The 121,896-nt window shown below is 40.1% G+C and overlaps 1 protein-coding gene across 5 annotated transcripts; it reads right to left on the bottom strand.

The window, feature by feature from the left end:
- Window positions 1–4,055: 4,055 nt before the first annotated feature.
- On the bottom strand, window positions 4,056–86,982 carry LOC123464564 (transmembrane protein 45A-like). Of its 5 annotated transcripts, XM_045165249.1 has the most exons (7): window positions 86,651–86,982; window positions 34,190–34,364; window positions 33,422–33,613; window positions 31,868–32,080; window positions 29,860–30,044; window positions 19,502–19,647; window positions 6,928–8,401 (listed from the first exon to the last, which is right to left on the bottom strand). In XM_045165249.1, exons 3-7 carry the CDS (start codon window positions 33,609–33,611, stop codon window positions 8,251–8,253), a joined length of 885 nt encoding a protein of 294 aa, XP_045021184.1. In that variant the 5' UTR covers window positions 33,612–33,613; window positions 34,190–34,364; window positions 86,651–86,982; the 3' UTR covers window positions 6,928–8,250. The 5 variants fall into 5 exon arrangements, with proteins under 5 accessions (XP_045021185.1, XP_045021184.1, XP_045021181.1 ...); XM_045165250.1 differs by lacking the exons at window positions 6,928–8,401; window positions 34,190–34,364; window positions 86,651–86,982 and adding exons at window positions 4,056–4,482; window positions 50,519–50,603; XM_045165246.1 differs by lacking the exons at window positions 34,190–34,364; window positions 86,651–86,982 and adding an exon at window positions 50,519–50,618.
- Between the last annotated feature and the right edge of the window lie 34,914 nt (window positions 86,983–121,896).

The following is a 121,896-nucleotide window of genomic DNA, read 5'->3' as shown; positions in this document are numbered from 1 at the left end:
AGTCATCCCAAACCAACTCCCATTCCCTCAGGTCCATGGAAAAACTGTGTTCCACAAAACCAGTCCCTGGTGCCCAAAAAAGTTGGGGATCACTGCTACAGGGGTTGTGTTGGATAATATGAAGTTCTATAACTACATACTGAAATAGATTCAAGCTGATTTTATTTAATTTAGGTGCAATTTTAGGCTATTTAAAATTGACCTGAGGCGCCAAGGGAACCTGAGTCAGTTTCTGAGCAGATGAGAGAATTGTTCCAACTTAAATTGCTAAGCCCCTTGGTTACTTGGCTGAGCTTATTTCTGTGTTTTAGAGTCTATATGTATTTTGGCTTCACACACAAATTATTAGGTGGGGATTATATTGGGCTCCATCTCATAGTTTCTTATTAAAAATCTTTAATTCTCCCTTTTGGACATTTGAAAACAGGCAGAACAACTCAAGTTCATGAGAAGAACCAGGTAAGAGATTCCTCCATTTTAACCTTTTGCATTAATCATACCAATTCCTCCCAAAATTTATACAAGCACTGAACAGAGAAGGGTTGTCCTTGCTTTTAAAGTATTAAAAGCTAAAAAATACTGACATCCAAGCTTAGAGCTGCTGAATTATCATTAAAAGAGGGTGACCTAGAATTCATTAGAATATCAACCTTAACATCTGTTAAAAAAAAAAAGTAGTCTCATCAGATAGGAAACATATGGGTTAAAAAGTGCAGGATTACATCAAGTTCAGAAATTTTTACACTTAGAAAGAAATACAGTTAATATCTTAAGAGCTAAAGAATAATGAAATCCTGTCAAATGACATGACAATCTTGGCAGGGATTGCAGGTTTTCATTAATAGGCAGAAAAGACAGGTAATTTTAAGTATGACTCCAGTTGGGCAAGCGCCTTCCCAGTGCTGTACAAGTCTTGGAGACAGCCTGTGTGAAGAGCTTGATGTAAGGATTGTAAATAACAGGAATCAGCATGTGTCATTAGGGTCACTGTCAAGAATACTGCCCTCTTCAGGGCAGGATTGATCAGGTTTGATCAATCCTTAGTTGGGGAGCTAAGATCTCACATGCCTCACAGCCAAAAACCCAAAACATAAAAGAGAAGCAATATTGTACCAAATTCAATAAATACTTAAAAAATGGTCCACATCCAAAAAATATCTTTAATAAAAAGAACCACATCTCATTCAGTAACTGGATCCTTTATCTCAATAAGCAGACTAGATGTTCCTGGTATCATTTGTCATAAACAAATCATCTCCTTAACAGTAAGTCTATTTTAACATGGAAAGAGTCGAGCTAAGTACAGAATTGAGAGGAATCATAATGTTGATATTTGTGCCCTAAGGAACTATGCATGTGCAGCATTTTAGGTATTTATAATTTTATAAATAATTTTATCCATGCAGATTAGTCTAAGCGCAATTCGTAAGTGTGCAACTGACCAACAAATTTACACTTTTGAGTTTCAGTTACAATCTCATTAAGTTTATACAGAATTGGAATATTTAAGAAAACAAGTTTCACCACATTAATAAACTTAACAAATTAGATTTGTAGTAATAACAACTTGAGGATATTTGTTGGTTAATTGAAGTGCTGAAGAATATAAAAATATTTAATTCATAAAAACAGTGAAGAAGTGTAAAGGGAAATCTAAGTAAGTTTAAAATTGTGCCCCAAATATTAAAGCCTTCTTAAAACTGAGTGTTAAAATTTTCTAGACTTAAAAATAGAATAATAATATTTATAAAATGAACTTAAAGTTATAAGAATGGCTTATCTTTTTTCATTTTTATTGGTTTGGTCCAGGAATCCAATCACTATTCTCTGTACATCTCCTGAAGCACCTCTCCAAACTTAAAGCAAACATCTCCCTTTATTGCCATTTATTTAGGAGAAATTTTTTTTTATTATTCATGCATGTCCTCTATTCTCTCAATCTTCTCAATCTGGAAATCACATTAGATACAATATAGAATTTCTGGATTTATTCTCCCTGTATATGAACTTCTTTTTCATGCTTTTAAATCTATTGACTCCTTGTACTGGGAGAACTTGTCATTTCTCAGCTTTTATTTTGGCTGCTCCTGCAGTCCCCCATGACTCTTGCATCACCTTCTTAATCCACATCTGAGATATGATCACTACAACCTTAACTAATGAGCGCTGAGTTACATGATGAGGAGGACACCAAGATGGATCATAACCTGATCTCCTGCTTCACCAATGAGCTGGCAGTTGGTGCCATGCAAGGCTAAAGTTTCGTAAGAAAAGGCAGTTACAAGTCACAAAAATGGCTGAGGAGGTATTACCACATCCACAGCCATGTTGATATTGCACTGAGTTATTTAGAGTCTCTTTCCCTTGGTTATGGCATGTCAAGCATGGGATACCTATGAAGAGGTTTGGCAAAAGCTCAGGCATTGAGGCTGGTTTTTTGGAAGAGTCAAGATAAAATACAAACAAAAGTAAGGGAGGATGCTCTTCCTTTATCCCTTCTTTGGTGAAGGTTCCATAAAATTATAATAATGGTGTTTAATTTATTGCTCATTGCAGGGACTAGAGGCAGATAGCTCCAAACTATGAACTTAGACCTGAACTAGAAGTTCTTCCTCTGAGAACTCACTTGTGTTCTCTCTGTGCAGAAACTGCAGGAATGGATATTTCTGCTCTCTCATAAAGACTGGTAGTATATTTACACTTAGTTTTCAAAATTCCAGCCTTAATCTCACTCATGCTAATTATCCTAGAGTTCCTGCTCTGGGCTAGGTACCAGGGATGCCATTTTCATGCAACTGCAGTTGATAGCTTACTCTTTTGAAATAGAAATTTGCCAAAATCATATAAACTTGCTGGGCTAGGGGAAGAAACCCAAGATACAAGACACACATGGGGCAGAATGCCATGATCATCTGGGACCACAGTGTGTGAACATTTCGCATGTCAGAAAGGTACTATTGAAAGGGTCTATTGCATTGGTCAAGATAAACCTTTAGTCAATCACATCGGCTTTTTATTATTATTATCCTTTTCATTCCTTCTCTTCCTTCCTTCCCTTCTCTCTTTGTTTTGCTCTTATTTGCAGTATTCAGTACCATTGTGGCACGCAGGATCTTTAGTTGCAGCATGTGAACTCCTAGTTGTGATACGTGGGATCTAAGCCCTGTGCATTGGGAGCATGGCATCTTAGCCACTGGACCACCAAAGAAGTCCCCAGCTCTTTTCAGCCCTTACATGAAAAAAATAAATATATCTAGTTCTTTGACCTAAAGAATCCACTCACCTCCCTCCTTAGTGTCATATGATAAGACCAGACTGAGGTGATTTCAAGATTTGTCAGTGCTTCTGGAATGCCAGGGAGCTTTGGGTTGTAATTGCCCATATGCCACCTCCAGCTATCTGCTAGACTGCCTCTTTTCCTTCATATTCAGGTTAACCGTCACAGACTCCTGCGGTGCTCCTTATCTTTTCTGTCACAGCACAGACTGGCCTTTCTAATACGTACTAAATTAGCTTTGATTTTGTCTGAGAGCCTCGAGATTCGTAAAATATGCCAGCTGGAAGCTGACTCATCCAATTCAATTCCCTAACTTCAGAGAGTTATGGTAACTGTTAAAACCCTACAGGCTGGTGAATGGTAAAGCTAGAATGGGAAAGGATTTCTGACTCTCCACTGGGGGCTACTTAGTCTACTGACGAGGGAGGGGCACTGACTGTTTACCCATGTATTCCATAAAAGGCTTCTCCTTGTTTTAACCCTTCAGTTATTTCAGCAGAGTGGATGGCGTGGTGGCCATACAAAGGCATGTGATGATTTTTTTCCCCCCTGTGGATAACGTCCTAACTCTCCTTTCCTAGATTTCCATGGCTTTTTCACCATGTGCCCTTCTATAACCGTGGATCAGCCCTTTTCTCTTCTCTAAGAGAGTGCACCACAGGATGACTTCCAGCTTGCTTTTTCCAGGGGAGAACACAGGTGCTACAGAAAGAGATGTCTCACGAAAAGGAATCATAACATAAAGGTGGAATACAGTTGAATAACAAAAACAAATATCTAAGGTGTTTGAACCAAGGTCCATGCATTCATTTATTTCTCAAGGTAGCAAGAAGATAAATCAATTGAAATTCCATCTATAATGAGTTACAAATGATAGTAAGCCCGGGAACCTTGAGCATATATATCTATAAGGCAAATAAAACAAATATTTTTCAGAATGGGGGCATCACACTTTAGCTAATCTGAGGAGAGCCACTCCAAGCCCCCAACACCATGACACCAAGAATCATTCTCAACTGATTGTTTTCCAAACAAAAGGTGAAAAGGCAAATCTGTGACTAATAATAATAGAAGAAAATTTTCATCCAGAAAGACTGGATGCCCATCAAAGTCACATCTCTTCTTCTGATTCTTGTTCTCGTTCAGCATTTTTCAGGAGTCCAACTTCTGAGGGGCAGAACCTCGTAAATCGAGATTTAACCAACCTGAAGACAGAATGAAAATCATCTCGTATTATGCTGTTTAAAATTAAACCCCCAAATTATCTGTATCTATAATACAACAAACCCCAAATTATCTGTGCAAATGGAAGAGGTACCCCCAAAAATAAAAATCACTTTTATTTGTCTTTGGAGCTACCTGCGAACATTTTGTGGATTAAAGCTGCATAGGAACAAACAGACACAATAAAGCTCTAATATGTAATGATTGTTTGCATCATATTCAAAATTTATAACTTTAATAATTTCTAAAACAAGCAAGAGACTCTCTGAAGTAAGCCCAGACAAAAGAGCTCAGCTGTGTGTTAAAGAAGCCCTCTCTAAGAAGGAAGCACACAAAGGCATCTCCTTCCCCACGTCCAGCCTCATGTCAAGTCTGGGCTGTACTGCAGCCCTTACTGTGTCTTCAGAGAGCTGCTTCTGTGCTGGCCCCAAGCTGCTCTATTGCATGTGATTGGCCTGAATGCATTCAGAAGTTGAAAGAAGTGACCTCTATTCTAACTATTTGCATAGATTAAGAGAATCTGTAGGTGTGGTTGGGAAATTATCATTTTGGCATTGGAAGATATGAAACTTCTTGGTGGCAGAAACTCAGCAGGCTCTTTTGTTCTCTGATATAATAAAAACTAGGTAAAGCTTTTCCTGTGCAGGATTATTTGTGAAGACATCTCGCTGTGACTATGTCAATAAAACATAGCTAACTTTCAGAAATACACAATATGGAAACAAACTGATAAATAAAATCATTCTCATTTTTTGAAAAAATGTCACTAGCCTATCTATATCTATACACTTGTTTCCTGCCTTTCTTCTCCCACTGAAGGTCTGGCCCACCCCTCACAATATACCTAGTTTTTTCTTGTGCTCTGGATCGCACTGGAGTATGAACTTCCTAAGAACAGAGACTTCATCTTATTTACTGCCCTAACTCTTGTCAGTGTCTAGAATGATGTCTAGTACACAGTGCCTCACCACATATTAATGATTTAATGGGCTTGTGGAACAATCTTCCAGGAGTTATATTACTCATCTTGTTGCTGTTGTTCAGCCACTCAGTCATGTCAGACTCTTTGGGACATCATGCACTACAGCAGGCCATGCTTCCCTGTCCTTCACTATCTCCAGAGTTTTCTCAAACTCAGTCCATTAAGTCAATGATGTCATCCAGCCATCTCATCCTCTATCACCCACTTCTCCTCCTGCCCTCAATCTTTCCCAGCATCAAGGTCTTCTCTAATGAGTTGGCTCTTGGCACCAGGTGGCCACCAGAGATAATTCTTCAGTCACTTGCAACTCACCATTACCCATTAATTCCTCCAACACACAACGGAGCAGTATCAGTAACATCTATTGACTTATCAAGAGCCAAGAAAAACTACTCAAAATCACTTGGCTTGATAATTAGTTAACCATTGACCTTGCTCCCAATGTCCTCAACTCTTCAATGCACTATTATCATGAAAGGCTAATACTTCTAACTAAGGTGACAACTGGGACAGTGTGTCATTTTTAATCCCACACAGTCACCTCCATATTGCAAAACCTGAATATGCACTAAACGAAAGGAATTAGTTACTCCATTCATTCGATTTATTCCTGATGACTCCTAGAAAATAAAGAACTGTCTACTTATTACCAACTAATTGTTAACACAGAATCTAAGGACTCCTCCTGTTCCCCACATCTGCTCTCTGAGCTGTATCTGTTGCTGTTGTTGTTCAGTCATAAGTCATATCCAACTCTTTGCAACTCCATGGACTACAGCATGCCAGGATCCCCTGTCCTTCACTATATCGGGGAGTTTGCTCAAACTCATATCCATTGAGTTGGTGATGCCATCCAACCATCTCATTCTGTCACCCCCTTCTCCTCCTGCACTTAATCTTTCCCAGCATCAGGGTCTTTTCCAATGAGTTAGCTCTTCATATCAAGTGGCCAATGTATTGGAGGTTCAGCTTCAACATCAGTCCTTCCAATTAATATTCAGGACTGATTTCCTTTAGGATTGACTGGTTTGATCTCCTTGCTGTCCAAGGGACTCTCAAGAGTCTTCTCCAGCACCACAGTTCGAAAGCATCAATTCTTCAGCATTCAGCTTCCTTTATGGACCAACTCTCACATCCATACATGACTACTGCAAAAACCATAGCTTTGACTCTACAGACCTTTGTTGGCAAAGTAATGTCTCTGCTTTTTAATATGCTGTCTAGGTTGGTCATAGCTTTTCTTCCAAGGAGCAAGCATCTTTTAATCTCATGGCTTTTAATCTCATCTTTTAATCTCATGTCACCATCCACAGTGATTTTTGAACCCAAGAAAGTAAAATCTTCCACTTTTTCCATTTTTTCCCCATCTATTTGCCATGAAATAATGGGACCAGATGCCATGACCTTAGGCTTTTGAATGTTAAGTTTTAAGCCAGCTTTTTGGGTCTCCTCTTTAACCTTCATCAAAAGGTTCTTTAGTTCCTCTTCACTTTCTGCCATTAGGGTGGTATCAGATTGGGGGATAGAGTAATAAAAGGAAATGCAAATAATTTTTAGTTCCTAGAATCATGCAAGTGCAGAAAATTAAGGTCAGGGTATGTCTGGGCTTTTGCTCCCACATGTTCTCTTCAGTTAATATAAGAGCAGAGCTGAGACTCTGGGTATACTTCCAGAGTCGATCTGGAAATCAAACTTTCAAAAGGCAAAGGTACAATCTGATATGAATTTGGTCATTTCTATTTTGTTCTTCAATATGGCTCACAAGAGTCGTCTCCTTGAAGACCAACCTGAAAATGGGTAATATTTCTCCATCCATCCAGAGGGGCTTTTGAAATAGTTCTGTACCACAGTGGTGTTATATATGAAATACAATAAAGATTTCATAACGATAGGTCTGTCCTATGAGCTGTCATGAGGAGAACAGCAGGCATGGGACTAGATGAGGCAATCCTTAAATCATTGTTCTGGAAAGCTGAAAAGCACGCCTTCATTTTTCAGAGAGTTGGGAGGTAGGAGTTTCATAACCCAGTTTTGTTTCCATGGTGATCTTAGTGCTCTGTCAAATAAATTCTGATAGAATGTCCTCAAAACCCATCAGCTGTGACTGAGTTACAATCCAGTTCACAGTCAAACCATGATGAACAGATTTTCAAAACTCTTCATGACTACAGGAACTGCATATGACCTCACTGAAAGTTAGTATTTATTCTTCGTGATATTCTTTAAGCTACTGCTTAATGTTATATAAAAATACATTAGAACACAAGTTCTTGGCCTTATATTTCAAGAGCAATATGAGAGTGAAACTTAAAAGCATATAAAACGTGATTTCCAAACAACTGAACACTATTTGAGTAGTTCTGAAACAGATCTGTTAAAACAGAAATAAGTGTCTATTGAGTACCTATATAATTTCGACAGTATGACAAGAGCTGTGAGAGATATGAAAAAAGGTCTTTTCCTGCAGGTGAGCAATCTAGTTAGCAGATAAGACTAACCTGAGCTAATAGTAAATATCACAAGATAGATCACAACTGTTAAAATGTGTATTAGAGACTAAAGTACTGTAAAGCTCATGAAGGGAGATAAGCAAAGACTAAAACAATCACAGAAGTTTTCACAGGACAGATGAGCATTCAATTAGGATATGCCAGGTAGAGGTAACTATGTGGTCAATAAGTCAAAGGTTCTGGGTAAGGAGAGGCAACTGAAACAGTAAACATGGAGCTTCTGGTTTCTAGAAAACTATAGGTGGATAAGAGATTCATTAGTGGTCTGAAGGTTTTTGAAACAGGAAGAGACAATAGTCTTCTTTTGGCTCTGGATGGGAGCTGACATGGGGTAGAGAGATTGCTTGAATGCCGGCTTTATTCTTGGAGGCTGCACAGCCCCTAAGGAGATGAGGCCCAGAAGTCAGCCTAAAACAACAGAGGAAGAAGTCAAGTTTCACTCAATGACAGAGTGAGTCTTAACCACCAGCACATACACATGCTTTGAGGGAACTGAAAAGGACTAATAGAAATCACTCAGTGAGAAGGTAGAATTTGCCAGCACCCATGGCACTTAGACCTCTGTACTATGCTGTGCTTAGTTGCTCAGTTGTGTCTGACTCTGCGACCCTATGGTCTGTAGCCCGCCAGTCTCCTCTGTCCATGGGGATTCTCCCAGCAAGAATACTGGAGTGGGTTCCCATGCCCTCCTCCAGGGGATCTTCCCAACCCAGGGATCGAACCCCATGTCTCCTGCACTGCAGGTGGATTATTTACCATGTTAGCCACCAAGGAAACTTAGACCTCAAGTAGGGGGTAACTACAGATCAAGGTAGGCTGACCCAAAATATACGAGAGACATAATGGGAGCTAGACCAGGAAAAGATTTCCTCACCCAGAGACACAACACCAAAGCTCTTTAGCAGTGAAGCTCAAAGAAGCACAGAGCAGGAGAGATAACCTGGGTAAATGTCTCGAGAAAGGACTAGAAAGCTAGTTCAGGCAGAGTCTGAGACCCCTCTGGTCTAGAATCAGCTACTGTAATTTAGGAATTTAGAGAACATGCTAGATGTGTACTATCCAATATGGTATCACTATGCATATATGAATATTTAAATTAATTAAAATTAATGTGGCAGTAGGCACATGTCCACCTGCAATGCAAGAGACCTGGGTTCGATCCCTGGGTTGGGAAGATCCCCTGGAGAAGGGCATGGCAACCCATTCCAGTGTTCTTGCCTGGAGATTCCCCATGGACAGAGGAGCCTGGTGGACTACAATCCATGGGGTTGCAAAGAGTTGGACAGGACTGAGAGACTAAGTACAGCACAGGCACATGTCAAGTGCTCAATAATCACACACAGCTCATGTCTATATGATGACCATAGATATAGAACAATATTCAATCAATGCTAAAGTCTGAAGGATTGGAACCTGCATGATTAATAGTTGGAATCAGCCAGGCCAACTGTGGTTTGGCATTACCTACCATGCTAATAGAAATAATAATGAACCATACTCGCTTCTTTCATTCCGACAATCCTTTAAGCTTCAGTTTAATTCTCAATTGTGAGGAGGCCTCCTCTGTGTTCCAATAGTGCTTTATTCTTACACTATTTCCATTTATCATACTATATTTAAACTGTCTCTCTCTCCCCATAGGGTCTATACCTTATACACTTTTTGATACAGAAGAAGGAGAACAGGAACAAGAGGAATAATAAAAAGAACAAGAGTGAGTGGGGGAGGTGGTTCAAGATAGCAGCCTAGGAAGGTCCTGAATTCACCTCCTCCCATGGACACAGCAAATCTACAACTACATAAAGAACAATTCCCTATTAAAAAAAAAAAAAAAAGACCTGAAAACTAGCGAAAAAGCTCCTCTACAACACAGGACAAGGTTCACAATGAGATGGGTAAAAGAGGCAAGAGACATGGTCCCATCAAAGACCCCACCCCCAGTGTGAAGACTCACAATCAAAGAGATCTCACAGATACAGAGCTTCTTCCTGAGGAGCAAGAATTTGTGCCCTATATCAGGCACCCAAATGCTTGGGACTTGCATTGGTGAGATGAGCCCCAAAACATCTGGCTTTGAAAGACCAACAGGGCTGATGTCGAGAAGAGCCAAAGGGGTGTAAGGAATAGAGATTCCATTGTGAAAGGGCTTGCATGCAGCCTCACCCACTTGGCCATACAACATAAAAGCCACAGTTTGAAAAGTGTCTAGACCATACATGAATGGAATTGATTTCCTAACCTTAGAGCATCTACTAGCAAGGAAGAAATCTGTTAGGATTCTCTCCAGGAATGGAAGCACTGGCAGGTTCCATTTTCGCTTTCTTCTGCCTCTACTTTGCTAGTGCCAGCACTAGCAGCCACCATTTTTGCACTCTTTTTCTAACTTGCTAGCACCAGTGTTAGAAATCAAAGGAGAAATTAAAAAATACCCAGAGATAAGTGTAAATGGAAATACAACATACCAAAACCTAGACAGCAAAAGCAGTTCTAAGATGAAATTTCTTTATAGCAACACAGGTCTACCTCAAGAAATAAGAAGAAGTCAAATAAACAGCCTAAATTTTACATCTAAGGGAACTAGAAAAAATGAACAAAGAAAGCCCAAAGTTATTATGAGGAAGGAAATAATAAAGATCAGAGCAGAAGTAAATGAAATAGAGACTAAAAAAGCAATAGAAAAGATCAATGAAACAAACCGCTGGTTCTTTGAAAAGATAAAATTGGCAAACTTTTAGCCTTACTCCCTAACAAAAAAAGAGAAGACTTAAATAAATAAAATCAGAATGGACTCTGTGGGAGAGGGAGAGGGTGGGAAAATTTGGGAGAATGGCATTGAAACATGTAAAATATCATGTATGAAATGAGTTGCCAGTCCAGGTTCGATGCACGATACTGGATGCTTGGGGCTGGTGCACTGGGACGACCCAGAGGGATGGAATGGGGAGGGAGGAGGGAGGAGGGTTCAGGATGGGGAACACATGTATACCTGTGGTGGATTCATTTTGATATTTGGCAAATCTAATACAGTTATGTTAAGTTTAAAAATAAAATAAAATTTAAAAAAAAAAAAAAAGAAATATAAGAGGAGAAATTGCAACTGATACCAAAAAAAAAGTACGAAGGATTAAGAAAGTATTATGAACTGTTAAACACCAAGAGATTGAATAACCTGGAAGTAATGAATGGTGACTGCAGCCATGAAATTAAAAGACGCTTACTCCTTGGAAGGAAAGTTATGACCAACTTAGATAGCATATTCAAAAGCAGAGACATTACTTTGCCAACAAAGGTCCGTCTAGTCAAGGCTATGGTTTTTCCTGTGGTCATGTATGGATGTGAGAGTTGGACTGTGAAGAAGGCTGAGCACCGAAGAATTGATGCTTTTGAACTGTGGTGTTGGAGAAGACTCTTGAGAGTCCCTTGGACTGCAAGGAGATCCAACCAGTCCATTCTGAAGGAGATCAGCCCTGGGATTTCTTTGGAAGAAATGATGCTAAAGCTGAAACTCCAGTACTTTGGCCACCTCATGCGAAGAGTTGACTCATTGGAAAAGACCCTGATGCTGGGAGGGATTGGGGGCAGGAGGAGAAGGGGGTGACAGAGGATGACATGGCTGGATAGCATCACTGACTCGATGGACGTGAGTCTGAGTGAACTCCGGGAGTTGGTGATGGACAGGGAGGCCTGGCGTGTTGCGATTCATGGGGTCTCAAAGAGTCGGACATGACTGAGTGACTGAACTGAACTGAATGAATAAATTCCTAGGAACATACATCTTCCAAGACCGAACCATCATGAAATAAAATATCTGAATAGATCAATTACTATGAAAAAGACTGAAACGCTAATCTCAAACAAAAAACTCTCAGTGAAGAAAAGTCCAAGACCAGGTGGTTTCACTGGTAAACAGTACAAATATTAAAAAAAGATTTAAATACCTATCCTTCTCAAACTTTCAAAAAATGTAAGAGAAGAGAATGCTCCCAAACTCATTTCACAAGGCCAATATTACCCTGATGCCAAAATCAGACAAAGATATCACACAGGAAAATAAAATTATAGGCTAATATCGCTGATGAACATAGGTGCTAAAATCTTCAACAAAATATTAGCAGACTGAATTTAAGAATGCATTAAAAGGATCATGTATCCTGATCAAGTGGGATTTATTCCAAGGATGCAAGGATGGTTCAACATCCACAAATCAATAATATGATACATCACATTAACAAAAAATAATTAAAATCATATGAATAGATGCATTTATGATTAAAAAAACCTCTCAACAAGTGGGTATAAAGAGAAAATACTTAACCTAATAAAGGCCATATATGACATGCTCACAGGTAACATACTCTGTGATGAAATCATGAAGGTTTTTTCCTTTAAATCAGGACCAAGATAATGATGCTTACTCTCGCCACTTTTAGTCAAAATAGCATTGTAACTCAGAGCATTTAGGCAAGGGGAAGAAAAGCATATAAATTGAAAGTGAAGAAGTAAAACTGTTACTATTTGCAGATGACATGATACTATATATATATATATATATGACTTCCCTTATAGCTCAGTTGGTAAAGAATCTGCCTGCAATATAGGAGACCTGAGTTCAATTCCTGGGCAGGAGGATCCCCTGGAGAAGGAAATGGCAACCCACTCCAGTATTCTTGCCTAGAGAATCCCCATGGACAGAGGAGCCGTACAGGCTACAGTCCATGGGGTTGCAAGAGTTGGACACAACTTAGAGACTAAACCACTATATATATATAGTATATATAATGTATGTATATATATGTATACATATAATGTATGTATATATATGTGTGTGTGTGTATATATATATATATATATATATATATAATGTAAAACCCTAAATACTCCACCAAAAAAAACAGAACCAATAAATTCAGTAAAGTTGCAGGGTAAAAAATTAATGTGCAAACTCATATTTTTATATACCAACAATGAACTATCAGAAAGAAAAGTTAAGGAAAAAATCCCATTTAAAATGGCATCAAAAAGAATAAAATATAAAATACACGCAAACAAATTTAAGGAGATGAAAGATCTACGTACTGAAAACTATAAGACACTGATGAAAGTAATTGAAGAAGACACAAATAAGTGGAAAGATATTCCATGCTTATGGATTGGAAGAATATCATTAAAATGTCCATATTACCCCAAACAATCTATAGATTCAATGCAATCCCTACCAAATTACCAAAGGTATTTTTCATAGACATAGAACAAACAGTCCTAAAATATGTATGGAATCACAAAAGATCCTGAATAGCCTAAGCACTCTTGCAAAGGAGAACAAGGCTGGAGGAATCATGCTTTCTGATTTCAGCCTATACTATGAAGTTGTAAAATCAAAACAGTACGATATTGGCATAAAAAGATCCATGTCACAGAACAGATAGCCTAAAAATAGACCCACACATAATATGGGCAGTCAATTTACAATAAAGAAGGCACAAATACAAAGTAGAGAAAGGCCAGTCTCTACAAAAATAGTGCTGGGAAAACTGGATAGCCACATGCAAAAGAGTAAAACTGGACCACTGTCTTACATCATACACAAAAATTAGCTCGACTGAGATATTTATATAAGTTTATACTATTTTATACTTTATGTAATAGAATATTGCTCAGCCATAAAAAAGAATGGACTGGACCTTAAGGGTATTATGCTAAGTGAAATAAGGCATAGAGGAAGAAAAATACCATATGATTTTAGTTATCTGTGAGATCTGAAAAACAAATGAATAAACAAAACACATAGATACAGGGAACAGACTGGTGGTTGCCAGAATGTGGAGAGGTGGGCATAAATAGATGCAGGGTATCAGGAGGCACAAACTTCCCAGTTATGAAATAAATAAGGCTTATAGTTTTCAAAGTATAGGTCTTGTGTCTTCTTCAGTAGGTTTATTCCTACTTATTCTTCTTAATGAGATGGTAAATGGGGTTGTTTCTTGAATTTCTCTTTCTGATCTTTCATTGTTAGTATATAGAAATGCAACAGATTTATGTGTACTAATTTTGTGACCTGCAACTTGACCAAATTCATTGATGAGCTCCAGTAGTTTTCTTTAGGATTTTCTATGTATAGCATCTTTAGGATTTTTTGTGTATAGCATCATGTCATCTGCAAACAATGACAGTTTCACATCATCTTTTTCCAATTCGGATTCTGTTTGTTTTTCTTCTCTGATTGCCATAGCTAGGACTTCCAAAACTATGTTGAATAGAAGTGGCAAAAGTGGACATCTGCCGGGGTCCAGCCCCGGCTGATCCAGGGTATTCGAAGCGGCGACTTATTTATTTATAAATATTTATCAAAGATATAAAGAGTAATAGAATAAGGATAGCTCAGTAGGAAAATTCAGTGGAGAAAAGAAGCTGAAATAAGGATAGCTCAGTGAGGAAATTCAGTGGAGAAAAGCAGCTGAAATAAGGATAGCTCAGTAGGAAAATTCAGTGGAGAAAAGAAGCTGAGTGGCTTGGTTTACGCGGAAAATCAATATAACCCGTGACACCAGGTTAGCTCTGACCACGGAGGCCGCAGGCGCCCTCTCGAATAGCGGAAGGTGCCCCACCTTTAGACACCTTCTCGAGTGGGTCTTAGAAGCCCAGGCAAATAAATGGTCGCAGAGGACATCCACGCTCCAGATGGACACTCAGCTGGAATTTGGGAGAGAGAGTGACATGGGGAGACCAAGTTTCAGTGAACAAGGCCCGCACTTTATTTTCCAAAGTAGTTTTTATACCTTAAGTTATGCATAGAGGATAATGGGGGAAGGGGTAGAGTCATGCAGCAAGCCAGGCTTTTTTCCTGTAAACTTATCATATGCAAAAGTTCAGGTGATAGACATCATCTTCTGGCCCGGAGGCCTGTTAACATTTTAAGAAACTTATCTTTTTCTAAAGGTGATTATTCCAAAGTCAGGCGCCAGCCTTCCAAAAAGCATTGAACAAAGCTGCATTTTACATTTCTATACACCCATTATATCAATCAATACACTGCCAAGGACACAGTAGGAGTATGGAGACTTAGCAGCAAACATTGGCCCAACAAGTGAAAAACCCTTCACCAATACAATTTCTAATCAATCTTTTAACTACTCAAAGGAATCTGTGTTTAGGCAGTTTAGAACATCTCCTGCCTCTCACAGTTGGGAGGCTCTGAACAATCACATGTGGCCGGAAAAACCCATTCAGGCAGGCTAGAGGATTTCCAAAGGAGTTTGTAGGTTAAACACTGTCACACCCAGGAATTATTAACTGGAGCTGTGAGCTAACTCTTTTTTCAGAGAGAGGTAGTGGGGGACAGCCCCCCGTAAAGTCAGAGGTGTAGGTGAAAGCACAAAGCAGAAAGTAGGCAGACTCTGGTTTTGGGGGTAGATGCTCGAGAATTTCCAGGGGGACTCCTGAGGCTCGATCCCGCCTTTGCGTATGCCGAGCCTCCTTCCTCATGACCTTTGTCATGGGCGGAGTGCCTCAAGCTGGCTCCCGGCAGTGATAGAATTCCAGTTGAGCTATTACAGATCCTCACTCAATATGCAATATGCCGGCTCCCAGCAGACATCCTTCTCTTGTTCCTGATCTTAAAGGAAATGCCTTTACCCTTTCACTGTTGAGTATAATGTTAGCTGTAGGTTTGTCATATATGACCTTTGAGGTATGTACTCAAATTATGTTGAGGTATGTACCCAAATCCCAAAGAAAGGCAATGCTAAAGAATGCTCAGACTACCACACAATTGTATTCATCTCACATGCTAGTAAAGTAATGCTCAAAATTCTCCAAGCCAGGCTTCAGCAATACGTGAACCGTGAACTTTCAGATGTTCAAGCTGGTTTTAGAAAAGGCAGAGGAACCAGAGATCAAATTGCCAACATCCGCTGGATCATCGAAAAAGCAAGAGAGTTCCAGAAAAACATCTATTTCTGCTTTATTGACTATGCCACAGCCTTTGACTGTGTAGATCACAATAAACTGTGGAAAATTCGGAAAGAGATGGGAATACCAGACCACCTGACCTGCCACTTGAGAAACCCATGTGCAGGTCAGGAAGCAACAGTTAGAACTGGACATGGAACAACAGACTGGTTCCAAATAGGAAAAGGAGTATGTCAAGGCTGTATATTGTCACCCTGCTTATTTAACTTGTATGCAGAGTACATCATGAGAAACGCTGGGCTGGATGAAGCACAAGCTGGAATCAAGATTGCCTGGAGAAATATCAATAAGCTCAGATATGCAGATGACACCACCCTTATGGTAGAAAGTGAAGAGGAACTAAAGAGCCTCTTGATGAAAGTGAAAGAGGAGAGTGAAAAAGTTGGCCTAAAGCTCAACATTCAGCAAACGAAGATCATGGCATCTATCCCATCACTTCATGGCAAATAGATGAGGAAACAGTGGAAACAGTGTCAGACTTTATTTTTGTGGGCTCCAAAATCACTGCATATGGTGACTGCAGCCATGAAATTAAAAGACGCTTACTCCTTGGAAGGAAAGTTATGACCAACCTAGATAGCATATTCAAAAGCAGAGACATTACTTTGCCAACAAAGGTCCGTCTAGTCAAGGCTATGGTTTTTCCAGTGGTCATGTATGGATGTGAGAGTTGGACTGTGAAGAAAGCTGAGCACTGAAGAACTGATGCTTTTGAAGTGTGGTGTTGGAGAAGACTCTTGAGAGTCCCTTGGACTCTCAAGGAGATCCAACCAGTCCATCCTAAGGGAGATCAGTCCTGGGTGTTCATTGGAAGGACTGACGCTAAAGCTGAAACTCCAGTACTTTGGCCACGTCATGCAAAGAGTTGACTCATTGGAAAAGACTCTGATGCTGGGAGGGATTGGGGGCAGGAGGAGAAGGGGACGACAGAGGATGACATGGCTGGATGGCATCACTGACTCGACGGACATGAGTTTGAGTGAACTCCAGGAGTTGGTGATGGACAGGGAGGCCTGGCGTGCTGTGATTCATGGGGTCGCAAAGAGTCGGACACAACTGAGCGACTGAACTGAACTGAACTGATGTACCCAAATTATGTTGAGGAATGTACTCTCTATGTACACTTTCTGAAGAGTTTTTTAAATCATAAATAGGTGTTGAATTCTGTCAAAAGATTTTTCTGCTTCTTGAAATGATCATGTCACCTCACACCAGTCAGAATGGCCATCATCAAAAAAATCCACAAACAATAAATGCTGGAGAGGGTGTTGAGAGAAGGGAACCCTCCCAGACTGTCAGTGGGAATGTGAATTGGTGCAGCCACTATGGAGAACAGTATGCAGGTTCCTTAAGAAGCTAAAAATAGAGCTATCATATGATTCTACAATCCCACTCCTGGGCATATACCCAGAGAAAAACACAGTCCGAAAGGATACATGTACCTCAATGCTCATTGCAGCACTATTTACAACCACCAAGACATTTAGGAAGCAACCTAAATGTCCATAGACAGAAGAATGGATTAAAAAAATTGTGGTACATATATATAAAGGAATATTACTCAACCATGCAAAAGAATGAAATAATGCCTTGTGCAGCATCATGAATGAACCTAGAGATTGTCATACTGAGTGAAGTAAGTCAGAGAAAGCAATATCATATAATATTGCTTATACATGGAATCTAAAAAGAAAGGACATGAATGAACTAATTTACAAAACAGACATAGACTCACAGACTTAGAGAAGGAACTTATGGTTATGGGGGGAGGAATGGGGGATATTTAGAGAGTTTGGGGTTGACATGTACACACTATTATGTTTAAAATGGATAACCAACAAAGTCCTACTATATAGCACAGGGAACTCTGCTCAATTTCCTATAACAACCTAATGGGGAAAAGAATTTGAAAAAGAATAGATACATGTATATGTAGAACGGAATCACCTTGTTGTACACCTGAGACTAAAACAGCCTTGTTAACCAACTGTACTCCGATATGAAATGAAAAGTTAAAACATGAAAATAAAAGAAATAAATCATGGGAATGTTATATATAGCATGGTGACTATAATCAATAATATTATATTGTAGATTTGAAAGTTGCTAAGAAAGTAAATCTTAAAAGTTCTCATCACAAGAAAAAAAGTGTTTGTAAATGTGTATGGTGACAAATGGTATGCTGCTGCTGCTGCTGCTAAGTCGCTTCAGTCGTGTCCAACTCTGTGTGACCCCATAGACGGCAGCCCATCAGGCTCCCCCATCCCTGGGATTCTCCAGGCAAGAACACTGGAGTGGGTTGCCATTTCCTTCTCCAATGCATGAAAGTGAATGGTATAACTAGGCTTATTGTGGTGGTCATTTTGCAATGTATATAAAAGTTGAATCATTAGGTTGAACACCTGAAACTTGTATAACGTTGTGGGTCAGTTGTGTTGTATTTAGTTGCTCAGTCGTGTTCAACTCTTTGGAACCCCATGGACTGTAGCCCATCAGGCTTCTCTGTCTATGGGGATTCTCCAGTGAAGAATACTGGAGTGGGTTGCCATGCCCTCCTCCAGGGGATCCTCCCAATCCAGGGGTCGAACCCAGGTCTCCCACATTGCAGGCGGATTCTTTACCACCTAAGCCACCAGGGAATCCCCAAGAAATACTGGAGGGGGTAGTCTATGCCTTCTCCAGGGATCTTCCTGACCTAGGAATTGAACCAGGGTCTCCTGCATTGAAGGAGGATTCTTTCCCAGCTGAGCTACCAGGGAAGCCCCATGCCAACTGAACTTCAATTTAAAAAGAAATCTATTACAGGAACCAGAAAAAAAAAAAGAACAAAGACAAGAAAAAGAAGAATCTTCATTGAGTTCTTATTATGTTGTAGGCAGTTTAAATACATGATTTTCATTTAGGTCTCCATTTTTTAAACAACAAAACTGATATTTAAGGTGATTAAATAATCTACCCTAAGTTATATAGCTGACAAGCAGCAAAGCTAGAATATGGGTTCTTAGCAATCTGTATATTGCTCCTCATCCATCATGAAACATTGCATCAAAGTCCTTGTAAAAACATGGATCATTTAACTGAATCTTACTGTTAGAAGGATTGCAGTAAATGTCAAATTAATCAGATACTCAAACTTAATGGGAGACATACATGTTTGTCAAGAATGACCACAAGCTTGGGAAATTCCATAACTGAGGTATGCATGGGGAAATGGAGGGGGCTCACTGCAAGTATGGGGAGGACCATGTGGAAAAGAAAACAGCATATGCAAAGACATGGAGGCACAGAAGGGTGTGTTGAAGGGTGATGCATAGATTAGGAGCACAGCAGAGGCACTTTTGAGCTATTCCAACTTTAAATAAGCATTTATTCTTTTTATTGGAAATGTCTGTGTTTATAGACAATTTTCTGCTATATTACTCTGTTTTGTGGAATGCTAAGGAGTGAAATACCTCTTTGAACTTAAATTTCAGTACTGTTGAATCTTGATGATCATATACCAAAAAATAGAACTTCCACGAACAAAAAGCACTAACTTACCAGGTGACAAAGACATAAATTGCTCCAACGATGATAATGGCTGTTGCATAATGCCAACAAAAGCATATGGAGAGAAACATAACGTTGTCATGATCCATTAAATCCCATGCAGGACCTCCACTGGGAGGATAAAGGATAAACCCAATCTGTAATTTAAAACAAGAGCACACATTAAGAAGTACCAGCCATATTCCCAAAGATGGTGCAGTTAAAAATGTTTCGTTTCAAGATTAATGGTAACATAACTCCCATTATCTGAGATGCTACAGATAAGAAACTCTACCTGTTTTACTAAAATGGAAAATATCTACTAGTTAATACTTTTGGGAAAATGTTAAGGATATTTATAGATCAATTTTCGAGATATGAATAGTAATCATCTCTGGATATTGGTGGACTTTCAGATAATATGTTAGGATTCCAAGTTGCTCAGCTTCACTAAATTATTTCAAAGTCAGAGTTTTGAAAAACAGGTTTTAAAATAAACAAAGCCTTTAATCCATTTTGAGTTTATTTTTGTGTATGGTGTTAGAAAGTGTTCTAGTTTCATTCTTTTACAAGTGGTTGACCAGTTTTCCCAGTACCACTTGTCAAAGAGATTGTCTTTTCTCCATTGTATAGTCTTGCCTCCTTTGTCAAAGATATGACCCAGAGGGATGGTATGGGGAGGGAGGTGGGGGTTCAGGATTGGGAACACTTGTACACCCGTTGCGGATTCATGTTGATGTATAGCAAAACCAATACAATATTGTAAAGTAATTAGCCTCTAATTAAAATAAATAAATTTAAATTTAAAAAAATAATAAAAAATAAAATAAACAAAGCTCATGGATAACATTATATTCATACTGAAAGCTTGTCTCCTAAGATCAGGAACAAGACAAGGGTTTCTTATTTTACCAATTCTACTTAACACTGTACTAGAAATTCTAGCCAGTGCAATTAGTCAAGAAAAATTGATAAAGCGCATCTACATTATAAAGGAAGAAGTAAAACTATCTATATTCACAAATGACATGATCTTATATACATATAATTATAAAGAATCTACAAAAAAAACTATTAGAGCTAATAAATAAATTTAGCACACTGGCAGGATACAAAATCAACACACAAAAGATGCAATGAACAATCCAGAAAAATTGTTAGGAAAACAATTCCACTAATAATAGCATTGAAAAGAATAAAATATTTGGGAATAAATTTAAGCAAGGAGGCTTAAGATTTGTACCTTGCAAACTACAAAACATTGTTGAAAGAGATCAAAGAAGATCTAAATAAATGGAGTGTAGCCAGGGGTCGCAAGAGTCAGACACAACTTAGTGAATAAACCACCATTACACCATACATAAAAATAAACTCAAAATGAATCAAAAACCTAAATATAATAACTGAAATCATAACTCTTAGAAGAAAACACAAGGAAAAAGCTCCATGTCCTGGGATTTGGTACTGATTTCTTAGACATGACACCAAAACACATCAAAATTTAAAACTTATGCACATCAAAGGACAGTATCAAGAAAATGAAAAGACAACCCTTAGCATAGGAGGAAATTTTGCAAATCATATATCTGATAAGGAATTGATATCTAGAATATATTAAGAACTCCTAAATCTCAACAAAAAGCCAAAAAAAAAAAAAAAAAGGCCAAACAAAATTTTAATGGGCAAAGGACTTGAAGACTCGTTTCCCCAAAGAAGGTGTTTAAATCCTCAATAAGCTCAAGAAAAAAAGTATAAACATCATTAGTTATTAGAGAAATGCAAATCAAAACCACTATGAAATACCACTTCACACCCTCTAGAATGGTATTAATAATAGTAAGTAACAAGTGTCGGTAAGGATATGGAGAAATTGGAATCCTTACACGTTGCTATTGAGAATGTAAAATGATACATATATGCGTGCCCAGTCTTGTCTGACTCTTTGTGACCCCGTGGACTGTAGCCCTCCAGGCTCCTCTCTCCATGGGATTTTCCAGGCAAGAATACTGGAACAGGTTGTCATTTCCTACTCTAAAGGACCTTTCCAACCCAGGGACCAAATCCATGTCTCTTGCATCTCCTGCATTGACAGGCAGATTCTTTTCCACCGTACCACCTGGGAAGCCCATAAAAATGATACAGCCATGTGGAAAACAATTAGACAGTTTCTCAAAAAGTTAAATGTAGAATATCATTCTAGATACTGTATTTACCCAAAATAACTGAAAACAGGTATCCAAACATCTACACAAATGTTTAAAGCAGCATCATTCACAAGGGCCACAGCTGAAAACATTCCAATTGTCCATCAACTGATAATGAACAAGCAAAATGTGGTATTTCCATACCACAGAATATTATTCAGCCATAAAAATGACATTAATTTATAATACAACATGGATGAACCTTGAAAACATTATGTTAGAGAAAGAAGATAGCCACAAAAGGTAATATATTGTATAGTTCTGTTTGTATGAAATAACCGGGATAGGTAAACCATAGAGAAACAAAGCAAATTAGTGGTAACCAGGGACTGGAAGGAAAAGAAAAGGGAATGACTGGTTAATGGATCTGGGGTTTCCTTTCAGGGTGATGAAAATATTTTAGAACTAAACAGAGGTGAGAGTTGCACAACACTGTGAATGTACTAAATGTTGCTGAATTATACACTTTAAAAAGCATAAAATGTTGCTAGAGGGGAGAAGATTCCATGGATGAGAGAATTGCTGAGGGAGATTAGAGGTACAAATTTCCAATCACAGAACAAATGAGTTCCAAGTATGAAATGTACACTGTTGGAAATATAGACAACAATTATGTAATATCTTTGTATAGTGGCAGATACTAGATCCAGATACTACACGGATATTAGATCTGAGGGATCATGTTGAAATGTATATAAATATCAAATCACTATGTTGGGCATGAGGAACTAACATAGTGCTCTAGGTCAGTTACACTTCAGAAACAAACTCATAGAAAAAGAGATCAGATTTGTGGTTACCAGAGGTGGGAGGTGGGGGAAGGGGAATTGGATGAAGGCAGCCAATGGGTACAAACTTCCAGTTATAAGATAAACAAGTGATATAATGTACAATGTGATCAATATAATTAACACTGCTGTATGTTATGGAAGTTAAGAGAGTAAATCCTGAGATTTCTTATCACAGGAAACAATTTTTTTCAATGTCTTTAATTTTGTTTCTACATGAGATAATGGATAGTCACTAAACTTATTTTGGTAATCATTTCATTATGTAAATGACATCATTGTGCTGTACATCATAAACTCATACAGTGCTGTATGTCAATTATTCTTTAATAAAACTGAAAAAGCAAGGAAGGAAGAGAGGGAGGGAGGAATTTAATTCTGTTATGTGAATTTTACTCCAATAAGAAAAGTAAGATAAATAAATGATACATAGATAGATAGAGGAACAGATGTCAGGTTTGAGATCTAAATGAAATACAAAACCAAGATAATTACATGGATAATTGTACAAAAGTCTACCATATATTAGCTAACTATGTGTCAGTTACTGTGCTTAGGAGGTTTCTCTACTATGGCCCTTCAATAATATATTATTATCCCAAGTTAATGTAATGTTATCCTCATTAACAAGATTGGAAAATTGGGTGCTTTAGTAATTTGCTTCTGATCATAAATCTAATAAATGTAATCTTACTGGGGGGAAAAAAAGCATTTTAGTTTATAATATTGAATGAAACCATTTCTGTTGGAAATTTCCAGTAATATGAATAAATCAGGGAAAAGTAAGAGTTATGCCTTAATCACATGTTCCTATTTCCCATTTGAAAGGTTACCCTTTAGGGAATTCCCTGGTGATCCAGCAGCTAAGACTCTGTGCTCCCAATGCAGGGAGTCTGGGTTCTATCCCTGGTCACAGAACTAGATCTCATGTGTCACAACTAAGAGTTTGCATGCTGAAACTCAAGATCCTGAATGCCCAACAAAGATTGAAGATCCTGTGTGCTGCAACTAAGACTCGGCACAGCCAAATAGATAAATATTTAAAAAATAAAGGATTCCCTTTAGTTGGAAGGAGAACTGCCACTGGTACTCCCTGGAAGATGTACTGCCATGTGTCAGGCACTATAACCTCACTCAGGCACATAAACTTCACCTTAATTCTCATCCTCGCAACCACCCCCAAGAAGATGGTGTCATCATCCCCATATGACAGAGGGTAGAACTGCAACTCAGAGACTTTGGTCATGTCCCCAATATTACAAAACAGCTGAATGACTAACAGGGTTCCAAGCCAGGAGGGCCTGCCTCCAGAATTCTGTGTGCTTCTTCTTCTACCCAACACGCTCTTTTCATCATTTAGCCTTTCTCCATGGGGCAATATGAAGGACAGTGGCTTGGACACCAGGTTCTGAGTGAGTCAGCTCAGCGGTTTGATATAGTTTGAACAATCTGTACTGAGACAGTAGTTGGTCCCATGAAGACATGGTACTCTTTCTCCCTTAAAACACAGATTATAGACTGGCAGATCCTGAGCCACACCTATATCACAGATGTGCTTTGCCTGCCCTACACATTTTTAAAAATAAGTTGAATTAATTTACAATGCTTGAAAAATTAGGGAACTTCATGCAGAAGTCCATAGTCTCAGCTTACTTCTAAAAATAGAAATATCTGGCCAGACCAGACCTGTATTTCAAAGCAGGAACAGCAACATGTATTCTCCATTGATTCATCGTTCAGGTTGGTAGCTGCCTGACCAAGTGGAGCAGTCCAGAGGCCTTCATTTTTACACTGGTGCTATGCACTTTATTTATTAACCAATGTCACATTCATAAATTTTTCTAAAATATCAAAGCTGACAGACTCCTTTTGTTGTGTCTATTTTATAGATAAGAAATCTAAGTAAGGTGCGAACCTGCCTCTGGGTCTCCAAACAGTCACAAAGGCACTTGCATCATTGCAAGAGCTGGGGACTCTGCATGAGGCCAGGGCTCCATTCTAAAGGGATGAGTAATTAACAAAAGATAGATCAGTCATCAAATTAGAGATCTGAGCCTACAGTACCCATAAACTCCAGGAGGAGAATGCCACCCAGTTGCTTTGCCTGCTGTTTGGACATATCTGTGTTTTGTAATACCCCTTTATAATACTTCAAGGAAAGCTCACAGTGGAAACCAAAGTGATCAGAGCCCAGGTCCCTGAAGGCCCTGGAAGAAAGAGAGACTTTCTAGCTCCTCTGTGCTCACTGTTTGGAAATGACAATAAGGAAACTCAAACCATGTAGTCAATTCTCAGTTTAAGGGGCCCAGCCATTTCAACCATGGTGTCAGAACTGCTTCTCATGTTTTCCTCTCACATCAATACATGGAGGTTGACAGAGAAATCTGTGTCAACCAAAGGCCTTTTGGGAGGTTGAGTTTAATGACCTAGCTAGTTTAAGGACTAGCTCTCCAGTTCCCACCCATCAGTCTCACTTGTGTTCCTTCAATGCCATTCACATCACTCACCTACCCCTGCCTGGGGAGTGATCAACTCCAGCTCCCAGAGAGAAGATGTAACGGTTGTTGTGGGTTAAATAATTCCTTCTAAAAGGGCATGTTGAAGTCCTAACCCCTGATACCTGTGAATGTAACCTCATTTGGAAATAAGGTCTTTGTAAATGACATGCAGATGAGGTCATATTGGATCAGAATAGGCCATAAATCCAGTGATGAGTGGGGCTTCTGTGATAGCTCAGTTGGTAAAGAATCTGCCTGCAATGCAGGAGACCCTGGTTTGATTCCTGGGTCGGGAAGATCTGATGGAGAAGGCTAGGCTACCCACTCCAGTATTCTTGGGCTTCCCTTGTGGCTCAGCTGGTAAAGAATTCACCTACAACGTGGGAGACCTAGGTTCGATCCCTGGGTTGGGAAGAAGGCTGCCCACTCCAGGATTCTGGCCTAGAGAATTTCATGAACTGTATAGTCCATGGGGTCACAAAGAGTTGGACACAACTGAGCGACTTTCACTTTCCAGTGATGAGTGCCCTTATAAGAGGTCCATGTAAAGACACAGGTACACAGAAATACACAGGTGTGACTCTGGAGGCAGAGATTGGAATTATGCTACCAACAGGCCAAGGAAAGCCAAGGATTGCTGGCAACTGACAAATTGTTCCCTGGGGCCCCCAAGAAAGAACCAACCTGCTGACAACTTGATTTTTAGTTCTATCTCCCAGAACAGTGAAGTCTTCCTGCTTGTCGGAATTTGTTATTGCAGCCCTTGTACACTAATACAGGGGCTAAGGCTGAAATGAGCAGAAGAGTATCACCTGTCTTAAAGCTCAAACCTGGACACACTGGTGACTCTCACTTATCTTTCAAACCCCAACTAAAGTTCACCTTCTCCTAGAAGATTTCTCAACCCTCTTCCTATGGAATTAATAGTATCTCCTCAAGGCAGAGGCATTTTCAGGTTGGAACATTTCATTCAAGTAACAGTCTCATAAGATACCATTACTATTTTTTAGTTGAGGAATCTTAAGCACACAGAACAGTTAGTCTATGGTCATGTGATTAATATGGTAGATCCAGAACTCAGATCTGGGTCCGCCTGACCTGGACTCAGAGACTTCTCCCTTCCTGCCACAGTCACGACTGTTTTTTGGAGTTTCCAAAATAAAATCCCTCCCAGGTGTGTCATCCTCTTTCCTTGATTTTCTCTGCACTGTGGTTCTCACACTGGGAATGACAAAGTGCAAAAGTGAGCTTTACAAATACTCATTCACAAACAGACTCAGAAAACATGATTCATGGAATAAATAGATGTGCCTGAGAGATTTTTTTTAACCTTTTCTAAATTGCCTTTGATTAGGCTTTTGAGAACAATATATTTGGCTGTAATGTGGTTCAGGAAACCATTTTGATAGGTGGGGAAGGGAATTCCCTTCAGGTTTGTCTATTACTTAATCATTTATATATGAGCTATTTTAAATAATGGCCACTGTGGGTATTTTCCTCATTCTGTTCATCTCTCCAGATTTATGGTTCCAAGAACCCAGGTGGACTTTTCTCTAATTTGTCTATATATTGTTTATTAATCACATATGGAGAAGTAGCAAGAGAAAAAATATGCTGAAAAGCAAATCATAATGTAATAGTATTAGCCTGAGATAGAGTTTGGGGGCATAAACATTCATAGCAACAAAACATGGAAGCAAAATAAATTCACCTAAGCCCCTGAAACATTTTTGTTTCAGAGGAAACTAACAGGGAGAGGGCAGGGGAGGAGACATACTGTTGTTAAACCTGCCTTTCCCGCCAGTGTGTGTGTTTGCACTGGTATCAAATGTTCATTTTCCTTTAAGTCCCAAACTAATCTAGGCATAATGACAGATGGAAAGTTTTTAAATGATCTTGGATTTATGACCAAAGATTCTAACCTCAAATCTCTTCCTTAGAAAAGCTCTTGGGGAAATATGAAAATATTATTCCTCTGCCAGAAGGAACGATATTAAGCCAACCTATGGCCTGGAGAATCCCAGGGATGGGGGAGCCTGGTGGGCTGCTGTCTATGGGGTCGCACCGAGTCGGACACGACTGAAGCGACTTAGCAGCAGCAGCAGCAGCAGCATGGTCAGTTATGAAAGCTCACAGCTTCCTCCCTCAGATATTTAATCAAACATTAATGATTAAAGAAACACTAAATAGTTTCATTCATTCTGAGCTTATCTTTATTATTCCTTTTTTCAACTCTGGGTTTCTCCCTTTCTCCTTACTTTCTAACTTCTTTATTTGCATATTTAGCTCTTTAAAAACTTGATTTAGTAAATATATGGAGAATCTTCAACCCAACAAAGATGGAATATACTATTTTTTCAAATACATGGAACATTTACTACCAGTGACATTGGGCTACGTTCCAAAGGCAGTCTCAACACATTTTAAAGGGAACACATACAAAGCAATAGAATTGCAAATAAATAATAAAAAAGAAAGAATATTTTGGGGAAACTGAAAAGTACGCTCCTAAATAACTCATAAATTAAATAGGAAAGCACACAGAAAATGCAACATTCAAAATTTCCCAAGAGTGAAAGCTACCATACATGAAATCTCACAGGAGGTAGCTAAAGTAGTATATAGAAAAGGAATTCTATAGAAAGGTATGGGGCTTCCCAGGCAGCTCAGCAATAAAGAATCCACCTGTTGTGCAAGACCTGGGCTCAATCCCTGGGTTGGAAAGATCCCTTGGAGAAGGGCATGACAACCCAGTACTCTTGCCTGGAGAATCCCATGGACTGAAGAGCCTGGCAGGTTATAGTTCATAGGGTCGCAAAGAATCAGACATGACTGAAGCAACTGCGGACACATGCAGTCTTAGATGTATTATATATGAAAGTAAAAAAATTAAATATAAGTGAATATTCAACTCAAAAAAACTAGAGAGAAGGAGAAGACAACCTTATGACATTAAAGAAAAAACTGAAAATAAGGAGAAATTGACAAATCCATAACTAATATAAAATTTTAACAGACCTCTATCAGAAAGTGAAAGATCAACTGAATGAGAAGCAATTAGAAACAGAGAATACATAAACATACAATTAAAAAGAGTTCCAAGAGCCTGACTTTACCCCACATTGGGAGGAATTTTTAATTTCCTTTTAGTTTCCCTGGAGCCAAAGAACCAGCCATCATATCTACCCCAGACCTGGAGTCCATAGGCCTGCAGTCCATATCTTCTCCAACTATGCATTTCTATTCTGTCTGGCCCGCCGGTGGCTTGCCCTAGTTTGGGTTGTTTAATTGCAACTACATATTTTTTACCCTCTTACTTTCATTTATTTTTCTCCTTTTTTAATATCTTTTTAATTTCATAGGTATTTTTGATAGTTTATGTATCATTGTTATATGTTTGAATCAGAGGAGATTTGCTGAAGCATAAACCCATTTGTCATCTTGGTCAAAAGTTACCACTGTTGAATTTTTTTTAATTTATTTTTAGTTTTGATCAGCAATACATGCACAATATATAATAAAGTATTCCCATCAAGAGATACAGAATGCATAATTAGGTCTTTCATGCCATTCTATTTAGCTTCCCAACAGATGATAAATAATCTCACAATGCAACTTCTGTATACCAGCTGGTTAAACTTACCGATTATACATTTTATCACATGATAAGCTATTTTTTACTTTTTCTATATGATTTTTCCTTCAAAATAACCCTTGAATCTAGCTCTTTACTCGCCTTGAATCTAGCTCTTTCTACTCTCCCACAAGCTTAAATATCACATCCTTCCTAGCTACCATTTCGACCATGATGTTTCTCTGCCCCTTGCCCACCAGGGCATTGTTATCACTCTTCACTGAAATGCAAATCCCTGGAAGAACCTCATCATCCCATATCCTTGAACTTTAGTGACTAAAAATCTCCTTTAAGAAATCTTCTGTCATTAAACCACATTCACCTCTCATCCCAGACTTTCATTATATCTATATATGTATATTGGATTATGACTTATCAGTCTCTATAAAATAGTAGTCCCCAATCTTTTTGGCAACAGGGACTAAATTCGTGGAAAACAATTTTTCCATGAACTAGGGTGGAGGAAGTGAGAGTTTCAGTTCAATTCAAGTGCATTGTATTTATTGTGTACTTCATGTTTTTTCATATTATATCAGCTCCAGCTCAGATCAGACATTAGATCCCGGAAGTTGGGGACCCCTGCTGAATAGTAGACGTTCACTATGTTTTCAATAACACTCCAAGATTAGGGAGTCAACAGTAAAATGGAAAATGCCTGGGATTTGGAGTCAGACAGACCCACATTTAGAACCTAGCTCCATTACTGTGTGATCCTGGGAAAGTAACTTGCTCTCTCTGAGCCTTCTTTATCAGTCAATTGGGGATGATAATATCTGACTTCCAAGTTGTCGTGAGGACAAAATTAAACACAAGGACAAAATGAGAATGAAATAATATGTATGTAAAAGTCGTGTCCAGCGGCCAGCACATACTTATTCCTCAACACATAATTCCCTCCCTTTCCTGCCTTCCATATGTTTCTCAAGCTTATTACACACTAGGCTTTAAGTGACTTTAACATCAGGAACTGCTTCCAGCTAAGCACCAGCTCATAGTTCCTACAAAATGGATATTCAGGTGTGTGATGAAGGTGGACACCTCCCACCTCCTTCCCTGCTGCTCTGTCACTATTCCCACCAGGGTCACTGAGCCCCTCAATTAAGCATCACCTCTCAAAGGCTCACATTCTCACTGCCAGAAGAATATCAGAAGGGAGTCTCTGGGTTTCAGGGCACAACACCTACAATCAAAGAGAGAAGGCCATCAGTGCCGACACCAGGCACATTGACTGGAGGCCCCAACTCACCTGCCAGAACCAGCTTCCCTGAAGCAGGAAAAGGCTTGTCCGCAGAAGTTCCACAGTTATACTGGTCTGTGCGAAGAGCTCCATGAAGGCAATCAGGCCCGTCGAAAATACGACCAAGACCAGAAGCTTGTGCACAAAGATGTCCAACATTTCCCGGCCATGAATGTGATTGTAGAAAACAAAAGCTGTCAGAGGCAGAAAAAATTGTTTGCCTTTTTCAGTGAAACTACTGTTTCCCTCAATACACAACTTTCATAAACACACACATTTATTTGTCCAAAATATCAGATGCTCACTGCTTCCTACAATATTGGAAACCTCTAACATTTGGGGGGACTTCCCAGGTGGCACAGTGGTAAAGAATCTACCTGCCAATGCAGGAGGTGCAGGAAATGTGGATTCCATCCTTGGGTCTGGAAGATCACCTGGAGTAGGAAATGGCAGCCTACTCCAGTACTCTTGCCTGGAAAATCTCATGGACAAAGGAGCCTGGTGGGCTACGGTTCATGGGGTGGCAAAAGAGTCGGACATGACTGAGCACACAACATTTTTGGAGGCATCACTACCTCTTTAGGATGGAATCTTTGAAATTTCCTTTCCCCTTCCCCAGCTTTTATTCTCTTCTCCACTGTATCATGACATTTTCTATAACTATATTTCAAAGCCATGTTTTATGCAAAAATAAGAATAATAAGCATGAAGGGAACAGTGAAACAGGTGTTGAGGTGAACAGACAGATGAATGAGACAAACCCTCACCTTAAGAAATTCAGTCCACTGAAGGCAGTAAATATACACACAGGTCATAAGAGTGGAATTTGATGGGTATTATAAAGATTCTCTGGAAGCTCCCAAGAAGTAGTAACTAACTATATTTTTTAATCCCATGGAAAGAGATGCTGGCTTCAGTTTCATCCTTTTCATTTAGATGAGGGGGAAAAGATGTTCACTGAAAATATGGTAATACCCTCAGATAAAGAGAATCATGGCTGGTGCCCAACCAAAGCTCTTACCTTTGGATGTGGGAGGCAAAGTGGACATTAGGAAAGACTATCTCTTGATAATGGGGAGATTTTTCTAGTTCTACGAACAATCTATCCCTTACATATAAAATAAATGAAAACAAATCATTAAATACTTGTTTTCAGTGTTTCCGTACAGAGTAACAGGGAGGCTAACGGAACAAAGAATGTTAGGACTTCATTTTTATGCGACCAGATTTTTTGGACCCTGTTTATCATGTAATGGTGGAGTTTCACTATATCAATATTAGATTTGGAAGCTACTCTACTGTGAGTGGTCTCCTCGTTTGAGGATATTTATGCTTCACTATTCTCAGCTCAATTTTATATGTCCTAAATGGAAATAATGATCATCTCTTGGATAAATCAGAGATAAACAATGGCTGTGATTATTGTTGATTCGTTGCTTAGTCGTAACAGATAAGTTCTGCAAGCCCCATGGCTGGAGCCCAGTAGGCTCCTCTGTCCATGGAATTCTCCAGGCAAGAATACTGGAGTAGGTGTTTCTTTAAGAAAATGTGAAATATGAATAAAACACATTGAATGACTGGGCTTGCCTGGTTGTACTAAATGAGTCAGTGTGTGTGTGTGTGTGTGTGTTAGTATTCAGTCATGTCCAACTCTTTGTCACCCCATGGACTATAGCCTACCAGCCTCCTCTGTCCATTGAATTCTCCAGGCAAGGATATTGGAGTGGTAGCCATTTCCTTCTCCAGGGGATCTTCCTGACCCAGGGATCAAACCCAGGTCTCTTGCATTGTAGGCAGATTCTTTATGAACTGAGCCACCAGGAAAGCCCAAATGAGTCAGTAGGGAAGGAAAATCTTTGGCATCCTGTCTAGGACATCTCAATAGCTCACCACGGCCCAAACCAAACAGATGACCTTGTGGGCCAGGGCTATACCAGGACACAAAAGAAATATTATTGTAAAGGGCTAGACAAATGTCCAAGAATAATGAAAGGTATATGAAAATATTCACACTTACCCTCCATAAATAAGGCATTTGATAACATTAACTTGCTAAAGGAGGCAGGAAGTGAAATGACGGTAGAAGATAAGATGTTTGTTACACCCAGCAGCCCAAAGAAGAAGTACATGGTAAAATGCTGCCAGCTCAGGAGTTGGACCCAGTGACCCTCTTTGTAGTCATACAAGGTCAGGTGTGGTCCTCCAGGAAAAAACTGTTCTCCAAGGATGCCTGCAGAGGGATATATCACACTTTAAGCCATCTTTCCACAATTTTACTGAAAAAGGAAGATGAAGAAGGACCAGGCTACTTCTTATCCCAATATATTATCTTTTTATGGCACTGATTCTTCTATCTGGGCTGTTACCTAACAGCTGAGCACTGGTTCTTTAGGCTGGTTTTGAAACTTCAAAGATTGGTTTGGATAATCATTCTTAGTCAAAGATAGTGAGTTTCATCAAACAGCTATTTTCAGATCTTCAAAGCTAATGGTCTTAGTTCCACAGAGTTCCCTGATTAGTTCCTCTGATGGCCTTAGTTCCTACTTTAATCTAATGACTAGATAAATCCTGAGTAATTCTAGATTTAGATTTGTGAGATTAATCCTATAGCATCTGATTAACTCTTCTTACATAGTACATCTTTGGGTAGTGAGTTGTGCTTGGTTCAGGATTAAAATGCTAGAGTTCAGCTTCTCCCCAGTTAAGGGTAAATGAGAAAGCACACACAGATATAGCATACAGTCTAGCCAGTTACACAAATTCTGAAAAACTTTCTTGAAGATGCTGCTTCATTTATTTATCTATAGAATTTGGCAAGAAAATTCCTCTCTTTGAAAAATAGTTGATCCACGCTTGGATGACCATCGCAAAGACCTCTCATCATGAACAAAATATGAAGAAATCTAAAGGAAAATTAGGAAGTTCAGCCTTCAATAAAGGAGAGGCTGAAGTGGAACTCTAATTCATTTTGATATTTGGCAAAACTAATACAATTATGTAAAGTTTAAAAATAAAATAAAATTAAAAAAAAAAACACAATGTTTTTACAGAATCATAGAACCAATGGAAAGGCCTTACAATCATCTGGCCCAACCTTTGTCTCTAATTTAGTAACCACACAAAAAGGATGAACACAGAAGATAAGGTTTTCTTCAACCTGAACCCTGTGGATAGCCTATCAGCAATAATTTATTATTGACACTTTCCCATAATCACTTGATTACCTTTATGACATTTTGAAAAATGGTTTTGGATAGAGTTAACTCTTTCAGGCCTCAGAATAACTGACATAAAATTATCTTAAAGGCTCCAACTAAATCTAAAAAGAAAATTCACCTTGACTGGACAGGCAAGTTAATTGCTATGACTAGCTCATAAGGAATAGCCCTTTGTATAACATAAAGTATAAGTTCTAATAAATTATACCAGGTAGAAATTACAATTAGAATAGGTATTCAGGTATTTTTAATAAAATATTTATTTTAGCAATTTTTTGTTTTGATATTGAATTTTCTCTTTGCATGTGAAAATACCCCAAAAAGCAAACAGAACACAGAAAAGGGTCACTCACCGGTTAAAGTCATTCCAACTATTACGATTCCTTCCAACATTTCAGCTCGACGGAATAATGCTTTGGAATCAAGGTAAGAAGTCCGTTTCTGCTTTTTGAAGGCATATTTCAGAATGCACTTTATAGTCCACCAAATCCCCAAGATAAAGAAGAAGGATCCAGGGAGAGCATGGCCTTTGAAATTCCCCATAACTACCAAAATAAGAACATAGAGAAGATAAAGGTGTTTCATTTCCAAAACTTGGCCAAAACATCACTTATTCCTATGTACTATCTTCTGATGATGGTAGATATATACTGCTGAGTCAGAGGATCCAGTATAACTGTCAACAGACATAGACCAATTACAAGATCAACAATACGAAAGACAGACATTGGTTGAACAATTAACCTTATTCTAGGCACTGTGTCTACTGGTTTACATGTGATCTCTAACCTAATTTTCACAATATACCCACAAATCAGGGGTTAAATCACATTTTCAATTGGGATACAGGTGTAGAGAAGTGAAATTACTTATCCAAATCTCACAATTATTAAAAAAACTTTCACTGTTTTTAACAAGGAGCTCAAAAGATCGCTTAAAAGTGATAGTGTGTACTCAGCCAACACACTTTAATCATATTTGAAAGATAGTAATAGGAAAGTTCTATCTTTATGTTTAAAACTCAAAGTGATATGAAATTGCCTACAAAAAATTTTAAGTAGGTAATTTCAGAGTATCAAACATCAAGTGTGTGGAAGAGACCACTAGTGCTCATCAAATACCTGTGTACTCTTCCACGCACTTTTCCCAGCCTCCTCTCCATTTTAATCAGAACCATGCTTCTAGTTCTGTCCAGCAGATTGTGGCATTTGTCACTTTCATGTTAAGTCAGTTAAGAGCTTATGTGACTCCTTTAACTTGTTTTTCCCCTGCTTTGGCAACCTAGGCATGGCATATCTACAACATAGAAGACAGTCAACCAGATTGCATTAGATTTTTGCAGGAAACAACTCTTTATTGAGTTAAGTCATTAAAAGTTGACATTTAACAGCTTAATCCAGCAGATTCAGAGGGATACCAAGCCAAATCAAATTGTAAATTCTGTAAACATAACTGCTATATGATCGAGCAATAAAAAACAGAAATATCCTCCTTTTTTGGTCACTGCTAGAGAAAACCAGGCTTGAATTGAATTGTTACATGATCAAGCAACAAAAAACAGAAATACCCTTTTTTTTTGGTCTTGACCAAATATGTCTTGAATTCAGTATTATAGAATATCAGTCTTGAATTATATGAGTTTATGTGAGCAGTCCTTTGTTCAAAGCTAATGTACCTTCTACAGAATAACAAAGAGAGAACTCAGAATCATCCCTGTGGATCGGACCATAGATCAGTGCAGAAGAACTCATGAGAGGGGGATTTCAGGATTCTCCCCAGCCCAGTAGGGCTGGGTGCTGGACCTCTTGGTTTGGGACAGATTCCTTTGAGTTACTTCCACATCCTCCTGACAGAACCATGAAGTTTCAAAGATGAACTATGAAGCTGACTAAAACACTAAAAGTCTCTTAGATCTCCAGCTGAGATCCCAGACGGACATTTCAGCAGCCCCTGAATCATCCATACCATTCTAGAGACTCTGTCTCAGTGTACCACATAGTGCAAAGAGGAGCTTCTTATCCAGACTCTGACTCTAATGAGTGGCGTGGTCTGGATGAGGTCCCTTAAGCTCTCTGAGCCTTGGTCCTTAATTAATAAAGAAGGAGGTGGCTTACCTGACACCTGGAGTTCCTTTCTGCCCTAACAGATTCACTGATTCATTACCCTAACCACCATCTTTATCACAGTGTTATTGAGTCCTCTTACTTGTCATAGCTTGCTGCTGCTGCTGCTAAGTCTGACTCTGTGCGACCCCATAGACGGCAGCCTACCAGGCTCCCCCGTCCCTGGGATTCTCCAGGCAAGAATACTGGAGTGGGTTGCCATTTCCTTCTCCAATGCATGACAGTGAAAAGTGAAAGTGAAGTCGCTCAGTCATGTCCGATTCTTAGCGACCCCATGGACTGCAGCCCACCATGCTCCTCCATCCATGGGATTTTCCAGACAAGAGTACTGGAATGGGGTGCCACAAGAGACTAAAAAATACTTCTACATAGGATTGAAAAGTACACCTACACGGTAAATTTTTTTTTTAACTTTTCTGGAAAAGAATCTGATATATTCTAAAGGAATCTTAAAGATTTTTACATTCCTCGGTACAGGGAATGCACTTCTAGGACTTAATCCTAAACATCTAACTGGAAATAGAAGTACCAAATTAGAAACAATATACATCTCTAAAATTAGGAGATAGGGGATATATTTAGTTAAAATAAATAAATAGGATTTTTTAAAAACTGAGGAAGATCTGAAGATCTAGAAAACTAGATCTGAATCCCAACTTTACCATTTACCCACTCCATATCTTTGGGAAAGTTATTTACCCCTTCATGGCCTCAGATTCCTCTTCTGTTGTGATCATGGGGCTCATGTGCTCAATTATATTCAACTTTTTGCAACCTGCTGGACAGTAGCCTGCCAGGCTCCTCTGTCCATGGAATCCTCCAGGCAAAAATACTGGAGTGGGTTGTCATTTCCTTCCCCAGGGGATCTGTCTGACCAAAGGATTGAACTCTCATCTCTTGCATCTCCTGCACTGGAGGCAAATTCTTTACCACCTGGGAAGCCCCCCTCTTTTCTTAAATAAGACAAACTTTCTAACTGATAAAATGAGACATTTCAAAGCAAACAAACCACAGTATTATTAAACAAGCTCCTGCTATCCTCAACTCATCTCAAACCATGAAAGTAAAACAAAAGTAAAACCAGATGAGAAATTCTACTTGGATACCAACTGCAGCAAAGCAAGAAGCACCTATACCATTCACATAGCAATCATTCATGTATGGCCTGTACCATTGCTCCTGCTGCTGTCTTAGAGGGTTACTAGAATTTTCTGTGGTTATTTAACTCCTTGACTGCAATTAAAGTATAAGCTGCAAGTAGATTGAAAGCAGGAACCAATCTACTCTTCCATTCCCCACTGGACCTATGAAGCTCTAAGTTAACAAGAGTAAATAAGCTCTTCTTATAACACAGGATCACATATTTATTCAACACCTCCATTGAACTAATTATCTTATTTATGCCACCCACTACCAGAAAATAAAATTTTCTCCAGTTATGACCACTCATCCACTTACTCAAGCCCAAAAATATGAAAGTCATCCTAGAGTCCACCTATGTCCCTGAAAACTAATTGGTTATTGATACTTACTGCCTCTACTTCCTTTGTCAATCCTCTCCTGCCCCAAACTTGGTTGACTTTCCCTAGCCTCTTGAATTTTGTCTACTTGGAAAATCCTCCCTCATGGACAGACAGAAAAGAATCACTCTTATACCTTCTCAGAGTACTCAGTTCTTACTTTAATGAATTCTTTGTGTGATTAGTTACTGGAAATGTGCCTTCTCCATTAGCCTGTATGTTCATCACTATATTGTGAGAGCCTGTAAAGCAGGTAATTGAGGCCTCTCAGCAGTTATGAGCCTGGGTCATCCATTTTTTCTTTTTTTAGGTTCTTGGTATATGGGGGATAAAAAAGAAGGAAGTTCCAAACAAGAGTTACCAAAATTGTGGTTGCTTTTAAATATTCAGGTTTTCCTAATAAATACTTTGAATACACACATAAAATATATTGCATATTTTAGAAATAGCATGAAAATATCTGAATTGTAAAGCTCTAAGCCAAATCTACCTCCATGACCAGCTAACAGATTCTTGTACCCCCAAAGGCTGAACAAACCAGTATATCTCAGAACAGTCCCTGGGATGTGATTGGGAGGCAATGGGAATAGTTGAAAGATTTTGAGATGATCAGAGTGGGATAAGAAATGACTCCTTTTCCTATGTCAGTTATAGAACTTCTGTATCATTAGCCTTTTAATCTGAAACATTCTAATGTCCAATCTTTCTGTTTAAAAGACCCAAACAAAATGAAGTCAAAGCAGTCTTGCTATATTTGCCTGGCTAAGGGACTCAACAGACCCAGTTGCTCCTAAAAACAAAAATGGCACTCACTTAATTTCACTTCCATTGTGGAGAGAGAAAACTCACTCAGAACCTCAAACATCACTCCAGTCAACTTCTAGAACACCACCACCTGTACATCTGTCTTTTGTTCCCTGGTTTACTATTGCCTGCAAGTGCAATTGCTGGTAAAAACCTAATAATCCAGAGTTTAATTAGATCTCAATCCAAAAGCTGACATGTTGCCTTTGGAAGGAGAACATGGGGCCCTCCTCCACAAAGCAGAGCACTCCCGCCAGACAGCCAGCAGAAACCCCGGGGAAATCACCAGGCTAGCAAACCAGAAGGTCCTTCATCAGCATCCTCCCTGCTTGATCGCACCACTTATAAAGGTTCAGGCGGCCCTAAAGTGGTGAGCTTCATGATTCAATCACTGGTTTCTAGCTTCCAGTAATCCTAAAAATTTATAACCTTCCCTATCCAGAAAAAACCCTCTGCTCCTAATGACACCAAACATCATCCCCCAAGCTAAGACAAGAAACAATGCCTGAAACCCCTATTAGCTGTATTTTACTGACCAACACCTGCCATACACGAACACTCACTCACAACCCAAAAGGGAAATATTTTAAAACTCTAGCATTTGGGGGTAATACTGGGCAAATCTCAAGTGCAAAATCAGGTGTTAGGTGTTCATTCCCATTAAACAAAGCCACTTAAACAATGACCAGGCCTGTGTATGGAAAGAGGAGAGAACTGAAAATAGTCGCGAGAAACAGGTTCTGAAATTTACTCATTGGATTCTGAACCAGATATAAATGAATACCATGGAGAAAAATTTAAACTAAAAATTCATCTTCAGCCACCACCAAACTTCAAGTAAAAATTCATCTTGAGCCATGACCAAAATAAAATATTACTAAATCTTATTTAGTGACTCATATCAAGACATTTATAAATCCAATACAATAAACCAATTTGAGCTATTTCTTGAGCTCATTTTATCATTTGCCTTCATTTTCAAAGCAATGTGTATATAAGCATATGTAGCTTTAATTTTTTTTGATTCTCCATCATTCCATATCAGTTCTTTCTCTCCCAAATTTCAACTGTTTTAAAAGACTTTCGTAGTTAAATTATCCTTACCTTCACACTTTCCTCAGTGTCAACTCCCATGCAATTCTCTTTTCCCAGAATAGAATTTACAATGGTCCCAGTCTCAAGAAGGAAAAGCAGATACTGACTGGCCTAAATCTAAAATTGTCCTGTTTTCCTCCTTGGAGACTAAACCAATGTGCTCACATTAAATCAATGTGCCACCTTGAACTTGAGCAGATAAATCTTCAGAATATGTCACAATGCCTGCATTATGCGTCTAAGGACCACACCCTTTTAAACACCCTACCTCCAGTCCAAACATTGTGCCACAGAATATTTCCCAATGAGACTTACCTTGACACCCCACCCACATGACCACAGTCCTGTCCCACCTGCTGTGAAAACCAGAGCCAGGGGAACATGTCTGATCTTTGGCCTCTGTCTTCCAGGCTATCAAGATGGACAGGCAACAAAAGGAAAGACCATGGCAGCAGTAACGTAATAAAGCCTGATTTCAAGTCTGATACAGACAAACCATCTTCTTACAGGGCATCAAGCAAGAGACTGGCACAAGTGCTTAAGTTGGTAGTCACAGCCAAATCAAAGTTATAGGAATAAGAAAGTTCAGTTCAGTTCAGTTCAGTCACTCAGTTGTGTCCAACTCTTTGTGACCCATGGACTGCAGCACACCAGGCCTCCCTGTCCATCACCAACTCCCAAAGTTTACCCAAACTCATGTTGGTGATGACATCCAACCATCTCATCCTCCGTCATCCCCTTCTCCTCCTGCTTTCAATCTTTCCCAGCATCAGGGTCTTTTTAAATGAGTCAGTTCTTCGCATCAGGTAGCCAAAGTATTGGAGTTTCAGTTTCAACATCAGTCCTTCAAATGAGTATGCAGGACTGATTTCCTTTAGGATGGACTGGTTTGATCTCCTGGCTGTCCAAGGGACCCTCAAAAGTCTTCTCCAACACCACAATTCCAAATAAGAAAAGATGATGGGAAAACATTTAAGTAGGTCAACAGTGAAGGTCACTTGCCCTCACAGAATATACAAACTGAGAGACAGGTGAATAAATAAGTTAGATTAAATTATTCTAAACCAATATGAGGCTTGCACAAAGTAAAATGTGAACAAGAAAGAAGCAACAGTCTGACTCTAACCTGGTCAGAGCCAGCAGCTGCTACCTTATCTGCATTCAAGTCTTATTTCCTCCTTCAGTGTAAACTCTTGGTGAACAAGGGCCATGTCCCCTAGAATGCTTCACACCTAGTTAGCACTCAATAAATAGCCAATGAATGACGAGCTCCTGCCTGGGACCCCACCTCCCTGAAACACTGGCCTGGGTGGCAAACAGTATCAGAAAGAGTCAGGGTGCCTAACTAAAGGCAGACTGGGCTCACTTCAGATCTACTAAATCAATCAGCAGGAGGAAGCCCAGAAGTCTGCATTTTTAAGAACTACTCACCACTTGATCTTTAGGTACTCTTGAGTTTTGAGGACCAAAGGCTTAGAGTATGTGGGGGACAAGCAAGGAGGCACAAAGACACTCAGATTTAAATGTGGCCTCCCCATCACCATTCCCCAGAGGTGTTTGTCTTCCATAAGTACCTAAGTCCTGATGTGTTTGCTCACATCACGCTTCATATTAGGCAATGGTGTGTGGCTCAATACCTGCTCTTGAAACCAGATGCTAATCTGGCTCTGTCAGGTGACAATAACCATTCCAGAGTGCTGCCATTCTATTTATTTTACTCTATTTTATCATGCATTACTAAGACATCATTTTACTTTTATCTTTTCTTTTTTTTTTTAATTTTATTTTATTTTTAGACTTTACATAACTGTATTAGTTTTGCCAAATATCAAAATGAATCCGCCACAGGTATACATGTGTTCCCCATCCTGAACCCTCCTCCCTCCTCCCTCCCCATTCCATCCCTCTGGGTCGTCCCAGTGCACCAGCCCCAAGCCCCTGGTTCTAATTCCCATATCCTTCTCAATGTTCAGATAGCTAAAACCATCCATGTCACATGGATTATTCTTCTTCAAACATCCAGAATCACAAACAGAACACTCAACTTGAAACTATGTGACAGGATAAGGAAATCTAAAGACATCTTGAAAAACAAAACTGACAAATAGAAAGTAAGAATAAATGCCATGTTACATTATGTGCCTGTAGCCAACTCTTCAAATATAGAAGCCTAGATTGTTTGTTAGTAGCGTTGCACCTGATATGGGTAGGAAGCTGCTGCTGCTGCTAAGTCACTTCAGTCGTATCCAACTCTGTGTGACTCCATAGACAGCAGCCCACCAGGCTCCCCCGGCCCTGGGATTCTCCAGGCAAGAACACTGGAGTGGGTTGCCATTTCCTTCTCCAATGCATGAAAGGGAAAAGTGAAAGTGAAGTCGCTCAGTCGTGTCTGACTCTCAGCGACCCCATGGACTGCAGCCTACCAGGCTCCTCCGTCCAAGGGATTTTCCAGGCAGGAGTACTGGAGTGGGGTGCCATTGCCTTCTCTGGGGTAGGAAGCTAGCATGTACTATAAAGTGCAAATAACTTTTCATGTATCTGTTTATTCTCTCTTTGAGAAAACCGAAGGAAATATTCTTTCCACCACAGTTCAATTCAGTTAGTTGCTCAGTCGTGTCCAACTCTTTGCGACCCATGGACTGCAGCACGCCAGGCCTCCCTGTCCCTCACCAACTCCAAGAGTTTACTCAAACTCATGTCCATTGAGTCGGTGATGCCATCCAACCATCTCAACCTCTGTCATCTCCTTCTTTCCACCACAGGTATGAGGAAACTGATACTCCAAGAGATTTACTAACCAACACTATGGCACAGAGTTATTAAAGACCAGAGCCAGGATTTCAAGTTCTTTATATATCTGATTCCAAATCCTATTCTGTCCCCCTAGATCAGGGCAAAGACTAGAAAAGGTTTTTGAATAGTCCCATCAGAAAGTCTTCATCAACTACATTTGCATAGGTTAAACATAGAAGGGAGAGGAATCCTCCCTCTAGGATTATCAATAACTGAGTTATCAGCACCAGTGAAGGAGGTGAAGCTTTTAACATAGCCACAATATTTATTTATCCACTAGGATAGTCAAAGTCAGAATGCACAAGGATGCCAACAGAAAAGAAAACCAGGCTGAGTAGTGTGCAACATCATTGGACAAAGGTCTAGACACTGAGATGAGTATTAGTGATGTGGTAAGAATCTAAAGCAGTCATCTGTATTTCCAGGCTTCATTCAGTTCAATTCAGTCACTAAGTCGTGTCCAATTCTTTGTAACCCCATGAACCGCAGCACACCAGGCCTCTCTGTCCATCACCTACTCCCAAAGTTTACCCAAACTCATGTCCATTGAGTCGGTGATGTCATCCAACCATCTCATCCTCTGTCGTCCCCTTCTCCTCCCACCCTCAATCTTTCCCAGCATCAGGGTCTTTCAAATGAGCCAGCTCTTCACATCAGGTGGCCAAAGTATTGGCGTTTCAGCTTCAATATCATTCCTTCCAATTAACACCCAGGACTGATTTCCTTTAGGATGGACTGGTTGGATCCTCTTGCAGCCCAAGGGACTCTCAAGAGGCTTCTCCAACACCACACTTCAAAAGCATCAATTCTTCGGCATTCAGCCTTCTTCACAGTCCAACTCACATCCATAGATGACTACTGGAAAAAACAGAGCCTGACTAGATGGACCTTTGTTGACAAAGTAATGTCTCTGCTTTTTAATATGCTGTCTAGGTTGGTCATAACTTTCCTTCCAAGGAGTAAGCGTCTTTGAATTTCATGGCTTCAATCACCATCTGCAGTGATTTGGGAGCCCAGGAAAACAAAGTCAGCCACCGTTTCCAGTCTTTCCCTATTGTTTGGCATAAAGGGATGGGGCCAGATGCCATGATCTTCATTTTCTGAATGTTGAGCTTTAAGCCAACTTTTTCACTCTCTTCTTTCACTTTCATCAAGAGGCTCTAAAGTTCTTCTTCACTTTCTGCCATAAGGGTGCTGTCATCTGCATATCTGAGGTTATTGATATTTCTCCCAGCAATCTTGATTCCAGCTTGTGCTTCTTCCAGCTCAGTGTTTCTCATGATGTACTCTGCATATAAGTTAAATAAGCAGGGTGACAATATACAGCCTTGATGTACTCCTTTTCCTATTTGGAACCCAGCCTGTTGTTGCACGTCTAGTTCTAACTATTGCTTCTTGACCTGCATACAAATTTCCCAAGAGGCAGGTCAGGTGGTCTGGTATTCCCATCTCTTTCAGAATTTTCCACAGTTTATTGTAATCCACATAGTCAAAGGCTTTGGCATAGTCAATAAAGCAAAAATAGATGTTTTTCTGGCACTCTCTTGCTTTTTCGATGATCCAGCAGATGTTGGCAATTTGATCTCTGGTTTCTCTGCCTTTTCTAAATCCAGCTTGTAATCTGGAAGTTCACGGTTCATGTGTTGTTGAAGCCTGGCTTGGAGAATTTTGAGCATTACTTTACTAGTGTGTGAGATGAGTGCAATTGTGCAGTGGTTCAAGCATTCTTAGGTATTGCCTTTCTTTGGGATTGGAATGAAAACTGACCTTTTCCAGTCCTGTGGCCACTGCTGAGCTTTCCAAATTTGCCGGCATATTGAGTGCAGCACTTTAACAGCAATATCTTTTAGGATCTGAAATAGCTCCACTGGAATTCCATCACCTCCACTAGCTTTGTTCATAGTGATGCTTCCTAAGGCCCACTTGACTTCGCATTCCAGGATGTGTGGCTCTAGGTGAGTGATCACACCATCATGATTATCTGGGTAGTGAAGATCCTTTTTGTACAGTTCTTCTGTTATTCTTGCCACCTCTTCTTAATATCTTCTGCTTCTGTTAGGTCCATACCATTTCTGTCCTTTATTGAACACATCTTTCCATGAAATGTTGCCTTGCTACTTCTAATTTTCTTGAAGAGATCTCTAGTCTTTCCCATTCTGTTGTTTTCCTCTATTTCTTTGCACTGATCGCTAAGGAAGGCTTTCTTATCTCTCCTTGCTATTCTTTAGAACTCTGCATTCAAATGGGTATATCTTTCCTTTTCTCCCTTGCTTTTCACTTCTCTTCTCACAGCTCTTTGTAAGGCCCCCTCAGACAGCCATTTTGCTTTTTTGCATTTGTTTTTCTTGGGAATGGTCTTGATCCCTGTCTCCTGTACAATATCATGAACCTCCATCCATAGTTCATCAGGCACTCTGTCTATCAGATCTAGGCCCTTAAATCTATTTCTTACTTCCACTGTATAATCATAGGGGATTTGATTTAGGTCATACCTGAATGGTCTAGTGGTTTTCCCTATTTTCTTCAATTTAAGTCTGAATTTGGCAATAAGGAGTTCATGATCTGAGCCACAGTCAGCTCCTGGTCTTGTTTTGCTGACTGTATAGAGCTTCTCCATCTTTGGCTACAAAGAATATAATCAATCTGATTTCAGTGTTGACCATCTGGTGATGTCCATGTGTAGCATCTTCTCTTGTGTTGTTGGAAGAGGGTGTTTGCATGACCAGTGCATTCTCTTGGCAAAACTCTATTAGCCTTTGCCCTGCTTCATTCTGTACTCCAAGGCCAACTTTGTCTGTAACTCCAGGTGTTTCTTGACTTCTTACTTTTGCATTCCAGTCCCCTATAATGAAAAGGACATCTTTTTTGGGTGTTAGTTCTAAAAGGTCTTGTCGGTCTTCATAGAATCGTTCAACTTCAGTTTCTTCGGTGTTACTCGTCGAGGGATAGACTTGGATTACCATGATATTGAATGATTTGCATTGGAAATGAACAGAGATCATTGTGTCGTTTTTGAAATTGCATCCAAGTACTGCATTTCAGACTCTTTTGTTGACTATGATGGCTACTCCATTTCTTCTAAGGGATTCCTGCCCACAGTAGTAGATATAATGGTCCTCTGACTTAAATTCACCCATTTCAGTCCATCTTAGTTCACTGATTCCTAGAATGTCGATGTTTACTCTTGCCATCTCCTGTTTGACCACTTCCAATTTGCCTTGATTCATGAACCTAACATTCCAGGTTCCTATGCAATATTGCTCTTTAAAGCACAGGACCTTGCTTCTTCACCAGTTACATCCACAACTGGGTGTTGTTTCTGCTTTGGCTCCATCCCTTCATTCTTTCTGGGGTTATTTCTCCACTGATCTCTAGTAGCATATTGGGCACCTACCTAGGCTTCATGCTGCTTCACAACTCATGTCAATGAAAAATGTCTAAAATACTTTGTCAAAAATCATAAAATTACACACTTAAAATTTATGGCTAAATTTTATTGTATGTAAATTATACTTCAATAAAGCTAATTGAAAAGGGAGAATGAACACTTCTGCACTTACTTCTGGCAATCTGGAACACGATTTTGATGGATAGAACCCTAGCAACTATTTTAGATAATAAGGCCCATGTTGAAGAGACAAAGCAGTGAATCTGAAATAAACTTAATCTGGACAACTTTGTTAGGATCTATCCCATTCCTGAATACTACATTTCCATGAATATTTTATGCAATATGGAAATGAAATCTATCATGTATAAAAGCCAAAAATATTTAAATCTATTTTGTACAGCAACAATAACCTTAAAAACTATGTTTCATATAATAGCTAACATTTTGTTTGCTTTCTGTATACCAGCCTCCATTCAAGTAAGTGCTTTGCATTTTAACTTATTTAAACTTCAGAAGAAACCTCTGAAGTAGACACCAGTGGATACTCTTGTCACTCTGATTTTATACACAAAGAACTTGAGGCAAAGTTAGAACTAAGATGTCCACAATCACACAGGTGATAAGTAACAGTACTGGGCTTTATATCCAACCTTTGGTCTATAGTACCTTTACCACAATGTACCATAAATACAGTTAAAAAATATATGACCAAGAACACATTGGCAATTAATGTAACCGACAAAGGCTGAGCAGCCAGAATGTAATTTTTAACCAGGAATCAGTTAAAAAGAAAAAAAAAATTCTGTTCCCCTATATGCTTCTACCATGGGCAAGAATAAGAACAAACAATTCAACACAAGGCAAAACCTTAGTGACTGATAATCATATGAAAAGATGTTCAATATCACTAGAAATCAAAGAAAACTAAATTTAAAGTAGAGCTATATTTTCACCTATTACTTTGTCAAAATTAAAAAAGATCTATTACATCAAGTGTTGAGGAGAGTGTGAGGAAACTGGAATGCTTATACACTGCCAGAAGTGTAAATGAGATTGCTGGCCACAGTCCAACACTTCCATATGTACTATGTACCCTAAAAATTCATAGACTAGACATGTTCCCTTGAATATACAAAAAAAAATTATTGCTTCATTGGTAGTAGTAACATGAAATTAGAAATAACCTGAATATCCATCAACAGAGAAATGGAAAAATAACATGAAGCAACATATATGTAGAATACTAGAGTTAAAAAAGACCTCTTTAAAGATAAAATGCACTAGATCTATATTTAGCAACATGGATGGATTTTTAAAGCATTAAGTTGAAAGAAAATTGCAAGTTGCAAAACATAATTATGGTTTGATGCAACTTACATATTGTTCTTAAACAAACCATTCATTGCTCACTCACATATATGAATATAAAAATATAAAGGCAAGGATAGGCACTATTTTTTTTAATTTTTATTTTATTTTTTAACTTTACAATATTGTATTTATTTTGCCATATATCGAAATGAATCCACTACAGGTATACATGTGTTCCCCATCCTGAACCCTCCTCCCTCCCCGTACCATCCCTCTGGGTCGTCCCAGTGCACCAGCCCCAAGCATCCAGTATCGTGCATTGAACCTGGACTGGCAACTCGTTTCATATATGATATTACAAATGTTTCAATGCCATTCTCCCAAATCTTCCCACCCTCTCCCTCTCCCACAGAGTCCAAAAGACTGTTCTATACATCAGTGTCTCTTTTGCTGTCTCGTATACAGGGTTACTGTTACCATCTTTCTAAATTCCATTTATATGCATTGGTATACTGTATTGGTGTTTTTCTTTCTGGCTTACTTCACTCTGTATAATAGGTTCTAGTTTCATCCACCTCATTAGAACTGATTCAAATGTATTCTTTTTGATGGCTGAGTAATACTCCATTGTGTATATGTACCACAGCTTTCTTATCCATTCATCTGCTGATGGACATCTAGGTTGCTTCCATATCCTGGCTATTATAAACAGTGCTGCGATGAACACTGGGGTACACGTGTCTCTTTCAATTCTGGTTTCCTCGGTGTGTATGCCCAGCAGTGGGATTGCTGGGTCATAAGGCAGTTCTATTTCCAGTTTTTTAAGGAATCTCCACACTGTTCTGCATAGTGGCTGTACTAGTTTGCATTCCCACCAACAGTGTAAGAGGGTTCCCTTTTCTCCACACCCTCTCCAGCACTTATTGGTTGTAGACTTTTGGATCACAGCCATTCTGACTGGTGTGAAATGGTACCTCATAGTGGTTTTGATTTGCATTTCTCTATGAACAAAGCTAGTGGAGGTGATGGAATTCCAGTTGAGCTATTCCAAATCCTGAAAGATGATGCTGTGAAAGTGCTGCACTCAATATGCCAGCAAATTTGGAAAACTCAGCAGTGCCCACAGGACTGGAAAAGGTCAGTTTTCATTCCAATCCCAAAAAGAGGCAATGCCAAAGAATGCTCAAACTACCGCACAATTGCACTCATCTCACACGCTAGTAAAGCATGCTCAAAATTCTCCAAGCCAGGCTTCAGCAATATGTGAACTGTGAACTTCCTGATGTTCAAGCTGGTTTTAGAAAAGGCAGAGGAACCAGAGATCAAATTGCCAACATCTGCTGGATCACAGAAAAAGCAAGAGAGTTCCAGAAAAACATCTATTTCTGCTTTATTGACTATGCCACAGCCTTTGACTGTGTAGATCACAATAAACTGTGGAAAATTCTGAAAGAGATGGGAATACCAGACCACCTGACTTGCCTCTTGAGAAATTTGTGTGCAGGTCAGGAAGCAACAGTTAGAACTGGACATGGAACAACAGACTGGTTCCAAATAGGAAAAGGAGTTCATCAAGGCTGTATATTGTCACCCTGCTTATTTAACTTATATACAGAGTACATCATGAGAAACACTGGACTGGAAGAAACACAAACTGGAATCAAGATTGCCAGAAGAAATATCAATAACCTCAGACATGCAGATGACACCACCCTTATGGCAGAAAGTGAAGAGGAACTCAAAAGCCTCTTGATGAAAGTGAAAGTGGAGAGTGAAAAAGTTGGCTTAAAGCTCAACATTCAGAAAACGAAGATCATGGCATCTGGTCCCAACACTTCATGGGAAATAGATGGGGAAACAGTGGAAACAGTGTCAGACTTTATTTTTCTGGGCGCCAAAATCACTACAGATGGTGACTGCAGCCATGAAATTAAAAGACGCTTACTCCTTGGAAGGAAAGTTATGACCAACCTAGATAGCATATTCAAAAGCAGAGACATTACTTTGCCAACAAAGGTTCGTCTAATCAAGGCTATGATTTTTCCTGTGGTCATGTATGGATGTGAGAGTTGGACTGTGAAGAAGGCTGAGTGCCGAAGAATTGATGCCTTTGAACTGTGGTGTTGGAGAAGACTCTTGAGAGTCCCTTGGACTGCAAGGAGATCCAACCAGTCCATTCTGAAGGAGATCAGCCCTGGGATTTCTTTGGAAAGAATGATGCTAAAGCTGAAACTCCAGTACTTTGGCCACCTCATGCGAAGAGTTGACTCATTGGAAAAGACTCTGATGCTGGGAGGGATTGGGGGCAGGAGGAGAAGGGGACGACAGAGGATGAGATGGCTGGATGGCATCACTGACTCGATGGACGTGAGTCTGAGTGAACTCCGGGAGTTGGTGATGGACAGGGAGGCCTGGCGTGCTGCGAATCATGGGGTCACAAAGAGTCGGACATGACTGAGCGACTGATCTGATCTGATCTGATCTGATAATGAGTGATGTTGAGCATCTTTTCATGTTTGTTAGCCATCTGTACATCTTATTTGGAGAAATGTCTGTTTAGTTCTTTGGCCCATTTTTTGATTGGGTCATTTATTTTTCTCAAGTAATACTCATGAAGCTAGTGAAGAAACTGTCAGTGAAGTGCCACATGAAAATAAGAAGGAAAAAAGCAAGAATATTTCTCTCTCCCTAAGAATGAAATCCATTAGCATGTTTCTCTGAGTAAGAGATCTCAGTTGACTTGGCTGTGACTTCTGAGTATATCCAAATGTCTATTTAAACATCCTATGCTTTTCTGAATTACACCGTGGCTATTTCTTAATCAAAAGTGCCCCTGTGCCTCATTTATACAGTAGCTCCATAAAGGAGTTGTTGAAAACTTAACTTTTTTTATTAGCTTTCATGTACTCTCACTTTATAAATATTTATGTTGCACTAATTCTGGAAAAGATCCTGTATTCCTCTCTTGCTGACAATCTGCTACATACTACATCTTTTGAAAAGGAAAATGAAGTCTCTTTTTCAGCGATTCCTCATCTAGATAATACTCCCAAAGTGTGTGTGTGTGTGTGTGTGTGTGTATGCTTTTCAACCAACTCCTTTGGATCTACTTGGACACACAAGAGGGCCTCAGGGGTTCCACACTGGATGGTCTCTTGAAGTCCATCCAGCTTCTTGACACCACTGTTCAATGTCCCCATCCAGTGTTTCCAGCCCACATCACAGAAGTCAGACTACAGCCCATCACCATTTAAAAAGAGGCTGCTAACTGGCACTAGGGATACAGAAAGAAAAGGAGATACCACTGTTAATCAGCACATACATGGGCTTACCACTCATTTAAACAATATGCATGGATTAAGGACTTCCCAGATCTTCCCTGGTGGCTCAGACAGTAAAGTGTCTGCCTACAATGCGGGAGACCTGGGTTCGATCCCTGGGTCGGGAAGATCCCCTGGAGAAGGAAATGGCAAACCTCTCCAGGACTCTTGCCTGGGAAATCTCATGGACAGAGGAGCCTGGTAGGCTACAGTCCATGGGGTCGCAAAGAGTCAGACACAACTGAGAGACTTCACTCACTTCTCATGGACTAGGCACCTGCAAAATCTTAACCCTCCCATCCCTTAGGGGTACAAATTACAGTTAGGTTCCTGGTATTAGTAAGAGGAAACTAAGGCTTAGAAAAGACAAAGCTTATTGGAAGTGTCCTCACAGGAAGTTAAATGGCAGAGCTGGGATTTGAACCTCATCTCACTGACTCTGAAATCCATGCTGTTACTGATATGCACCTGCCCTTCCACGGAGACAATGAAACTCAGTGTGTGAAGGACAAAGAGGATTCCAGCATGCCTGGCCCAGAGGGCGAGGTGGGGCAGGAGCAGGAATTATGTAAGCTGGCTAGAAGTGAGGCTTCAAAGCTTACTTGAGGCCAGCTGCGCATCCTGCTGCAGGCCCTGCTTCTCTGGGTGCTGTCATTATGCAGACAAGGAAAGATAAAGTGTGAAAAGAGAGGCAGAGGTGCCCACAGCTCCAGGCATGCTGCTCCTCTGCCAGTATCTGGAAGCTAGTAAAAGCTTTGAAGCAGGGAAATTGCAGTCTAAATGTTATTTCAGGGTGATTAATTTGGTAGGAATGCACAGAAGATATTAAAGGGAGCAAGAGGCTGGAGGCGAGGAAACTGGTTAAGAGGCTATTGCAGACACTCATTTCCAAGATGAGTCTGACTCAGAACAGGGCAGTGGAACGGGGGTAAAAGAGCAGAAGTGAGTGTTCCCCGCCAAAGGAAGAACAGACAGGCTCTGGGGACCTGCAAAGCTGTGGCTGCAGGTCAGTGATGGTCTGAAGCTGGGAGAGACAGAGGAGGAAAGACATTTCCAGAGCCAGTACATGTCCCAGCCCTGAACCCTGACGTACCTGTCTCTTCTGTCTCCTCTCTAGACCACAAGCTCAAAGGAGTCATGGAGCCTCCCTGTGTCTGGCAGCCCCACAGCCTTTCCCCATTGCCAACCACATGCTGGGGGTTTGGTAGACTCAGTAAATATTGACTGGCAGTCTGTTTCTTCCAGCTGGAATGCTGTGTTCCCACCTTTGCCTGGAAATGCCACGGGCAAATGCCTTCCTGGAGGCCCAGCTCAAACACCTCTCCCTCAGACAGGCGTCCTTCTCTTTACATACTTCTTACAATATGTACTTTTACATTTGTTACTTTTTTATTTTTTACTTTCTGTTGTTGCTTTAGCTGTCAGTGGCAGTTTTCCACCTCCCCCCTAGGCATAAGCACTGCGAAGTCAGTTTGTCTTTTCACCACGGAGTCCCCAAAGCCCACAAAATGCTATCCCCTAAGAATAAAATGTAATTTTAAATTGCCAGTAGCTGCATTTTTTAAAAGTAAGAAGAAACTGGTGAAATTAATTTTGATAACATTTTTATTTAACCAAACATATATAAAATGTTATCATTTAAACATATGATCTATAGAAAAAATTATTAACGAGATTAGCTAACATTCCCTTTTTTGCATTAAGTTTTCAACTCACCACATATCTCAGTTGGCATTAGCCAAGCATTCTCTAAACACATGTGACTAGTGGCTGCTATAATGGACTATTAATATAGATCCTTGCAGGATGCTTACATGTACTACTTTCTTAATACAAAGTTAATTCATGAAAAAAGGAGGTTGGGAAGGGTAGAAAGATGGAGAAAAGCAAGAGAGAAAAAGACAGGGAAGAGAAACTAACCTTTGCTGGGTATTTACTTTCACCTATAAATAAATTGTGTGATTTAATTCTCATATCAACCCTGGAGAGGTAGGTTGAGAACAGTCTATAAATGAGGACACTAACTCTGCCCACATCACATTCTCTTTTGAGCAAAAGAAGCAAGATTCAGAACCAGTCTCCCTTACCCAGCTGTGCTGTGTTACTCACACAAGCCATACCTAACAAGTCTAAACAGGCCCCACTGCTATCTACACTTTCTCCCTGCAGGTAAGACAGCTCAGGGCTCCTGTAAGGTATTATTTTGAATCTCACATACTCTCTCATTTCAAAAGTATAGTCTAACCATTGCAGGCCAATGTGGGAGTGTCTCCTTCATCCTCCAGACATATTTCAGAGGAATTCTTATCCCATTGCAGCCGTTAATTGTTGTTGTTGTTCAGACTCTCAGTTGTGTTCGACTCTGTGACACCATGGACTGCAGCATGTCAGGCTTCCCTGTCCTTCACCATCTCCCAGAGCTTGCTCAAACTCACATCCAATATCCAGCCTTGACCTACTGCTTTCCCAATTTGGAACCAGTTCGTTGTTCCATGTCCGGTTCTAACTGTTGCTTCTTGACCTGCATACCAGTTTCTCAGGAGGCAGGTAAGGTGGTTTTGTATTCCCATTTCTTGAAGAATTTTCCAGTTTGTTTTGATCCACATAGTCAGAGGTTTTAGCATAGTCAATGAAGCAGATGTTTTTCTGGAATTCTCTAGCTTTTTCTATGATCCAATGATGTTGGCAATTTGATCTCTGGAAATATTTCCTACAGACATGTTTCAGAGGATTTCTTATCCCATTGCAGCTGTTCATTAGGACTCTGCTATAACCAAACAACATGATGGCATTTAAAGTTCTCCAAATATTCCAAACTCCCTAACATGCCTCATTAGCTCTATAGAGTTTTTCTGCTGCCTGGAACCCTTCCTTCCTTCAACCAATAATACACATCCTGCATGACTCAGTTCAAGAAAAAGAGGAGGAAGAAAGAGAACAAAAAAAAAACTCATCAGTCATCTCATCTCAACCAAGGAATCTCCCTAATTCACTCTGCAAGTGTGTGGAACCCTATTCTGTGTTCAAGACACTCTCACAGAGTTTTTTCTGAATGCTATCATTACATATCTAGGATCTCCCTCACTACACTGTGAGCTTCTGAAAAGCAAGAACTGTGTCTCTTATCTTTACATCCTCATTGCCCAGCATTTATTGAATAGGTTGTTAAGTAAATAAATGATGGATGGACTGTTGAGCATGCTTAGAGCCCTGTTTGAGTATAAGAAGCAATACCTGGTACCACATAGTCTTAAAAGAGGACTAGAGTGCTCTTGCAACATCAGCATCCCAACAGACCAGCTGTCAGGGTATGGTGATAGGAGCAGACAGCCTCTATGGAGGACACGGTGATGCCCTCACACATTTCATAAGAGGTAATATTCTAAGCCAGCAGTCCCTAACCTTTTTGGCACCAGGGACCGGTTTGATGGAAGACAATTTTTCCACGAACCACAGTGGGCTGGGAATGGTTTGGGGATGATTCAAACACATTACATTTATTGTTCTCCTCTGAGAATCTAGGAAATTCTATCTTACATGGCTCAGATGGTAAAGAATATGCCTGCAATGCAAGAGACCTGGGTTCAATCCCTGGGTGAGGAAGATCCCCCGAAGAAGGGAGCAACACACTCCAGTACTCTTGTCTGGAGAATTCCAGGGACATAGGAGTCTGGGGTGGGGGTGGGGGGCTACAGTCTATTGGGTCACAAAGAGTCAGACAAAACTGAGCAACTAACACACATGAGAATCGAATCTGCCAACAATCTGACAGGAAGCAGAGCTCAAGCAGTAATGCAAGCAATGGTGAATGACTGTGCATACCGATGAAGCTTCACTCACTCACCCACCACTCACCTCCTGCTATGCAGCCTGTTTCCTACCAGGCCATGGACCAGGGACTCCTGTTCTAAGCTGTGCAGAAGATTTAGCAAAGCTGGGACTAGCCCTTATGTTAGCCTCAGGTTCAGTTCACTTCAGTTGCTCAGTTGTGTCCGACTCTTCGCTATCCCATGGACCACAGCACATTAGGCTACCCTGTACCTCACCAACTCCTGGAGTTTATGCAAACTCATCTCCATGGAGTCTGTCAGACCAACCAACCGTCTCATCCTCTGTTGTCCCCTTCTCCTCCTGCCTTCAATCCTTCCCAGCATCAGGGTGTTCTCCAATGAGTCAGCTCTTTGCATCAGGTGGCCAAAGTATTGGAGTTTCAGCTTCAACATCAGTCCTTCCAATGAACACCCAGGACTGATCTCCTTTAGGATGGACTGGTATGATCTCCATGCAGTCCAAGGGACTCTCAAGAGTCTTCTCCAATACCACAGTTCAGAAGCATCAGTTCTTCGGCGCTCAGATTTCTTTATAGTTCAGCTCTCACATCCATACATGACTACTGGAAAAACCATAGCCTTGACAAGATGGACCTTAGTTGGCAAAGTAATATCTCTGCTTTTTAATATGCTGTCTAGGTTGGTCATAACTTTCCTTCCAAGGAGTAAGCGTCTTTTAATTTCATGGCTGCAATCACCATCTGCAGTGATTTTGGAGCCCCAAAAAATAAAATCAGCCACTGTTTCCCCATCTATTTCCCATGAAGTGATGGGACCGGATCCCATGATCTTAGTTTTCTGAATGTTAAGCTTTAAGCCAACTTTTTCACTCTCCTCTTTCACTTTCATCAAGAGTCTTTTTAGTTCCTCTTTACTTTCTGCCATACGAGTGGTGTCATCTGCATATCTGAGGTTATGGATATTTCTCCCAGCAATCTTGATTCCAGCTTGTGCTTCTTCCAGCCCAACGTTTCTCATGATATACTTTGCATAGAAGTTAAATGAGCAGGGTGACAATATACAGCCTTTATGTACTCCTTTTCCTATTGGGAACCAGTCTGTTGTTCCATGTCCAGTTCTAACTGTTGCTTCCTGACCTGCATACAGGTTTCTCAAGAGGCATGTCAGGTGCTCTGGTATTCCCATCTCTTTCAGAATTTTCCACAGTTGATTGTGATCCACACAGTCAAAGGCTTTGGCATAGTCAATAAAGCAGAAATAGATGTTTTTCTGGAACTCTCTTGCTTTTATGATGATCCAACAGATGTTGGCAACTTGATCTCTGGTTCCTCTGCCTTTTCTAAATCCAGCTTGTACATCTGGAAATTCACGGTTCATGTATTGCTGAAGCCTGGCCTGGAGAATTTTGAGCATTACTTTACTAGCATGTGAGATGAGTGTAATTGTGCTGTAGTTTGAGCATTCTTTGGCATTGCCTTTCTTTGGGATTGGAATGAAAACTGACCTTTTCCAGTCCTGTGGCCACTGCTGAGTTTTCCAAATTTGCTGGCTTATTGAGTGCAGCACTTTCACAGCATCATCTTTTAGGATTTGAAATAGCTCCACTGGAATTCCATCACCTCCACTAGCTTTGTTCATAGTGATGCTTTCTAAGGCCCACTTGACTTCACATTCCAGGATGTCTGGCTCTAGGTGAGTGATCACAGCATGGTGATTGTCTTGGTTGTGAAACTCTTTAGGAAGCTAAAGCTAATCCTCACCACATCTGTTTTCAACAAGATGGGTGGACTTTGATGGGAATAGATCTGGTTGACAGATTGCCTGAAGAACAGGAGAGGGAGGTCTGTGACATTGTACAGGAAGCAGTGATCAAGACCATACCCAGGAAAAGAAATCCAAAAAGGCAAAATGGTTGTTTAAGGAGGCCTTACAAATAGCTGAGAAAAGAAGAGAAGCTAAAGGCAAAGGAGAAAAGGAAAGCTATACCTATCTGAATGCAAAGTTCCAAAGAACAGCAAGGAGAGATAAGAAAGCCTTCCTCAGTGCTCAATGCAAAGAAATAGAAGAAAAGAATAAAATGGGAAAGACTAGAGATCACTTCAAGAAAATTAGAGATAGCAAGGAAACATTTCATGTAAAGATGAGCAAACTGAAAGACAGAAATGGTATGGATCTAACAGAAGCAGAAGATATTAAGAAGAGGTGGCAACAATACACAGAACAACTATATAAAAAAGATCTTCATGACCCAGATAACCACGATGGTGTAATCACTCACCTAGAACCAGACATCCTGGAATGTGAAGTCAAGCGGGCCTTAGGAAGCATCACTAAGAACAAAGCTAGTGGTTGTGATGGAATTCCAGCTGAGCTATTTCAAATCCAAAAAGATGATGCTGTGGAAGTGTTGCACTCAATATGCCAGAAAATTTGGAAACTTTGGAAGATGGCACACTAGGGTATTACACTATTAAAAAGAACCAAACAACAATACCACACAAGAGTAAACCCCATGTTCTCAGCAAAGGCACACTCCTGAAAAGCAAACAAATCAAGATGAATGACATATCATCCCCAAATAGCCCAATTTTCCTCATCCTGAGAAGCAGGTCAGGGTCCAGGGCAGCCTACAACCACTGCCTGGCACTCATCCCCTCGCTTCCAGCATAGAGAAATTAGTCTTAGGAATCAGAAACTTTCATGGAATTTCTCATGAAAATTATCATTATAACATCATGGACCAGCCAGGAAGTGAGAGAGAAGAGGGCTTGATTATCAGGAAGCTGCTGGCTCAGTGGTAACAAATCTGCCTGCCAATGCAGTAGACGTGTGTTCAATCCCTGGGTCAGGAAGATCCCTAGAGAAGGGAATCACTACCCACTCCAGTATTCTTGCCTGGAAAATTCCAGGGACAGAGAAGCCTGGTAGACTACAGTCCATGGGGACACAAAGAGTTGGACATGACTGAGCAACTGAGCGCACACACAGGTCATTACCCTATGCCCCACACTTACTCACCAGGCACTGTTTGCCTTTTCCTCTTTTTTTTCTTGGTCTGCTTGCGGAATCTCAATTTCCAGATTAGGGATGAACCCAGGCCATCGCAGTGAAAGCACAGAGTCCTAACCACTAGGCAACCTAACCACTAGTCCTACCACTAGGGAACTCCCTGCCTTGGTCTTCTTGCAGGCAGATCTGAACCCAGGATTTGACATTGCTGGGCAGGTATCTAACCAGAGAAACACAGCACTGCCTGAGAGAGGACTAGAGGCGTTAGGAAAGCATGGCTTCTAATGAACTCCAACTGAACCAGAAACAATAAATAATCGACAACAAACACCTCCCCCCTCATTACTAGGCTGATCAGAAATACTCTTTATATAAACTGGCTTGGAGGTATCCTGGAGCCAGGGTACAGGAGCCAAATGTGGCAAGGAGGCTCTGGTCACTCCCCACAAGTGCCAGAAGAGTCCCACCTGTCAGAGTGGTTCCGGCTGCCATCGCTCTGCTGTGGCCTGAGTGGGCAGAAGGCCAGACCCAGCTGGTACAGAGAGATACAGAGTCAATAGCCCCACAGGTCTGTGTGTACGTGCTGAAGTGAGCATGGCATTATAGAAGCCCTAGCCAAGAAGCAGCTAACTAAGTAAATAGATAAAATTAATCATTAAAAAAAATAAAACAGAAGCAGCAGCTGACATCTGAGATCCAAATGAACTCTGCCAAGGTGGGGGTGATGTCATATCAGTTCAGTTCAGTCACCCAGTCGTGTCCTACTCTTTGCGACCCCATGAATCACAGCACGCCAGGCCTCCTTGCCCATCACCAACTCCTGGATTTCACTCAAACTCACGTCCATCGAGTCGGTGATGCCATCAAGCCATCTCATCCGCTGTCATCCCCTTCTCCTCCTGCCCCCAATCCCTCCCAGCATCAGCGTCTTTTCCAATGAGTCAACTCTTCACATGAGGTGGCCAAAGTATTGGAGTATCAGCTTCAGCATCAGTCCCTCCAATGAACACCCAGGACTGATCTCCTTTAGGATGGACTGGTTGGATCTCCTTGCAGTCCAAGGGACTCTCAAGAGTCTTCTCCAACACCACAGTTCAAAAGCATCAATTCTTTGGTGCTCAGATTTCTTCACAGTCCAACTCTCACATCCACACATGACCACTGGAAAAACCATAGCCTTGACTAGATGGACCTTTGTTGGCAAAGTAATATCTCTGCTTTTCAATATGCTGTCTAGGTTGGTCATAACTTTCCTTCCAAGGAGTAAGCATCTTTTAATTTCATGGCTGCAATCACCATCTGCAGTGATTTTGGAGCCCAGAAAAATAAAGTCTGACACTGTTTCCACTGTTTCCCCATCTATTTGCCATGAAGTGATGGGACCGGATGCTATGATCTTAGTTTTCTGAATGTTGAGCTTTAAGCCAACTTTTTCACTCTCCACTTTCACTTTCATCAGGAGGCTCTTTGGTTCTTCTTCAGATCCTGCCATAAGGGTGGTTACATCGGAATATCTGAGGTTGTTGATATTTTCCCCAGCAATCTTGATTCCAGCTTGTGCTTCTTACAGCACAACTGCCGGGAGCCGGCGAGAGACATTCCACTCGTGACAAAGGTCATGAGGAAGGGGGCTCGGCATACGCAAAGGCGGGATCGAGCCTCGGGAGTGCCCCCGGATATTCTCGAGCATCTACCCCCCAAAAACCAGAGTCTGCCTACTTTATTGCTTTGTGCTCTCACCTCTGACTTTACTGGGGGCTGTCCCCCACCACCATCTCACTCTCTCTGTCAAAGAGTTAACTTACAGCTCCAATTAATAAAGTTCCTGGGCAATTAGGAGTGTTTAAATCCAAACCCCTCAGATGGCTCTCTAACTCGCCTGACAAGTTTACCCGGACACCTACAGCTATGCATACGATTGTTTACAGTCTCCCAGCCTCCAGAGGCACTGGAAGCTTAAGATATTCAAATAGCTTAGAGCCTCTCAGAGAATTAGAAACTGTCAGAATAAAACTAGTAAAAGATTTCATTGATGAGCCAATGTTTGTTGCCAAGTTTTCACATCCCCTGAATTGTATCCTTGAATGTGCATTAATTAATATAGTTGGTATGTAGAAAAAATAAGTAGTGGCCTTAGTGTTAGTAACTTTAGACCCTTAAGGTAGTAAATTCTTTCCTTTGTAAACCCATTACACATCCACCCTATAGGAACGTAATCTTATCTTCGGAAGATGGCGCCAAACCTTAAAATAATTACTCTTAGAGAAAATAAGTCTTTGTTGATAAGTCCTTGTCAAGAGTCATAAAATGTTAATAGGCCTCTGGCCAGAAGATGATGTAAATCACCTAAACCATTTGTATACGATAAATCTGCAGGAAAGAAACCCTGGTTTTTGATAAGCATCAAAGACTGCTGATTTTGCATCCCCTATTATCCTCTATGTGTAACTTAGGGTATAAAAGCCCCTGTTGAAAATAAAGCTATGGGCCTTGCTCACCAACGCTTGGTCTCCCCATGTCATTCTTCCCTTTAACTTCCAGCTGAGTGTCCATCTGGAGCGTGGATATCCTCTGCGACCATTTATTTGCCTGGGCTTCTAAGACCCACTCGAGAAGGTGTCTAAGGTGGGGCACCTTCCGCTATTCGAGAGGGCGCCTGCGGCCTCCGTGGTCAGAGCTAACCTGGTGTCATGGGTTATATTGATTTTCCGCATAAACCAAGCCACTCAGCTTCTTTTCTCCACTGAATTTTCCTACTGAGCTATCCTCATTCTATTACTCTTTATTATCTCTAATTAACATTTGAATAGGTCGCCTAGCCGTCTCTTCTTCAAAGACCCTGGATCAGCCGGGGCTGGACCCCGGCACACAACGTTTCTCATGATGTCCTCTGCATAGAAGTTAAATAAGCAGGGTGACAATATATAGCCTTGATGTACTCCTTTTCCTATTGGGAACCAGTCTGTTGTTCCATGTCCAGTTCTAACTGTTGCTTCCTGACCTGCATACAGGTTAGTCAAGAGGCAGGTCAGGTGGTCTGGTATTCCCATCTCTTTCAGAATTTTCCACAGTTGATTGTGATCCACACAGTCAAAGGCTTTGGCATAGTCAATAAAGCAGAAATAGATGTTTTTCTGGAACTCTCCTGCTTTTTCCATGATCCAACAGATGTTGGCAATTTGATCTCTGGTTCCTCTGCCTTTTCTAAATCCAGCTTGAACATCTGGAAGTTCATGGTTCACGTATTGCTGGAGCCTGGCTTAGAGAATTTAAGCATTACTTTACTAGTGTGTGAGATGAGTGTAATTGTGCTGTAGTTTGGCCATTCTTTGGCATTGCCTTTCTTTGGGATTGGAATGAAAACTGACCTTTTCCAGTCCTGTGGCCACTGCTGAGTTTTCCAAATTTGCTGGCGTATTGAGTGCAGCACTTTCACAGCATCATCTTTTAGGATTTGAAAGAGCTCAACTGGAATTCCATCACCTCCACTAGCTTTGTTCGCAGTGATGCTTTCTAAGACCCACTTGACTTCACATTCCAGGATGTCTGGCTCTAGGTGAGTAATCACAGCATGGTGATTATCTTGGTTGTGAAGATCTTTAGGAAGCTAAAGCTAATCCTCACCACATCTGTTTTCAACAAGATGGGTGGACTTTGATGGCACTATGTTAATTCAGAGAGACAAAGATCAATACTGTACGATCTCAGTACAAGCAGTGCAATATAAAAAACCACAAACCCATAGATAATGGAGAACAGACTGGTTATTGCCACAGGCTGGTTGGAGAGGAGGGATAAAATGAATAAAAGTGGTCAAAAGGTACACATTTCCAGCTACAAGATAAATAAAGTGATGTATTATCCTGCATGGTGACTGTAGTTAATAATAGTGTCTATTTGAAAGTTACATAGAGAGTGGGTCTTAAAAGTTCTCATCCTACCCCAAAAAGTATGTAACTGTGTGTGATGATGGATCTGTTAACTAACCTTTTTATGGTAATCATTTCTTAATATATACGGGTTGGCCAAAAAGGTTGCTCAGAATAGCTTATGGAGAAAACTGAACAAACTTTTTGGTCAACCCAATACATATATCAAATCATTATCTTGTACACCTAAAATGAATACTGTGGTTGTTATGTAGTTGCTGTTTAGTTGCTAAGTCATGTCTGACTCTTGCAACTCATAGACTGTGGCCTGCCAGACTTCTCTGTCCATGGGATTTCCCAGGCAAGAATACTGGAGCAGGTTGCCATTTCCTTCTCCAGGGGATCTTCCTGACCCAGGGAACAAACCCCTGTCACCTACATTGCAGGAGGATTCTTTACCACTGAGCCACTGGAGAAGCCCCAAACTAATACAATGTTATATGTCAATTTTATCTTAATAAAAAAGAAAGGAAAACAAAACAAACAAGCAAATTTAAAAGTGGGCAAAAGGGCCTCCCTGGTGGCTCAGTGGTAAAGAATCTGCCTGTCAATACAGGACACATGGATTCACTCCCTAGCCCAGGAATATCCCATATGCTGTGGAGTAACTAAGCCCATGCAACACAACTATTAAGTCAAAGATTTGGAGCCCAGAAGCCACAATTACTGAGCCCATGTGTGCTGCAAATGGTGAATCCTGGACAAACTAGAAGACATGCTCCCAACAAGAGAAACCACCAAAATGAGAAGCCTGCATACCACAACTAGAGAAAGCTGGTGCAACAATGAAGACCCAGCATAGTCAAAAATAAATAAATAAAATTATGTTTTTTAAAAAGTGAGCAAAAGACCTGAACAGACACTTCACCAAAGTAAGATACACAGATGGCACATACGCATATGAAAAGGAGCTCAATACCATGCCATTGCTGCTGCTGCTGCTACCATTAGGGAATTATAAACTAAAACAACAGTGAGGTGCCACTACACATCTATTAGTATGGCCAGTCTCTGCGACACTGACATCAAAGGCTGGTGATGTCATGGAGTAACAGGAACTCCTGATCATTGCTGATGGGAAAGCAATATGGTACAGATACTTTGGAAGACCATCTGGCAGCTTTTAAAAAAATTAGTCATACTCTTACCATATGATCCAGCATCAGGCTCCATGGTATTTACCGAAACAAGCTGAAAGCATGTCCACACAAAAATCTGCACATGAATATTTAGAACAATTATTCATAATTGTCAAAACTTGAAAACAATAAAGATGTCCTTCAGTAGGTAAATGGATAATCAAGTGTAACACATCCAGACACTGGGGCTTCCCAAGTGACTCACAGGGTAAAGAAACTGCCTGCAATGCAGGAGATGCAGGAGACAGACGTGGGCTTGATCCCTGGGTCAGTAAGATGCCCTGGAGGAAGGAATGGCATCCCAAATCCAGTATTCTTGCCTGGAGAATCCCATGGAGAGAGGAGCCTGGTGGGCTACAGTCCAATAGGGTCTCAAAGAGTCAGAGATGACTGAAGCGATTGAGCACGCACAGATGCATCCATACAATGGAAAACTATTCAGTGATAAAAATAATGAACTGCTAAGCCACAAAAAGTCATGGAAGAAACTTAAATGTGTATTACTAAGTGAAAGAAGCCAATCTAAAAAGGTTGCTTACTACATGATTACAATTATGTGACATTCTAGAAAACCATAGAGAGAGTAATAAGATCAGTGGTTACTAGGGGTAAGAAAGGTGGGAAGGTTGAACACGCAGAGCACCGAAGATGTTTAGGGAAATGAACTTATTACATATGATTCTATAATGGTAGACACCTGCCATCATACATTTGCCAAAAGGCATAGAACATATACCACCAAAAGTGAACCACAGTGCAAACTAGGGACTTTGAATAATAATAATGTGTTAATGTAGGTTTGTCAGAATGTACCTCTCTAGAGTGAGATGTCAATAGTGGAGAGGGCTGTGCATGTTTTGAGGGAGAAGATGTATGAGAACCCACTGTACTTTCTGTTCAATTTTGCTGTAAACCTAAAACTTCTCTAAAAAATAAACTCTATTTTTCAAAAAGGCACTGCAGGTAGATGCCCAAGATAAGTAGCCATGCTTAGTTACTCAGTCGTGTCCAACTCTTTGCAATCACATGGACTGTGATTGGAGCCCACCAGGCTCCTCTGTACACAGGATTCTCCAGGCAAGAATAGTGGAGTATGCTATTGTGCCCTTCTCCTGACCCAGGGGATCTTCCTGACCCAGGGGCTGAAACCGGGTCTCCTGCATTGTAGGTAGATTCTTTACCATCTGAGCCACCAGGGAAGCCAGATTCCCCAGGTATTTGCTTAGTCATTCAGTCATGTGCAACTCTTTGTGACCCTATACACTGTAGCCCTCCAGGCTCCTCTGTCCGTGGGCATTCTTCAGGCAGGAATACTGGAGTGGGTTGCCATGCCGTCCTCCAGGCAATCTTCCCAACCAAACCAAAGTCACCCACATTGCAGGTGGATTCTTCACCGTCTGAGCCACCAGGGAAGCCCAAGGTAAAACAGCACATAAACAACAGAGCAGACAGCATAACTTTCCAGAACCCAGCAGGGGCAGCTAAGAGGGGGCTCCACCAGTTTGTCCTGTGTGTGGCATCTACTAGCATCCTAACATGGTCCTAAAGGAAAACCAAAAAATCATATTCTGTACTCCCTAATCACTCACGATTTCCTGAGCCAAAAGTCATGAAGCCTCACTGAAGCAACAGGAAGGAAGTGGAGGAATCAGGAGATACTCTTGTTTACTGGGAATTGAGTCCAGTACCCTGCACGGGAGCTCTCCTGGTACCTCAACAAAAGCCAACTATATCCAAGCCAGATGAGTCATCCTGTGGCCCTAGCCAGGAAAGGAGTATCCCTCAAACATGCCAAATTTCACAGTCACTTTTGAAATGTAGGTCAGCCTCTGCAGGATGAGATGAATCTTCATCTCCCTAAAGGGCAAGAGCCACAGCTGACAAGCCACCAATATGTACTGATTTTTTTTTCTCCTTTCAACATCATGTCCTTCACTCTTGTGCTCTCCTCTGAAATCCCTCTGCTGCTGCTGCGAAATCCCTCTAGTTTATCCCAAATCTTGCCCTTCTCTGCAACTATAACAAGACAGATGCTAAAACAGTTATTCCTGTGGCCTCACCAAGAAGCAATGAGAGCAACCTGCCCCCCCTCAAAAATCATGACCCAAATGCATTCTCCTCAAAGGGCCTGTATCATGCAGTGTGCATAGCTGTGCCTGCCCCCACCGCTCCACCCCCGCCACCACCCTCAGGACCAGACAAGTGGCCACATTTCTACCACCAGACATGAAGGGAAGTAACAAGAAGCTCTGTGCCCCAGTAGAGGCTCCCTCCTGTGGGAGCATCCCATCTTGCTGGCTTGTCAGCCCATTCCAAAAGAACTGAAGGTTACTTACAAAGATTAACAGAGTTGGCAAAATAAAATAAAGAAAATCATAAAAATGGGAAGTTGAGGGGCTTGTTTCTTCTGGATTGGGAGTGAGGAAGACTGGTAGCAATTTAATGGTCTCCAACTTCATTTCTCCCTACTTCAACCGGTCTCTTCTTTACTGATCTTACCTGATTCTAGCTCTCTTGTCAAAGTCCCCAAAGATCCCAAATTGCTGCATTCAATAGCCAATTCTGTCCTCAGCTTACTTGAGCCACTAGCAGAAATCCAAAGACTGGATCAGGGCCTTTTGCTGGAAAATACTCTGCCCCTGTTTTTCCTCCTCACTGGTTCCTCCTTCTTTTCTGCTTTCTCCTATCTCACAGGTCCTTAAAATTAGCAAGTCCTCAGGCTCAGTTTTTAGAACTCTTTTCTACCTGCCCTCAGTACTGGGGGATCTCATTCTGCTTCACAGCATGAATACTATATCACCTCCTATACTATATCCACTCCTAGATTTCTATCTTTAGCCCAGCCTTCACTGCTTAACTCTAGACTCCCATATCCAGCTTCCCACTCAGCATCTCCACTTAAATATCTGAAGTGAAAAAGTGAAGTTGCTCACTTCAAAACAAAAAGTGAGTCACTTGTCCGACTCTTTGCAACCCCATGGACTGTAGCCCTAAGAGGTTCCTCCATCCATGGAATTTTCCAGGCAAGAGTACTGGAGTGGGTTGCCATTTCCTTATGCAGGGGATCTTCATGACCCAAGGATTGAACCCAGGTCTCCCACATTGCAAGCAGATGCTTTTACCATCTGAGCCACCAGGGAAGCTCAGATGTCTGACATACACCTCAAATCCCAAACCATCCAAAACAGATCTCCTAACATCCCTCCCAGACCAGACCTGCTCTAGTTTTCCCCACTCAATGACAACTTCATCTTTCTGGTTACTCGCCCCCACCACAGTTAAGGATGATGTAGAGTCATCCTTAACTCCTCTCTTTCACTTCTTACATCTAACCCACTAGAAAATTCTGCTGGCTCTATCTCCAAAATATTCCCCAGGGCTGTCCACTCTTTACTGCACCCCTGTAACCACTTTCATATAGGTCTGGGTTATTACAATGGTCTAACTGGACTCTGCTTCCACCTCTGCCCTTCACATTTTTCTCAACATAGGAGCCAGTGTTACTCTATTGAAGTATAAGTTGGGCCCAAGTTTTCACAAGAAACTTCATCAATTCAGTTCAGTTCAGTCGCTCAGTCGTGTCCGACTCTTTGCGACCCCATGAACCACAGCACGTCAGGCCTCCCTGTCCATCACCAACTCCCTGAGTCCACCCAAACCCACGTCCATCGAGTCGGTGATGCCATCCAGCCATCTCATCCTCTGTCATCCCCTTCTCTTCATAGCCCCAAGTGATTTAGCCCCTGTCACTCCTCCAGCCTCTTCTCATCCTCCCCTCCACCAGCCACACTGGCTTCCCTGTCTCTCCTTGCACACCAGGCTTGCCTCCACCTTACAGCCTTTGCACTTGCTGCTTCTCCTTCTTGAAATGCTCTTCCCATTATCTCCTCTAAGTCTTTGCTCAAAAACTTTCTCAAGGAGTCTTTCGTGATCATCCTAGTGAAAACTACTAAGTGCCTCAAACCCCATCCCCTTTTCTTGCTTTACTTTCCCATAATAATTCCCATCTAAACTACTACAGACTTCCCTGGCTATTTCATTGATTGTGTTGCCCCTCACTCGAACAAAAGCTTCATGGATGTAGGATTATTTTTTCTATTTTTCTTTTCTTCTCAATCTCTGGCTCTAGAACTGTGCTTGGCATATAATAATTTGGTACATAAGTGTTAGATGTCAATGTGAATGAAAAGTTCTTGCTCTTTTACACTAAAGATTACTATAGAAATGGTGAACTAATTTTTGACTGTGTGAAACCAATTCTCCCTTCATAGTCATTCATCATCCTTGGTCTGAGTAGCACCTTGGACTTGAGGCAGAAGGGTTAAGGATTAAGAAACAAAACAAAGCCTTGTTTTAAGCCTTAAAACAAAGCCTTCATGTCTTAGTTAATGCTGAAAATTTGCCAAATTGAATAAAAAAATCAATAGACCATAACCTGACAAGTTTCTGTCAGTTTTACACACATACACACATCCAGTTGCACACCAAAAGCAACTAGTAAGAAAACACAATATTAAAACTTACTACTCTTTTACCTGTACCCACACTCCCCATGGATCATGAGTGTTGAAGATGTGCTGTTCAGTAGCTGACAATCCTGGCAGATGCTGCTTTAATGCTTGAGAGAGACAAGCATCTTTCACCAGCATCAACCTTGGAACAGCTCCAGAGAAATCCTTTTTTCTTCCTCCCACTCACACATTTCTCCCTGGGCATGGCACGCATTGCCAGGGGCCTCCACCTCCACTCAACCTACAGAAACCTGGCCCATAACACCCTGTAATTAATGTCATCAGACGAGCAAGACTGAGTGTCACTCCACTATGCACGCTCTCTGCTCAGCAGAAGACCCTGTCCTTGGCAATCAGGGAAGCACTCCCCAGCCACCGTCAGCAGGTGCTTCTCCAGGTCCTGAGAAGGACTTACAGCCTTTATGCCCACTCTCACCAACTCTGCCTCCTGACTAACCATTTCTATGAAACTTCTCATCGTCCAACTTAGGTGGCCAGTGTGTAACCACAGAAATAGTGGAGGCTTCCACAGGGATAAGGCCCACCCATGACCCCACTTTTCTCTCCTGGGCCAGTCCACCAAGCCAGGCTACTCACACCCATTCCCACCCAAGGGAAATAGATAAAAAGCTGCAGGGTACACCCCTCACCTGTGTACAGCCTATGAAGATTAAGAAAACTCAGGAAAGAATATTCACAATCATTGCGGCTGGTTTCGGTATTTGGACCCAATAGCCAATAATATTTCTTAGATCTTGCTTAAAAAATAAATTTTACACATTTATGTGTAAAATGCACCCATGAAATTGAGGTTGTGCGAAGAACCATAAAACAAAGTAAACCAAGGAGATGTAGAAAATCCTTCTTTTCCAAGTACGGAAGTACTACATGTTGCCCAGACCTGAATCATTCTTTTAATTAGAGGTTCTAAGTCAATATGGAAATGCTTTTAGAAAGGGAAAAGAGATCTCTGAGAATCTCCTCTTACAGGAGGTTAAATATGCCATCAATTAAGATCAAAGAATGGGTAGCAGTATCTGGATACATAAACTTGGAGGAAGGTGATCAAACAGGTTCTTGATTTTATTTTCTCCCTTTTGTGACACCTGAGTGACCCTGGAAGAATGAGGCAGAAACAGCTAATAGATTTGTATGGCCAAAAACAAAATGAAAATGTGGGGTCCCTTGTTCATAAATTGTTGGGATGTTCACAACAGTGATAGTAGAGCATTAAACCAAGAATGAAGCTCTCTCATCTAAAACTGGACCCTGTACAACTGTACACATTGCACAACCATGAAGCTGGCTCTGAAGATAAAGAATTTATCTTCTGGTTGTTCAGCAACCTCCATGGAAACTACAGTTGAAAGAGATGCTCTGGGCATCATCCAACCTAGGCAGTGTCTGGAAAGCTCCATGTCCCTATGAAGCGTCACTCCATGCTGGTATGAACTGTAGCCCTCCAGGCTCCTCTGTCCGTGGGGATTGGCTGTTTCCTTAGAGACACAAAAGTTTTCTTCTCCGGAGACTAAATAGACATTTCTCCAAAGAAGACATACAATGGCCAATAGGCACAGGAAACCACACTCAACTATTAGATACTCAATTATCAGAGAAATACCAATCAAAACTATAATGAAGTGCCACCTCACACTGGTCAGACTATCCATCATTTAAAAGTCTATAAAATAACAAATGCTAGAGAGGATGTGGAGAAAAGGGAACTCTCCTACATTGTTGATGGGAATGTAAATTGGTGCAGCCACTATGGATAATAGTGTGAAGGTTACTTAAAAATCTAAAAACAAGTTACCATATGATCCTGCAATCCCACTTGTGGGCAATATCCAGAGAAAACTATGATTCAAAAGGACACATGCAGCCCAGTGTTCATAGCAGCATCATTTACAATAGCTAAGATATGGAAACAACCTAAATGTCCATCAACAAATGAATGGATAAAGATGTATTATATATACTCACCATGGAATACTAGTGTAGCGTTAGTCATTCAGTCATATCCAGCTCTTTGCAACCCAGGGATATTCCCAACCCAGGGATCAAACCTGGGTTTCTTGCGTTGCAAGAAGATTCTTGACCACCTGAACCACCAGGGAAGCCCCAGGTGGAATACTACTATTCAGCCATAAAAAAGAATGAAATAATGCCATCTGCAGCAACATGGGTGGACGTAGAGACTATCATAGTAAACGATATGTCAGAAAGAGGAAGACAAGTACCATATGATATTACTTATTGTAGAATCTAAAATATGACACAAATGAACTTCTTTACAAAACAGAAATAGACTCACAGACATAGAAAACAAACTTATGGTTACCAAAAGGGAAAGGGAAGGGAGAGATAAATTAGGAATTTGGGATTAGCAGATACAAAGTATTATATATTAATATAAAACAAACAAGGTCCTACTGTATAGGTGTGTGTGTGTATATATATATACATATACATACATGTATATGTATATACATACATATGTATGTATATGTATATATATATATACACACACAGACAAAAATGTGCATATATATATATACATATATACACATAACTGAATCATTTTGCTGTACACTAGAAACTAACACAACATTATAAATCAACTATACTTCAATTTTTAAAAAGGCTTTCTCCCCCAGTAATTGGTATTTATTTATTTAAGATTGACTGGGCCCCAATTAACCTAATCAACTGGATTGATCTGAAAAGAGCAATCTTTCAGGGTGGGCCCAGTAAGAGATTTGAGTGCCTGGAGGCAGAAGATTTCCTATAATATTTGTTAAAGAAGAGATCTCTTTACCCTAACAAGTTGGAAGAGACTTCTTTGTCCATCAGCCATTGGAAATGGTTAGATTTTATAAGAATTAGTTACAAAAAATATGACTCAACCATATGGCTGTTGTTGTTGTAGTTGCTAAGTCACGTCCGACTCTTTTGTGACCCCAAGAACTGTAGCCTGATGGGCTCCTCTGTCCATGGGATTTCCCAGGCAAGAATCCTGGAGTGGGTTGCCATTTCCTTCTCCAGGGAGATCTTCCTGACCCAGGGGTTGAACTACGTTGCAGGTGAATTCTTTACTACTGAGCCACCTGGGAAGCCCAAGCATATGGCTAAGGAAAGTAAATTAGTCTTCAAGAAGATTTCTGACAAATGTTTTAGGTTGGCTCAGTTGTTTCTTTTTTCCCTTTCTGTGTTTTTGCTAACTCTCCCTCTTCATGTTGTTCAGGCTCTCAGTTGGAATAACCAGCAGGCCCTCCCTTTTCCATCCACCATCACCACCCTCAATCAATATTCACTCATCCTGTGACCAAATGGCCCCTCTAATACATTAATTTCAGAAACGTGGTTAATGATGAGATGGACTAGAGGTGGAGGTGAGCCTAACAGAAGGCCAGTGGAGAAACCTCAACTAAACCAGAGTCTTTCTGCAAAGGATACCACTGCTTTCTCCAATACTAGTCTAATGGCTCTTTCTATAAGAGTAAGATGCTCAGTGATGTAAACTAACTCACTAATCATTTCTCCAATGACTTAAAACACCAAAAAATATTCATTCACCTTTATTCTTGCTTTCTTATTGGACATAGACTCAGAATTGCCCGTGATAAATTGCTTCTCAAATCATACCCACAGGAAAAAGAGAAAAGGATGCGTTTCGGTTTGAGTATGATAAAGAAGATACTTCTCAATATTATTTGTTAACTAGAACTTGGAAAAATAAAGGGATTATGTGACAAAAAATGAAGGAGAAATTATATTATTGCAGATTTTCCTGAAATTGTACTTTTCAGGCCTAAGTTCCCACATTAACAATACTCCACCCCCAAGTCTGGCCATGTGTTTTATGATTCAGCAGTATCAGTGAAGGATGTGCACCAAAAGGAAAATTCAGAGGTTTCACTGTGCTCAGTGTGAGAGTCAACACTGTCTTCCATGAAACATAGAACCACAGTGCTCTAAGTACAGGAGCAGGTGTTTAAAACAACAACCCCAATTTTTTCTTTTCAGAAGAACTAATTTCATCCCAGTGTCAGGATACCTCAAAATCCAAACATCCACCCAGTTGACCTTTCTCTGTTTTTAACTTTTCAAAAATATCTTTCAAGACAGGAAAACAATTCGGTCCTCTTAATTTATATTAAAAAAAATACTGAATTCAGACCTAGAGACACATACAGACAGAAAGTGAGAGGATAGAAATATATTCCAATACAAATGGAAATCAAAAGAAAGTCAGAGTGACAATTTTCATATCAGACAAAATAGACCTTAAAGACACTACATAATGATCAAGGGATCAATCCAAGAAGATGACATAACAGCTGTCAATATTTATGCACCCAACATAGGAGCACATCAATACATAAGGCAAACAGTAATAGGCATAAAAAGAGAAATTGATAGTAACACAATTATAGTAGGGAACTTACTTACACCAAAAGACAGATCATCAAAACAGAAAATTAATAAGGAAACACAAGCCTTAAATAACTCATTAGATCATATGGACCTAATTGATATCTTCAGGACATTCCAACCAGATGCAGAAGAATACACTTTCTTCTCAAGTGTACACAGGACATTTTTCAGGATAGACCACATCTTGGGTCACAAATCAAGCCTCAGTAAATTTAAGAAAAATTGAAATCATATCAAGCATCTTTTCTAACCATAACACTATGAGACTAGATATGAATTACAAGTGATTAAATAATACATTTCTAAATAACAAACAGATTACTGAAGAAATAAAAAGGGAAATCAACAAATTCCTAGAACTGACAACAAAAATGTGATGACCCAAAACCTATAGGATGCAGCAAAAGCAGTTCTAAGAGGGAAGTTTAGAGCAATACATTCCTACCTCAAGAAACAAGAAAAACAACAAATAGATAACCTAACTTTACACTTAAAATAACTGGAAAAAGAAGAACAAAAATAACCCAGAACTGGTATAAGGAAAGATAGCTCAAAGATCAGAGCAGAAAGAAATGAAAAAGAAATAAAGGAATCAATAGTAAAGATTAATAAAACTAAAAGCTGGTTCTTTGAGAATATAAACAAAATTGACAAACCATTAGCCAGAATTATCAAGAACAAAAGGAAGAAGAATTAAATCAACAAAATTAGGCATGAAAAAAGAAAGGTTACAACAGACAACACAGAAATACAAAGGATCCTAAGAGACTATTATGAGCAACTATATGCCAATAAAATACACAACCTGGAAGAAATGGACAGATTCTTAGAAAAGTTTAACCTTCTGAGACTGAACCAGAAAAAAATAGAAACTATGAACAAACCAATTGCAAGCACTGAAATCAAAACTGCTATCAAGAATCTCCCCAAAACACAAAAGCCCAGGGCCAGATGGCTTCATAGGTGAATTCTATCAAACATTTAGAGAAGAACTAATCCCTATCCTTCTGAAACTGTTTCCAAAAATTCCAGAGGAAGTAACACTTCCAAATTCATTCTACAAAGCCACCATCACCCTGATACCAAAACCAAACAATGACATCACAAAAAAAGAAAATTGCAGGCCAATATCACTGATGAGGGAGAAGGCAATGGCACCCCACTCCAGTACTCATGCCTGGAAAATCCCATGGATGGAGGAGCCTGGAAGGCTGCAGTCCATGGGGTCGCAAAGAGTCAGACACAACTATGCGACTTCTCTTTCACTTTTCACTTCCATGCATTGGAGAAGGAAATGGCAACCCACTCCAGTGTTCTTGCCTGGAGAATCCCAGGGACGGGGGAGCCTGGTGGGCTGCTGTCTCTGGGGTCACACAGAGTCGGACACAACTGAAGCGACTTAGCAGCAGCAGCAGCAGCATCACTGATGAACACAGATGTAAAAATTCTCAAAAAAATTCTAGCAAAGAAAATTCAACAATACATTAAAAAGATAATGCACCATGATCAAGTCAGGTTTATCCCCAGGGATGCAAGGATTTTTCAATATACAGAAATCAATCAATGTGATACTCTATATTAACAAATTAAAAGATGAAAACTATGTGATAATCTCAAGAGATGCAGAAAAAGCTTTTGCCATTATTCAGCACCCATTTGTGATAAAAGCTCTTCAAAAAATGGGCATAGAAGGAACCTGTACATAATAAAGGTGATAGACAACAAACCCACAGCAAACAGTATTCTCAACAGTGAAAAACTGAAAGCATTCCTTCTAAGATCAGGAACTAGACAAGAGTGCCCACTCTCACCACTATTATTCAACACTGTTTATAGCTAGGAACACACATAGCTAGGAAGTCCTAGCTATGGGAATCAGAGAAGAAAAAGAAATTAAAAAGGAATCCAGATTAGAAAAGAAGAAGTAAAATCCTCACTGTTTGCAGATGACATGATACTATACATAGAAAACCCTAAAGACATTATCAAGATATTATAAAGTACTAGAGCTAATCAGTGAATTTAGTAAAGTTGCAGGATATAAAATCCATACATAAAAATCATTTGCATTGCTATACACTAGAAAGAGAAATTAAGTAATCAATCCCATTTACCATAGCAACAAAAAGAATAAAATACCAAGGAATAAACCTATCTAAGGAGACAAAAGAGCTGTATACAGAAAACTGTAAGACACTGATGAAAGAAATCAAGGATGACATAAACAGATGCGGAGATATTCTATGCTCCTAGATTGGAAGAGTCAATACTGTGAAAATAACTCTACTACCAACTGTAATTTACAGATTCAATGTGATCCCTATCAAGTTACCAATGGCATTTTTCAAAGAACTAGAACAAAAATTTTCACAATTGGTATAGAAACACAAAAGACCCCAAATAGCAAAGCAATCTTGAGAAAAAAGAATGCAGCTGGAGGAATGCAACCTCCCTGACTTCAGACTATACTACAAAGCTACAGTCATCAAGACAGTATGGTACTGGCACAAAATCAGAAATATAGACCAATGAAACAATATAAAAAGCCCAGAGATGAACCCACACACCTAAAGGCACCTTATCTTTGACAAAGGAGGCAAGAATTTGAATGGGGAAAAGAGTCATTTCAATAAATGGTGCTGGGAGAATTGGAAAGCTATATATAAAAGAATGAAACTAGAATACTTCCTAACACCATATGCAAAGATAAACTCAAAATGGATTAAAGACCTAAATGCAGGACCAGAAACTATAAAACTCTTAGAGGAAAAGAGACAGAACACTGTATGACATAAATCACAGCAAGATTCTCTATGACCCACCTCCCAGAGTAATGGAAATAAAAACAAAAATAAACAAGTGGGATCTAATTAAACTTAAACACTTTTGCACAGAAAAGGAAACTATAATCAGGTGGAAAGACAACCCTCATAATGGGAGAAAATAATAGTAAATGAAACAACTGACAAAGGGTTAATTTCTAAAATATACAAGCAGCTCATAAAACTCAATACCAGAAAAACAAATAACCCAATCAGAAAGTGGGCAAAAAAACCTAAACAGACATTTCCCCAAAGAAGACATACAGATGGCTAAAAAACATGAAAAGATGCTCAACATCACTTATTATTAGAGAAATGCAAATCAAAACTACAATGAGATATTACCTCATACTGGTCAGAATGACTATCATCAAAAAATCCACAAACAATAAATAATGGAGAGAGTGCAGAGAAAAGGAAACCCTCTTGCACTATTGGTGGGAATGTAAATTGATTACAGCTACTATGGAAGACAGTATGGAGATTCCTCAAAAAACTGGGAGTAGAACTACCATATGATCCAATAATTCCACTATTAGAATACTGGAATGGGTTGCCATTTCCTCCTCCAGGGGATCTTTCCAACCCAGGGATCCAACCTGTGTCTCCGGCAGATCCTGCATTGCAGGCAGATTCTTTACCACTGAGCCACCTGGGAAGCCCTAGGCATATAAGCCCTAGGCATATACCCTGAGAAAACCAAAACTGAAAAAGGTACATGTACTCCAGTGTTCATTGCAGATCTATATACAATAGTTAGGACATGGAAGCAACCTAGATGTCCATCGACAGATGCATGGATACAGAAACTGTGGTATATATACACACACACACACACACACACACACACATATATATACACACACACAATGGAATATTAGTCAACTATAAAAAGGCACATATCTGAGTCAGTTCTAATGAGGTGGATGAACCTAGAGCCTATTATACAGAGTGAAGTAAGTCATAAAGAGAAAAACAAATATTATATATTAAAGCATATATATGGAATCTAGAAAGATGGTAGCAAAGAACCTATTTGCAGGGCAGCAATGGAGATGCAGACATAGAGAAGAGACTTATGAACACAGGTGGAGGGTAGAGAGGAAGGGGAAGGTGAGAGGAATGGAGAGAGTAACATGGAAGCATATACACTACCATATGTGAAATAGATATCTGATGGGAATTTGCTGTATGACTCAGGGAACTCAAACTGGGGCTTCGTAACAACCTCGAGGGGTGGAAAGGGGTCGGAGGTGGGAGGGAGGTTCAAGAGGAAGCGGACATATGTATACCTATGGCTGATTCATCTTGATATACAGCAGAGGCCAACACAATATTTTGAAGCAACTATCCTTCAATTAAAAATAAATAAATTTATTTTTTTTAAATCTTGAAGAAGGACTTCTAGAGTGGCATGAAAATTTGATTTCCAATCTCCAAAATAATATACACAGAAAACAGGAGGGGAAGAATCCCAACTTAGCCTCTACTGAATCCTGTGCAGTTTCTGGGTAAATGAGGTCCTGGAGAAAGCTGCCAACAGAAGGACAATTATGGGTTTTGGCAGAAGAGCATGAGAGTAGAGGGCAGAGACAAAAGTGGGAGATGGAAGCAGGACTGAGACTGAAGCAACTCAAAGGCTCCTGCCTGCTTCAAGGGTTTCCCATTGTCAAGCAGATTCTCATCTCAGGGAAAAATAAACTCCCATCTGAGAGGCAATCAGAATGTAACTGCTTATCAGGGCACAGTACTTTGACCCACTCACTCTACCCTTTCTTACTCATTATCTCTCAAGCAGAAATAAATAAAAATAATGCCAAAAGCAGAAAGAATAAGGACCTAACAGAAGCCAAAGAGATTAAGAAGAGGTGGCAAGAATACACAGAAGAATTGTACAAAAAAATGTCTTTATGACCCGGATAACCATGATGGTGTAGTCACTCATCTAGAGCTGGATATCCTGGACTGTGAAGTCACAGGGCCTTAGGAAGAATTGTTACTAAGAAAGCTAGTAGAGGTGACTGAATTCCAGCTGAGTTATTTCAAATCCTAAAAGGATGCTGTTAAAGTGCTGCACTCAATATGTCAACAAATTTGGAAAACTCAGAAATGGCCACAGGACTGTAAAATGTCAGTTTTCATTCCAACCCCAAAGAAGGGCAATGCCAAAGAAAGCTCAAATACCATACAATTGTGCTCATTTCACATGCTATCAAGGTTATGCTCAAAATCCTCCAAGCCAAGCTTCAGCAGTACCTGAACTGAGAGCTTCCAGATGTACAAGCAGGGTTTCAAAGAGGCAGAGGAATCAGATAGCAAACTGCCAACATTCACTGGGTCATGCAGAAAGCAAGGGAATTCCAGAAAAACATCTACTTCTGCTTCACTGAGTACACCAAAGCCTTTGACTGTGTGGACAACAACAAACTGAAGAAAATTCTTCAAGAGATGGGAGTAAAAGACCTCCTTTCCTGTCTCCTGGAGAATACTATATGCAGGTCAAGAAGCAACAGTTAGAACTAGACATGGAACAACAGTCAGGTTCAAAACTGGGAAAGGAGTATGTCGAGGCTGTATATTGTCACCCTGCATGTTTAACTTAAATCCAGAGTACATCATGTGAAATGCTGAGCTGGATAAATCACAAGCTGGAATCAGGATTGCTGAGAGAAATATCAACAATCTCAAAGATGCAGATGATATCAGTCTAATGGCAGAAAGTGAAGAGGAATTAAAGAGCCCCTTGATGAGAGTGAAAGAGGAGAGTGAAAAAGCTGGCTTCAAACTCAACATTAGAAAAACTAAGTAGCTTCTAATGTGAAAGGTTACATATTATGCAAATTAAGAACAACAAAGCACTTTCAATTGTGTGGCTTTCCTGGGCATCTTTCCTTCAAGCAAGGCTTTAGAAATTCAGATCACATTCCTGTTGGAGGCCATCTTCAACGCATGGTCTCTATGTTCACCATAGAGGCAAAAGAGAGGTGGTAGAGAAGGCTTAACTGGTTTAAACCAATCAGATGGCCCTGTCTATACACAAGACAAATAGAAAATACAGTTGTGTGATCTGAAAGAAAAAAAACTAAGATCATGGCATCTGGTCCCATCACTTCATGGCAAATAGAAGGGGAGAAAGTGAAAGCACTGGCAGATTTTCTTTTCTTGGTCTCCAAAATCATCACTGATGGTGACTGCAGCCATGCAATTAAAAGGCACTTGCTCCTTGGAAGGGAAGTTATAACAAACCTAGACATCATATTAAAAAGCAGAGACATCACTTTGCTGACAAAGGTCCTTACAGTCAAATTAATGATTTTTCTAGTAGTCATGAATGGATGTTGGTCCATAAAGAAGGCTGAGCACCGAAGAATTGATGCTTTCAAATTGCGGTGCTGGAGAAGACTCTTGGGAGTCCCATTGACTGCAAGGAGATCAAACCAGTAAAACCTAAAGAAAATCAACCCAGAATATTCATTGGAAGGTCTGATGCTGAAGCTGAAGCTCCAATATGTCGCCCACCTGATGTGAAGAGTTGACTCACTGGAAAAGACTGTGATGCTGGGAAAGACTGAAGGCAGGAGAAGGGGAACCACAGAGGATGAGATGGTAAGATAGCATCACCGACTCAATGGACATGAACCAAACTCAGTGGACAGCAAACTCCAGGACATAGTGGAGGACAGAGGAGCCTGGTGTGTTGCAGTCTGTGGAGTCACAAAGAGTCTGAACAACAACAACAACAATATGCCAAAAAACAAAACCAGTTACACCTACCACAATTAACAACTGTTAGACTATTTCAAGTTCTTCTGTGCATTTCTCTCCAGAAACCACAATCTTTGTCCTTGAGTACATCTTGCAAACAGGCTGAAGGTCCCAGACATGTGCAGGAAGACAGGAAATGGTCTAAGCTCATCAAGTGAAGACAGAAAGCCTCACCCACGCTCACCTCATCTCTCTCACTGGAAAACACCAGAGAGAAACGGATCCTCCTCTGATCAATGCTGATTGAAAGGAAATGAAAGTGATAGACTTTTTCCATCCACCATCTAACGCTGCAGCTGCTGTTATTATTATCATTAAATACTGCAAGTAAACTGTTTCTGCCACAAGAACCATCATAGAGATCATGAGAATACTGACTAGTATGCATCCCTGTATTCCTGCTGTAGTAACCCAACCCACAGTCCAGCCAACACTGGGAATAAAAGTAAGGTTTTGGAGGACTTCTAATCAAGAGCCTCCTTTTCAGGTGAAAACGTGATCTTAAGACCTCTGCTTTAAAAGACAAACTGACTTCCAGTTTTTTCTAAGACTGACCCTTTAGCCCCAATCCTTCAAAGAAAGTAACATTTTCATCAGATGATAGTAGTGATGTCTTGTCATTATCTTCAAGTAAGAGCTTTCTTACTTTTTTACAAATTGATCTGGGACACAACGTTTTAAGAAACATACACTTTTCCACCATCCAAGAGACTTATAAGAAGAAAAGTCACCTATCTGCTCAGGCAGAATGGGAAAGGATGGCAAGGTGCTTGGCACCAAACTAAAGAACACTTGTTTCTTCAAGTAGCAAAGCATTAAAGAAGAGATACCCAGAAGACAGGGTGTCAGACTGAACTTCTAGGCAGCAATGAATCAGCAAAACACACTTGGTGCTTGGTGACCAAATTAAAAATTACCTAATCTCAGAGGAATAGACAGCCCAGGCTCAAAGTCTGGAGGTCAGTTATGGACCCATAGAGCATTAAGCTCATGCATGACCCCAGAGTAATCTCACTAACCCAACCTCAAACTGCAAGTAGCAAAGTCAAGGTCTGACTCTTCAGCTTCAGTCCTAACACAACACTGGTACACTCCTGTTGAATTTCAGAGGCTGAAATTCACCCTGGCTGAACTCACCCCTTACACCGGTCAGCAGATCTTGGACACCCTGGTTTGGCCCTTACTGCTCTCTATGGTGTTTGATTCCAAGTCACCCATCAGCCTTAGAGAATTAGCCCCATTTCACCATCCATTGCTCCAAGCTCCAATGCTTTGGGCAGATACATGATGTACTGACTGAGCTTACCTTCCCATAAGCCAGGAGCTGGAGTTACCAAACACAGGAAACATATTTTAAAAAACAATAATGGACATGAAAGAGGAACTGCTATCTCAGAAGCCAAGATAAATATTAATGCAGACCATGGTTTAGCAGAGTAGGGCATGTTATGTACAAAATGTTACACTGATGGACTCAACTGTTTGACTTCATAATGGTACAAAAATGTGTGTGGAAATACACTTCTAGGTCAGTCAAGGACAGTGTGTTTCATTTTAAACACAACTGCTTTACTATTTTGGGGTGCCAGACATTGTGAATTTTGTCTTTCGGGGCACTGGATATTTTTTCATATTTCTAAATATTCTTGAGGTCTGTTCTGGGATGAGAAGGTGACCTGGGAGCAGTCTGATCCTCTCAGGTATCACTTTTTAATGATCTGTTAGGCATGTCGGGAGCAGTGATCAGTTTAAGGCTAACTATTCCCCGTTACTGAGGCCAGACCTTCCTGACTGTTCTGTCCAATACTCGTGAATTATAAGTCTTATAATCTGGTTAGAGGGAACAAGCAATATTGCCAGACTTCTGTGACTGCAGGGAACTCCTCTCCACCCTCTCCCTCATCTTTGAACCCCTCCCGCCACCCTCCAGACTCCTGTAGTTGACTCACTCTTATGAACACTTGAGGGGCCTTCCCGCATGTTTCCAGTGACCCCTCTCTGTGCAGGTCTCTTGGTTCTGGAACTCAGTCCTGTGAACTCTGGACACCTTGGTTTCCTGGGCTCTCAGCACCCCCTCCTCAACTCAAGGAGTATGAGTTAAACCTGGGGCTCAGCCTGGACTGTCTCCCAGGGATCAGCTGGAGCAGTTGGATTGTTCACATCTTTGTAATTTCCTGGATATCACTGCCCTCCCATTGCCTGATGACCAGTGTTTCAAAACCCATATATTGCTTCATATATTTTATCTGATATTTTTTATTATTTCAGGATAAGAATAAATCTGGCCCTGTTACTCTATCTTGGGCAAAACCAGAAATTCTTTCAAATTCAGTCAACTTAGCACTCAACACCAATATTATTACACAGAAAAGATACCACTTTAACCTGAGTTTTTCAAAATGAGGATCTTGAGCCACTGACCCAAGAATCTCCTAGAAAGCTTGATAAAAGACACATTCCTATTTCACATCCTCAGACTATTGAATATACTTTTTTTTTTTGGCCACTAAAGGGATTCCCAAGTAGCTCAGTGATAAAGAATCTGCCTGCAAATGCAGAAGATGCAATGCAAGAGACGTGGGTTCGATCCATGGGTTGGCAAGATCCCCTGGAGTAGGAACTGGCAACCCATTCCAACATCCTTGCCTGGAAAATTCCATAGACAGAGGATCCTGGTGGGCTATAGTCCATGGGGTCACAAAGAGTTGGACACGACTGAGCATCAGCAGACACACACACACCAAAAAAAATGAGAATTGTTTTCATTACCATGCCAGTTCATTAACAAAAGACAATAAAATCCTCTTCTAAAAGTTGGAAATCATTAAAATAGGTAATGGGTTTAAAAGGCAAGAAGAATACTGGAAGTCCAGCCTGAAATGATGCTGACCCTTCAATACCTCTTCCAGCTATATAAGCATACTTTGTATAACCCATGTCTCTCCATGGCCACATGAGAAATTTTGGAGCCGCTGCCTTCTCACTCACTGCAACAGTAGTGCTCCATTTGGAAATTGGAAAGCAACAGTGAGATGAGGAAAGACTCGTGACTCTCTCCACACAGACAGCCTCTGGATGGTAAGCACCCAGGCCAAAGCCAAAGCTTTTTCCCAGAAGATGTGTTTCTTCTCAACTCACTGAGTAACTGTCATGCTCTCCACCAATGAATTCTCATCAACAATATCAACAATCACACTATCAATCTTTTATTTTCTAATCTCAAGAGCAATTGGAATATCCCCTGTACTATCCTGACTCACACCAGCCCCATTTCTGGGGAAGGAAACAAACAGCCTAAAAGGCTTGTATAAGGTGTAAATACAATCTGGACATCATGAGGCCAGGTTTATCAGAGGAGAAGTAGGTTGCATTATTCGAGCAGTGTGTGAGTGTTAGTCACTCAGTCATGTCCAACTCTTTGAGACCCCACAGACTGTAGCCTGCCAGACTCCCCTGTCCATGGAATTCTCCAGGCAAAAATACTGGAGTGGGTTGCCATTCCCTTCTCCAAGGGATCTTCCCAATTCAAGGATCGAACCTTTGTCTCCTAAATTGCAGGCAAATTCTTTACCATCTGAGCTACCAGGGAAGCCCTATTTGAGCAGAGTTGCTCACACATCTTCTCTGGGACTTGGTATTGGCCATCTCACTCATTTCGAAACTAATGGCAAAGTTATTGCTACTGGAGAACATGAGAGAAGCACCAGTCCAAGCCTGAGCTTGTAGATAAAAGAACAAAACAAGTATCTCACACCTCAAATCATCACATGGCCTCTACCTGAACCTACTTTTTTATCCAAAGTCTGACTACATTTCATTAGCATTGGGAAAGGAGGGGACAAGGTGGAGATGGGTGGATAAAGGCAGAGCCAGATTTCCTTTCAGGCCATGGTGAATATCAAAAAGTGGCAACTACAACAGGTGCTTCACTCCTGAGGATAATATTACACATGGCATAAAGCATTCAGACACTGCAAGGAGGTTATCCTGTGCTTAAATCCTGATTTCATCACTGTGTGACCTTGGAAGAGTTACTTAACCTCTCTGGGCCTCAGTTATCTCATCTCTAAAATCACAATAGCCTCTACACCATAAGGCATCCATGACGGTACAACGAGAAGAACCCTGAGAAGAGCTGACACCTAATAAACTGTCACTCACTTAGCCATTAGTTGTTTGTGCATCTTTCTGTGAAGAAAGAGCTTTAAAGTGTGATCACAGTCACATAACCTCTCTCCTCCATAAAACACAATACAGTTCACGAAGCCCCATTACATACAGGACTTCATGAATCCTCTCTTATAAGTAGAGGGAGAAAGGCCTGCTTTTCTGATGAGGAAAAGGAGGCTTAGTGTATGTATGGGGTTTTCCCACTTGCCCCAGGAGGATGATCTCATTCATCCTCATTGATTCATTCTTTTGCTCCCCGCAGTGGAAACAACAGGGGAAAAGTCACACAAGCAACAAGGAAAAAACCAGATCACCCTGCTCTCCCACAGTCTGTCTTCATGCCCTTGGTGCACACAAACTGAGGGCAGAGCAGGAGGAGGAGAAGCGACACCAGTGATGGAGACCCTGGGCTGTCAGTTCTCCTTCCTGCTGGCTTAAAGGTAAGAGCTTCTAGGTCCCTGACCCCAGTACCCTCCCCCCCATTCTTTCTCAACAAAACCTTTCTCTCCTCCTTATTACTCCCTCTTCCTCAGGCCTTTGTCCTCAAGGTTCAGCTACCACATGATTTTGCATGAGCATTTTTCACGATTTTTCCTTCTGCATTATTTTTTAATGTTATTAAATTTTCATTATTTATTTAATACACAGTGTCCCTAAATCTGTCCTAAATGTGCTTCTTACTACATGCCTCTCTCTATGCTGGCTTTTCCCCCTCTTCCTGTAACAGCTGTTGACAATCATTAGTCTGAATTATTTCTGGCTTATAGAGAGAGGAAGCGAGATTCAAATAACTGGAGAACAACTCTCTGATCTAAAGGAAGACTTTATATTTGAGTCTTCAAATATAAAGGACACATCAAAAGAAAACAAGCTGTTAAAAATTTTTTAAGTCTATACCTAGACATATCAAAGTGAAATTCAGAACTTTATACTTGGTTCATTTAAAGTGTGAGGATAGTAATTTAATACAGGGCTACCTGGAAATGAGGGATGTCATTTGAATTTTATGCAAGTAGTTGCTGTTTAGTTGCTATGTCATGTCCTACTCTTTTGGGATCCCATGAATTATAGCCCATCAGGCTTCTCTGTCCATGAGATTTTGAAGCAATACTGGAGTGGGTTGCCATTTCCTTCTCTGGGGGATCTTCCCCACTCAGGGATTGAACCCACATCTCCTGTGGCTTCTGCATTGGCAGGCGGATTCTTTACCACTGAGCCACAAGGGAAGCCCTCATGGGGTTAAAGCCTCAAACCTAAAAATACCTTCACTAAATATCTAGAATAATGTTTGACTAAATGTCTGGATACTGTAGCCTGGACAAATTGACACAAAAGATTAACTTTGCAGATGGAAATAACCCAAATGTCCATCAACATTTGTTTTGGATAAACAAAATGTGATATGTATGTACAAATAAAAATTATTAAGCTTTAAAAAGAAATCAAATTATGACACTATAATCTGGGTGAACCTTGAAGACATATGCTAAGTGAAATAAGCCAGTCATAAAAAGACAAATATTGTATAGTTTCACTTATATGAGATACCTAGAGTAGTCAGATGCATGAGAAAGAATGTAGAATGGTTGCTGCCAGAGGCTGAGAGGACAGGCGAAGGTAATAGAGAGTTAAGGTTTAATGAGGACAGAGTTTCGTTTTGATGAAAAAGTTCTGGAGATGCACAGTGGTGATGATTGCACAAAAATGTGAATGTACTTGACGTCACTGAACTATACACTTAGAAATGGTTACAAAGCCAAATTTTATGTTATGCTTTTTACCACAGTAAAAAATGAACTGCTTACATGTATAGGCTTTAGTATGATGCAGACACCATGCTAAATGTTTTCTACTGATTTTCTCATTTAGTGGCTTTGATATCCCCATTTTATAGGTAATAAAAACTTCCAAGACAAAGTGACTTACACTAGTAAGAAGCAGGTATCAAGTTGAAACACTCAGTCTGACTCCAAAGTCTGTGTGCTCAGTCAGTGTGCTAGACTGAAAAGAGTGACTACATTAAGTTAATAAGATGAAAAGAAAATTAAACTGTTTTTCAAGAAATATTTTAAAGTTGATTCACTATATTAAAAAATTTAAGATTGAATTCCCAAAATTCAAATCCAGACTGGGTATGACTAATAACAGGACCCCTCAAATAGTCCTACATTGACCTTCACCATGTGAAGTTATTATCCCAAAACCACAGTGTCTCTAGAAATAAGAAAAACAAACAAACAAACGAGGATTCACAAATAACAGGAATAGAAAGTGTACCTGGCATCTGCCCCATTCTTCCACAAGCCTTCAGACATTTCATTGTTTCTCTGTATTTTCAAATAAAACTACTGTGGTTCTATTTATATTTTTAAATTATATTCATGTTTAGATCTACACCCATGAGTAGACTCTTGGAGAAGGACTGGAAGGATACAGACCAAACTATTAACAAAATTACTTCTGGAAAAACTAGTAGAAAGGGAAGAAGGCAGGTAAATAAAGGGGAAATCATTACTTTTGATGCTTGTATACTCTGTTTCAGCTTTTTAAAGGCAACAATGAGTCACCTGATATTACTGAAAGTCTACCATAAGCCCGAGGTCTATGGTAGTTCTGTTCAATCAAGATGAAAAGACATATATGATATTATACATGTTTCAACCGAGTCACCAGTCCAGGTTCGATGCACGATACTGGATGCTTGGGGTTGGTGCACTGGGACAACCCAGAGGGATGGTATGGGGAGGCAGGAGGGAGGAGGGTTCAGGATGGGGAACATGTGTATACCTGTGGTGGATTCATATTGATATATGGCAAAACCAATACAATATTGTAAAGTTAAAAATAAAATAAAAAAATTTTTTTAATTTTAAAAAAAGAAAAGACAGATGATTATTTGTAATGAACTCCATCTAAAAAACAAGTAAAACATCTCCAGATGAGATGGCTGATTGGCATCTGCTGTAGTTCATGGGGTAGCAGAGTTGGACACAACTTAGCAACTGAACAACAATAAAACATGGCCGGTCTGGTCTGCACATGCAACACATCCGTACACAAGACTCATGTTGATATTCTGGCCACCCCTGGGAAACTGTACCAACTCCACTCCTCCAAATGGTCCCCCCACCTCCAGTGATCCTCCTTCCATGGACTTCTTGACTACCGTTGTTATAGACAAAAAAAGCTGCTCTGATGTATTATATCCAAGGCAGCACAGACTAGTGGTTAAGGCTTGGGCTCTAGGGGGTGCAAGAAGAATAAAAGAATCATCCAAGGGAAGAGGGGCCTTAGAGATCTTTTAACAGTTGATGGCACAGAGACGGCCATAATGGCTCAGTCTTGCCCAAGGTCACACAGGTGGTCCACAGCAGCATCAGGGCCAGACCTGGGTTCCCTCTGACACAGCTCAGTGCTTCTCAAGGAAGAGACAGCAGAGATCTCCAAACTGACTCTCCACTGAGGTGAATACTACAGGTCTTATCTTCTTCAACAATTGTACATCATAAGGTTATAAATATTACCATGTGAATGCTCGACTCTGTTAGCAACATGAAAAAGGGCTTTCCGGCACACACTGTGTGTGTAGGGGGTTGGGGACGGGTGCAACAATCACAACCATGTCAAAGATTTTAGAGTGTAGCCTGCATCTGAAACGTAGCCTGAGTAATAATCCAGGATGCCAAACCACTTCAGCAGAGCTCCAAGACAGCCACCACAAGAGTGATTCCAAGAGTGGGACCCAGACTCACTGGGCAGTCCTTCAAGGCCCTGAAGGGGGTGGGTTGGAGGTCGCTGAAGCAGTGGAACAGATGGGGAGGGTGTGCTGGGCAAGGGGTAGAAACTGGACTCGAGATGGATCATTCCAGAGACACCTCCAACTATGCAACTGCTGCCAGTTCAGCTTGCCACTTCCTACCAATCTTACCTCCCAAGCCTCTCCTTCCCCACAGGCTCTCCCCACCACTCTCTCCTACCTCCCCCCTCCCCCACTTTTCATCTTTCCATCTACTGACTTCTCATGAATTATCCCTATCACGACCCAGTGTCCTAAGGATAGAGTCACACTTTCTAGCCTCAATGCTTTTGTCCATGCTTTCCCTTCCTCCTAGAATGCCTGCCACCTTCTGTTCTAGGATCCCTTTCCCCTCAACCAAAGCTGTTTGTCAAAATCTTTCCCAGAAATGCCAACCCTTCTATAAAACCATCCTATAAGTTCTCTTTCCCAGAACTTTCTAGATCTTTCTAAGGTGCTTGATAAATTCTACCTCACTCTCCTCTCCAGACTCTCTCTCCCTTACAGCCATACACAAGGCCCCATTAACAACTGGTCTGCACTCAGTAAACCCTAGGTGCTAGTGTAGAGGTCAGAACGGTGGCTGGGAAAACAAGTGCAGCAGGGGAAGCTGAGAAGGGAGCCGGTGATAGGTAATATTATCTCCATATACAGAGGATGGAACTGAGGTAAGATGGGCTGAGTACCTTGCTCAAGATTAAACAGGAGGGTTTTGAATTGAACCAGACCAGCTGGCTCTTTATACTGATCCCTGCAACACTGTTCCTTCTAAACCTCCAGCCCTGAAAACCACTTCAACTCTTCCACTCACAGTGTGTAATGCTTTTCTGAATCAAAAACACACTTGCAATTAAGGCACCTACTGCTTTCTAAGTCAGAAATTAAAGATTAATTCTGGCCACAAATGCCACAAGAGTAAATAATATCTGATAAAGCCTCAAATCTAAAACATTGCTTAAACAGAGACAATTATAGATGTCTAATATGGAATGAGCCTCAGGCCATTCACCTAGCTCAATATTTGCCAATATTTCCATTTCTAAATCCTGAAATAAATATCAGAATTATGTGGAAGCACAACGATCTAACAACCACTGTGAATATTATTTTGATGTAATTATGGGATTAATACATAACAGTGATGTTATTTACTGATGTACATAGGGATGTACATAGTGGTCTGTACATAGTGGTCAAAATATAACATTATTGATGTACACAGTGGTACATAGTGCGATTAATATATAACATTATTGGTGTACATAGTGGATGTACAACATCTCTAAACACACATTTAATGTGTTTTTTAATGATCAAGGAAGAATTTGTGCCTACCACTATGAGCAGAATACAGAAAAGACATTGAGCTTCATTCACATGTAACTGAAACAGTAACTACCTATAACAATTCAGGATTTAAATAATTTAATATTAAACATCTTATTAAAGAAAGTAAAAGTTTTGTTAGTTGTGAATAACCCAGATAACTTTTCAATCCTCTACCAAAATAGAGTGTTGGGGATGGATAAAAATACCGGCTCTACAAATGTATACACTGTTCTCACGGAAAGAAAACAGAAAAATAAAGTTATCCATAGTTCAACTTTGAAGTTAGAAGAGGCTTTTAACGGGAAAGCAGTTAAATTTCGGTTCCCAGGAAATTTTTAAAAATAGCATACAGATGACCCCAAAACTAAAGTGTTACCAAAGAAGTAAAGGAAACGAAATCTGTTCAGTTTGTGGCAGCAAGCGGTATTCTCTCCCTGATGAAGAGAGGGCTAGTGAGAATAGGAAAAGAGGCAAGGTAGAGATCACAGAGCGATAAACAGGATATCCAACACGTATCCAAAACTTACCCAAATCGGTCTTACTCAATACTACTTTTCCCACTTTGCCAGTTTTAAATCAGACAGCGGCTGGGCTTTCGTTGTTGCTGTTTCTGTCCTTTGGATCCCAGAGCCCCAAGAACGTTTAACAAGTAGGATGGGATCTGGCCCCCTCTCGCATTAGAGGAGAAAAGTTTTAAACTTGGATTCCAGGTTGCTTCATTGGGAAAATGAATAATAATAAGTGCCTGCAAGGAGAGAACGTGGGAGACGTGCTCAGCTGACGTCGCCGAGAAGGGGCAGCACAGTTCCCCAGCGCAGCTGTCCAGATGTGTCTCATCTGATTCCCCCGCGGGGCATGAGTCTAGGCGGCCGCCGCTAGCAGAAGCTCCAGCTCATTGGTCTCCGGGGCTCCTCGCTTGCCGCCTATTGGCGGGTCAGCCCGCCACTCCCGCGAGCCTCAAGCCCCGCCCCCCGCCCCCAGGGCTCGCTCTCTGCATCCTTGCGAAGAACCTGGAAGTGGAGCGCGGGTGCTGATGTGGCACTCGGCGGCCACTGCGGGCCCGGGAGGGGCCGGGGCCGAGAGGGGTCTTCCGCACCAGGACTAGTCCCAGCCCTGCTTCCTTTTACTCCCACCCTTTCAGGTGGTTAGGCTGGTTTCTTTAAACAGTTTGATTTTAACCCGTTCTTGGGATGAAATTTATAGGCACGCCCCGCTCTGACTTAAATCCCTAACATTTCCGAGTGGAAGGGACTAGGGCTCCGAAATGCCCACGCCCCCAAAGGGCCTCAAACCACGTCTCAGAACTTCACTCTCCCCTCTTGATCCAGGGAGCAAAAAATGAAATTCAAGAGCCTTTTTCATGGGGACAGTATTCTTTTGTTGGAGGAAAAAAACTTAATGAACCCTTCACTGAAGTCCTCATTAACTAGAGAAGTTGTTCTTTCTGCAGAAAAGCCCAGAGTTGATTATGGGAGAGATTTGGAAGACTTGGTTAGTTTCAGCTGGGTGATGGTAGTTGTAGGAAAATGAAAAACGTTGTTTTGTGAGAATGTAAACAGGACAGCAAAACGATGCTTTGATCCTGGGGAAACTGTTGAAAGATTGATTAGTTGGGGGGAGTGTCTGCAAACCAGTCACCTTTACAATTTGAGGATGTTGACAGCAATGTGACCTCATTGAAACATTAAGATGGCAAAAGCTACATTCATTGGGCCACACACCATGAACTGTGCCAGGTCTTCACTAAATTGCTTTACCTGCATTATCATGTTTAATTCTTACAGCCACCCTATGAAGTAGATATTAAAATTATCTCCACTTGCAGATGAGGCTACCAAGATAGAGACCAGGCAGTCTATCATAGCACACCACCAAGGTTTCCAATATGTGTTCACATCATGCGTACATAAATTTTCAGGCCATTTGCCAGGAGTAGTTGGGTCAGAGTTTATTATTATGAGTGCCTCTGCCTTCTGATGTCCAAAGCTTTCACTCTGTAGATGATGTATTCTTGGTTGGTCTGTTTGTTACCTATTGCTGTTTAACAGATTACCACAAATTTGGTAGCTTGAAACACCACACATTTACTCTTGCAGTTTTTAAAGGTCAGAAGTTGAGGCATGGCTTAACTGGGATTCTCTACTCAGCATCTCACAAGGCTGCCCTCACAGTGTCTGTCAGGATACATCCTCATCTGGAGGCTCGAGGAGGGAAGAATCTGCTTCCAGGCTCTCTTGGGTTGTTGGCAGGCTTCATTTCTTTGCGGCTGTAGCTCTGCATCCCCTGCTTCTTTCTAGATGTCAGCTAGCAGCTGCCCTTGCCTCCTAGAGACTAGTCTCAATCTCCTGAAGTTCCTGGATGCCAGGAGGTGGAGAGCCTGGAGTCCTCCTTAGGGTCTGTCTGCCACAACGGACTAGTCAGACACAGCAAGTTTTTATAGCCCTGATTTCCATGTTATCTCTCCTCTGCAAGCCCTCCAAAATTCAGGGTCCCATTCACCAAGGAAAAAAAAATACATGAGTAGATTCACAATACTCAATCACTCTAGCAGTCAAGAAAACTCACGAAGGAAGCTTGGCCCTTGAAATTCATCATGAGTTCGGCTTTCTGGAACATTGTAATCTGATAATGGTACACCTTTAATTCAAAAGTTATTCAACAATGGCCTGACAGTCAAGGTATATGATCAATCTTCTACACTTATTACCATCAACAGGCACCTGACATTTTTAACCACTGACATAGCTTCCTCAAAAATCTACTAAAAAAAAAAAAAAAAAAAGACTTCCAGGGAGGAAGATGGAGTAGATACAAGTTTCCCTGTTTCTCCTGCTAGTACAATCACAAACCCTGACTTTACATATAAACAAATATAAAACAACTTTGAAGGGTTGAAAGAAGAAGGCAGAGAGGCTTAGAATCTAGGGACCAAAGGAATGTCATGATCATGAGTTCCTTGATCCAGACTTGGACCCTAGCAAAAGACTGCTGTCTTTTGTTTTTAGCCAAAGAACCAGGAAGGAGGAGCCTAGAAAGACAAGATGAGTTTAGACAATAATGGGTATGCTCTAGCCAAACACCCCAGACAAAAGTGTGGCTTCCCCCACATCCACATCAGCAAAGGCTAGCTGGGTCCTAGACTTCCACCTTTAGCAGGCTATAATAAGGTAAAAACTAAGGGCTGGTTCTTTGAAAAGATCAATATAATGAACAACTGGTAGCATGACTGACAAAAAAAGTAAAGAGAAAAGACATCAATTATCAATGTCAGGAACAAAACCAGGGATCTCACTATAGACCTTGCAGACGTCAGAAAGAAATAAGGGAACATTCCCAACAACTCTACACACATAAAATTTGACTTAAATAAAATGAACCAATTCCTTGAAAAACACAAATTCCCACAACTCACTCAATATGAAATAATTTGAATAGCTCTGTTACCAATTAAGGAAATTGAATTCATAATTCAAATACTCCCAAAGAAGAAATCTCCAGGCCCAGAAGTTTTCACTGAAGAGCTCTACCAAATGTTTAAGGAAGAATTAACACCAAATCTACATTATGTCTTTCAGAAAATAGGAAAGAACCCTTTCCAACTGACTTTGGCAAGACAGAACTCAGATGCAAAACCAAAGAAACAAAGCATAAAAAAGAAAACAGACCAATCAATACCCCTAATGAATACAGATGCAAAAATATTAGCAAATAGAACTAAGCAATATATAAAAATTATTATACACCATTAGCAAGTTGGGTTTTTTCCCCAGGGATGCAGGGCTTATCTAATTAAAAAATTAACCAATATATCCATGACATTCATAGACTAAAGAAAAATTACACAAATTTATCAGCTGATGCATGGATCACAACAAACTGTGAAAAATTCTTCAAGAGATGGGAATACCAGACCACCTGACCTGCCTCTTGAGAAATCTGTATGCAGGTCAGGAAGCAACAGTTAAAACTAGACATGGAACAACAGACTGGTTTCCAAATCGGGAAAGGAGTACATCAAGACTGTATATTGTCACCCTGTTTATTTAACTTATATGCAGAGTACATCATAAGAAATGCCAGGCTGCATGAAGCACAATCTGGAATCAAGATTGCGGGAGATATATCAATAACCTAAGATATACAGGTGACACCACTCTTATGGCAGAAAGTGAAGAGGAACTAAATAGCCTCTTGATGAAAGTGAAAGAGGAGAGTGAAAAAGTTGGCTTAAAACTCAACATTTAGAAAACTGAGATCATGGTATTCAACCCTATCACTTCATGGGAAATAGATGGGGAAACAATGGAAACAGTGACAGATTTGATTTTGGGGGGCTCTAAAATCATTGCAGATGGTGACTTCAGCCATGAAATTAAAAGACACTTACTCCTTGGAAGAAACGTTATGACCAACCTAGACAGCATGTTAAAAAGCAGAGACATTACTTTGCCAGCAAAGGTCCATCTAGTCAAAGCTTTGTTTTCTCCAGTAGTCATGTATGGACGTGATAGTTGGACTATAAAGAAAGCTAAGCATTGAAGAATTGATGCTTCTGAGCTGTGGTGTTGGAGAAGACTCTTGAGAGTCCCTTGGACTGCAAGAAGATCCAACCAATCCATCCTAAAGGAGATCAGTCCTGAATATTAATTGGAAGGACTGATGCTGAAGCTGAAACTCCAGTACTTTGGCTGCCTGATGGGAAGAGCTGACTCATTGGAAAAACCCTGATGCTGGGAAAGATTGAGGGTGGGATGAAAAGGGAACAATAGAGGATGAGATAGTTGGATGGCATCACCAACAGGAGTTGGTGATGGACAGGGAGGCCTGGCACACTGCAGTCCTTGGGGTTGCAAAGAGTCGGACATGACTGAGTAACTTAACTGAACTGTTCAGTCGATGTAGAATAAGCACTTTCAACAAAATTCAGCATCAGAAAAATGCTCAGAAAAATAAAAAAGGAGAGGAGAATGTGCACAAGAACACATACAAAATACCCACAGCTAACATTATACTTGGCTTCCCAGGTGACTCTATGGTAAAGAATCAGCCTGTAATGCAGGAGATGTAAGTTCAATCCGGGGTTTGGGAAGATCCCCTGGAGAAGGAAATGGCAACCCACTCCAGTATTCTTTCTTGTTTGGAAAAATCCGATGAACAGAAGAGCACGGTGGGCTACAGTCCATGTAGTCTCAGAGTTGGCCACAACTGAGCACACGCAACACTATACTTAATGTGGAAAACTAGATGCTTTTCTTACATACTTTGTGATTCTCTTTATATAACATCCTTGAAATGACAAAATTATGGAAATGGAAAACAGAATAATGATTGCCTGGGGTTAAAGAGGTGGTGGGGTGGAAGGGAAATGAGTGTGAATATAAATGGGCAAAGTAGAAGATCCTTGTGGTGTTGGAAGAATTTTTTAGTTTGACTATATGCATGGGATGTTGTTGGGATATTGTACTATAATCATGCAAAATGTTACAGTTAGAGGAAACTGAGTAAAGAGTACATGAAATCTTGGATCTTCCCTGGTGGTCCAGTAGCTAAGCTTCTGCGCTTTCAATGCCCGGGGACCCGGGTTCGATCCTTGGTCAGGGAACTGGATCCCATATGCTGAAATTAAAGATCCCACATGCTGGAAAAAACAAACAAACAAAAAAGGATCCCACATGCTATAACTAAGACCAAGAGCAGCCAAATGAATAAACTTTAAAAAAAAAAAAAGAATACTTGAGGTCTCTCTGTATTATTTCTTTCAGCAGTATATCCATCTATAATTATCTCAAAATAAAAATTTTAACTAAAAAAAAAAAAGATTTCTGACTATCTCCCTCACCTCCTCCTGGTTTACACAACTTATTAAGCAGTCTGGTCACCGAATACAGCTCTGTCCAGAAAGAGAGGATCTCCTATCAGCCACTTACTTTCTGGGTAATATTCTAGATGAAATAAGTGGAGGGTTACACAGAAGTATTCTGAAAATTTGGAATTCTGGGTTGACTATTCTTGGGCATGATGTTGCATCCTTTTTCTTCACAGCACCACTAGGCCAGTTAGATTGGTATACCTTCAAGGTGACAGCCTGGCCCAAAGGGGACCTAGAGGATTCAAACCTAATTCTAGTTCAGCCACCTGCATTCTCTTACTGGATGACATGGTCCTAGGTCATAAGAATAATGGATGCTTGATTGTGTACACTGCCCACTGAGTTCTCCTCTAATAGCCCATGCATCCCCACGTGAGGGACGTAAGAATCTCCTCAAGTTTTAGAAAAACTGGGCTTGTCCCTCTTGCACCCTACTCACTAGATAAAAGATGTGATGTGAATAGGGCATGATTAGAAAAGAGGTGAGGTTATAGCTACTGAAACAGACACACTGATTTTGTAGAGGTTGAGGGAGAGCAACAACCCCGGTGCCAGAAGAAGGAACATCAGAAACCCTGGGGCAGAGGGAGAAGGGGGAAACATTAATCATTCATCTTTCACAATTGTGCTGGAGACTTTTTCCCTGAGGAAAAGGCATAGATGAAACCATCCCAAACTGTTGTGATCATCTTATGTGACACTGTGAGTCTGTCATTCCCTGCCAGGCAGCTCTGACCACAATTTGATACCCATTCTCCTTAACCTTACCAAAAGTCTCCTGAAAACAGCAATAGATGACTCCAATTCCAGTATTTCCCCCACGGAACACCTGTCAATACCTCTGAATGTTCCCTTCACTCTTATTCTCAGTCATTCATGGGACGGAAAAGCTATCACTCAGCAAGCAGCATGAATAGAACAGATTGGACTGACTACTCTCAGGTGGTCTTCTCAAAAAAGGATTAGCCTGAACCCTAAGGCTTACCAATTAGTCAAGAAGCCACCCTGGAAGCTCTGTCGACCTCTACTCCCCCACCCTCCTCTGGACAGTTCCAACAGTTGGCAGCAACCCTGGTCCAAGGACACTGCACACATCCCCAATATCGTACTTCTTGAAGTGGAAGCCAGGCATTAACTTGCCTCCATTTCCAAAACACAGTGACTTGCATCTTAAAAATATACATAAGAGATCTACAAGTGCTTAGCCAAACATCACCATGTTCCTCATAGACCACGTACATCTCTCAAAACAAGACTACCTTTGTTACTTGGAGAAATTTCCTCTAGGGATAAGTGACTCATTACTTTTTCCCCTACAATGGGAGTTACCCAATTTAAAAAGATGGTGCAAAATTTACCCTTTTACTTTAGATGAAATGATGATTGACACTACCTTTATCCTCAGTCATTCAAGTAAGCTTCAAATCAGTGTTCAGGAATACAGATGGCCAAAAGACACATGAAAAGATGTTCAACATCACTTATTATTAGAGAAAGATAAATCAAAACTACAAAGAGATAACACCTTGTATAGGTCAGAATGTTCATCACAAAAAGTCTAGAAATAATAAATGCTGGAGATGGTGTGGAGAAAAGGGAACTCTCTTTACACTATTTGTGGGAATGTAAATCTGTGCAGCCACTATGGAAAACAGGGAAATTCCCTGGGGGTTTAGTGGTTAGGATTTGGTGCTTTCACTGCTGGGGACCAGGTTTGATCTCTGGTTGGGGAACTACAATCCCATAAGCTACAAAGGGCAGCCAAAAAAAAAAAAAAAAAAAAGAATGGAACAAATAGAAAACAGTATCAGTTCAGTTCAGTTGCTCAGTTGTGTCCAACTTTTTTCCACCCCATGGACTGAAGCATGCTAGGCTTCCCTGTCCATCACTAACTCCCAGAGCTTGCTCAAACACACATCCATCAAGTCAGTGATGGCTCCAACCTTCTCATCCTCCGTCGTCCCCTTTTCCGCCTACCTTCAATCTTGCCCAGCATCAGGGTCTTTTCCAATGAGACAGTTCTTCACCTCAGGTGACCAAAGTATTGGAGCTTCAGCTTCAGCATCAGTCCTTCCAATGAATATTCAGGACTGATTTCCTTGAGGACTGACTGGTTTGATCTCCTTGCAGTCCAAGGGACTCTCAAGAGTATTCTCCAACATTACAGCTCAGAAGCATCAATTCTTCGGCACTCAGCTTTCTTTATGGTCCAACTCTCACATCCATACATGACTACTGGAAAAACCAAAGCTTTGACTAGGTGGACTGTTGTTGGCAAAGCAATGTCTCTCTATTTTAATATGATGTCTAGGTTGGTCATAGCTTTTCTTCCAAGGAGCAAGTGTCTTTTAATTTCATGGCTGCAGTCACCATCTGCAGGGATTTTGGAGCCCAAGAAAATAAAGTCTCTCACTGTTTCCATTGTCTCCCCATCTATTTACCATGAAGTGATGGGACCAAATGCTATGATCTTAGTTTTCTGAATGTTGAGTTTTAAGCCAGCTTTTCTCTCTCCTCTTTCACTTTCATCGAGGCTCTTTACTTCTTCTTCACTTTCTGCCATAAGGGTGGTATCACCTGCATAACTGAGGTTATTGATATATCTCCCACAGTCTTTAGCCCAGCTTGCGCTTCATCCAGCCTGGTATTTCACATGATGTGCTCTGCATATAGGTTAAATAAGCTGGGTGACAACATACAGCCTTGACGTACTCCTTTCTCAATATGGAGCCAGTCCATTGTTCCATGTCCAGTTCTAACTGTTGCTTCTTGACCTACATACAAGTTTCTCAGGAGGCAGGTAAGAAGTCTGGTAGTTTCATCTCTTGAAAAATTTCCCACAGTTTGTTGTAATCCACACAGTCAAGGCTTTAGTATAGTCAATTTGAAGCAGTGACAGCAGCTCAGTCGTGTCTGACTGTTTGCAACCCCATGGATTATGCAGTACATGGAATTCTCCAGTCAATAATAATGAAGTGGGTAACTATTCCCTTCTCCAGGGGACCTTCCCAACCCGGGGATTGAACCCAGGTCTTCCACATTGCAGGTGGATTCTCTACCATCTGAGCCACCAGGGAAGCAATGAAGCAGAAGTTTTTCTGGAATTCTCTTGCTTTTCCTATGATCCAACAGATGTTGGCAGTTTTATCTCTGTTTCCTCAGCTTTCTCTAAATCCAGCTTGAACATCTGGAAGTTCTCGATTCTCGTAATGTTGAAGCCTGGCTTGGAGAATTTTGAGCATTACTTTCCTAAGCATGTTTCATGAGTGCATTTGTGTCATAGTTTGAACATTCTTTGGCATTACCTTTCTTTGAGATTGAAATGAAAACTGACCTTTTCCAGTCCTGTGGCCACTGCTGAGTTTTCCAAATTTGCTGGCTTATTGAGTGCAGCATGTTCATAGCATCATCTTTTAGTATTTGAAATAGCTCAGCTGGAATTCTATCACCTCCATTAGCTTTGTTTGTAGTAACACTTACTAAGGCCCACTTGACTTCACATTCCAGGATGTCTGGCTGTAGGTAAGTGATCACACCATAGTGGTTATCTGGGTCATAACAATCTTTTTTGTATCGTTCTTCTGTGTGTTCTTACCACTTTTTCTTAATATCTTCTGTTTCTGTTAGGTCCATACCATTTCTGTCCTTAATTTTGACCATCTTTGCATGAAATTTCCCTTGGTATCTCTAATTTTCTTGAAGATATCTCTAGTCTTTCCTGTTCTATTGTTTTCCTCTTTTTATTTGCATTGATCACTGAGGAAGGCTTTCTTATATCTCCTTGCTATTCTTTGGAACTCGGCATTCAAATGGGTATATCTTTCCTTTTCTCCTTTGCCTTTTGCTTCTCTTCTTTTCCCATTTGTAAGGCCTCCTCAGACAACCATTTTTCCTTTTTACATTTCATTTTCTTGAGGATGGTCTTCATCACCGCCTCCTGTACAATGCTATGAACCTCCATCCATAGTTCTTCAGGCACTCTATCAGATCTATTTATTTGCATCTATTTGTCACTTCCACTTTGTAGTCATAAAGCATTTAATTCCGGTCATATAGTTCCAAAGAATAGCAAGGAGAGATAAAAAAAAAAAAAAGCCTTCTTCAGCGATCAATGCAAAGAAATAGAAGAAAACAATAGAATGGGAAAGACTAGAGATCTCTTCAAGAAAATTAGAGATACTATGGGAACATTTCATGCAAAGATGGGTTCAATAAAGGACAAAAATAGTAGGGACCCAACAGAAGCATATGATATTAAGAGGTGGCAACAATACATAGAAGAACTATACACAAAAGATCTTCAAGATCCAGTTAATCACTATAGTATGATCACTCACCTAGAGCCAGACATCTTGGAATGCGAAGTTAAGTGGGCCCTTAGGAAGCATCACTACAAACAAAGCTAGTGGAGGTGATGGAATTCCAGTTGAGCTATTTCAAATCCTAAAAGATGGTACTGTGAAAGTGCTGCACTCAATATGCCAGCAAATTTGGAAAACTCAGCAGTGGCCACAGGACAGGAAAAGGTCAGTTTTCATTTCAGTGCCAAAGAAAGGCAATGCCAAAGACTACTCAAACTACCACACAATTGCACTCATCTCACACGCTAGTAAAGTAATGCTCAAAATGAAACAAAAGAGACCATAGCAAAAATCAACAAAGCCAAAAGCTGGTTCTTTGGAAGGATAAATAAAATTGACAAACCATTAGCCAGACTCATCAAGAAACAAAGGGAGAAAAATCAAATCAATAAAATTAGAAATGAAAATGGAGAGGTCACAACAGACAACACAGAAATACAAAGGCTCATAAGAGACTACTATCAGCAATTATATGTCAATAAAATGGACAACATGGAAGAAATGGACAAATTCTTAGAAAAGCACAACTTTTCAAAACTGAACCAGGAAAAAAGAAAATCTTAACAGACCCATCACAAGCACAGAAATTGAAACTGTAATCAATCAAAAATCTTCCAGCAAACAAAAGCCCAAGTCCAGACGGCTTCACAGCTGAATTCTACCAAAAATTTAGAGAAGAGCTAACACCTATCCTACTCAAACTCTTCCAGAAAATTGCAGAGGATGGTAAACTTCCAAACTCATTCTATGAGGCCACCATCACCCTAATACCAAAACCTGACAAAGATCCCACAAAAAAAGAAAACTACAGGCCAATATCACTGATGAACATAGATGCAAGAATCCTTAACAAAATTCTAGCAATCAGAATCCAACAACACATTAAAAAGATCATACACCATGACCAAGTGGGCTTTATCCCAGGGATGCAAGGATTCTTCAATATCTGCAAATCAATCAATGTAATACACCACATCAACAAATTGAAAAATAAAAACCATATGATTATCTCAATAGATGCAGAGAAAGCCTTTGACAAAATTCAACATCCATTTATGATAAAAACTCTCCAGAAAGCAGGAATAGAAGGAACATACCTCAACATAATCAAAGCTATATATGACAAACCCACAGCAAACATTATCCTCAAGGGTGAAAAATTGAAAGCATTTCCTCTAACGTCAGGAACAAGACAAGGGTGCCCACTTTCACCATTACTATTCAACATAGTTTTGGAAGTTTTGGCCACAGCAATCAGAGCAGAAAAAGAAATAAAAGGAATCCAAATTGGAAAAGAAGAAGTAAAACTCTCCCTGTTTGCAGATGACATGATCCTCTACATAGAAAACCCTAAAGACTCCACCAGAAAATTACTAGAGCTAATCAAGGAATATAGTAAAGTTGCAGGATATAAAATCAACACACAGAAATCCCTTGCATTCCTATACACTAATAATGAGAAAACAGAAAGAGAAATTAAGGAAACAATTCCATTCACCATTGCAACGAAAAGAATAAAATACTTAGGAATATATCTACCTAAAGAAACTAAAGACCTATATATAGAAAACTATAAAACACTGGTGAAAGAAATCAAAGAGGACACTAATAGATGGAGAAACATACCATGTTCATGGATTGGAAGAATCAATATAGTGAAAATGAGTATACTACCCAAAGCAATTTATAGATTCAATGCAATCCCTATCAAGCTACCAACAGTATTCTTCACAGAGCTAGAACAAATAATTTCACAATTTGTATGGAAATACAAAAAACCTCGAATAGCCAAAGCTATCTTGAGAAAGAAGAATGGAACTGGAGGAATCAACCTGCCTGACTTCAGGCTCTACTACAAAGCCACAGTCATGAAGACAGTATGGTACTGGCACAAAGACAGAAATATAGATCAATGGAACAAAATAGAAAGCCCAGAGATAAATCCACGCACATATGGACACCTTATCTTTGACAAAGGAGGCAAGAATATACAATGGATTAAAGACAATCTCTTTAACAAGTGGTGCTGGGGAAACTGGTCAACCACTTGTAAAAGAATGAAACTAGAACACTTTCTAACACCATACACAAAAATAAACTCAAAATGGATTAAAGATCTAAACGTAAGACCAGAAACTATAAAACTCCTAGAGGAGAACATAGGCAAAACACTCTCCGACATACATCACAGCAGAATCCTCTATGACCCACCTCCCAGAATATTGGAAATAAAAGCAAAAATAAACAAATGGGACCTAATTAAACTTAAAAGCTTCTGCACAACAAAGGAAACTATTAGCAAGGTGAAAAGACAGCCTTCAGAATGGGAGAAAATAACAGAAAATGAAGCAACTGACAAACAACTAATCTCAAAAATATACAAGCAACTCCTACAGCTCAATTCCTGAAAAATAAATGACCCAATCAAAAAATGGGCCAAAGAACTAAATAGACATTTCTCCAAAGAAGACATACAGATGGCTAACAAACACATGAAAAGATGCTCAACATCACTCATTATCAGAGAAATGCAAATCAAAACCACTATGAGGTACCATTTCACACCAGTCAGAATGGCTGCGATCCAAAAGTCTACAAGTAATAAATGCTGGAGAGGATGTGGAGAAAAGGGAACCCTCTTACACTGTTGGTGGGAATGCAAACTAGTACAGCCACTATGGAGAACAGTGTGGAGATTCCTTAAAAAAACTGGAAATAGAACTGCCTTATGATCCAGCAATCCCACTGCTGGGCATACACACTGAGGAAACCAGAATTGAAAGAGACACGAGTACCCCAATGTTCATCGCAGCACTGTTTATAATAGCCAGGACATGGAAGCAATCTAGATGTCCATCAGCAGATGAATGGATAAGAAAGCTGTGGTACATATACACAATAGAGTATTACTCAGCCATTAAAAAGAATACATTTGAATTAGTTCTAATGAGGTGGATGAAGCTGGAGCCTATTATACAGAGTGAAGTAAGCCAGAAAGAAAAACACCAATACAGTATACTAATGCATATATATGGAATTTAGAAAGATGGTAACAATAACCCTGTATACGAGACAGCAAAAGAGACACTGTTGTATAGAACAGTCTTTTGGACCCTGTGGGAGAGGGAGAGGGTGGGATGATTTGGGAGAATGGCATTGAAATATGTATAATATCATATAGGAAACGAGTCGCCAGTCCAGGTTCAATGCACGATACTGGTTGCTTGGGGCTGGTGCACTGGGACCACCCAGAGGGATGGTATGGGGAGGGAGGAGGGAGGAGGGTTCAGGATGGGGAACACATGTATACCTGTGGCAGATTCATTTTGATATATGGTAGAACCAATACAATATTGTAAAGTTTGAAAATAAAATAAAATTAAAAAAAAAAAAAGAAAGAAAGGGAAACAACCCAACTGTCCATCAACTGATGTATAGATAAGTGTGGCATATTCATAAAAGGGAATACTTTTACCATAGAAAGGAATGAAGTAACAACACTTTTTTTCCATTTATTTTATTTTTTCACATTTTTAAAATATAAATTTATTTTTAAAAAAAATTCTCCAAGCCAGGCTTCAGCAACATGTGAACCGTGAACTTCCAGATGTTCAAGCTGGTTTTAGAAAAGGCAGAAGAACCAGAGATCAAATTGCCAACATCCCTGGATCATGGAAAAAGCAAGAGAGTTCCAGAAAAACATCTATTTCTGCTTTATTGACTATGCCAAAGCCTTTCACTGTGTGGATCACAATAAACTGTGGAAAATTCTGAAAGAGATGGGAATACCAGACCACCTGACCTTCCTCTTGAGATACCTGTATGCAGGTCAGGAAGCAACAGGTAGAACTGGACATGGAACAACAGACTGGTTCCAAATAGGATAAGAGTATGTCAAGGCTGTATATTGTCACCCTGCTTATTTAACTTATATGCACAGTACATCATGAGAAATGCTGGGCTGGAAGAAGCACAAGCTGGAATCAAGATTGCCGGGAGAAATATCAATAACTTCAGATATGCAGATGATACCACCCTTATGTCACAATGTGAAGAAAAACTAAAAAGCCTTTTGATGAAAGTGAAAGAGGAGAGTGAAAATGTTGGCTTAAAGCTCAACATTCAGAAAACTAAGATCATGGCATCTGGCCCCATCACTTCATGGCAAATAGATGGGGAAACAGTGGTAAACTTTATTGTTTTGGGCTCCAGACTCACTGCAGATGGTGATTGCAGCCATGAAATTAAAAGACGCTTACTCCTTGGAAGGAAAGTTATGACAAACCTAGATAGCATATTCAAAAGCAGAGACATTACTTTGCCAACAAACGTCCGTCTAGTCAAGGCTATGGTTTTTCCAGTGGTCATGTGTGGATGTGAGAGTTGGACTGTGAAGAAGGCTGAGCGCCGAAGAATTGATGCTTTTGAACTGTGGTGTTGGAAAAGACTCTTGAGAGTCCCTTGGACAGCAAAGAGATCCCACCAGTCCATCCTAAAGGAGATCTTTCCTGGGTGTTCATTGGAAGGACTGATGTTGAAGCTGAAACTCCAATACTTTGGCCACCTGATGCGAAGAGCTGACTCATTTGAGAAGACCCTGATGCTGGAAAAGATTGAGGGCAGGAGGAGAAGGGGATGACAGAGGATCAGACAGTTGGGTGGCATCACCAACTCAATAGACATGCGTTTGGGTGAACTCCAGTTCATGATGGACAGGGAGGCCTAGAGTGCTGCGGTTCATGGGGTCACAAAGAGTCGGACACAACTAAGCCACTGAACTGAACTGAGTAGTCTAGTGGTTTTCCCTCCTTTTTAAGTCTGAATTTTTCAGTACAGATCTTATGATCCGAGCTACAGTCAGCTCCTAGTCTTGTTTTTGCTGACTGTATAGCATTTCTCCATCTTCAACTGGAAAGAATGAAATCCATGTGATTTCAGTATTGACCATCTGTTAATGTCCACGTGTAGAGTCTTCTCTTGTGTTGTTGGAAGATGGTATTTGCTATAACCAGTGTGTTCTCTTGGCAAAACTCTGTTATCCTTTGCTCTGTTTCATTTTGTACTCTAAGATCAAACTTTCCTGTTACTCCAAGTATCTCTTGACTTCCTACTTTGCATTCCCGTCCCCTATGATGAAAAGGATATCTTTTTCTCATGTTAGTTCTAGAATGCCTTATAGGTCTTCATAGAACTGTTCAATGAGGACCCAGCACAGCCATAAATAAATAAATAAATATAGTGATAATATTAGTTTCTCAATCATGTCCAACTCTTTGTGATCCCATGGACGTCCACCAGGCTCCTCTGTCCATGGAATTCTGCAGGCAAAAATACTGGACTGGTTAGCCATACTCTTCTCCAGGGGATTTTCCAGACCCAGGAATTATACCTGGGTCTCCTGCATCACAGGCAGATTCTTTACCATCTCAACCACCAGGGAAGACAAAAAAAATGTATATGTGTGTGTGTGTGTATATATATATATATATGTATATATATATACATACATAACATATTCAAAAACAGAGACATTACTTTGCCAACAAAAGTCCATCTAGTCAAGGCTATGATTTTTCCTGTGGTCATGTATGGATGTGAGAGTTGGACTGTGAAGAAGGCTGAGTGCCGAAGAATTGATGCTTTTGAACTGTGGTGTTGGAGAAGACTCTTGAGAGTCCCTTGGACTGCAAGGAGATCCAACCAGTCCATTCTGAAGGAGATAAGCCCTGGGATTTCTTTGGAAGAAACTATGTTAAAGCTGAAACTCCAGTACTTTGGCCACCTCATGCGAAGAGTTGACTCATTGGAAAAGACTCTGATGCTGGGAGGGATTGGGGGCAAGAGGAGAAGGTTATGACAGAGGATGAGATGGCTGGATGGCATCACTGACTCAATGGACGTGAGTCTCAGTGAATTCAGAGAGTTGGTAATGGACAGGGAGGCCTGGCGTGCTGCGATTCATGGGGTCACCAAGAGTAGGACACGACTGAGCAACTGATCTGAATAAGATCAGAGTAGCAACCTTGACTGGCAGGGATCTGTGGTGATTGCTTATAGACCATGGTGCGCTTGTCAAGAACTCTACATGTTCTGAGATGTCACCCCACATGTAAGCTAACAAGTTAGTTGGCCACAGTGTCATGAATAACGACAAAGAACATAAGACTTCTGGGTCAAAGGCAAAGGACAGTTTATTACTCACAGTAATAATGGCAGCCACATATTATTAATAGCATTTGAGCTGGTTCCCAGAACCCCAAATTCTGCAGGATGACAGCTACTTGACGTCTGAACATGCAGTGGGTTCCTGAACTTAGAAAATCCTGATAGTTTGTCAGGAGTTATAAGAAAACTTTTCCCATCTGTGCCCCGGAAGAATATATTATCTTTATTATTGAATAGAATGCACTCTACTCTGGAAGGAAACATTATATATATTTCCTGAAGTTGTTTCCTCTATGAACATTCAGATTGTCTAGGGCAATGGCAACCCACTCCAATACTCTTGACTGGAAAATCCCATGGACAGAGGAGCCTAGTAGGCTGCAGTCCATGGGGTCGCTAAGAGTTGGACACGACTGAGCAACTTCACTTTCGCTTTTCACTTTCATGCATTGTACAAGGAAATGGCAACCCACTCCAGTGTTCTTGCCTGGAGAATCCCAGGGACGGGGGAGCCTGGTGGGCTGCCGTCTATGGGATCGCACAGAGTCAGACACTACTGAAGAGACTTAGCAGCACGATAATTGCTCATAAAACTGTCTGGGATATCTGCTCATAAAACATGCAGAAACCTGAGACATACTTGGAGAATTGCCTCCCCTAAGAATCTGTTCCTTGCTTCAATGCCATCTTCACTCGGAGCATATTTTCCCAAGAGTGTGCCACTCTATCAACTAGTCTATAACATGACCAATAGGGACTGGGACCAAGTCCATTCAGTTTATCTTGGCATCTCACTAAGGCTGACATTGGACAGGACTCCAAGCAGCAAGACAAGCTAATCGGCAGTACTGACCTCAGATTCTCCAACCTCCCACACAGTGTCCTGGGTTCAACCAGCTAAACAAGTCCCTTAAACTATCAAGGTCTGTCTTCAAAAATCAAGTGACTTTCTCTAAGTTTCTGTGTTGACCTTTCCACTGGAAATAAAGCATCACTCTACATTTTGCAGGAAGTATGCTTGATTGTACAGACTCTGCTTTGGCCTGTAAGGAGAGTCTTTCATCTCTAACAATCCTGATCACTGACTTTTTCTTATTCATATTTCTCCATTTTTAAAAATTTTATTGAAGCATAGTTGATTTTAAATGAGTATATTTTTTCCATTCCATTTCCACAGGTTATTAAATAGGACCTTGTTTTTTTCAGCCTGTATATAATAATTTGCAACTCCTAATCCAAAACTCCCTATCCTTCTCTCTCCCAGCTCTCCTCCCCATGTCAGCAACCACAAAGTCTGTTCTCTATGTCTGTGAGTCTCTTTTTTGTTTCATAGCTATGTTCATTTGTATCGTATTTTACATTCCACATATAAGTGACATCATATGGTATTTGTCTCTCCCCTTCTGACTTACTTCACTTAGTATGATAATCTCTAGGTCCACCTGTGCATGTGTGCGTGTGTGCATGTGTGCTAAGTCACTTCAGTCATGTCTGACTCTGTGAGACCCTATGGATTGTAGCCCGCCAGGCTCCTCTGTCCATGGGATTCTCTAGGCAAGGATACTGGAGTGGGTTGCCTGGTCCTCCTTCAGGGGATCTTTTGGACCCAGGGATCCAAACCACATCTGTTAGATCTCCTGCATTTGGCAGGCAGGTTCTTTACCACTAGCACCACCTATGTAGCTGCAAATGATATTGTTATGTTTAATAGTTGAGTAATAGTCCATTGTAAGTATGTACCACATCTTTATCCATTCATCTGTTGATGGGCATTTAAGTTGTTTCCATGTCTTAGACATTGTAAATAGTGCTGCTTTGCACATAAGGAGGCCTGTACCTTTTCAAATTATAGTTTTGTCTGGATATATGTTTAGGAGTGCAATTGCTGGATCATGTAGCAGCTCTATTTTTGTTTTTGTTTTTGTTTTTGTTTTTGAGGATGTCCATACTGTTTTCTTTTCATATTATTCATGGGGTTCTCAAGGCAAGAATACCGAAGTGGTTTGTCATTCCCTTCTCCAGTGGACCATGTTTTGTCAGAACTCTCCATCATGACCCATCTGTCTTGGGTGGCCCTTCATGGTATAGCTCATAGTTTCATTGAGTTAGACAAGGCTGTGATCCATGTGATCAGTTTGGTTAGTTTTCTGTGACTGTGGTTTCCATTATGTCTGCCCTCTAAAGGATAAGGATAAGAGGCTTCTGGAAGTTTCCTAATGGAAGGGACTGGCTGTGGGGAATCTGGGTCTTGCTCTGATGGGTGGTGCTGTGCTCAGTAAATCTTTAATCCAATTTTCTGTTTATGGATGTGGCTGTGTTCCCTCCCTGCAGTTTAGCCTCAGGTGATAATGGTGACCTCTTTCAAAGGACTTATGCCAGCATGCCCCGCACGCAGCTCCCAGGACTGTTGAAGTCAGTGCTTCTGACCCCATGGCAGGCCACTGTCGACCCACGCCTCCAGCAGAAACTCCTGGAGACTCACGGGCAAATCTGCCTCAGTCTCTTGTGGGGTCACTGCTCCTTTCTCCTGGGTCCTGGTGTACACAAGGTTTTGTTTGTGCCCTCCAAGAGTGTTTCCCCAGTCCTGTGGAAGTTCTGCGATCAAATCCCACTGGCCTTCAAAGTAAAGGTCCCTGGGAGTTCTCAGTCCCTTTGCTGGACCCCCAGGTTGAGTAATCTGTTGTGGGCCTTAGAACTTTGCAACAGTGTGAGAACTTCTTTAATGAAAGTGCTGCACTCAATATGCTAGTAAATTTGGAAAACTCAGCAGTGGCCACAGGACTGGAAAATGTCAGTTTTCATTCCCGTCTCAAAGAATGGCAACGTCAAGGAATCTTCAAACTACCACACAATGGCACTCATCTTACACACTAGCAAAGTGATGTTCAAAATTCTCCAGGCCAGGCTTCAACAGTACATGAAACGTAAACTTCCAGAAGTTCAAGCTGGATTTAGAAAAGGGAGAAGAACCAGAGATCAAATTGCCAACATCCGTTGGATCATCAAAAAATCAAGAGAGTTCCAGAAAAATATCTACTTCTGCTTTATTGACTACACCAAAGCCTTTGACTGTGTAGATCACAACAAAGTGTGGAAAATTCTTCAAGAGATGGGAATACCAGACCACCTGACCTGCCTCCTGAGAAATCTGTATGAAGGTCAAGAAAAACAGTTAGAACTGGACATAGAACAGACTGATTCCAAATTGGGAAAGGAGTATATCAAGGCTGCATGTTGTCACCCTGTTTATTTAACTTATAAGCAGAGTACATTATGCAAAATGCCCAGGCTGGATGAAGCACAAGCTGGAATCAAGATTGCTGGGAGAAATATCAATAACCTCAGATACACAGATGACACTGCCCTTACGGCAGAAAATGAAGAGGAACCAAAGAGCCTCTTGATGAAAGTGAAAGAGGATAGTGAAAAAGTTGGCTTAAACTCAACATTCAGCGACACGTGTACCCCAGTGTTCATCGCAGCACTGTTTATAATAGCCAGGACATGGAAGCAATCTAGATGTCCATCAGCAGATGAATGGATAAGAAAGCTGTGGTACATATACACAATGGAGTATTACTCAGCCATTAAAAAGAATACATTTGAATCAGTCTAATGAGGTGGATGAAACTGGAGCCTATTATACAGAGTGAAGTAAGCCAGAATGAAAAACACCAATACAGTATACTAATGCATATATATGGAATTTAGAAAGATGGTAATGATAACCCAGTATGCGAGACAGCAAAAGAGACACAGATGTATAGAACAGTTTTTTGGACTCTGTGGGAGAGGGGGAGGGTGGGATGATTTGGGAGAATGGCATTGAAACATGTATAATATCATATAAGAAACTAATCACCAGTCCAGGTTCGATGCAGGATATAGGATGCTTGGGGCTGGTGCACTGGGATGACCCAGAGGGATGGTACGGGGAGGGAGATGGGAGGGAGGTTCAGGATGGGGAGCACATGTACACCCGTGGTGGATTCATGTTGATGTATGGCAAAAGCAATACAATATTGAAAAGTAATTAGCCTCCAATTCAATAAATTTAAATTAAAAAAAAACTCAACATTCAGAAAATTAAGATATTGGCATCTGGTCCTATCAATTCATAGCAAAGGGAAACAATGGAAACAGTGAGAGACTTTATTTTCTTGGGCTCCAAAATCACTGTGTATGGTGACCATAGCCATGAAATTAAAAGACGCTTATTCCTTGGAAGAAAAGCTGTGATCAACCTAGACAGCATATTAAAAAGCAGAGACATTGCTTTGCCAACAAAGGTCCATCTAGTCAAAGCTATGGCTTTTCCAATAGTCATGTATGGATGTGAGAGTTGGATTATAAAGAAAACTGAGTGCCAAAGAATTGATGCTTTTGAACTGTGGTGTTGGAGAAGACTCTTGAGAGTCCCTTGGACTGCAAGGAGATTCAACCAGGCCATCCTAAAGAAAATCAGTCCTGAATATTCATTGGAAGGACTGATGCTGAAGCTGAAATTCCAATACTTTGGCCACCTAATGTGAAGAACTGATTCACTGGAAAAGACCCTGATTCTGGGAAAGATTGAAGGCGGAAGGAGAAAGGGATGACAGAGGATGAGATGGTTGGATGGCGTCACTGACTCAATGGACATGCGTTTGTGTATGCTCCGGGAGTTGGTGATGGACAGGGAGGCCTAGCATGCTGCAGTCCATGGGGTCTCAAAGAGTTGTAGACGACTGAACGACTGAATTGGAAATAACCCAAATGTCCATCAAGGTGAATGATTAAACAGACTGTGGTACATTTATATAATGAAATACTATTCAGCAATAATTTAGACAGCTGAATCCAAAATAATTGCACAGAGTGCAAGAAGTCAGACCAAAAAAAATCGTTCTGTATGATTTCATTAGTACACGTGTTTAGAAAACATGAGTTAATCTATAGTGACAGAAAGTAGACTAGAGGTTGTCTGGGACAGGGTGAGGTTATGGGAAGGAGAAAAGTGAGGTTCTTACAAAGGGGCATGAATATATATATATATATATATATATATATATATATGTCAAAATTTATATAACTGGCAAATTTATGTTATGAATATTTAACAGTAATAAAATGAAAAACATATCAAATTATACACTTTAAATAAGAGTATTTAAATACACTTTAAATACACTTTATGGGCAACTGTATGCTTTAAATAGCCTCAGTTCAGCTCAGTTCAGTTGTTCAGTCGTGTCCACCATGAATCGCAGCATGCCAGGCCTCCCTCTCCATCACCAGCTCCCGGAGTTCACCCAAACTCACATCCGTCAAGTCGTTGATGCCATCCAGCCATCTCATCCTCTGTCGTCCCCTTCTCCTCCTGCCCCCAATCCCTCCCAGCATCAGGGTCTTTTCCAATGAGTCAACTCTTCACATGAGGTGGCCAAAGTATTGGAGTTTCAGCCTCAGCATCAGTCCTTCCAATGAACACCCAAGACTGGTCTCCTTTAGGATGGACTGGTTGGATCTCCTGGCAGTCCAAGAGACTCTCAAGAGTCTTCTCCAACACCATAGTTCAAAAGCATCAATTCTTTGGCGCTCAGCTTTCTTCACAGTCCAACTCTCACATCCATACATGACCACTGGAAAGAAACAAAGCCTTGACTAGACGGACCTTTGTTGGCAAAGTAATATCTCTGCTTTCTAATATGCTATCTATATTGGTCATAACTTTCCTTCCAAGGAGTAAGCATCTTTTAATTTCATGGCTGCAATCACCATCTGCAGTGATGGTGATTGCAGTTTGGAGCCCAAAAAATAAAGCCTGACACTGTTTCCACTGTTTCCCCATCTATTTCCCATGAAGCGATGGGACCAGATGCCATGATCTTAGTTTTCTGAATGTTGAGCTTTAAGCCAACTTTTTCACTCTCCTCTTTCACTTTCATCGAGAAGCTTTTTAGTTCCTCTTCGCTTTCTGCCATAATGGTGGTGTCATCTGCATATTTTTACTAAATACCAATTATACCTTAATTAAGCTGTTTTAATATGGTGTTTTTATTTATTTTTTTAATTTTATTTTATTTTTAAATTTTACATAATTGTATTAGTTTTGCCAAATATCAAAATGATATGGTGTTTTTAAATGAAACAAAGCTGTAGGAAAATCATCATGCAAAAATATTTTATCCCACAATTATTATTTCTTAAGGATAGGTTCCTATAAGGAAATTTACTAGGTCAGACAGTAATAATAGTTTTATCATTCTTGCAACACATTTTCAGGAAAAATTGAACAATTTTTACTTTTAATATGGTATCTCACTCTCCCCAAACTCTGATAATTAATTTTTTTTTAATATTTGCAACTCTGAGTTTTAAATGGTTTCTTCTTTTCATTACATTGTTGACTACTATGGATGCCAACATTTAAACAGAGAATTTGAAACCTAGAGAGGTTTAAGTGAAGGCATTTAGGGTGACTCAGTCTCTGAGGAATGACAGATTACACAGAAAGTTCACCTGAGGAACCCCAGGGGTTGGACCATGGGACAGAGAAAGGCCTGAGTGCCCTCTTCAAGGAACTGTAGCTATGTCCTTCAGGAGAGGGATGAGACTATGCTGCGAGGGAACAGAGGGAAAGAAAAAGATCAAGTTCCTTGTGGATGGAACTCTCCCAACAGGAAGATTGCAGCTCAGGATGAGAAAGGACCTTTTTTGCAGGATAGAGGTGGCAGACTAAAAAGAACATCAACCATGAGAACTTTCAGTTCAGTTCAGTTCAGTCGCTCGGTTGTGTCCAACTCTTTGCGACCCCATGAATCGCAGCACGCCAGGCCTCCCTGTTCATCACCAACTCCCAGAGTTCATTCAGACTCACGTCCATTGAGTCAGTGATTCCATCCAGCCATCTCATCCTCCATTGTCCCCTTCTCCTCCTGCCCCCAATCCCTCCCAGCATCAGAGTCTTTTCCAATGAGTCAACTCTTCGCATGAGGTGGCCAAAGTACTGGAGTTTCAGCTTTAGCATCATTTCTTCCAAAGAAATCCCAGGGCTGATCTCCTTCAGAATGGACTGGTTGGATGTCCTTTCAGTCCAAGGGACTCTCAAGAGTCTTCTCCAACACCACAGTTCAAAAGCATCAATTCTTTGGTGCTCAGCTTTCTTCATAGTCCAACTCTCACATCCATACATGACCATTGGAAAAACCGTAGCCTTGACTAGACGGACCTTTGTTGGCAAAGTGATGTCTCTGCTTTTCAACATGCTATCTAGGTTGGTCATAACTTTTCTTCCAAGGAGTAAGAGTCTTTTAATTTTATGGCTGCAGTCACCATCTGCAGTGATTTTGGAGCCCCAAAAAATAAAGTCTGACACTGTTTCCCCATCTATTTCCCATGAAGTGATGGGACCAGATGCCATGATCTTCGTTTTCTGAATGTTGAGTTTTAAGCAAACTTTTTCACTCTCCTCTTTCACCTTCATCAAGAGGCTTTTTAGTTCCTTTTCACTTTCTACCGTAGAAGGAAATAAATCTTAAAAATTAGGGCAGAAATAAATTCAAAAGAAACAAAGGAGACCATAGCAAAAACCAACAAAGTCAAAAGCTGGTTCTTTGAAAAGATAAATAAAATTGACAAAGCATTAGCCAGACTCATCAAGAAACAAAGGGAGAAAAATCAAATCAATAAAATTAAAAATGAAAATGGAGAGATCACAACAGACAACACAGAAATACAAAGGCTCATAAGAGACTACTATGAGCAATTATATGCCAATAAAATGGACAACGTGGAAGAAATGGACAAATTCTTAGAAAAGTACAACTTTACAAAACTCGACCAGGAAGAAATAGAAAATCTTAACAGACCCATCACAAGCACAGTAATTGAAACTGTAATCAGAAATCTTCCAGCAAACAAAAGCCCGGGTCCAGACGGCTTCACAGCTGAATTCTACCAAAAATTTAGAGAAGAGCTAACACCTATCCTACTCAAACTCTTCCAGAAAATTGCAGAGGAAGGTAAACTTCCAAACTCATTCTATGAGGCCACCATCACCCTAATACCAAAACCTGACAAAGATCCCACAAAAAAAGAAAACTACAGGCCAATATCACTGATGAACATAGATGCAAGAATCCTTAACAAAATTCTAGCAGTCAGAATCCAACAACACATTAAAAAGATCATACACCATGACCAAGTGGGCTTTATCCCAGGGATGCAAGGATTCTTCAATATCCGCAGATCAATCAATGTAATACACCACAGCAACAAATTGAAAAATAAAAGCTGTATGATTATCTCAATAGATGCAGAGAAAGCCTTTGACAAAATTCAACATCCATTTATAATAAAAACCCTCCAGAAAGTAGGAATAGAAGGAACATACCTCAACATAACAAAAGTTATCTATGACAAACCCACAGCAAACATTATCCTCAATGGTGAAAAATTGAAAGCATTTCCTCTAAAGTCAGGAACACGACAAGGGTGCCCAGTTTCACCACTATTGTTCAACATAGTTTTGGAAGTTTTGGCCACAGCAATCAGAACAGAAAAAGAAATAAAAGGAATCCAAATTGGAAAAGAAGAAGTAAAACTCTCCCTATTTGCAGATGACATGATCCTCTACATAGAAAACCCTAAAGACTCCACCAGAAAATTACTAGAGCTAATCAATGAATATAGTAAAGTTGCAGGATATAAAATCAACACACAGAAATCCCTTGCATTCCTATACACTAATAATGAGAAAACAGAAAGAGAAATTAAGGAAACAATCCCATTCACAATTGCAATGAAAAGAATATATATACCTAAAGAAACTAAAGACCTATATATAGAAAACTATAAAACACTGGTGAAAGAAATCAAGGAGGACACTAATAGATGGAGAAATATACCATGTTCACGGATCGGAAGAATCAATATAGTGAAAATGAGTATACTACCCAAAGCAATCTATAGATTCAATGCAATCCCTATCAAGCTACCAACGGTGTTTTTCACAGAGCTAGAACAAATAATTTCACAATTTGTATGGAAATACAAAAAACCTAGAATAGCCAAAGCTATCTTGAGAAAGAAGAATGGAACTGGAGGAATCAACTTGCCTGACTTCAGGCTCTACTACAAAGCCACAGTCATCAAGACAGTATGGTACTGGCACAAAGACAGAAATATAGGTCAGTGGACAAAATATAAAGCCCAGAGATAAACCCACGCAGCTATGGACACCTTATCTTTGACAAAGGAGGCAAGAATATACAATAGAGAAAAGACAATCTCTTTAACAAGTGGTGCTGGGGAAACTGGTCAACCACTTGTAAAAGAATGAAACTAGAACACTTTCTAACACCACACACAAAAATAAACTCAAAATGGATTAAAGATCTAAACATAAGACCAGAAACTATAAAACTCTTAGAGGAGAACATAGGCAAAACACTCTCTGACATACATCACAGCAGGATCCTCTATGACCCACCTCCCAGAATATTGGAAATAAAAGCAAAAATAAACAAATGGGATCTAATTAAAATTAAAAGCTTCTGCACAACAAAAGAAACTATAAGCAAAGTGAAAAGACAGCCTTCAGAATGGGAGAAAATAACAGAAAATGAAGCAACAGAAAAACAACTAATCTCAAAAATATACAAACAACTCCTACAGCTCAATTCCTGAAAAATAAATGACCCAATCAAAAAATGGGCCAAAGAACTAAATAGACATTTCTCCAAAGAAGACATACAGATGGCTAACAAACACATGAAAAGATGCTCAACATCACTCATTATCAGAGAAATGTAAATCAAAATCACTATGAGGTACCATTTCATGCCAGTCAGAATGGCTGCGATCCAAAAGTCTACAAGTAATAAATGCTGGAGAGGGTGTGGAGAAAAGGGAACCCTCTTACACTGTTGGTGGGAATGAAAATCAGTACAGCCACTATGGAGAACAGTGTGGAGATTCCTTAAAAAACTGGAAATAGAACTGCCATATGGCCCAGCAATCCCACTGCTGGGCAGACACACCAAGGAAACCAGAATTGAAAGAGACACGTGTACCCCAATGTTCATCGCAGCACTGTTTATAATAGCCAGGGCATGGAAGCAACCTAGATGCCCATCAGCAGATGAATGGATAAGAAAGCTGTGATACATATACACAATGGAGTATTACTAAGCCATTAAAAAGAATACATTTGAATCAGTTCTAATGAGGTGGTTGAAACTGGAGCCGATTATACCGAGTGAAGTAAGCTAGAAAGAAAAACACCAATACAGTATACTAATGCATATATATGGAATTTAGAAAGATGGTAACGATAACCCTGTATGCGAGACAGCAGAAGAGAAACAGATGTATAGAACAGTCTTTTGGACTCTGTGGGAGAGGGAGGGGGGGATGATTTGGGAGAATGGCATTGAAACATGTATAATATCATATAAGAAATGAATCGCCAGTCCAGTTTTGATGCAGGATACAGGATGCTTGGTGCTGGTGCACTGGGATGACCCAGAGGGATGGTATGGGGAGGGAGGTGGGAGAGGGGTTCAGGATAGGGAACACGTGTACACTCGTGGTGGATTCATGTTAATGTATGGCAAAACTAATAAAATATTGTAAAGTAATTAGCCTTTAATTAAAATAAATAAATTTTAAAAAAAGAAAAACAAAAAAAAGAAAATCTCCCATTGTGTAAATGTAAATCATCTGCACAAGTTATTTTATGCTTTCTTCCTCTTTTTGTGTCCCATGGAGAAAACCAGTTCATCATTCCCCCTCATGTGTACATTTCAATACATTAATAAATCATAAAAATCATCCTGAGTTCAATTAGATTAATCCAACCTCCAAAAGTTTTGATAGGAAATGCTGCCGTTCTCTCCTTTCTGTCTGAAGAAGTGATTTTGTCACTGCCCATCAGGGAGGTTTCTCTGTCCAGCATTACTGTCCAAATGTCAGTTCAGGTCTGCCCCCTAGAGCAGAGTAACCAGTGTGCCTTCACAGTAATGCTCAACTGTACTCATTTCATATGTCTGACACTGGCCTTTTCCAGAGGACAGCCACTTTCTGTTTTATATGCTTCTGCATTATTTGAAAATGTGTCAGATGTTTTTATTTCCCTGGTGGCTCAGTCTGTAAAGAATCCATCTGCAATGCGGGAGACCTGGGTTCAATCCCTGGGTTGGAAAGATCCCCAAGGGGAGGGCATGGCAACCCTCTCTCGTATTCCTGCCTGGAGAATCCCCATGGACAGAGGAGCCTGGCATGAGGCAGTCCATGGGGTCACAAAGAGGGGAACACGACTGAGTGACTAAGCACAGGACAGCACAGATGTTTTTATAAATTAAAAATTTTCCACTGGGATCAGAATATTATTTACGGACGCAATTTTTTATTTCAAGAGAATAATATATGACAATGTCTTACCTAAAATAGGCAGAATTAGTTCAAGTTATAGAAACCTGGTTGTTCAAATTACGTTCTCAATCTATATATATTTTGCCTCACTGATATGTGATAAGCATCTATGGGGCTCTGGAAATGTGAAGATGATTAAGATATGGTTCCTACTATTAAGAAGAGCTCACTGTCTAGATGGGAAGACAGACATGTAAGTAAATCATTACATGGTAAAACTGACATGATTTATACTAAAGCACTGAAAAGAATATGAATGGGCAGATGTATTTTTATTTGGAGAGAGAAGGGTAGGAGGGAGGGAGAAGAAGGAAAGAAGGGAATAAGGAAGGGAGAAAAGAAAGAATCAGATATAATAAACTTCAAAATGTTGTAACTAGTATTAGGCCAGTTAATCCAAAATAACACCATGGATTAGTTAAATCCAACTTTTAATTTATTAATCCCTTCCTTTTAGATTTCTTTGCATTTATTTTTTATGCCTCTTTAGCTGAATGATTACTTTTTAAACAATTCCTTTTATTATCTAATAAATTTATTAAAAGATATACATTTTCCTTTAAACATCTTTGTCCACATTTCATAAGCTGTTCTCACCGCTATTAATTTTCGAGTAATCTGTAATCTACCCTTTAATTTCCTTTCTAACAATGGTATTTTAAAATTTCTAACTAGACAGAATTTTGGCTATTCTTTAGTGGTACATTTATAATTTTATTGCTTTGTGGTCAGGAACTATGTCCTATGTAACTTTTAGAAAACATGTAAGTTTTTCTATGTGGCCTAACAGTTTTTGAAGCACTCCATAGATATTTGAAGATAATTTTCTAATATCTATTTTCTGCCTACAAAACTACACATACACACAAATGTATATAAAGTTGAAGTTTATTAGCTTTTTTTGTCTACTTAATCTTTGATTTCTGAGATAGTTGCATTAAATGTCTCCCTATAATACTGGTTTGGTCAATGTGGCCCTGAATTTCCAATAATTTTTGCTTATACATTTCATGATGTCTTTTTAGGGAAACAAATAATTAAAATATAAATAATCTTGAAGGCTTTTAAAAATTCAATATAAAAACTTGTCCCTTTAAGTCTAATCTGAGTCTTTGGCTCTGCTGCTGCTGATGCTAAGTCACTTCAGTCGTATCTGACTCTGTGCCATCCCATAGACGGCAGCCCACCAGGCTCCCCAGCCCCTGGGATTCTCCAGGCAAGAACACTGGAGTGGGTTGCCATTTTCTTCTCCAATGCATAAAAGTGAAAATTGAAAGTGAAGTCGTTCAGTCGTGTCTGACTCCCAGCGACCCCATGGACTGCAGCCTACCAGGCTCTCTGTCCATGGGATTTTCCAGGCAAGAGTACTGGAGTGGGGTGCCATTGTCTTCTCTGTCTTTGGCTCTAGACAGTGTTATTTTAGCACATTTGACTGTATTCATAATTTATGTGGAATCAAAAATTAGATCCCCATCTTTTACCAAACATAACCATAAATTCTAGGTGCACTGAAGACCTAACTCTAAACACAAACACTAAAACTATTCAGAAGAAAATATAGGAGACTATCATTGTGACTTTGGTAGAGCAATGAATTTTTTTAAGTACCTGTTACAGAAAAACAAACTGATACACTGAATGCACCACTGAAATTTTAGTATGACAAAAGACATGAAAAACTAAGTAAAAGATAACTATAGACTGGAGGGAAGATACTTGCAACTTATATAATCAATAAAGAATTCATTTCCCAATTAGAATTATATAAGCAATGAGAATTATGAATTTAGTCTTTCTAAAATGCAATGAGAATTATGAATTTAGTCTTTCTGAAATAGGTACTTTATGGCACTGAATTTTTTTATTTGGGAAGAGAATAAAAGGAAATCTGTGTGTTTGGTTTGCTTATTGTAGTTGAATTTAATAGTTGATTTTTTTTTTTTTTTGAACTTTGAAAAGTACAACCATTTCAAGTTAGACACAAGAATTTCTAAAGGGCTATATTCACGATGACAAGGAGCTCATGATGGGCACCGTACTAGTGGAGATAACTGAATACAGGTACTGCTTGATGATGGCTGTGTCAACTACATAAAATATCCCAAGGACAGGTCTATCAGATGAATTTACACCTGTGAGTGCCATTCTATCAGTAACACATGCAAAGTTAGTGACTGAATATTTTTTAATGTATTTTTAAGTATAAAACTGAACCACTACCTACATTTTTGTTGGAAAACATATTTGTATCCATGGCTGGGGTATTTCAATTTTGCTCCCCTCCAAAGTGTTTTTAAAAGAAAGAGAGGAAAAGAAAGAAAGAAAGAAGGAAATCATCTCTATGGCCTAAAGTAGTAAAGATTGCCATAATTTGTCAGAGCTCAAACACAAATTACTCACTATGAAACTAAGTAAATATTATTTCTTGCTCAATGGATTTTAAGCTATTAATTCCATGAATTTGAGTATATTTTTTCAAGTAACATAATTTGAAGCCTACTTTTTGAGGTGTTGAGCCAGATCTGAAGTTCAGCCTGTTTGTTCAGTTTCAGTTTGCCCATGTTCACACGGGTAAAACCATAAACCAGAGAATCCCTAGTTCCTATGAGAAGGGAAAAGAAACAGAATTTTATAAAAATCTAGACTTTCATGAGTAGAGCATTATTGGTAGCAGAATGTTCTCTGCTATTACAAGAACATGAAATAAACAGCTCACCTTTCAGCACGGTAAAAAGAACACCTATAGACCCACAATATTTTCTGAAGAGAAATTAGCAGACTACATTGCTATTCTAGGTTCTACCACTGACTTGTTGCCCAAAGACAAGGAATATCTCCATTTTCTCAATAAGACTGCATAGAAAAAAAACATAGCAACATACTATTGTGGAGACTTGTCATAAAATCAGTTGTGTGTGTCCCACATTCCAGAAGAAAGGAATGACCACTGAACTCAGGCAATCACAATATTGGCACAATCCATAATAATTTTTAAATTTTTACCAGTCTTTTTTTGTTATATGCACTTTTTTTTTTAAGTTCTGGTGGACTCTCCCCACTGAAGGGTAGGCTAAACATAGATGCCAGAAAGCTGGAAATCAAGAATGACAGATTTACCAGTAGAAGCAGTCTTTATTATGTTGGTATTCTCATAAAAGGATGGCGCTGCCACTCCCCATTGGCCAGGCACATGATTCTTGTGTCTCCAGTACTGAGATTTAATTTTCACGTTTTCAACTCTCTCCTCTCACCCAACCCCCTCAGGTTCCAAACTGTGTTTTTTAAGTGTCAACTCCTGAGATGACAGTTCATGGGGAATTATGGAGGAGCAGAACTCTGGGCTCATTGCCTTCACTACTAACTAAACACTATAGGTTTTCACAATTTTCCTTTCTACTTTGGATAAGTTCAAAGATAGATTAGGTGGAAGGTATGAGGGAGTGGGGGGAATCTGTTAATTTGCGATTCTAAGATAAGTCATAAGATTGTTTCTTTTTCCTGTTTCCAAAGAAAAAAAGTATTTGTACTCTTTCTGTACTTGACAAAAAATGTGTATAACTAAGACAACTGGTTCAATCTAGTTTTCCCAGAAATGAAAGAATTTCATTTGAAAGAACAAAATTGTTCTTTATTCTAAATCTTTATTTCCGCTTCCAATTCAAGATGGCAGAGTAGAAAGATATGTGCTCATCTCCTCCTGCAAGAGCACCAAAATTGCAACTATCTGCTGAACAGCCATTGACAGGAGGACACTGGAACCCACCATAAAAAGATACTACAGGTCCAAAGACAAAGAAGAACTGCAGCAAGATAGTAGGAGGGGCTCAATAATGATAAAATCAAATCCCATACCCACCAGATGGGTGACCCACAAACTGGAGAATAGTAATATCTATTACTATTAATAGTAATAATCCAAACAAGTTCTCCCATTGTTGTGAATGTTCTGAACTCCACAAAAGGCTTCCCAGCCTGGGGATCTGACAAAGGGACTGAGAATCCCCAGGGAATCTGGCCTTGAAGCCCAGTGGGATTTGACTGTAAGACCTCCACAGGACTGGGAGAAACACAGACTCCAGTCTTGTAGGGTACAAACAAAATCTTGCACAGAGAAAAGGAACAGTGACTCCACAGGAGACTGATCCAAAACTATCTGCCAGTGTTAGAGGGTCTCCTGTAGAGACATGGGCCAGCACGGGCTCATCACAGGGACAGAGGCACTGGCAGCAGCAATCCTGGAAGGTCCCCCTTGGCATAAATCCCCTTGGAGGTTACCTTTAACCCTACCATAGAGCCAGTAGATCCCGGGGTGGGTCGCCTCAGACCAAACTACCAAGGAGGGAGCACAACCCCACTCATCAGCAGATAACTATATTAAAGCTTTACTGAGGAAGGCCCTGTCCACCAGAGCAAGAACCAGTTTTTCCCACTGCTGGTCCCTTCCATCAGAAAACTTACACAAGCCTCAGCCTCCTTTATCAGAGGGCAGACAGAAGAATCAAGAAGAACCATGGTCCCACATAGGCTAAAACAAAAATCACACTACAGAAAGTTAATGAGGATGAAAAAGCAGAAAGTCATATTGCAGATGAAGGGAAAAGATAAACCCCAGAAAAATAACTAAATGAAGTGGAGATAGGCAACCTTCCAGAAAAAGAATTCAGAATAATAATAGTGAAGATGATCCAGGATCCTGGGAAAACAATGGAGAAGATGCAAGAAATGTTTACCAAAGACCTAGAAGAACTAAAGAACAAACAAACAGAGATAAAATAATACACTAGATGGAATCAATAGCAGAATAACTGAGGCATAAGAATGGATAAATAACTTGGAGTAAAGAATGGTAGAAATCACTGCCACAGAATGGAATATAGAGATTCATTTTGATATTTGGCAAAACTAATACAATTTTGTAAAGTTTAAAAATAAAATAAAATTTAAAAAAAAGAAAAAAGAATGGAAAAAAAAAAATGAAGACCATCTAAGAGACCTCTGGGACAACATTAAATGCACCAACATTCACATTATAGGGGTCCCAGGAGAAGAGAGAAAAGGACCTGAGACAATATTTGAAGAGACAGTAGCTGAAAACTTCATGAACACAGGAAAGTAAATAGTCAACCAAGTCCAGGAAGTACAGAGCATCCCAAGCAGGATAATCCCAAGGAGGTACACACCAAACCACATAGTAATCAAATTGACAAATATTAAAGACAAAGATAAATATTGAAAACAACAAGTGAAAATGACAAATAACATATGAGAGAACTCCCATCAGGCTATCAGCTGATTTCTCAACAGAAACTCTGCAGGCCAGAAGGGAATGGCATGATATATTTAAAGTGATGAAAGGCAAGAAACTGCAGCCAAGAACACTCTACCAAGCAAGACTCTCACTCAGATTTGATGGAGAAAACAAAAGCTTTGCAGACAAACAAAAGTAAACAGAAATTCAGCGCCACCAAACCAGCTTTACAACAAATGCTAAAAGAACTTCTCTAGGCAGGAAACATAAGAGAAGGAAGATAAACCCAAAACAATTAAGAAAATGGTAACAGGATCATACATATTGATAATTACCTTAAATGTAAATGGATTAAGTGCACCAACCAAAAGACATAGACTGGCTGGGCAGGTGAAAACATGTGCTTGTATGCACTGGTAAGTGGAAACATATCCCATCACTCTGCTTAACCCCCCAAATTGTATGCAATTATTTTTTAGCATTAGGTTAATCACATTCTGCCGGGAGCCAGCGTGAGGAGCTCTGCCTGTGGCAAAGGTCGCAAAGGTCATGAGGAAGGAGGCTCGGCATACGCAAAGGTGGGATCAAGCCTCAGGAGTCCCCCTGGAAATTCTTGAGCATCTACCCCCAAAACCAGAGTCTGCCTACTTTCTGCTTTGTGCTCTCACCTACACCTCTGACTTTACGGGGGGCTGTCCCCCACCATCTCTCTCTGAAAAAAGAGTTAACTTACAGCTCCAGTTAATAAAGTTCCTGGGTGTGATAGTGTTTCAACCTACAAACTCCTTTGGAAGTCCTCTAGCCTGCCTGAATAGGTTTTTCCGGCCACCTGTGATTGTTCAGAGCCTCCCAACTGTGAGAGGCATGAGATGTTCTAAACTGTCTAAATACAGATTCCTTTGAGCAGTTAAAAGATTGATTAGAAATTGTATTGGTGAAGGGTTTTTCACTTATTGGGCCAATGTTTGCTTCTAAGTCTCCATATCCCTTACCTGCTGTGTCCCTGGCAGTATATTAATTAATATAATTGATGTAAGTAGTAGCTTTAATGTTTGTAACCTTGGACCCTTGAGTTAATTCTTTTTCTTGTTATAGCCCACCACACCTTTGCCCTATAGGAATGCAACTTTATCTAATGCTTTTGGAGGGTGGCGCCTGACTAATCACCTTTAGAGAAAAATAAGTTTTCTGAAGAAAGGGTCTTAAAATGTTAACAGGCCTCCAGGCCAGAAGATGATGCAAATCACCTAAACTTTTGCATATGATAAGTTTGCAGGAAGAAAGCCTGGCTTACTGCATGACTCTACCCCTTCCCCCATTATCCTCTATGCATAACTTAAGGTATAAAAACTACTTTGGAAAAAAAAGTGTGGGCCTTGTTCACCGAAACTTGGTCTCCCCATGTCGTTCTGTCTCTCACCTTCTGGCTGAATTATTCAGCCTCTATTCTCCACTGAATTTCCTCACTGAGCTATCCTTATTTAACCACTCTTTATATCCTTAATTAACATTTAATTAAGCAATTGTTTCCTGATAATTGCCAAAGCCGCCTCTGCTTCGAATTCCCTGGATCCACCGGGGCTGGACCCCGGCAACATTCCCATTATGGCTTGCAATTGTAATTTTATTTTTTGTCTGGCTATTGATTGTGAAAACTAATAAACATATTTTACTATTGTGATTATGCAACTTTTATTAACTTAATACAATTGTATCATGATTAGTCAACAGAAAACTAATAGAACTCTGTATGACCAAAATTACAATTTAATAGAAAAACCTGTAATCACTTTTTAAAATCTAGATGCATATCAGAATTATCTTGGAATTTTCTGAAAAATACAAATGTCCAGGTGTTTCTTTTTTTCTCCAGAGCTCCAGATATGTTTCTAAATAGCCATATTTAAAAACAACTGGACTATATGATAATCTTTTACTTTTATCTAGTCTGTTTCACTTTTTCTATTTCATATTCAGAGTTCCCATTTCATTTAATTTTATTTTCCAATTTCTCCATCTCTTCTTTTTTCTTTCTTTGATTTTCTTTCTCAAACCTTTATCGGATGTAGTAGAAAAGCTTTTGTGTGTGTATATATATAACATGTATAATATATATATTTTAGAAAATTTATGAATTTTTGCCTAACTGAAAAGTGTATGACATTTTGATTCCACTTGTTTGACTTAGTATAAATAGAATGCTAATTCCTCATTTAAAAAAAATAGATATGCAACAAGCAACAAAGGTTTACTGTATAGCACAGGGAACTATAGTCAATATCTTATAATAACCTATAATGGAAAATAATTTCAAAAATAATATATGCATATATGTATAACTGAGTCATCTTGCTATGCACCTGAAACACTGTAAGTCAACTATTCTTCAATAAATCACGTATGTTAAGAAAAAAACTAATCTTTATTCCTACCATTAATATATCTTTTCCCTTCCTCAAGTGAAATTAAAAAAGAAATTTTTAAATAATTAAAGAAACTTCACAAAGAGAATGTGATAATCATTCATATGGAAACACTCAAGTAAATGCTACTGTTTCAAAAGTTTTCCTTTCATAATACCATTTTCTGTAATTTTCAGCAGCTCACACTATGTATTTCTCACTTAATGAGTAACAATCATACTCCAGAGCTATTTTCAACAACAAGAATACCTGACAAAACTCCGATCTGCTAAGAACATAATTCATGCATTCA

This window comes from Bubalus bubalis, chromosome 1, assembly GCF_019923935.1.
Source record: "Bubalus bubalis isolate 160015118507 breed Murrah chromosome 1, NDDB_SH_1, whole genome shotgun sequence".
NCBI classification, from domain to species: Eukaryota; Metazoa; Chordata; class Mammalia; order Artiodactyla; family Bovidae; genus Bubalus; species Bubalus bubalis.
The sequence above is the reverse complement of the archived record's forward strand: the minus strand, read 5'-3'. Positions and strand labels throughout refer to the sequence as shown.

What these genes read in the sequence shown, in the direction of transcription:
- LOC123464564 (XM_045165246.1), bottom strand. Translation starts at nt 50,564, where the DNA reads ATGACTCCTTTGAGCTTGTGGTCTAGAGAGGAGACAGAAGAGACAG. An exon ending in AGTTGGAATGACTTTAACCG is followed by an intron (nt 32,081 to 33,421) that starts GTGAGTGACCCT and finishes ATCCCTCTGCAG; the next exon opens with GCATCCTTGGAGAACAGTTT. An exon ending in AGGGAAGCTGGTTCTGGCAG is followed by an intron (nt 19,648 to 29,859) that starts GTGAGTTGGGGC and finishes TTTAAATTACAG; the next exon opens with ATTGGGTTTATCCTTTATCC.